The sequence below is a fragment of the Spea bombifrons genome, chromosome 13 (genome assembly GCF_027358695.1).
Source record: "Spea bombifrons isolate aSpeBom1 chromosome 13, aSpeBom1.2.pri, whole genome shotgun sequence".
Lineage (NCBI taxonomy): Eukaryota > Metazoa > Chordata > Amphibia > Anura > Pelobatidae > Spea > Spea bombifrons.
Genome location: NC_071099.1, coordinates 28,665,430 through 28,809,608, shown reverse-complemented (window position 1 = coordinate 28,809,608; position 144,179 = coordinate 28,665,430). Strand labels below are relative to the sequence as shown.

At 41.0% G+C, this 144,179-nt stretch overlaps 5 protein-coding genes and 1 long non-coding RNA gene across 6 annotated transcripts; 3 read left to right on the top strand and 3 right to left on the bottom strand.

The window, feature by feature from the left end:
• Nucleotides 1-29,824: 29,824 nt before the first annotated feature.
• NECAB3 (N-terminal EF-hand calcium binding protein 3) lies at nt 29,825-61,720 on the bottom strand. Its single transcript, XM_053453985.1, has 13 exons — nt 61,549-61,720; nt 55,865-55,889; nt 54,376-54,484; nt 50,515-50,540; nt 48,831-48,928; nt 40,774-40,910; nt 40,309-40,421; nt 40,156-40,235; nt 37,852-37,905; nt 35,502-35,614; nt 32,421-32,498; nt 30,352-30,443; nt 29,825-30,076 (listed from the first exon to the last, which is right to left on the bottom strand). The coding sequence occupies exons 1-13, from the start codon at nt 61,666-61,668 to the stop codon at nt 30,048-30,050; spliced, it is 1,074 nt and encodes a 357-aa protein (XP_053309960.1). The 5' UTR covers nt 61,669-61,720; the 3' UTR covers nt 29,825-30,047.
• A 5,663-nt stretch (nt 61,721-67,383) lies between these two features.
• E2F1 (E2F transcription factor 1) lies at nt 67,384-75,390 on the bottom strand. The gene is made up of 7 exons (XM_053453954.1): nt 74,070-75,390; nt 71,396-71,492; nt 70,881-71,100; nt 70,204-70,356; nt 69,729-69,843; nt 68,933-69,137; nt 67,384-68,464 (listed from the first exon to the last, which is right to left on the bottom strand). The coding sequence occupies exons 1-7, from the start codon at nt 74,304-74,306 to the stop codon at nt 68,217-68,219; spliced, it is 1,275 nt and encodes a 424-aa protein (XP_053309929.1). The 5' UTR covers nt 74,307-75,390; the 3' UTR covers nt 67,384-68,216.
• Nucleotides 75,391-77,056: 1,666 nt separating this feature from the next.
• PXMP4 (peroxisomal membrane protein 4) lies at nt 77,057-79,903 on the bottom strand. Its single transcript, XM_053452836.1, has 4 exons — nt 79,443-79,903; nt 78,731-78,793; nt 78,379-78,577; nt 77,057-77,688 (listed from the first exon to the last, which is right to left on the bottom strand). The coding sequence occupies exons 1-4, from the start codon at nt 79,832-79,834 to the stop codon at nt 77,425-77,427; spliced, it is 918 nt and encodes a 305-aa protein (XP_053308811.1). The 5' UTR covers nt 79,835-79,903; the 3' UTR covers nt 77,057-77,424.
• A 183-nt stretch (nt 79,904-80,086) lies between these two features.
• ZNF341 (zinc finger protein 341) lies at nt 80,087-89,485 on the top strand. Its single transcript, XM_053452835.1, has 16 exons — nt 80,087-80,121; nt 81,763-81,873; nt 82,307-82,494; nt 82,594-82,743; nt 83,129-83,356; nt 83,571-83,763; nt 84,009-84,093; nt 84,335-84,522; nt 84,782-84,972; nt 85,823-86,031; nt 86,386-86,482; nt 86,798-86,930; nt 87,020-87,131; nt 87,578-87,648; nt 88,052-88,239; nt 89,028-89,485. Exons 1-16 carry the CDS (start codon nt 80,091-80,093, stop codon nt 89,346-89,348), a joined length of 2,496 nt encoding a protein of 831 aa, XP_053308810.1. The 5' UTR covers nt 80,087-80,090; the 3' UTR covers nt 89,349-89,485.
• Nucleotides 89,486-89,526: 41 nt separating this feature from the next.
• Nucleotides 89,527-90,184, top strand: LOC128470996 (uncharacterized). Its single transcript, XR_008346084.1, has 3 exons — nt 89,527-89,602; nt 89,635-89,666; nt 89,859-90,184. It is a non-coding gene; the product is annotated as an uncharacterized LOC128470996 (long non-coding RNA).
• Nucleotides 90,185-91,979: 1,795 nt separating this feature from the next.
• CHMP4B (charged multivesicular body protein 4B) lies at nt 91,980-99,720 on the top strand. The gene is made up of 5 exons (XM_053452838.1): nt 91,980-92,346; nt 95,789-95,966; nt 96,193-96,307; nt 97,306-97,432; nt 97,995-99,720. The coding sequence occupies exons 1-5, from the start codon at nt 92,163-92,165 to the stop codon at nt 98,057-98,059; spliced, it is 669 nt and encodes a 222-aa protein (XP_053308813.1). The 5' UTR covers nt 91,980-92,162; the 3' UTR covers nt 98,060-99,720.
• The last annotated feature ends 44,459 nt before the right edge of the window (nt 99,721-144,179 follow it).

The following is a 144,179-nucleotide window of genomic DNA, read 5'->3' as shown; positions in this document are numbered from 1 at the left end:
CCCAATAAAATTCTCTGAAATCTGTGCCGAAAAGTGGCTTTTTTCAGCACAGTTGAGATGCAACATGTGAGACTAAGCCGAATCGAGGACAACATGGGAATCCTAAGGGGCCAACACATAAAAATGGTTACACTCTCCGAGCTCCAGTGCTAGTTTAATTTTTTTTCATGTTAATAATGTTTGCTTTACAAGAAAATGTTTTATTATGATGTAGAAACAAAGTCTGTAAAATGTAAATTAAATTTAAACACTTTATATGTTTCTTCTGAATTTAAATTTTAAACCTACTTCTATTTGACTATAATGTAGCCCCACAGGACTGGGAATGGTTTGCTCCTCACTTGCTCCACCCTTTGATATGATTGTATGTTAGCCATATCCATGCACAAATAACACTATCTTTTTTAGTGGGCTATTTATCCTTTTAAGTCGGTTTTCATTATAACAGCTGTGATGTTTGGGCTTAAAATCCAAAAATGCCAAAATCTTCATGCTGTAGGACCTTTTACATAGTGAAACTTTTGATTTCTTAACGCATTTTCTGGCCATAGATCCTGTTGTTATTTTCTTCTTTGAGACATAAGAAAGTATATAAATACCCTTTGGATTACAAAAAGACAGCATCAGATAATGAAGTATGTTTTCAGTATATAAATGGTCCTCTCGTACATCTTATTTTTCTGTGTTAAGAACTTTTAAAGTTTATAATATCGTCCGATGTCTGAAGAATAAGCTATATGTTCTATATGTGCATCCTGTACAGATAAGCTAAGCATTTATTACTGAGTTTATTCAATAAATTTCATTTAACCAGTAACTCTGGAAATCATATCTAATTGAACTTTTGATGGAACATTGTAATTGTCCTCTGGAATGAGACACACAACTGCTCGGCGATCTCGGAGTTCTTCGAGACTTTGGTGGGTAATGGATAGGCCGCTCAGCATTAGTGGTCGAGATTAATAGACGATTTAAAGGGGAAATGGTGATGTTACCCCCTGGGAACGGCATAAGAATACCCTGGACATCAAGGACCAAGTATGGTTTGTGGTTCTACAATAATTTGGAAACATACCGTAATTTATATCTGCCTGACGATTCATTGTGACTTTCCTTTTCCATTTATTTTGAAAAAAACCTTTATTGGTGTGATATCAAATCTAGAAAATATAAATTACTTCAATATCACTGATATTAAGCATAAGCGGAAGGCGGGTTCATCTTATTTACTTCCATTTCTGGGGTGGCAGTCTGGTTCTCAATCACTTTGACACCTTTCAAGTTCAGAGCTTGCTGTATATTTACTGCAGTACCTCATTGTGCCACTAGTAGGAGCCAGTGTTCTATGGAGCGGCATACTGTATGGCACATTTTTGTGCTGATCGCTAAAATTGATTTTTTGCAAGAAATGCGGGATCTAATGAAAGTGGGAGTAGGTGCATAAATAACTGCTGAAGACACATATGGCAATAAAGTGTTAACCATGGGGTCCTCCAGGCTTTTTAATGAGCCTTAGCGTCTCGGAGAAAACCAGTAGGTAATCTGCTGCCCGTATGCTTTTCAATATAAGCTATTTTCTTGCTGTCTTTACTTTTACCGACAGAAGAAACAACATAGTTGAACTCCCATCCTCTATAAAACATTATACAGTTCTAGGATGCCTCTTTGGAAACACAGAACTTGATAACAGATTAAGATCCATTCGGCCCACCTAGACCTCTTGTTCTAACATTTCTCCTGTGAAATAAACTTCCCTCTTCATTTTTGTTAAATCCCATTAAGCATTTAAATGTTTCTATCACATCTCCCCTGTCTTCTGTCCCAAGCCATACATGTTGTTTTATGTGAGAAACTGGGCCAAACTGGGTCAGCAGGACCTCCAGCTCTACGGGAGGCAAGAAGTTGAGGGCCACAGATTTAATAACATCAGTAATGTCAAGGACTGCTGGGCAAGGGTATATAAGATAACAAATCCATACATTGAAGAGCAACCTAAAAATAGACATTACTTTCATTTTAATGCTGTCCATCCCTGTCCCCCCACGTACACATTTACACGTATGTAAAGCAGCTGAGCTCCTGGAGGGCTGGGCCTGCTCACTTTCACCACCGAAGTTATTCCGCTGGCTCAATCTATACACTAAACTGATTTTTTTCCCATCACGATGGTGAGTGCCTGCCAATGTATAGCATGATCCCTCAGTACATACTGCCCCGTGTATTTTAAAGCAATCATCTCTGGTTGTCGACGTTGAACCACTTAAAGGGACAGTTTAATGTCTCTGACCTCCTTATTAAAGAAGAATATAATGTATATTAAAGTACACTGAGAAAAAAAAAGAATACCTATCTGACCTAGAATAGCCTGACCAGGACCATGAGTTGACCCCATGCAAGATCTAAGGTTTCAGGGCGTGATTATTTGACCTAATATGTTATTCATGCAGCGGTGTGTACCCACGGGGTGTTGCCCTAACCTACTTTAATGGATATAAAAAGCATATTGCATCCATAATCCATGCCTATTGACATGAATGACAATGTTGCTCGTATGTTAATAGTACAATGCATGCATCCAGATTGATAGATATGACCCGTGGGGCGTCATAGTGGACCAGTCCAGAAGCCCACCAGGTATTTCTCTTTTACGCCCCACAAACAGACCATGACTTAATGTGGCATGTTACCGTAATGTGCCATAAAGATAGCTGGCATACAACAAGGTTTGGGGCATTAATCTCAGAAAATGACAAAGAAATATCTATCATTTAAATATTTGTAGACAAATTCTTTAAGTTACTAATAGAGAATGATGTGAATATTAGAAGTTTCATAGTTTGACAATGAGATTTTTTTAGGTATGTACATTGTGGATTTAAAGGGACCATCCAGCTATCATATGCATCATGCACTTTAATGCATACGATGGCTGTGCAGTTCCTTTAAATTATCGTGGTGATGCTTTACTAATGCATGGGGGGGTATGAAGAATCCGCTATATGAATTTATCCCTTCAAGTGGAGGAACACAGAGGACATTAACCTGTCCCTTTATATATTTTCTATTCACTCTAGAGAACGTTAGACTTAAAACATTTAATCTTAATTGGTCCTTAGTCTTGTTGTATATTGATGATTATGAATTCCCTCACTGTATTAGCCTCACCCACTTCTGATGGAAGGCTGTTCCACTTATCTACTACCATCCCTATATTACATCTAAGCCTCTGAACCTTTATTTTGAAAATGCAGTTATTTTCTTTTTCTTAAAAAAAAATAAAAATATACATATATATATATATACACAAACACATACAGGCATTTGGTCTAACAGGTCCGTGCAGGTACGTCTCTATTTTCTTCCTTTCATTTCACACAAACGGTTCATAACACTTGCACTATGGCCGAAGCGTTACCTGCTTAGCAACTGACAAAGGCACAATTGTGTGCGCTGCCACCAAAAATATCCACGTGCAAATATATTTAAATGCCTGCACCTGCTGCCATAATGAATTACGCTACGGGCCACAGAACATTGAGAACCAGAAAGTAAGCCAGCGTGCAAGCCGATTGAAAATGTGTATTATGCAAACGTATTGTCAAACACAATGCTCTTCCATCATAATATTATTTCCTGGAAGGGGAACAAGGGCAGAAGGAGTCCATTGTAGGTTAAGTCTACGTTGTAAACACGGAGGTTATCTGGTAGTAAATGTTGGGCGTTGTCGGGTGCAATTGTTTCTTAAAGGGTCAGGGTCTGAATTACTTCGTTCGTATATCACCTATCGTTGGGACTAGGGATATACCACCTGGCAGAACGCACCTCCTGCTTATTTGTAGCACCTGATACAGTTTATCAGATAAAACCTCTTGTATGCTTCTGTTTCCTTCATAAAGAAGAACTGGTTTGATTCTATCTGACAGAGGACACCAAAGAGACATTTTTGGGGTTTATTCATTAAAGTGGGTAAGTTCTGGAGAGATAATCAGCTCGCTGACTTCATAAAGTATTAAGGTCCAGCCTCACTGAGCTTCTCCTGCAAGAAGAGCTTAGTTGACCGTGTATCACGGGACATTATATAAGTGAGATATTTAATGCCAACAGACAGAATGATCTATGCTTTACGTAGGGTCAACCAGGTCCATATCGCAGAAGAAACTTTATGGGGTTTATTGGCTCTCTGCAATCTATAAATCGGTGATTATCTTTATGCTACAAATGTTGCTGGACATGTTTGTTTTAATGAATAAACCTCATAAAGATACATAATGCTTTAATGAGGCAGATTTTATGGATTTCAGGAGGGACACCCCAGTGTGTCAGGCAGGATACTCAACAAAGAATGCATATTAAAGTACTTTTGGCCAAACATCTCCTGCAAGTTATTTGGGGTTATGTTTTTAAAAAAGTATAACCATCACCATAGCGACCAGTGTTCCTGTTTATTGGACCCTTCCAACAGTTACCACAGTGCTACACTTTGCCCCAGAAACCTGTTTGGTACATAACTCCCATTGAGTTTTCCATACTGTGGGGCAGTACCTGTTCCAAATTGCCCTGCTGCGTGGGTAATTTGTAGGTATGACATTTTTTATATAATCAAGCTGGTCCAATCAGCTGGGAGGTATTATTGGGTTATAATAATAAGACCAGTTTTTCACATTTTTGAGGGATCAGAGGGTCTCCTCTGACCGGCCACCAAATCGACGTCTGTGCTTTTGCAGTACAGACCTCAATCTCAACTCCCACGTGGACCTCCTCTCCTGTCCCCACCCACCTTCTGTCCCATCTAACGTCACCACTGTCAACACCCAACCTCACTCCACCCGAATGATGATTTGAACACATGAAATGTTGGTGGGTATTGAGCCATCATGTAGGCTTTAAGTCTAGTGCATGATTTTACCATGACAACCTGTAATATTGTTATAAAGTTGGGTTAGAGAACCTATGGTTATGCAATTTCTGGTGACCTGAAATCCTATGGGCTTATAGACTATTTCTCCCAGTAAATGTGGCTGCGATGTGGTTGAGAGAACCCTTGTCACGCTGCGCCCTCTATTCTACGTTGTTGTTTACCAGACTCTTGGCTCATCCAGGGTTTCATAACATTTAACTAGCAAGGTGGGGACATCGCTTGGCAACATTCAGTGTCAACATACTAGTCCTGCTGGCAGAGGGAGAGCAACTTATAGAACGAGCACACCTTTACTTGTAAATAACGTTCGATCCTACAATGTCAAAAGGTGACCTGGGTGGGGAGATAAGAGGCAGGTGGAGATGTAATAGGGAGAGAGGCAACATGATGTGTGGAATATCCGGAACAGACATGAGCAATTCAGTTCTCGAGTACCATTATTATGCAGGGTTTCAAAATCGTTCTAGGAAATATTTAATGGAAGCATCATTAGACAGTAGGACATCTTTAAGGTCATGATGCAACTGGCATTGACATATTTCCAAAGGAGGGTCCTCGTGAGGTTGGAAAGATAAAATCAGGTGCCCACAAAGGGTGGAAAAAACATTTTTTTGCACATCATTTAGATGTTCCTTTTTCACTACAACACTTCTGAAATAACTCTGAGCATGGCCATAGTCTTACAGGTATGAAAGTTCAATGAAAGCCTATTAGTTATTGTTTAAATTAACATAACCTATTTATTTTTTGCAGTTTATACATTCAACGCTCTGCATTGAACTTGAACAGAAAACTTCTGCACATGGGAACATGAAACAGGTAGATACGCCAAAACATCTGTGTTGAAGGAAAGTTCTTTAAATGTAATATATTAATGAGAATTGGTGTTTCGTGACAATCATTAAGCTCCAAAGCAATAACTAGGCGTCCAACAGAAGTGGCATTATTCACATGTGGAAAAAACATAGATGATTGGTTGTCCAACAATGGGAGAGCCAAGGCGCTTGTCTTTACGCAAGCACCAGTCTTGGCCAACAAAGAACCAATGCTTAACCGCATGGCTGCATGTCTTATTGGTTTTCATTCAATAAACAGAAGGTTTATGGAGCCTGGTGGTCATAGTAGACCTCACAATAACATTGTCTTGTGACAACCTCACAAAGCACAAAGAATTCTGGGAGTCCATCTCCACTGAAGGAGCAGGCTATAGACACCCTAGATAGTCAGTCATAAGCATAAGCTTCTGTTCAAAGATCAGTCATCTATAATTACCGTACTAATGAGACAGTAAGAGAGAGACGAGTTTATGATTTTAGCTTATTACACACAACATTGTGGCACCATCTTTGTAGTTCAGAACCTTTCTAGTCCTCTCTCAACACTGGAAAAAAAAAACTAACCGCAGTCTGGGATTTTAGAGCTGATACATGGCCCTCATAATTCTAATGTCACCATTAGAACAGGCTAATGCTTTTTATTCGGGAAAACACAAAGATTTTGATGTGAACAGGAAATTGATACGAGGAACTGAAGTATCAAACATTATAAAACATATAAACAACATCAGAAATATTACAAACTGACATCTAGTCATTATTGAACTAGGCTAATTGGGTGCTGTTTGGCCTTGGCCAGTTACTGTTGGACCTTGCCTTTAGTCATTTAAGGAAACGCCTGTTGTTTTATATTAATTATTGGTGAACTTTCAGCCGGGATTTTTATGACGGGATAAAAATAAACCATGCATTAAAAAGTAATTGTCACAAAACTGATTTATTTACTTATTTAAAGGCACAGTGCCATTGATGTAGAAAGCAAGAGGGTCTACTGGTAGTAATGGAAGATCAGCGGATCTCCCCAAATGTCCCATGATTACCTCTGCCCACCAAAGCAAGAAAGTGGGCCTGTGCCCAAAAACAGGACTGTCCCATGGAGCCGTTTTTTTTATGGCTGGGCTCGTCCTGGTGTGGATGCTGCTGTCCGTCGCCTACCAATGTAGTTCATATATTTCAGGAAGAGGGTAACTTTTAGATTGTTTTTGATACATTGAGGCCTTAAAATGAGAAAACCCTCAACACGTGTTCCTGTAAAGAATCCTATACAGTCAATCTAGCGAACGCTGAATTTTTGTACTAGATTTGGAAAAATTTACAGGACAATAAAAAAAAAGTGTCACCACTGGATGGCACTGCTGTGGAATAATTAAACGCTTGAAAAACATTATTTTCTAAACGTAGAATAAAACAAAAAATAGTTCCTCGCGTGCTCCATGACGCTTCGGTCACCTTATGATGCCTACTATGGTGAGACCTCCCCGGCCACCAAAGACCCCTCGGAGATGGCGGCTACTAGCAGCAAACCGGCTCCCTCACCGCCTCCTCGTCCCTCCCTAGAGGGAGCACGCGGTCGCATGTCTACTTGGGAGCACGAGTGACGCGCATCTATGAACTCCGGTCACCCCTCCTGACCCCAGTAACCTCGTTTTTGTTCCTGATATTAGCACGGGACGTCCGTTCTACTGCTGCCCTTGGTTGGTGTAGTACACAGTTTTGCTCCTGGTTGAAGTTTGTTCTAAGTTAACCAGTTGTGACCTGGCTTGTCCTGACCTAGCACCTTGATTCCTGATTTTGCTCATTGGCCATGTCTTTTTGTTTCTGACTCGGCTTGATGACTACGTCTCCTCTTCTGAAGACTTTTTGACCTCGGCTATTCCGGTGGCTTGCTTACAGTGACCTGACCTACTCCTCTCCTACAGTATCATTACAAATATGTAATTGGTACCTACCGGTGCATAGATAACATAAGCCAAAATAAAAAAATTACCAACCCAATGAAATCCAAAAAAAAGTATGTTTTTAGTGAAATCTGCCATCTTCTCATTTAATATTCAGAGCAAGAACTGCAGCCAGGTTATTTATTGTGCCTCTACAGTTTGCCTTTACAGAGGTACCTTTTAAGTCCATACATCGCTGGATTCTGACATGTTTAGTAGGCTTTTTATTCTGGTGGAAAATATTACACCATAATTATAATTACTCAGAAGAATAACAATGCTCCAGAGTAAACTATTGTAAGTTAACAATTAACCTTTATTAAGTCCATTAAAATGTTTCCCTATGGGTCTGGAATTATCTTGCCTGGATTGTATGCCCAGTGTGGCTCATGTGTGGCTCATGTAAGTGTATACTTTAGCTGGGTATGCCTTAGGTTCTTAGATAATACACCATTGGTGGTATTTCTGTGTTTTTTTTTAAAGTATTTATTAAAGAAGAAATAACTCAATCCAGGGCAGAGTTTCATCTTTTCTCATATTGGGCGCATTCCCACCCAACTCAACCATTTATTTCACGTTTTGCACTATTGTGTATTATTTATTGTTTTTCAAGTTGTCTTGGTGGCCCTGCGCCACCCCCTTTCCGTTTTGGATCCTCCATTTACCCCATCTATATTTATATATACCCCCCCACTTTCTTCCTCTGCCCCCCCATTGGCCATAGGCTGTTCTGCCGTACATAATGATGTTATACAGAAACATGCTCCTGACGTGATTATTGTATGCTCCCAATGTAAGCGCTGATGATGTATTATATGGTTGATTGGACATGCTATGCTTGGTGTCTTTGCCCAAGTGTTTTCTTTGTGCCTGGGCCTTCCCTCCACCTTCCCCTTCTTTTCCTTTCTGTATCCCTCATGCTTAAATACTCAAAAAATATTGATTTACCCTAAATATTATTATATGAAAACATGTATTATTAAATTACAGCATATTTCATAATTCACCCAAAAGTGAATAATCCAAATTTATTTATTTCTTTTAAACTTTCCATTTTTTTTTTTACTTTCTTATATTTCATTTCAGTTTGGTACATTCTACCGAGACATGCGTAATAAATTATTCTGATTAGTTACATCTAACACAGAGCAGGCAGGACCTTTATACTTTGTAGTCACTAAGACATTTACTTATTGTTAATGTTTGTAACCCGATACGGAAATATATTTTAACGGACTTAATAAAGGTTAATGGTTAACCTACGATACTTTACTCTGGATCATTGTTATTCTTGTTTTCTTTGCACCAACCTTTCTTCTCTTCTCCTTCTCTTATTCTTCTTCTTCCTCGCAGAACCCAAACAACCCCCAACCCTGACTACCTGAGCAGTTCTTTTTATGATTGAATGGAGCTGAATGAATATTTTAGGTAAACATAGAGTTGTTTTGTATTACCGTATTTATCATTTAAAACAAATGATGAAAGGGCCTGTGACAACGACCAAACATACTTATTGGAGGATGCAACAAAACTGGATCAATTATTCAGTGCTTGGAGTATAAGGTTGTTGGCTTATATGTTATCTCAAAACCAGTATAATATGAAACTCTTCAAGCCAGCACCAATGCTTTATGTTATGAATACAGTAATTGTATACAAAACCAATTCCACCACTGGCACCGACCAGTTTATCCTCTGTACATTAGCTGCTTCGGTTGCCGATTGGTTTTGCGGTATTATAACGTAAAGTGAACCTTTTTAAAGCAGCCCCCTGGAATTTCAGGGCTAATCCTTCCAGTTTTAAACCCAGGAAAACATCCAATCGTTTTTATTATTAATTATTAATACAACCATAAGAAACATCATTGAAGCCAAACACTATCTTTTTTGCTCCAAATATAGAATTTTAGACTAAGTATATAGTTCATAATGTTTTTTTTTTAAGTAAACAAAGTGGAATTTTACCAGCAGAATATTTTTTTTTTACGTTTATTTTGCTATATTTTTTTATTTCAGAAAATTCTTTTTAAAATCAGATTTCAAACTAGGTTCGTTTTGTATACATTTTTTGACTCGCATCATACAAGTTCGACATGCCATCTTCATTTCTATGTTAAAAAAAAATATAAAGCTTTATTAAAAAGCCATAAATGTGAGGTATACAGCCCAACTTTACACATAACACACATGATTATATAGTCTTTGGACTACAGGATGTCTTACCGAGTGTTTTCCAGTTAAAATAAAAAAAATATAATATGAAGCATCGTAGATATATTTTGATTTTTTTTTTTTATTACATAGCATTTAAAAAAAAACTTGCACCGCAAGAGACATAATTCCTTAAGAAACAGACATACATGCACCATCCATTCACCCTATAATGTCAGAAACGTACAAACTCACTGGCATCCAGAAAACACAGAATGCACCCAAAATCCAGACAGCGATTGCCTTAAAGTGTTAATCACTTTGTTGCCAATCCCAGTAATTACATAATGTTTTTGAGTATTTTTTTTTTTGTCGGTCTGCCATATTCTTCAGTATTTCTATATTTGTGTTTCACCCAGTAAAATAGCTGCCAAGCACTTTGGCCAAGACACAGAATACAGATCTTTTAGCATTGCCACAGAAGACGTCCATAGTATTTTTGACTTGGATATCCTTAAATGATTTAGCAACTGAAGGATCTGACCTCGTGCTACAGTGCGAGATGAAGCTGTAAGCTAAATCAAACCAAATCCTTGGAACTCAAAGCTAGAGACCTTGAAGGAAGTCGTGAAGGAAGAAATACCCTTTTCTGGCTCCCAACGTATCGTTCAGTGGAATCGACAGATGCAGAACTGAGCGACCTTAATGTACCGGAGCTTGTACAATTGCTTCTCTTTCTTGCATTTCGGGGTTTTGATTAGCACGGGAACATCTTTGTAAAAGGGTTCGCTGATCATAGAGATCGTCTGTTTGTTGTGGGAGGAAATACATCCTTTGCACAGACAATACGCCTCGAGTATTTTTGGCGGGTATCTGTTTTCATTCTCATTGAGCCTTGGGGGGAAAAAAAGGTCAAATGATAAAAATCAATTTATGACAATGTATGAAATATTTATCAGAGAAAGAGATCATGTAGGGCAAAAAGACACACAGGGGCAGAATAAAGTTTAAACAATATATTAGCCTTGGTTGATCTACGTCCGGCCAGGAGGCACATGTGCTCCATTTTGTTTTAGCCACACCGTTGACTTGCAAAATCTATTCTAGTGGCAAGACTGTTAGAAGGAAGATGGTTTTGGCCAGGACTATTTACAGCATTTCACTTGACGGTTGATGGCTGGCCACCCTTATACAAACACATTGTACTGAATTTTATCCACTCGATTGTAAAGAGACTGCTTATCCAAGTCTACCAGTGATGGAATCCAATAATATCTAATATGGATATGGTAGAACTCCAAAACGGCATTGTAGTCATTATAAATCTGTCACTGAAGGCCCATTACTTTTTTTGTAAGATACTTAAATACAACCTTCAGACATGGCATATATACAGAACAATGGCATATGATCGTTGTGTTTGTCACTGTCTCCAAATATATTAGAGAATCTTAACGCGTAATCTAGTAGTCAGTGATGGCCAAACCCAAGATTATTAAGTGGTAGATAAAGTGAGACAATCCAGTTATGAGAATAGCAATACTTGTTGTTATAGTTAATGAAATCACAAGAATGCTCACCACTTAAACACTTTAGCTACTAGAGCCGTGGTGTCCTGTCCACATTGGCTCATAGTCATACACTGGAATTTTTGACTATTTCTGGGAAGAACCCTCACGCCCTAACCCTCAAAAATTTCCAGAATGTCATGACATTCTCACCTGTAAGACCAAGGAGAAATGCTTCTGTCTTGGATGAGATCTGATGTGTGGTTGACACTCCTGGGACATTTCTTTAGCTCAGCGTCAGGAACGATGTCCTGCTTGTTTAAATACAACAGAGCTTCTGGTGCTAGACGAATAAGTCTCTGTCTCAAATTCTCCTGTGAAGGATTTTTGCATCTGGCATGAATTCCGTGGATCTGGGCCCATGACAGACCCACCATGAGACAGAGCAGCAGGTTCATCTACACAAATTAAAAGTGAGACAGTAAGTTTTACATCTTCACTGTGCTGCATTTTGACCACGGTCCGTCATGTTGGCAACAAAGCATGGACTCCGGCAAACCGTGGAAGAGCGGTCAATATCAAGACACAGTGTTAGGGAGATGACTCCCTCTGCAAAATAGGTTTGGGGCAGCTGGGACATGGTACAGGACGATGATCTCTCGCAAATAGTGAAGATCTGGACCTTTATGACTTTGTTTGCTGTTCATACAACTGAGCCATGTAGATGATGTTGTGTAAGAAATGATTGCCTTTGCTATTCTTTTCAACCTCACCCATCTAACTCCCATTCAGTAAACAAGAGAACCCAGCTGACATGTGAGAATAAGCCTGTACGTAATCTGCACCAAACAATTGAAATCTATGCCCAGAACACAAAATAGACTTTGCTTATTTAGTGATGGTTGCTAAAGACGTATTATATAATCCGCTGGCAACCAAGAAAGAAAAATAAACAAAAAAATAAACAGTCATTTTACAGCATTAGTATATAATATGTATCAAAATAATCTGTGATCAACTTGGGTACTCAGCTCATAGTTTCCTTTGTACCAAGGACAATGCATATGACAATTACAAAGTATTAGTGGTTGCTCTAAGCACCAACGCAGAAGCTGATTCCCTGCTTGAGTTTGGTGCCCCTGTCCAATGCCAAGTATCCAGCCAGGCACCTGAGCTAAAGACCTGCTAAAGATCTTTTACCCAACTGAAAGCACCCAAGACTGATCTCAGTAGCCCGGGACTTATCTCTTAAATCAACTCAAGATATTTTGTTTCCATCTCCAAGCTGTTTATGTCCAAAATGATCCGCAGATACAGAAACGCCAAAATATCCAATCACAAAAAAAACCGCATAAAAATTAGGTAACACTCCATCCCACCCCCGATCACCCCACAAGAAATACAAGTAGGGGATGTCTCTCCCCTGTGACAAAAGGGATGTGACTACTAGGGTCTCCAACATGGCCCAATCAGTCCATGGCTGAAAGTGGACGATGTATGCATTTATCACAGCACAAGAAACCTCACAAAGTTCCTAAAATTAATAGAAAACATAAAACAAACATCTTTTGTATACAGTACTAAAGCCTTATGTTTAATGTGTTTTATGTGTAATTTAGTCTTCATTGTTCATTAACTATGGCTCAGTGATTTAGGATTTAGTGCAGACATAAATAGCTTGATTCTGTGACACATCTGATAAGTAGATTTTGTCATAAGATCGGACATTAAACTCATACGCAGAAGTAAACAAAACTCCCAAGCTACACATTTATCACGAGTATCTCCTAACCACAGCCCTACGTGAGCAGTTTCTCTTCCTAACTGCTGCGCCTCTAAAAAGGTCAAAGGAAAATTACTATAATTGATATTGATGCAAGTTGTTGCCACGGCAGAAGCTCATTATAGCTCATTTAGCACAGCCAGTTGCGTGAATACTAAAGATTTGCTGATGTTTGTTTTCATGTCTGTTAGGTACATGAATATATTTGTTTTGCAACTACTAGTGTATATATGAGCTAATATTGTTACCTAAAAAAATAGGAATATTTATGTGTCAATTTATAGGATGAAAGCTAAAAATATGTGATTGAATAAGATGGCATCCCAATGAAAGTGGAATGTGGTAATGAAAAGCCTTTATCGTGATTTTTCAGGAACACTGTAATGCGCACGTACCCATCAGTTTAAAAGTTGAGTTGATCTTAGATTATTCCAGTGAATAATAAAGAATTAACTCAGGACTTTTCTACTTGGAGTATATATATCTACAGTGTTGTATGGCACAAAGTAAGGCAAATGCAAAAGGACTTTAGCTCTTGGTCACTAGTTAATAATATGATATGTGTCCCAAAAGAGGGACTGTCTCTCCAGAAGAGAAATACTTGGAAGGTATTGTAATGGCAGCATGCAGTTACTGTGGCTACACTTGAGAAACATTATACTAAACAGTAAAAAACATGAGATGTTAAAAACATGAATCACAGTTTTCCCCGTCCATGGTACGAGGGTAGGGCAAGATTATAAGATTGTGCCATGATTTGGATTGGATTTTTGGGTGATGCAACAGAAAGCAAAATACAACTCCCATGGCAGAGACTTCAGGAACGAGGAGTCATAATTGCTCCACGTTTAACACATGGAACGTATTTTAGATTTTAGGTAGCTCAAAAATATATATATTCAACATCTGATATACAGATATAATATCCCAAGAATACAGGACATGACTCATGTAGTGACATAGTCTTCCAATCGTTTGGCTTGAATCTACTTCCATATCTACAGAACTGAACCGGATCTGTGATCTTTGCTCTTATTGGGGGTTCGTTTGGCACTCTGTATTTCTTCTATATGAAATTCGGTTTTCCATTCCATTCTCAGTCCACACCAGGTATGAACAGGTATGGGCTTAGTGGCTTTGACCCCTGGTCACAAAAGTCCTTCTGTCAGCTTTCGAAAGATTTTACTTTCTGGCGTACATAAATTGGATTCTGCACATTGGGGGCAAGTTGTATAGATGTTGATGGCAGATCTCAAACCTCTACCCATTAGCAATTGTGCTGGTGATGCCAATTTATCTATTGCAGTATTGTGATAGTTTAGCTGTTGTCTAAGATTAGAGCATCACAGATTCCATGCCGTGCTAGGGTGAATTTGAAAATGTTTATTACGGCAGTGGCTTTTGTGTCTCTTAGCGGAACAAATTCTGTAATTCCTTCCAAAACTGATAGTCCTCGTCCCATATTCCCAAAAACGTATTTTGCTCTTTGTGTGTGACAGGTAATTATCTCAGAACAGAATGAACATATTCTTCCAAGTCCCTTTATTCATTTTTTTATCTTGACCTGGCTTGAATGTAGAGAGCATATAACAATCAGATGTTTGAGGTCAGAGTAGGATTCATTGTAGTCGTGGTGGCACAGCAACTAGCGGTTTTTCCATTATGGTAACAAGTGGTTTGATATCAGTTTCAATTGTTGTATGTCTTCCATAGATGTATTGATGGAACTTATGACATCCGATCACAATTGCCAGCATTTTCTTCTCAAGTTCTGCATTGTTGTGTTGTGTAGGAGTCATTGACCTCGCTGCATAAGAAACAGGCTTGCCCTCCTGCATTACTACAGTGCCCAAACCAGAGTGTGAAGCATCAGCTTCAATGGTGACCTCCTTAATAGGATCAAAATATTGCGACCCTGAAGCATGATCAGGGTGTTTAATAGACTTGTGCATTTGTATTCGGGAGAACATGAAAGCGAACATGAATGTTGTGTTGTCGTTGTTCAAACCGAATACCGAATAAACTAACACGGGGGCGGGTAAATGTACACGTAGACAAAGAAGCACAATCTTCGTTTCTTCGTGTTTGTCTTTGTAAAAATCTCCTAGCTGCCCTTCATTGGTTGATACCACAGGAGGCCCCTACCTGAGACAGTCGCTCAGAGCAACTTGGCCTGGGAGGAACGGGGATTTGAGTCCCCCTGGCAAAGGGCAAGGCAAGGTACACCTCGGAGCAACTTGGCCTTGGGAGACTAATGGCTTTGGCGTTAGGAGTTAAAGGTCAGTATGAGCTAAAGCTGATGCTAACTGTTAACTGCGTTAACCCCGTATTAGCCTCTGCTAGAAAGCAAAAACATAGAGAAAAACCAACATGAAGAACGTACACGAATATTCGCTGGAAACAACCACAGAAATGGGAGAATATTCGTGGAATGCGAAGGGTATTTTCGCGAAGACCAAATACTAGACTTGGCCGGCACTCAAGTCTAGTATTTAACATCTTCAAACACTTTGCTATATGATTCAGGGAGCAGGGGCATTTGCAAGGCCAAGTACGAATTTTGCTACATAGTTAAACTTTTCCCAACATGGTTTCCTAATCTTTTTTGGAAGCATAAGGTGTCCGCTGCTGAATTGCTGATATTTTCTTTTTATTTCCTTTGTCTATCAGTATATTACTAAAATAGTTAATGTTTATGGCGCCATTTTGCAGTTTGGCTGGGTTTAACTTCATGTTTCTCTCAGAGGAGCATTGATTATGGTCACGGTCTTCACGTGTAGATCCACAGGCAAGGAGCTCATCTATGATCACACTTACACCATTGATCCTTCTATAACATTGCTAGGTAATATTATATGTGTCCCAAAAGAGGGACTGTCTCTCCAGAGAAATACTTGGAAGGTATTGTAATGGCAGCATGCAGCCACGGTGGCTACACTTGTGAAACATTATACTCAAAGAATGAATTCAACAGTGAAAAACACGAAATGCTAAACACATGAATCACAGATTTCCTTGTCCATGGTACGAGGGTAGGGCAATTTAATAAGATTGCGCCATTATTTGGATTGGATGTCTGGGTGATGAAACAGAAAGCAGAAGCAACATGGCTGAGACTTCAGGAACAAGGAGTAATAATTGCTCCAAGTTTAACACGTGGAATTTCAGCTCAGGCATCAAATGTATTTTAGATTTTAGGTAACTTAGCATATATACCAAAATATGAACTGCTTATGGTCTACACGTGTAGCTCCACAGACAAGGAGCTCGTCTATGATCATACTAACACCATTTGATCCTTCTATAACTTTGTGAGGCTTTTTTTGTCTAATCTAAGACAATGCCACATAGATTATATCACTTACATTAGAAACATCTTTTGTCTTCAGCTGGAAAATTCCTCATCCTGCGCGTGTTTTGTGTGACATTTATTACACATTATTACACCATTCGCTTGAGGCCTCCATTTTGTTTCTGCACCATGTGTAAGTGCAGATTGAGGGGAATGAGGTAAAACTTGTTTAACCTATCAGCAGAAACAACTTTCTGTCAAAAGAATGGGAAATAAGGTTGTCTTTGTATCATTTTCACCCATTTTTTTTTCCAAAAAAAGCTCAGCCTACCCGCCACGGTGTTTATTTATCATAGAGGACAGTGAGCACGTATCGGATTCTCTTTATTTTTTTTAATAAAACACATGCCGGACTGGCTATCTGGGACACCAGGCAAACGCATAGTGAGCCAGTGACTAATAGGCAACAGTACGACCTCTCCCGGTGCAGTATAAAAGGCGGCAGCGGCATGTACATTATTTGGCAGCTGCTGGCCTTTAAGTGCCAGGGCCGCCTAGTTATCCCCATTCTGGCCCTGACACATGTCCCAATATATAAAGGAGGGCTAGTAACCTTTATTTTTTGTTGCTTGTTATAAACACCCTAGTGCCAATATGGGGATCTGAAGGTAAATCATACAACAAAAAACCTTCAGGTAGAGGAGGGAATTCCCGATTATGTCGGGGGCATTCCAGCTGACATCGAGGGAAACCCCCCCATTTGAAAGGGAAAATGGGCGGAGAGCGGGGTGTGTCAAGACCCCCCTCCCGCGACCCGGAGGATTCGAGTGTTGACGCGAAAAAGCAACGCTTTACCGTTCTCTGGGTCAAACCCGAGAGTCCGCAAGTATGATAATAAGGGAACCAACATTAATAGTCAATCAAGAGGAGGCTAGGTACATTCATTATGGCATAAAAGGCAGGGTTTTTCAAACGTAGGTTTGTAGCTTAAAAAAAATAAACTGAAAAACAGAATTTCTAGGTCACTGAAATGTTACATTTCAAAGAGCTTTTGGAATGCAGTTTTTGCAGAACCCTCCCCACAATAGGTAAAATGTTTGATCGGGATCCTTCTGTACGCCGCAGAGAGAAAATAATGACTATAATGATGTAATATCATTACTATACTATGCTAAGAAACAGAGGGGGGGCCTATGCATAAAGAGGACTCTTGGTGCAAAGGGGCAAGACACTGTGCAATCACCATAGCAACCAGAGAAATGATAGCAAGGATGTTGCACGTTTTATGTAGTAGGGGTTGTTGTAGCTAAATAAATGATAAAAACTAAATATTTATTATGTATAGAAAACCAGTGGTCTGATTTCATACATTTGAAAGTGAAAACCATGTATTTCACATGACTGATCCTTTTTTTTTATTTTTTTTTTTTAAAGAAATTCCGCCACCCTCCCCGTGGGGTATTTTTGTGTGATAGAACCAGTAGAGGTTCTCGGCCCTGTCTACTCCTGTGATCCAGCATGTACGGGTCCCTAGAGCGCCAGCATGCCATTGGCACAGGTGGCTTGACTTAATCTTTAAAGGTGCTGTTCCACCTACTCTCCCTTTACACTTTTTATAACTAAATACATCATTGGAAACATTATTTCGAGTATGGCTGAATGATCAGAATCTTTTTCCAGAAATAATTCCTTGCATCAGTTGTACATTTTTTCTTAAACAAACACTGAAAGTTTGTTGCCATAGAAACCGACAAATACTCTTAAATGTTTCTGTATTGTTTTTGTACAATTAACCGTTCAGATGAAATAATAAAATGACAGATCTACTAGGGTTTATTGTTTGACATACTTTGGAATTTCCTAAATGAGTGTGACCTCGGGTTCATCCAAAGATTAACCCTTTAAAAGGCTGTTACAAACCCGAAGCGCCGAGGTGCTATGGTGACAAGAAATCACTTCGAGGCACCTAGGGTCTGGAGGGTATTATATGTATAAAAGTATAACACGTGCTTAGGAAACATGCCACTTTGTGCAACGAAGCCCCCGTACCGCTGGGTCACACTCCCTCGATCCTAGCATGGAGAGTCTGATCGCGGGGAGATGGCAACATTTCCTGGCGCTCATACACGCGTAGCAGATACACAAAAGCATGTGTGTGTGTAAGTATGTTAGTATGCACGTAAGTATGTTACTGTGCATGTTAGTATGTTGTTGTATGTGTTTTTGGTCTGTATGTGTATGTGTAAGTATGTTACTGTGCATGTTAGTATGTTTGTTGTATGTGTTATTAGTCTGTATGTGTGTGTATAACTATGTTAGTATGTTTCTATGTGTTTTTAGTCTGTATATGTGTGAATAACTATGTTAGTATGTTACTGTGCATGTTAGTATGTTTGTTGTATGTGTTATTAGTCTGTACGTGTGTATGTATAACTATGTTAGTATGTAACTGTGTGTGTTAGTGTGTATGTGTGTTAGCATAATTTGATAAAAATATCCGACTCCTAAATTTTGTCTCCTAGATATAAACACAATTTATCACCCCCTTCTAATAATGGTTGCTATGAGATTCCTGCAAAAACGAGAAAAATATTAAATATTGATTATTCGGTACTTTAAAAAATGGTCAATTTGCTAACAGAGCAAAACATGACACAGAGACATGTTATGTTCTGTAATTACTGCCAGGTTCGCATTAAGAGCGCTTGGGTCATTTTCAGTTGTCTGGCATAGAATGGATCCATACTTACTATACAAATGATGCCATCCGTGCACAAACACACACTTTCCCCGCAGCGCCGTTCTGTGTAATTTCACCCATAGATTTTCTTAAGTGAACTATATAATCTCTGTACCCTTTACACATTCTTGCGGAATTAGCAGGACTCTGCTGCCTGCTTAATGCGGCTCCCTCCAACTACACCCTAAAAACAGCTGCATTCATCATCGATTGGCACGGGTGGTGCTACCACAGAATCACATTAGGCAACTGGTTAGGGCCACCATTGGTATAAGGGGCACCTTCAGGAGATGAGGAAGGGGCGAGGCACAGATTCCTCTTAAATGTATATCACTATAATATATTAGTGTTATAAAAAATTATATTATGTTCTTCAGTTTGTACTAGATTTGGAAAACATCTAAAAAAAAACTTGAACTATCCCCTGTCCGTCGGGTAAATTGATTACCGGATCTGGACATGTAATGCGTCACGACAGCCTCTGTTACAGAGAAACAGGAAATCCCATTAGATAGATCGACACAGTGATCAAGTAGGAGACTGCTGGCATAGGGGGCCATTAGCCCTGGACTGCTGATTTTAGACCACTTCCTGTGACATCATAATAATGTTATGATAACGTATTGTAGAGCTGTATAAAACCATACACTATGGATAGATTTTGACATGTGTGATACATAGAAATAATCTTGTATTCTAGAGTTTTTATTCAGTTTATGGCACTGGGTATTTCATGTTGGTTGAACCGGGTAACCTCCTATTTTGCTAACCATTAATTAACCATAGATTTAACACTTTCATGTCTACATTAATTTTATCTTGACTTTTCTTTTTGGGCTATATTTTTTCTTTGTAGTTTAGCAAACAGTGATATTGTGTACATGATAAATTAAAACTCAAGTCGGAGTCGACAAGAAATTGGATAAATGTATTTTTATTAACCCCTACACTACTATTTTATTCACACATCCACATAAACCATCAAAGCAAGAAAGCGTTAAACACTCAAAAGCATTGTAAAGTTCTAAACATGTAGTTTTAAAATCATTGTACTGCACGCAACAAAATAAAAAAGCTACAATCATGCCACCAGACGTCTGCAAACGCAAACCGACCCAACAAGTTGTGAAACGAATAAGCAGAACGTACCTTCAGATGGCAATTCTTCATCGTGAGGGTTGAGGGTTTAAAGAAGGAATTGAGACACCTGTTTGTGAAATCAGACTGTCTGTCTGCTTTTATAACCTTGGATTTGTGACATCACCGATATGATTAGGCAGAACAGACATACTTCCTTGTTGTGTGTGTGTGTGTGTGTTTTTTTTTTCTCTTTAGAGTAACCTGAAACTAAGCGTGCGACAGCTTCTCCTGTGTTGGTTGAATGCCAGCAAAGAACTGGTTGTGAAGAGGCACACCCAGACCTGTCAAATGAGCTATGCACTTTGCACTTTGCTGTCTCCTTGTGTGGTGGAAATCTCTGTCTGATTCAGAGAAACTGGTGCAAAACAGTCAGTTGTGAGTAGGAACAACGTGACAACAACAGGGGGGTGTAAAAGTCTCAACTGTGCCATTTTTTTCCAGGCCCTGTCCAGCTTAAGTAGTGGTGATCATGGTTCAGTTTGGGTCAGGGGCGTAACTAGAAACCACCGGGCCCTGGTGCGAAAATTCCTCCTGAGCCCCCCAACTTCAACAGCTAGTCTGTGCCGTCTTTGCCCCCCCTTACAAGATGCAACATATGTAAACACGCAAAATACACACACTCCATCCATGTCAAACAAGCTGGATCTTTAGTCATCAGTTTGATGTCGTCTGAGACAAATGGCAGCAGTAATTTGGAGAGTTGCCACAAGGTTATGGGTCAATCCCGTGTGGCCCTATTTCCTTGGTTCCTATAATTAAGCTCATCTTCAGAAATGCTTTTGTAACCTGACCTGTACAATATTGTGTTTTTTATTGTGGTCACCAGTAACTACCTTTTTAATAATTGCACATTTGAAGCAGATGTGCACTTTATCTAAATGCTATATTTTATGGTTTTAAGGAGCATCTACTGGAATGTTATACCATTAAAATATTGGGAATATTAACGTTAGCCCTGCCGAGTTTTGGCTGTATGCAGCCGGTTTTAACTTCATCCAGCCTATGCTGCAACCAAAAAGTATTTTTATTTTTTATTTTGAAAGGGACTGGAATATAAATCTATCCATTTGTGGAGGATAATTTGCCACGAGGAAATATGCTGTTGGACAGCTTTGTAAGTATGGAGTTCCACGTCTAGAAGACCATGTGTGTATGGTCCTCAAGAACTGGAACTTCACACTTACAAATGTGATCCAAGATGGATGGTGCCACTCCAGCCATTAAGTGCACTTAATGTATATGATAGTTGAGTGGTGCCTTTAATTTATCATGGTGTCCCCCCTTGCAGATGCATGGTGCGAATCTACAGGTCAAAGTGAGCGTTTTTCTACCGATGGTTGGCTGCTTCAGAGAAGGACAGGAGCTGCAGCTTCTCCCTAAGGTAGGTCATTTTTGAAGAATGCAAATATACAGTATTTTATGTACTTTTCTGGTGCTGCTGTCAGGGACATAGTACTGTCACTTTAAGGCCTGAGTTAGAAATATATATTCAGACCCTGTAGAACCCAATGTGTTGAGTGATGGAAAGTTCCCCCATCTCATGAATTTAGTCTCTACAGAAATCGATCAACTTGGGCATGCTTTGTTAGTCATGGATTTGGTGAGTGCTGGCAATGTTCTGGCTTTTTGTGAGTAGGCAACTGGAGAGCTTAGGTCATCAAGGCTGTGACAATACCAATTGTTTGCATGAAAATGTTAAAAGTGGAGGAATGCTAAATCTCTGACAAGTTTACGGCTGTAAAGAAAGACATATTTCACATTCCATTGTAATTGGTTTTGCCATTTTGATTATGGGAATATGACAGAGACTGGTTATTAAAGAAAAATACATCAAAAGACTATTGCATTGATATTATATTTAATTTGCAGTATTTGCAGACTGGTGATGATGGCAGATGAAATGCAGCAACAGCTGCAGTCCAATGTTTTTTGTTTTTTTACCTTAAATTGAATTACATATGTTTGCAACTACTCATATAATTATTACATTTATTTATTTATATGGTGCCACCAGATTCCGTAGTGAATATTGTAACAATAGGGGACAAAACAAACCAGGACTATGTATGAAACGCCTAAATAGATCAAAAACACAGTGTGAATTGGGAATACATTATACAGATGACATCACAATTCCTTACAAGGAAATGACCGGTTATGGTTATGACCAGGTACACACTATAAGCAAGGATTATAAGATGCATATTTAAATCAGCACCAATTTATGTTATCTGTCAATCACTTGGAGATTCTTAACTGACAAGGTACCTACACATATAATGTTTATAATTACGTTCTCCTTCTGAACCAATTACATCATGCACAATGACATGCAGGGAGTACCTACCTTACTACTTGTCGCTCTGTATCAATTTGATCGCTAATCATCCTCTAATAATTGTTTACACGTGTGTGACAAGGTGTTTCCCTTAATGAAAAGGAAGACTCATCATCTGTGATTCTGGTTTGGAAAAGCTTTGGCGTAAAACTCAACATTCTGCTGACCTAGCAAACTAATGTTACGTTGTAGTAGATCGGGAGGAGGGTTATTTTTGGTTGACGTGCTGTTTCTTCAAGCCTAGTAAAGTTCAATTAGATAAAAGTCAGCGTGGTGTGGTATTTTTAAAATAAAGATTACGACAGGATTAGAGACAGGGAAGAAAGGACCGGTAAGTTTTGACAATGTAAAGAAATTACACGGATAAAAACAAACTGTATATGTAGGCGGCAGTAAGGTTTAACCCATCTTTTTGGTTGGATACACTTATCCTTGGTTGAGTCACATGTCCCTTCATTACACCAACTGCTGACATCGGTTACAGCACTAGGTCTCCGCACGTACATGCCCAAGCATTTAATGGCACACTGCCTTAAAACTATTTTGTGTGCTTTACTTGCAGTTCCACATATAGCCACCAGAGTGTCCAGAGCAACCCAGTCTGTAGGCAGCATTTACACCCAGCAGGTTCATTCTGTGCTCACTTTATGCTTATTATACACTTTCCTTTCTGCAAATCTGTGTTGTACGGGACTGGATAACGCACATTGAGTCTGCCAAATTTGTCTAGGGCTGCTCCATCACTAGGTTGATTGGTTAGACTTGTTCCAAGGCTGAAACACTGCTAGGCTTAAAATGCCTCTAGACTACTCTAGTCCCTTTGGAACTAACAGCATTTATGTATAAAATTGTCTTAAAATATGTTATGATTTTCATCTAAGGTATAATAATGAACGAACACAATCTGTTTTAACTAATAACGCACACATTATTGTATTGTCCGTGTCCATATTGAATATGTCATTCAAACATTCACAGCATGGGTTGGGAAAAGTATGTGATCCCCTAGGCTAATCACTTCAACAAAAGCTAAATGGAGTCAGGAGTTAGGAAACCTGGAGTAAAATCACGAAACGGGATTGGAGGTGTGTTTTAGAGCAACTTTGAAGTAAAAAAAGGAGAAGTCTTAGAAGACCTACAATCAAGAATTGTTGATTTGCATAAAGCTGGAAATGGTTACAAAATAATCTCAAAGAGTTTACATATTAATCACTCCACAGTTAGACATTTTTTTTAATAAATGGAGATCTAAAACCTCACTAGAGGTGGACACCCAGCCAGGATGATTACAAGGGCACACAGCAGAATGTTCAATGAAGGAACCCTAGAGGCTCGAAGGAATCATTGGAACTGGTTAACATCTCTGGTCATGATGTTACCATATGCTTAAGCACATTATCTTTGTCTATACTTGTGGTTTAGATGTAGATCAGATCACATTTTATCAACAATTAATACAGAAAATTAGGTAATTCCAGAGGGTTCATTTACTTTTTTTTGCCATTGTAATCAAAATGTGCAATAATATTGGTGGGTGTATACGTTTTGGTTTACTATTTGTTTTCTCTATCACTAGGATCATAAACTACCAGGTGTGATAATTATCTACGCATGTATGATAAGGTGTTGTCATATAAAATAAGACGCATCATCTGTGAGTCTAGCTTTAGAAAGTATTCGTGTAAACCCAACACATTGTTGTCCATGGATGTCTGCAGCAGGGTGGGAATGTTAAGGTAGGTGCCACAGTTGTACACCACCCAGTGTAAAGTGTACGTGTGTTAGTGTATGGTGTTAGCATGTGTGAGTGCATGCTGTTAGCATGTGCATGCATGTTAAAGTATGGTGTTAAGAGTACAAAAATTATTTTTTGGTGGTAGTCTGGGTGGATGTTAGCGTATGGTGTTAGCATGTATGTGTGTGTAAGTGTATATTAGAGTATCAGGGATGAGCCTAGAGTTAGTGGTGCGAGGGAGGGAGTGTATATATGTACATGTAAGTGTTTGAGTGAGTGGGTGTTAGAATGAGTTTGCATGTTAGTATGTGTGTGTTTTAGTTATAGGGGTAGGGAGGCATAAGAAATACAACACCCAACACCATTAATCCTAGGCACACCCCTACTTACACATGTGGTATGATTTTAAAAAAGATCAACAAAATATTATGACTTAAAGTTGTAGACCAGCAAGTCTGACATTAACAATTTGTAAAATACTAGAACCATCCAGTTAGTAAAAGTAAGGGAATCGGGACTTGTAGAAATGATTTTTCTCTCCATACCTCAGAACAGAACCGTTCTGTACAGAACAGATTCTATAATATCTGTGGGTTTAGTTCTGTGGTCATTGCTTTTTAATAGGGAGCATTAATTTCTGTAAAAGCAATATGGAGCTGCATTTAAAGGAAAATAACTTAATTTCACGATATGTTGCATTGGCAGAAACAAAAATGAGAATATAATAAAAAGACAAGGAAAACATGTAAGAAGTAAGTGAAAACAAAACTTAAGTTAATTGGATAGTTTACAGTAATGCTGGATAGTTTACAATAATGGATTAGGATATACTGTTCAGCAGTCGCGCTCAGTGTCAGAAGCTAAAGAGTTAAGCTCCTTTATGTAACCCAACATATTTATTGATGCAAACTGTGTTTATGCTTTTATATTGTTTTTCTTGTATTCATTTTAATGGCCATATGTTGGAACATATCAAGTATCTCTATGCGATACCCTTTTTTTTGTTCTTAGAGGGATATCTTCTAAGCAGGAAGGGGTACCTGTGCCTCCAATATCTTCCTGGACATAAAATTTGGCATGAATTACAGTTGCTCAAAAGGGCAATCCTAAAATAGGACTGGAATTTGAAATCAGAGATACAGAGGATGAACAGGTGTTGTGTCGTAAGCTGGCAGTTGCAATGGACCATCATTTGTCTAGGTGTCCAGATGTGAGGCATGGATTTCCTTCTATTAATTGTTCTATATCCTCCTTTATTTTGCAAGCTCAAACACTAGCACATAAGAGTCCTCTTGGTACTTAGGGATTTGGAATGCCATTTTTTTATGTTGTGCAGCCTAGCGACCTTGTAAGATTTGGAAATAACCTAGTGATTTGATTGAAGTGATCCTATGATGGTATCCCCAGCCCCAAGGGGTTTAAATGCCTTCCAACATTTTAAATGTCCAAGGAAAGATGCTCGTTACGAGAGGCATGGCTGGAGTTGCTACCTTCATGATCTGTTGATTGTTACGTAACACTTAACCACTCAGAACAACTATTTATTACATTTGCATGAACTAATTTACTTTTACTTCACGTTTTATTTCTGTGGAGTATTGTGATACACTTGCAAAATTCCGGGTGCCTATAAGGGACAGATGGATTTGAGAACCAAAGGGGGACTTCTTGGAAGCTTGGCTTTGTGGACCATGTACACCGTTGACTGTAGGATCATATTAACAGTTGAGGATCTCTTGTCTTGGGTTCATAAAGCAAATGATTACGCAACAGTCCCTTTTGAGGCATGTCCTTCATCATCCCTCATGAGAAACCTCAATCCCATCTTTCCTCTGTTTCTTTCTGCCCATCAGATATACCCTGCTCTCCTCTTATCAGAGTTTACACATTCTCTGTTTCTTTTTCTTGCGATGGGCATGCTTCCAGCTTAGGTGGAAACTGTACTAGTGAAATGCATGCATACTGTCGTCTATCCACCTATCAGTCACCTTTTGGTGCCATAGTTCCATTTTACACCTGCATAAACCTCCTCAGCTGGGCCGCCATCAGGGGGGTACGTGGCATGGAAATACCGCACCCAGGCGTCACCAACCCCAGGCTCGCCCTAGCTCTCAAAAGGTGCGCTTATGGGAGGATCACAAAGTGGGTGGAGCATGGGCGGAGCAATGGGATGGACATTGGGCATGATTAATAAAGGGGCAGGCTTTTAATCAGTACTGGGCCCCGAGATTTCTGATGGCGGCCCCCGATTAACAATATCACTAGGGTGCTGACCCAAGCAGTAACAGTGGAAGATTCCAGCCCTGAAAAATGTCTATTTTTACAGCGGATAGACCTGCTTAAAAAAAAAAATACCTGAAAGACAACCCTAATACGTCATTACACAGATGAATGCAAGTGCCAAAACAAGCATGTGGTGGCTGTTCTTGTTCATACAGGTTTCCGTATTATGTTGTGAATACTTGTTATATAACTGACATAGAGCCGCATGCCTTGAAGATCGCAGTACAGCAGGCCCTGCCAGCTTACTCTTCTGGGGCAACTAAGAAGAGTTCTAGAAGGTCCTCAGGAGAGAGTTTATAAGAAGCCGCCCTTAACACATTAATTTCATTTTACTTTCCTATAGAATCCAGCCAAGACCCTTAAGTGTTGATCTCCTCTGCTACAAATATTCTCAAAAAGAGTTTTTTTGTTTCCATGGTTTCCACATGTGCCAATGTGTTTTCCATGGACGCCCATGTCTTCACTTATAAAACAAATGACCGATCCTTGAAGTGGACACAGAGTGTAAACCAGGGTAATAAGTCAAAAGTTTGAATGGAGAATTCCAATAAACTTTGAAATCAGTGAAACTTTAGCCTTTAAGGCAACAGTCGGAGATGGGTCTACCAATGATCCCATAAATGAAAAATGGATAATCTAAGAGGAAAAGCTTTCCTTTAAATGCAGGTGACTGCCGATTTAATGAACAACATTTATAAAAGCTATACAGAAACCTTCACTGCTTAGAAATCAGCATAACTCCATGCAGGGACTTGGGCGATGTCTTCTTCTGAAGGTTAAATTGTAAAACTCAAAGGAATCTTGGGTAGGTATGAAAACACCTAGAGCAATCACATGCAATAGATGGGAGCAATGGGGGCCTGATCCACCAGCTAGAATAGGAGAATAACATATTCATTGCTCAGGTCAGGGGCGACGACGATGAGATGAAAAGTGCGGCTGATGGCTGCATATGCACAGCAACATGTAACACGTTACTTTTAGACTCGTGTAGTGTGTGGCGGGGCATATCCGGCCGCTGGGTGTACACTGCGGTGCCTGATACATGCCCGGTGTGCCGGATGGCCAGTCCGTGACAAGCGGCTTCCATGTGCACAGCTTGCTGCTCAGACCGATGCACATATGTATGATCTCTTGCATGTGTTTTGATAAAACCTGCCACACGTGAGAGGTGACTTTCCACAGCCATGTTTCACTAGGGGTACCCAACCCCTGGCACACATAAAATGTATAATGCAAATCACAGAACAGGGCTGCTTCCAACAGTTCCTTATGAGGTGGTGAGTCTTTTACACACCCCTATTTACCTATGATGTCTCACGAGTTTTTTCAAGTGCCATTGAACCTGAAGAACCAGTTTTGTCGTATTCAGATTGATTTTACATAATGGAATTTTAATTAATCAAGGGCTATTCAGTTGAAGGAAATGCCTTTGCTTTGGGTGCAGTAAGTGCTTTCTCCTTACCACTGGAATGGGATTATATATCTTTATCATCCTTGACTGCGTGGCTTCTAGCTGTGTTTATAAGAGGTTTGTGGCCTTCCATATTGGCAAATATTGCTGTAAGATCTCGGTGATATTTTTGAGGCACCTAGAGAGGGCTGGGTGGCCACTATATGGATGTGGGCGCTTCCATATCATTTCGGGGGCGGCTCTAAATATTTGCCACGCCCACTTTGACACTTGTGGCACCTAAAGCCACCAAAATTCAACCTTGATAATATATAGTGTCAAACTAGTTACATAGGCAATACTTCATTTCGCTAAAGAGGGACATTTTTGTCTTAGAGGGTGTGGTTGGAGGATGATAGGGGCGGGGCTTTGTTGTGACCAATTGATAAATAATTATGGAACTGAAGCAACATTTAATTATGGTATTCTATTTACAATTCAATTCACAAACACGGTTTATGTTTCTATACATATTAACGTCGTATTTTAGGGCCGTAGAACCCTGTGATCCACTAATACCCAGCAAACATTCTGAGCTCCTACAAAAGAGGGGGAGGAAAAAGGAACACAAGGATTTGGGTACTTAAGAGAGACTGTCTCTCCTAAACAGGGACAGTTGGGGGACATGTGTTTTTTTTATTCCACCTGAATCAAAGATTTCTGTTTGGGCATCTTAGCTTTGCCTCTTGCAGGGATCAAATAGATATTCCAGATGCATTAACCCACGACTCGCATACGTGATCCAGTGGTTATAATTAATAGTTACATATACTAGCGCATTCCCAATGAGATTAGAGTAGAGTATGACAATTTATCACACTGCAATCTGTGGTTTTAGAAAGTTACATCAGAATTCATCAAAAAGCAAATATTGAAAATGCCATCAGAGATGGATGACCCGATTACCGTGACTGATTATGGTATAAATCACATAGTATGAAGCCGCTTTGCGCGTTTGACTGAACTGAATTTGCTTAATGAAGGTGAGGGTTGTTTAAAGGTGCTGTTCCACTTGAATAAAATATTAATGGCACTCTCTAACGTGCACGCTTAACAGATCTATCATCATGTTATCATTAAAGTAACACATACTTTTAAGAAGGGTTTTCTGTTTCTATAGCAACAACCTATTGGTGGCTGCTGTGGCCGGACTCTAAGGCCGATGGCCGCCAATGGTGTAATGGTAGCTGACAGTGCTTTTATGTTCATCCAGCGTGCAGATCAGAATGCGGAGCAATGTTGGCAGGTGGCCTTCTGAGCCTGGTGGTTACTTTTGTATCACATGACAGCTAGTAGCCCGGTGACTATTTTACACGGTTAAAGAATGATTTCTGGGAAAGGGTTAGGCATTCAGACATACTAGGAATGATGCTTCAAATGCTGCGTTTAGTCAGAAAAGTAGACGGAACAGCATCTTTAATTGGTTGTTAAGTTGATCATTCCCAAATGTCCCTCTTTTTGCTGGATATGAGGGTATCACAGGGTCCTACAGCCCTAAAAGTCACAATAATGTATATAAAAACAGCAGAAAATATGTTTATAAATTATAATGTATAAATGTAACACATTATGCTGCTTAAAACATGTCACAATGGCACCTCAATTTGCCTTTATTAAAGCCCTACCCCCTGCGTTCCTCTTTAAAATATTGGGAAGTTATATTTGTAATTCCTACAAAACCTGATAATATAAATATGAAACAATTCCGAATTTTTTTATTTTTTTATTTTTTTTTTATTTTGAAATGACGTTTTCCATGATTTTGTGGAATACAGAGCTTGTCAATTCATCCCGTGTTAGAAAGGGTGGTTGGGGATTAAGGGTTGGGAAGCGTTCAGAGGTTAAAGAGGTAGTATCGGGAAATCCAGCAAAGGAAATGATTTCATGCAAACATTCGGGGATATTACAGACTTCTGCTGCCGTGAAACGTTCGTTAGATATGGCTCAGATTCCACCAGCAAGCTACAAAAACAGAAAAAAAATTATATATATATATATATATAGTCACATCAGCAGTTTAATGACATGGTACAATAATTATTGGACTGTTATACAGAGGTTATACAGAGGTCTAATGTGGGCTTTATTCAGAAGTTCATCATTCTTATTTTATATATTCTATAAGTGCACTTTATTGATTAATATATAATATTTGATACTTTAATAAAAAATATGTTCCCATTCTTGGGCAGACTCAATGAAAGCCCAATGGAACTGGACTCTTCTTGTTGTCTCACCTGGAAACAGCATCGTCCTGGTCTGTTCTGGACTCTCCAGATAATCGATAATCACTCTTTGGAAGGTTTTGCTCTGGACAGATTGTAGATGGCTTAGAAAAAGAAATAAAGGTGTGTTTCTGTTATGTAACAAAGGTAAAGCATTGCAAAGGCAATACTTCTCCAGGCTAGCTGAAGACCACTTAATGATAGCATACGTTCTGCAGACCCTAAATGTAGAAATTTAAATTCTTCCACACATTCCAAAACATAGAAAGCTTTTGGACTCCAAGCCCTCCTAATCATTATGGACGTATGGACCAAACTTGGTTATAACCCCATTATACATGCAAGCCATGCAGAACGTGTTGTACGTTAACTTTTTAAAATCATGCTTAAACTTAGGTGTGTCAGTCTGTGGACTCGTGACTAAGCTGTGTAGCAATCAGGGGAGGGATGGCCGTTTTCTGCCTGGGGGCAAGTCCAGCCATATGACCCGCTAATAAACCTGCAGAACCAGAGAACGTGCTCAGGACGCACAGGTCCTGTCCAAAACACGATAACAGAAAGTCTTTGTTACTCTAGACAGTTTGGTTACTATATGTGGAGCTGCAAGTGAAACACAAGAAGTTTCAGTTAGTGGCCCAAAACATGAAATCGGAGCACCTTGGGGGGCAATTACTTCCTTCCTCTGGTAGCAGACCTTTGGTTTCTGTAAGTCTAATTGCTATGTAATGTGCTACTTGTTTACATCCCCTTTACCTATTGTACAATGCTGGGGAATATGACGGAAAGTGGTTGGGGCAGAGGCTGATGCCCTGGCATGATAAGGGCAAGGTGATGTGTGTGTGGGGGGTAATACCTTGGCAGGTCTCATGCACTACTTGCTACCGTATGTGATATATATACGTGCTGCCGTATATAAGAGTAGTGCTATATAAGCCAATCAACGATAACAAAGTTGTACATGTTATGTATCAAACGGCCAGCTTTTTCACATAGAGTTGTTATAGCTGAAAAGCCACCAGATGGCAGCAAATGCTTTCCCCTATAAAACTATCACCTGTGTGTGAAAGACGAACTAAACGGCATTCCCCTTGCTGAATGAGCAGCCCACGCTCGCAACACTTCAACAACAAGTACACATGTGACAACTATTAGGATGTTTGATATTGGAAAGACCTATATCTTCCCAAACCCAAACCAGTCAAACTGGTGTGTGAGTCAGGGCCATGACTCATTGGTAGCTATCTGGTTCATGGAGTCCTATCCCATTAGTGGTGTGGAAGCTACTTTGTGTTCACGTTACTTTCTCAGAGACTCTAATGGCGGCCAACAGTTGGATATGCCCGGCCGCGCGCTAAATAGGCATAAAAAAGTAGCTTATGGCCATTTATATCCATCGGCCACCTTGTGATTGGTTGCCAACCTGGAAAGAAGCCAAGGCCCTTTACTTTCTGTTCTGCAGCATGCTGGCGATGCAATATGGTACCCCTGGTTCAAGCATTAACCAGGCCACAAGCGGACAACGGCATTGAATGCATGCGGAAACGTGCTGAAAACACAAAACAATGAAGCAAACTTCCTTCGCTGCTCCCTGAAACATAGCCATGCCTGGTTCTGTACTGCGTGTCCTCTTTGCTTATTAACATTATACAGCATTTTATCCTCTGGCCTTGAGCTCTTTGTCTGAGGATATTATATTACATTTGGCAACCACAAGCAACACTGACTGCATTATGGCCGTTCCATTATAGCTTTTCATTAGACAGTCCTTCTGAGACATCAGAACCCGGACATTCAAGGTCATTGTTCAGCTGTTTGGAAGTACGTTAAGATTAAGCGGTGAGAGAAATGGTTATCGCTGTATCGATATCAAACGCCAGACATTTATTGTCTTGGAGAATGTCATTTGCCAAGTCAACCATAATTCTAATCCCACTTTGTCGCTTCTCACCTCCTTCCCTGTTTTACCCATTAAGCCCCATGGAATTATTAACAGGGATTTGAAGTTTGGGGAAGGACCCCTGATCATCCATTCAGCTGTTTCAAGTTATGTCAATATTTGGTCCGGGAGTTTAAATGCTGACCTGTTCCACGACTCCTGGTCTTCCCATATCTCGTAGAGGACAAAGCTTGACTCGGGTCTAAGTCTCTGAGCAGAAATGCTAAATTCCAGTAAAAACAAGACATGAAAGGCTGTCAAAACAGTTTAAACAAAACCATACCATTTGTACAAACTATTCTACATTATTGATTCAAATCCAGATTAAAACTAGTAATAATCTACTGATAAAACACGGAACCGGCACTGAATATAAATGTTACGGTACGTTCTCATTAAACGCCACAGCTCCGGTGCGGTGAAACATTTTACCAAATCAAAGTGAGTTTGCGTCACGTGTTATTACAAATATATCTGTATTTCTACAGAGCCTTCAATGGTTCCTCTTGATATGGCTCAATGGCCCCATAGCTTCCTCAGACATGACTGTACCATTTACTAAATATACACTTCTATAATTGACGGCAGAAATGTACATGATTGATGGCTTTCTTTAATATTTCAAAGGGCTGGATACTAAAAATACCTAAAATGCTTCAAAATAATTACCATTTCTAATTAAATTTATATTTGTATCAATAGTTAAATTAGCTGTTTTACGAATCTCTATTTCAAAGGTTTCCTTACATTAATGTCTGTTCTATTTATGGAAAAATTAAAGCATGATCATGAAAATTCGATTCCAAAAAACCAAAATATATATTTTTTAAAAAAATAGATCCACGATTACAGATAAGTAGTCAAATGTGGTTATTCCGGTCCTTTAAAACATGATTACGTTGATTTATGCAAATGCTTATCTTCAGCTCACATGTAGCCGAAGATTTCATCCATTTTTAGATTAATGAAGAAAAAAAGAGCAAATTGAGTGTTCCCAAATCCAATAATTTAAGTACGTTTTTGAAGACCATGCAGCGCGTCATTCATTCCTTTATATTTAGCTGAGTTCTTGGCAGATCCAGAGAACAGAGCTTCTTGCATATTATATCTATATATACATTTCTATATAGGTTTCTTTCAAACTGGATGTCGCTGGAAGGTTCAGAGTGAAGGGGATTTTTAACGAGACGGTACCTGCAAAGGTGACATATCAACGGCATGTTGAATTCTATTTAATGGGAATATATATAGTCTGCTAGAGATATGACTAATATATCAATCTCAACATCTTTCACAAGTTGGTGACCCCATCCGAAAAACCACAAGAGGCTTAAGATCCTTAAAGACAAATCATTGGAAGGATTTTTTTATTATTATTATTATTATTTGAAGGACTTTCCTTTACCCTCTGAGATAATTTTAAAAATTGCGCCGGCTGTTATTTGGTTTATCTTCCTCTGGATCAACAAGTTTGCATACTTGGGAAATTTGGTCTTTTTCTCACACTCATTAATTCTGATTAAATTAACTCTTACCTAATCGTTCTACACTTCCGCAGGAAATCCCTTTTAAGGATTTAGAGCTTACTTTACTTACTTTACGTTTTGTTTCTAAGACCAAAATGCATACTTTCGAAACATGCAGGAGCAGGATCCTTCTATTAACCCCTTAAGGACAATGGGGGCGGTCCCAAAACCCATTGAAAACAATGCATGTACGGGCTTTGTCATTAAGGGGTTAATATTCTCTTTTTTTTAACCCAGAATTGTATTGATTTCTCAGATATGCCAGCTTAAAGCAAGCATAAATGTATACAAGTTGTACCATGATAAATGGTCAAACTATGTCGGTGCATCATTAGTATGACCTTGTTCAAATATATCAGATGCCTTAATCATACCTCAACAGGAAGAATGATGTGGATACAACCAAAAATACTTTTGTTTCCTTTTTTCTTCTTTTCCTTAATATGTTTCTCTACCTTTTGTGTTACAAAAAAAATAACAAGTGATCTCTAGACCCATCTCCTTTCTCAAACACCTACTATGGGAATATCTATTAATATTCTAACCCAAAAATAGGGATAGCAGCACCCAATATGGATACCAACTCAATGAAACATAGAACTTGGAAGCAGAACCATTTGACCCATCCAGTCTGTCCATTTTTTTTCCGGTAGTAAAGACCTCAGTTTAGAGTATGGCCTCTTGTCCAAGAATTATATTATATCACTATTAATACGCAGAGGAGGATGAATGTGGTTCTGGCAATTGCTTTCGGAGTAAGGTTCCTCCTAGGCAGTATTTGTAGCATTAGGTATGTTTGCAATGATTCATTTATTTATGATTTTATACTCTTTTATTTTGACTTCATCGCTGATGAGGTTTTCCTTAAATGATAGACTAAATGGGCTACACAGAGGAATATCTTCACTCCTAGAGTAGTAATACAGTAATTAAGTAAGTAATAACAAAATCCTGGACCGTTTCAGAGAGCTCACATATGTGCTTGTTAATTGGCATGGAGTATTGTGTTACTACAAACCTCGTACAAGCTGTTATGTATGATAATATAATTTTAGTATCATTTGCACTCATAAGAACATGCAAGGATCCAAGGGCATGACAGTTCCCAGATGTGTTTCAGGGGTTACACGTAAAGAGCTCCAGAATTCCAAGCTTTTCACTGGGTTGTGGCCATCTACCGTGACTTCATCCCCATCTGACCATATCTGACACTTCAAGCCATGAAGTAGGGCTAAACCATGCATTATGAAGGTCCAACCTAAATAAACATCTGCATGAAGCATAGCTAGTCCTGTATAATGCATTGTTAAATCAGGGACATGTCTGGGGTGACTTTACTGATTGAATCATGCATTATTCAGGGTCAGCTCACCCTTTCTTGCAGGAGAAGCCAGCGACGTAGAACCAGAACTAACTTGAAAAATCAAGATTTAGTAAACAAACTTGGTTTTTGTCGTATACAAATTGTCCCCGTAGTACATGGTATGACGAGTAGTTTTTAAACTTTAGCACAATATCTCATAGTATGACCAGTAGCTTCTCGCTGTCGTAACGAGGAAGAACGTCAGAGAAATCCAGGTTGCCGGCCCAGCAGTCATCCTATTGATAAATCCACTGTGATAATCCACTCCGCTGTTCAGCGACTTTGTAGAGGAGGTTTATGGATGGAGGGTCAGAGAGAATCAGAGTTAATTACTCACTGTAAGCAGCGGCTCTGGCTCGTGGTTAATTCCATGTAGCGCCTCAGAGACTGCTTGAACTGGTCCAGGTAATTTTCATTCACTGCCATCTGTCTCTGTGCCACCAGGATATTCTGTAGAAGAAGAGTAACAGATGCCAACAAGTCATCGAACCCAGCGGTGCTGAGCATGTCACTCTACAAAGCCTCAGTGTGAAATCCTTGGCACTAAATGCATTTTAACCAAGTAGCTGAAAAGTAAAGGTTCCATATATATATATATATATATATATATATATATAAATATATATATTTAAAAAGTACTTTTGGTGATGACTTGGGCATCGCTGTGCGTTTTATTTTTATTTTTTAAATTTTTTTTAATATATATATTTTTATATATATTTTTTTATATATATATGTTTTTTTTATATATATATATATATTATTTTTTTTTTGCATTAAATACAGTATAAAAGTTTTTATTTCAGTCTCTCAACTGCCGATCTTAGAGAATTGCTATTCCACGTCACGTTTTTTCAATACCCTTGAACCACTTCAATTTTCTGAGAATCAGTAAGTCGTTTCTGAGATCGCAGCGGCTCGTACAATTATATTTTCTTTGTTTTGAAAATTAGAAGGCTAGGAGGTTAATCGAAAAAAGAAAAAAAAAACTAGCAAAGACGGTCAGGAATTATACAAATATGCTTTCATCTCAAAAAAATCCTTTCAACTCATAAGAATAAGATCTTGCCCTGTACCAATGTAAGTTTTAAAAGAGATTACAATGATGCATGTACAGTTTCAACAAACACATTGTAGTGGAGAACGTTGTTAGATCAATCCCTGATTACTCCAGATCCTGCGGCGCATGCTGAATTAACGATAACAATAATCCCTTTGCAACCGACTGTTCTAATCGATAACTTGCGATAAAATAAAAAATAAGTTGCTCTATTGCTGCTAAAAGCACAAAAATGGCTAGAAACCCAAAAGCTGCAATCCAAAGCCATACATGATGTGGGCTATCTAGTGCCTTCTACTTCTCAGGACATTTAAAGTCGAAGTTCTGGGCTCCTCCGATGAAGTCAGTGTTTGTGAAACAAGGTTTTGCGTGTGAAAGGAGTTTATTTACTGCTTCCACTTGGCATATTTTATAACAGCAATTGGAAATAATATATAATTTTATTCCTGTGCTTATCTTGGTTTTCGGCTGGGCAACACTAAGCTTTTTTCATTTCTATAATCAATAATGCCTACTTCCCTTTTTTGATCCAATTTTGCCTTCCATTTTGTATTTTAGCTTAATTTATAAAGAGCTATTCTAGTGCAAAGATAAGTGGCCTTATCACCCTGGCAACCAATAGAACAGTCAGCAGCATTATTCTTCTGGTTGCTATGGCAATAAGAGAATCTGTCACGCTTTGCATCAAAATTACTCAATATAAATAACCTCTCAGAATATATTCGCCACAATATCACCTTTTTAACCATTTCTAAATAAGTGTATACTTGGGGCATTAGGGGTTGCTTTATTTTTTGTAATTGCTGGATTTCATTTCCTTTACCCCCTGGCTTTAGGTGGGATTTAGAAACACGGCATAGGAGTTTGATTATGACCTAAATTTCTTCTCTTTCATGCCGCCGTAGATTTATCAATCTCTTCCTCAATTCTCCAAAACAAAAGGCGACAGATCACTGGAGTGAGGTTTTGGCCCCTGTTTTAAATATCGACACCTTCGACGTGCGAAGGTGTGATGCGTGCAGAAAACCAACATATGGAGGTCTGTTGGGCTGCGGGGAAAGACACTAATTGGCTTCAATTGTAAATGTGATGCTGCTGAATTTAAAGAATATCATGGTGAAAGACAAAGCAAATTCCATAAAGATGATACCTTTATTGGCTAACTGACATATAATGGATTGCAAGCTTTCAAGACTATCTGGGTCTCTTCTTATATTATACATCTTACATTATGCATGATGTATAATAATGCCTGAAGAAGAGACCTAGGTAGGCTTGAAAGCTTGCAATCCATTATGTCAGTTAGCCAATAAAGGTATCATCTTTACCAAATGTGGTTTCTGTCTTTCTATGGCATAACATAACGAATGCCTTACCATTTATTAGCTTTATATACATTTAATGCAGATGATCACAATGCCTACAAAAAGGTCTACGTCATATGCATAGTTCTCCCTATGTAAGCTCTTTTGACCAGGGCTCTCCTCGCCTTTTGTTTCTGTAAATCTAAATGGTCCTGTTTACCCGTTCTACAGCGCTGCAGAATAGGATGGCGCCATATCAATTAATATATAATAATAATAATCCATGTAGGCCATAGCAAGTACTAAATACTGTACAGGCTTACTTTCTCTGCAACATCAAGATCCACCTCTTCTTTCAGTGGTTCCAGACGAGGACTCTGCAAGTAATTTCAAAAATATATTTAGGTATACATAATTAAATCTATATCGCCTCCTACTGCTCCATATATCGGTCTCTTATATCTGTTTTTATTGCTATAGAATAACATTTCCTAGAAGTTGTATCTGTCCCAATAACACCTCTCAGCGCTTCACTCTGCAATCCCTATAGTTCTTCATATAACCTCTCCCTGAAACTCCTCATATTGTTCCATGTAATCCCCTATTACTCCTCCTATGGTTCCTTCTAACGCCCCCTATAACCACTCCTATTTCCTAGGGTGGTAACACCCATGGGGCAAGAAGAGCAGCAGCCCCAGGCACAGCAAGGTGACAGGGGTACACTTGAGCTGCCCAGCAGCAATGCCCCTATGCCCCTTCTTCTTTCCTCCACATCCAGCAGTGAATGTGATGTCAGCGTAGGGCAAAACCGACAACCCTGCCCTACTTACCTCCTCCCATTGCTCTATATAACACCTCCTTATAACTCCTCCCTTTGCGCAATATAAAGTATCCTTATAACTCCTCCCATTGCTCTATGTAACCCCTCCTTATAACTCCTCCCTTTGCTCAATATATCCCCTCCTTATAACTCCCCCTTGCTCTATGTAACCTCTCCTTATAACTCCTCCCATTGCTGTATATAACCCCTCCTTATAACTCCTCCTATTAAAACTCCTCCTATAGCTCCCCTCACTATAACCCCTACTGCTTCATATACCCCTTCCTATTGCTCCGTGTGACCCTTCCCAATAACTCCCCCTGTCGCTCCATACAGCCCCTCGCTATTGTCCCCATTCTACATATTAGCTGTTAATGCATTTTATTAATGCTTTTTGGCGTATCACTCCCTGCACTAGATATTATTTTGCCGTTGCATCCCATGCATTTATTTATTTCATAGGATTGGCACGTTATTGTTTATGTAACCTATTTATACTGACTTACTTTGGTTCTGAACTCAAAAAAAAACTTTAAACTAGGTGACAAAGTGAAGAAGTAACAAGCTGTGTGATAAATCTGTCATTCTGCTATTTTATAGAAATGTGAATTTTGCAATATTTTGACCATATGTTTACACAGATGTATAAATATTATGTTTATAAGTAATATAAATTAACATGGATCGGCTTCTTCGAGAAGCCACCTATGAGAAGACCAGCTGCTACAGACTACAATTCCCATGATGCTCCGGTGCACCGATGGGCTAGCTGAGCATCATGGGAGCACCAGCCGGACAATCAGTGATTGCTAGGACTGGTATGGTCTGTAATAGATTGTAATACGGCGTTGGCCGTATGAAGACAGTCCTCTGTTTACTCCTCACTTGAATACACATGAATGGGTTTTAATTTCTGGCATACAACAAAAAAAGTTATTTCTGAACACGGGGCAAACCTGGGAATGTGGCCAGTAGAATACCTAATACACAGTAAAACAGAAAACACAATCAGCCCGCTTCTTCTTAGCGCCAGCTCCATTGTATAAATTGCCATTCCCTTACGCAGTCAGCGGTGTAGCAGAAAAACCGGCCCCCCCGTAGGATATATTCCAGGGCCCCCACTCTCTATGTCTGATGGTGTCTCAGAACACACTGCTTTGCATTGTGAAAACAATAACGCTCTCATGTGTTACGTTATGGAACAAAGCACAGAAGAGCTAACGTACGACGAAAATAAGGCCGATAACCCCCTAATGTCTGCTTGCCTGCTGATCAAATTACAGAAGGTGTCATTAGGGCCGGTTTCAAAGGCCACGCTTGTGCAGTAAGAATGTTTGGAGGTCCCCTAAGACCTGGCCAACATCATACTCGCATTTATTTCAGTTTGTGATACTTTTAGTGGGCCGTTACATTCGGAAAATAATATAAGAAGTCAGGAAAGCTCTCAAAACCATGGTTTCTCCTTCAGACGGAAACCGAACTATTAGGAACAGTAACGTTTACGGGAATATGTCATGTTATAGAACACATAGCATATATATATATATATATATATATAGCCCAGCACTATGCACATGGCCATTTCAGCAGCAACCCTAAATCTGTATTTAAATGCTTGTTGGGGTGTACCTCAAATTTTTTTATTTTTGCAAATGTCATGTTATGGGGAAACATGATAATTCCGTAAATCGGTGAATATTTTCTACGTAGACCCTTAATATAGGAGTAACTACAAAAAAACCCAAATAGACTATGAAAGGGTGGGCTATAGTCAAGTAACTGAGAAGATCGGTCAGGCTATGCTCACCGTGTACTCCAGCTTGTCAATGAGCTGTTGCAGGCGGTTGATCTGCGCAGACCACTGGCTATCACAATCTACAGGCAGACCTACGACAGACGAAGACATGTTTATGGACGGTTATAAGACCGGCCACCGTGTGGGGAGAGCAGATAAAGTTACCTGTGGTGAGGATTCCAGAATAAGGATCCGTTGGAGAAAGACAGAGAGATTTCTGATTCCTGCGGTTGCACCTACGGCCAACCCGCTGGGGCTCTGCCTTCCTTACACCCTGTCTTAATAGGTGAGAAAGAGAAAGAATTAGGCAAAGCGCATTTGTGGCTGGTATACAGGAAACTGGCTGCATCACCTGGTCTCAAATTAATTATCTTCTAGAGCAATCTCTGACCCTTTCCCCTTGATTGGCTAGTAGTTTGATTCAAATTAGATTGGGGATGGATAGGCTGTTCCGTACACAACAAGGCTTCAAAGTGAGTCATCCAAGGGTAATAGTTTTTGGTGACCCTAGGTCAAGAATAAATTCTGCCTATAACTGTATCACCTGTGCCATCAGTCCTCATAACTGGAAAGATATTAGAGAAAGTGTGAGTGGCTGCTGTCCCATCTATGGAAATATCTCTGACCTACCTTTCTTGGCCATCTTGACCCTCAATTGTTTCCAAAGCAGATTCTAGAGAGTTTTGGAGGGAATGGAGCTGGTTCATTGTCTCCCGAATGAGGAACCGTGTCACAAACTGTTCTATCTGGGAAGAATTCTCATAATCCTAAAGGGGAGGTAACGGACGTTACATCGATAGCAAGAAATTATGTAAAATATATTAAAGAAGAACACAAAACAGTAGAACTTTCACGTTAATATAGCCTGCTGCTGCAACAAGCAAATTGCCTTCCTTCTACCAGTTAGCTTCTGAGTTCCTTGCCTCAAGCTACTGTCTTCTTCACCAACTTTTTAAACCTATGGCTTGAACCTGGCTTCCTATACAGAAGAAACGTGGCAACCAAGAGGAATCTGCAGTAGGTCACGTGAGACGTGATGACTCATTAGATTGGCTGTCTGTTGCACAATACGGAAGTTATTTTAGAGACGCTTTGCACAAGTTGACAGTAGGAATTCAGGTGTACAATGTAAGGAATTAAAGGGAAGAAGACTCAACATGACCTCAACCCATGTTCAGTATATATTTATTTGACGAGCGATACCAGATTGCTCCTAAAATAAACACAGCCAGGATATGAATAAAAGAGATAAATATAACCGGGAGGTGCATTTCTACTATTTGTGAACATATTGCATACCCTGGCAATAAGAATTCTGCCTGGAGTTGTGCAAATTCTCCTTTCCTCAAGTCCACGTGTGCACCTGAGCACATGGATCATGGGAGCCATGCATAGATGCAGTCACTGGTTTAATATTAATATAGCTGTTGCCAATGGTAATCTTTATGCCAGGTTTGAAAGATTCCATGGAATCAGTTTTTGCTGCTTGAAGCATGCGCTCAAGGGGCCCTTATTTACAGACATCCCATCATTTCAGGCTCCACCGGCCACTGTGCCCCCCCAGCCACCAAACGTTTATGATGGTCCTCCAGGCCCCTGGTACTTGTGCCCTAGTCCTCCTCTGTAGTAGACAGGCTCTAGAGAACCCAGGAGAGCGAGAGACACAGCGCACATCCTGATTGGTCTCTCTTGTGCTAACTAACCTATTCGTTTTTTCAATAGGCGGGGTTTACACAGTAAAGCCTGCCTACAGAGAAAACTGATGGGTTAGTTGGCACAAAGAGAGACCAATCAGGACACGCCACAGAGGAGGGCCACCCGGGCACACCCAAGCACAGATTTATTTTGAGAGCGAGCACAAGACAGAGTTCAATGGTCATAACTGAACTCTCTCTCACGCTCACTCTATTTTCGAGAGCCCGTTACAGTTTACAGACGTCAGGGAGACACTATTAAAAAGGCGGGAGTCTCATGGAATATCCGAGAGAGTTGGGATGTCTGCATTTAGGCCACTCTGAGCTGGTGGTAAATATAGCAAAGATGCCCATTGACCATCAGGAGATGTGTTCGGCCAAAGGAGCTGGGAACAGGAAAGAGGGCAAATGCATGGCGAGGATTCGGACTCACCATGCATTATAAAGGGCCAGCTCAAACGAACTTCTCCTGCATGAAAGGTGGAGTGGGTCCTGCATAATTCACAGTAATATTAGCACATGGAAACTTTCAGCTTTCCTGCAAACCTCAGAAGAGCAGCCCAAAGCCATGTGACTATTTTATTAAATAATTCCTGTATGCAAACATTATGTAAAAAAACACAAGAGCTGTCCATTGGACAATTGTTCCATGTCTCTGGGCCAAAGATAATTAAATCTTTGTTCTACAGAACATTTTGACAATTTTTAAGTAGATTCTATACTATGTATAAGTAGATTCTGACAGTACTCAGGTTTCCTTCTGCTTTAAATCAAGATTCCATAGGTACATGAATACAAAACAACCCTGGCTTATGTTCAGGTAAATAGGGCGCCTAGGTTTTCAAAAGCCACCTGTCCCACTTAACCATTAAAACCATTAAAGAGTAGAGTTGGAACAGCCACGCTTAAATGATTGCGGCATTATGTCAACCTGCAAGTTCCACATCCCAACTTAACAAACACTAGTCAAATCAAAAGAGAATTCACTGCTGTCAATAGAAAATACCTGAGTCTGTCCAAACCCGCAGACTGTTTATCACTGTGGGGAGATAGGCTTTGTTCCGCAGACATAAAGGGAAATGCTATTTTTGTAACAGTTATAGTAATTTTCCATGCTGCTACATGCTAATGGTGTCAGAAATGCCCCACGGTAGGATGAAATGCTATGTATTTAAAAGGGGGCTTTTTAAGTGTTTCCTGATAATGTGCCCTGAATAAGTATATTTTATAAAGATCTGAATCAAGACAAAACAGTTGGCTCAATATGTTTCTAGATTTATAAAAGATCTATCGCTTCAGCGAGCTTAAACAGAATGACCCTTGGCATGTATACAGAGGCTGTATAACCCTCATACTCCATGAGGCCTATTTGCTAAGTGATTAGTTAAGTGAAGTGTTAAAGCCACTAAACAGACTTGATCTTGGTTACATGTCCCTTGCATACGTGTTGTGAGTAAATGCAACCTTAAATTTTGTGCTTCATATGAGGACATGTGAGTTGAATGAGAACTTGCATGTCCTCGCATGCAACACGCAAAATTACCCTTTATGGTGTGTTAGGTGATGTAACTAATGAGTTCTAGGAATAGATTGTATGCAATATACTTTATAACAGAGCAAGCCTGTTTAAAAAAAATGAAATTCACATACAATATACATGGGTTTGCATGATCTCATGTTTAAAAGTTTCCCATTCATTAATCAGAAAGGGTTTCCAATCTCAATTTAAGAACTGGGGGTCTGAATTATATGGAACAAGTAAAAGATGCACTGCAAAAAAAAAAACTATTTCCTAGGGACATTAATAGCATAATAAACTAAAAACACAACCTCCCACGCTCTTTAAACTTCTCAAATATGCTGCCTCAGTTAATTCTCCTTGGTATTTAGCATACTTATAAATATATAAAGGCTTTTCATTCTACTGTGTGCCGTGAGCCATTGAGGGACTGTGAAATTTCATGAGATTCACTGCGGGCCATGCGATAATGTCCCTGAAGCACTAATACAAATCAGGAACAGTGGAAGTCCTGCAGAGACCACAACTGATACAGCTCTTCCAATGTTAAAACCTTCATTCATAATGAATGACCAGGCTGCATGAAGGATGAGATTGGGGTAGGCAGAGTGAGGCGAAGGATCATTTTTGTTTTATGCCACAGAGATGTAAAATGTCTTCCAAATGTTAGATTGTACGGTCAAAACCTGAAGTTCATGGACCAACATATTCTATGAGTGACCCAGATGTGAAAGCCAGGTTGTCATCCCACCATCATGGGATGCATCCATCCATGCATTTAGGATATTGAATTAGCATGTGTGTAGAAGGACAGAAGCACCTAAAAAGTAAAAATGTCCAACAAAGTGTTGATGTTGCTGATCAAAGTTTTGATTTTTGAACTGTTTAATACACTTGCTCTACTCATGAGCACCTTGACATCTCAGAGCTACGGAAGGAGGAGACCACATGAGAAATTCCATTTTATGAGGCCCAGTTCATTTTTGACCGATTCAGCTGGTAGTGGACAACAGTCACGTTGTGTCAACTACGGCAAATGTAATCTTTGTTACTTCTTTTTGTTATTTTAAGCTAGACAAATAGTGATATATAAAATTATAGCCCCATAATGGGGAAGTAGAAATGAGGAAGCAAGGTAAATTGCATGCTTATGAGGAAATTGGGCTTATGCCATGGACACGGCATATAGGTGTATATTCTGTGGTAATTAGGTAACACTATATTGGTTTCACAAATATATTAACATTTTACCAGGCAAAAAGTAACTAAATAACCAGCTGTGTGTAGTACAGCTAGTTGAAATGTATACTTAGATGGATATTTAAATGTCTTTAAACACTTAAATCCTACAAAGCTTTAATTAGAGGTTGTTTCCGGCAGCAAACAAACAAGGACATAGAATGCATGACATTCTTAGATTCCGCAACCTAATTGTATTTTGTGGTTCCTATGTTCCTTGTTCCTCTGTTCATAGCATGGAGATGCATGAGCAACAACATCTCATCAACAGAGAGCCTCAACATTGGTAGACTGAATACTATGCGTTAGAATGACCTCCTCTGTGTAGAGAGCTGTCAGTATTCTAAGCAATGGAAACAGTTTAAAGGGTGTATGTATAGTAGAATATTTAAATAAGAGGAGCTAAGGCTTACAGGGACAAATTTTGAATCCAAAAACTACTAGCAACCCAACGGCTTTCACCATATACCATCAATATAGCAGTAGATTGGTTCACATTTGTAGGAACAACGTTTCTGGATGGAGGCTCCTCTTGCACTAGCTGTCCTAGGGAATTACTCAGTATTTATGATTACGTGAAATTGAAGAACATGTTTAAGGGTTGCACCAGAGGATTTGAAGATCAAATGCATATATATATATATATATATTAAATGCAAAATGTCCACAGGACAAAAGGGGCCGTTCCCTAGGGCCCAATGGCGACTGTAAGCAGCTAAAGGTATGTGTTTAAATATAATCGTAAGTCTGAGTCATCGTGTTCCGTGTTGCTCTGCTCCTCCATCTGATTATCTCTGAGCAGCGAGAGCGATCAAACGGTAAAATCCGCACCAGATTTAGTACAAAGGAAGCCGAAGCGAACGCAGCATCTCCTTTACCAAATAAGTAAAAATAAAAACTGTTCTACCTCTTTTTAATATGGGTTTCCCATTATTTTGTCTCTGTATGCCTTTTTTTTTTAACAAACTCTTTTTTTTATTTTTTTTGCAAATTTGCCCTCCTCCTTCCATGCTCTTTCTTTTCTGTTACCAATTGATACCCTCCCACTCCCTTTGCGGTATCTCTTTAGCTCCAAATCCCCTTCCTTTCTCTATTCTAGCTTAACAATTTGTCTACCATACAACACATCCCTTAATTCTCATCCCTCAATTCTCATCCCTCCCTCCCTACCTTCACTGAAATACCTCTCGTTCTATCCTTTTTTTGTCCCCCTCTCCCCTCCATACTTTTTTCTTCAATCCGTATCTCCAAGCCTTACATACCTTTATAACTCTCTGCTCATTTGACCTTATTCCTACTATAGTGCCAGCCCCTATATCCCAGGACTTCCAAAGGCCACCAACTGGCTGATCTTGTAGGTGTTGTAGTATTACGGACGTTTTAATCTCTCCCATCCTTTTCTCGTTGCTTCGCTCCCTTGTCCCCCCTCTCCCGTCTCGGCTCTGTGTCAGGCACTGCAGTGCTGTTATGTATAGCAGAGCGCATTAGCATTTGGGAGCCTCTCCAGACATTATTGCAGCATCCTTCCTTCTGGCTTTCTGCAATTACTGCCGTAGACAATAAAGCCAAAGGGGAAGAAAGATACCAGGTCATTCCTATTAACTCTTTGCCCAAAGCCCATAGCGAGAGCAATCAGGCCACGCTCAATTAGTAGATAATATATTTAAAGAATGGCTTGGATGTTAACATGCACACGGAGGCTCCTTCTTAAATCAACCTCTTGACAGCAAGGAAATTGATCCAGATTTTAATTACAAAGTCCAGTTCTCTACCTTCGTATCAAAACCAGATATTGTCCCAAATACCCTCTAACCCCAAAGCACCATTCACTAAAATCACTGGAACAGCTAAAAATGTAGCTTTGTGTTGTTGCTAATGCTTTAGATTGGCGTATGGACAGGCCAGGCCCTACTCATAACCCATAAGCATTTCTACTATTTCCTCCATCTCTAACGATGAGCCATATAGTATGCATGCCTTATCCTTTTGTTTTCCTTCAAGCACATTTTTACGGAGACCTCCGCGGTATAAATGGGCTGGTTCAATGGTTCCAAAAGAGATGTTGACTGCCCCAAAGGGGATGTTTACTGTCCCACTATGAGCTCTGGCGCACTATGGAGGCTAATTGCCCCTAGTGCCCCCTCACTGATGGGGGCCAAGGCCAGAATACCCCACTGTCTGGTACTTTATCTTCCTAGCTAGATAAGTGAGTGAACCTGTTCTTCATCGTTCTGTATAATGATACCAGGATATTAGGTGAGGTCCGGATCTACATACGCCATGATTCTTATGCTGGGAACCCTTAAACCCAACTCTGAGCCAGAGCTAGATTAGATTTTCACAGGTGCTGAATTCATGATCCACTCCTGTATCTGTATACCATATTTCCCAAGCCTTCCTTTGTAGGAGGGATAGTCTATTAGGTACCTAACCCACCATGTCCCTCTTTTCTTCGCCTGATGCCCCTATTTTCTAGGAGGGCAGAATGTTTGCTGGGTATGAGGGCATCACCATATTCTAAAATCTCAATATCGTGTATAGAAACAGGAGACATAGCTTTATAAATTAATATGCGTAAATACATGCTGTATTCTTTTTAATGCCAAACTCTGTTAAATAAAGAGGTATTAAGAGGTCACAAAGTGAAGCCCAAACTCTAGCATCTCTTCTAACCACAACACATGCATCGCTCTCAGTTTAAATTACCTACTGTTATTATCTCTTTCCATACAAACCATCCCAATTACTGCTATTGATTTTTGGAAGCCTCCCTATTACACCCCCTACTGTTTTTCTATGTAATTTTCGAGACTTTAACCATGTTTTTAACACCAGATATCGTCTCCCCTTCCTCTATTCAGCAGAAGCTACAAACTGTGAGGTGTTCGGAGGTCTTAAATAAACCCATCGTCTTCTTTTACAGAACTGCACACAATCGCTAAGCTCAGCATTTCTGACGTCTCCGCTTCCTTTTCATGCTCCTCGTGACCTATATTTTGTAGCCCATAATGTGGACACACACCGGGGGAGCATTAATATACGGACACTGTGTGCGCTCAGAGCGGCTTTAAAAAAAAGATATATATATATTTGTAACATAAAGCACATCTCCAGCACATATTTTCCCCGCAATATGCATCTGTAACTAAAACCTACTGAGATTTACAGGGATATTTAGAGGTGGATTTAGGATAGACAATCTAAGAGGCTGCTTTAATAAACCCCCTTTCCATATCCCCAAAAGTTTAAGGTGTCCAAATCGGGACACCCTGTATTGTGCGTGTGAATAGAGGAGGCAAAGAGCAGAAATAAAGGTTAGGGTAAGTGTGGCCCTAAAGGCGGCATTGGGTTGCCCAACTTACCTGAAGAGCCACCGGTGGATGCTCGGCTGTAGAGCATTGGAAGGTGGCCACATAGGAGCTACAGTAGCACAGACCTCTATTGATTTTATAGCTCTCTGGGCCGGTCAAGATCTCCCCAACTGGCCCATGATCCACATTGCCCTCAAAAGCAATGATGTCATGTGAAAACCGGGTCACTTGGGATGTATGCCTTCCTTATGCTTTTCTTTTCCTCCATAGAAAACTGATTTTGGACAGGAAGGAACATGGCCTACAATGCGTAGCACAACTGCTACATATCCTAGATAAACTACTAAGTTACGCGTTTCCTACACTGTGTTAACTCAATTGCGTGTTGCTAGCATGTTCATGTGGAAACATGAGATCAGCTGAGATCTTGGATGTTTTTTGGTTCCTCGACCCAAATCACCCCGTCCCATTTTTTTCAGAAGCTGGGTATCACAGGGTTCTACAGCCATAAACGTCATAGTATTGTGTATAATACAGCAAAAATGTGTCCATAAGTCATGTAAAATAAAATACATTTCTCGGGAGAAATTGGGAGATCTATACCTCCAGAGTAGCTCCCCTTTTTGGGTTTGTTTTGTTGCCATCAGGTATGTTTAGAACATGCTTTTTAAATTCAAATTCATCTTTAATAGAGAAAAAGGACCACACATAGCAAGTCACAAAAAAGCATAAAGTCAAGATACCGTCTGTCTCTAATTAGAGGCATCAACTGAAAACATAAAGAAAACCAACAAAAAAAAAAGTTCAAATTAAATAAAAACAGAAGTGTTGAATCTGGATACCCATCTGACTCTATCATAAACCAACCTTAAATAATAAAATGTAGTACATCGTATATCTGCTTTATATAAAACAGATTCTCACCAGCTTCGTTTTGTCCATAGCAGTTAATATAGTAGTATTTAAATTCTCCAAGGCCGAGAGGACGTTCCTGTACTCCCCCAGGTATTCGGAAAAGTAATCTGAAATAAGTAGGAAATAAAAAGTGGGAAAAATAGAATTTGGAATTGCAGTTCCAGTATTTTTATGATGATTTCAGCACCGACCAAGCATTGGATACATAAAGCGACCTGAATGGGGAAGGCAAAAGACTTCTGTAGAAAGTATTCTACAGAAATACTTAATTGGAACTTCTGCCATTACAGTTGTTACTGTAATTAAATCCATTATTTGAAATGGCTTGTGCTTTTGGTTTGTTGGTTAGTGTCATCGTTCTGGAGATTTTTAGTTTAAAATTTCACATAATGGAAGCTGCGTTCGGTGACGGCCTGTGGCAGAGCCAGAATTATCCAATCAAATCCCTGTCCTAAAGTTATCAGCCCTTTGCTTTCCCCGCCTTTAAAAAGGCTGCGTGAACCAATCAACAACAATCAGCAACTTAACTCCATTACCCAGATTTATTTTGTATACAGAAGTGACAACATGGAGGATTTAGTAGGACAGATCCGCTTTAAGGATGCTTGGGGCTCATTATGTGCTTAACACGTGTAACATGTTCTCAAGCGTGTAAACACTAGAGTGGCCAATGGAAGAGGGATTTATTTTCCTTATCTTCCAAGTTCCATTTCTTCTGTATACATCCCTCCAGCTTGTTACCCTGGCACTGGCTGCCATCATGTCCTGAAAACCTAGTTCTTGGCTGCGTATCCGCGTACCAACCCAACTTTCCATCTACAGGCAGTGCAAGGGTTAACTCTAGTTCTCCAGTTAATGAAACCAAAGACCCCCCCCCCGAGAGGTGTTCTGGGGGCGACGTGTTTGATGAAATTTTGCAAGATCAAACATTAAAAGGAGCACGATCTTGAAAGCTCTTGGTTTGTATAAAGCAGGTGCCCGAGGCAGAAACAGACAAATCCAAACGGAGCTTAAAGCCCCGACTAAACCTACAAACCAAGATCCCAGGAGATCCACAGGGGATAATTAACCCTTCTGCTACCAAACAGGGAAACAAATGCCTCGGATGTAACTAATCCCAGTTACAAAACAGGCTTCATATACCGTATGTGTGTATATATATATATATATATATATACATACATATATACATAATACTATAATATCATATATAATACCATCTAACATCTCGTGGAGTTCTTATACCTCTTTCCTATATTATCTCATAATGGTTGACATTTTCACACCAATGATTCTTTCTATTATTTCATGAAACCTCTATCTACGCTCCCGTTGAAAGGTTTGGAGTCGCTTGGAAATTTCCTTGTTTCTCAAAGGAAAGCAAAATTTGTCCATTAAAAGAACATGACATGGATATTGATGTATGAAATGAAATACAGAGCAGACGTTAGTAATGTTGTAAATGACTAATGTAGCTGGAAAAAGCCAATTTTTAATGGAATCTCTTCCCTTTTGCAATAATGTTACAGCTGGAAATTCCCTTGTTTTCCATGAAAAGGTGACCCCAAACCTTTGAACAGTAGGGTATATTTTGATCATATTGTTTAAATAACACTCGGCATTCCTCCATACTATCTCTTCTTATAACTTTCCTTAAGATGTTAGGAAAAGGTTAATTATAAAACCAGCTCACCACATAGCCGCCCTGTGTCCATGTTACTGTAAGAGATAAAGAGAAGTTATTATTTAGAATAAGTTTAGAAAAAATATGCACCTTTCTAAGGTATAACATGTATACGTATTAATATAAAGACTTCAGTTGTGACATCATCAAGTACTGTGATGAAATAATACAGATGTTTCAGTTACCAACATGGGGGGAAGAAAGGTAAGATGAAAGGCTTCCGAGAAGAGCAGCTCAAAGGCCACTAATCACCTCTAGTTGAGAAAGACTGCTTTCCGACGCTGTGGGAACCAACTGATTGGGGGGGGGATACCCCCAGAAACCAAAATCATCAATTTAGAACAGGGGACAGTGTCATTTTTTGAATTGCTCCACCAAGGACTTCAACCAACACCCAAGTCCAGTAGAAAATAAATAAGACAATGTAGATAATGAACATGGAAAATTGAACAACACTTCTGCTCAGACAAAACGTTAGTTACCTGTATCTGTTTCTATTAGCACAAAAAGTCCTAATCTGAGTGCTATTTTCATGCCACAAATTATTTGATCCCATGGAATTTATTAACTCTGGTAACTTCAGGTCTGTCATGACTTTGTGGAATTACTCTTCTATATTTGATCATCTCTGAGGGATTCTGATCGGTGGGGTATCTCAATCTACGTATCTTCTGGTCAGCATCAAGCTCTGGCTTTCAATTATTATTAATAAACTTTTATTTTCTTCCTACATCTTAGTCTCCATTGCTTACTGGACGTCTCCACTTCTTATGATCATCTAAGTCTAAATAGTCCCCAAACCAACTTTTGGACTATAAGCCCATCTGGTTGCCGTTCCAACCCTTCCATTTTGTACTTCTGTCTTCCTCCTCTTCTGGCCTCACCTCTCTCCTTCCTCAAATACTTTTCCTCCTCACACTATCATTATTATATATATATATCTATATATCTATATATATATATATATATAGATATCTATATATATATATAGATATATATATATATCCTGCAGTGCCGTACGAGGAGGGTACACATAAAATGTCATAGTTTAATGGACAGAAAAACCTGCTCTAGATTTCAGACTCTTCATCTCCCGCTTCTGTTGTATTCCCTCCTCGGTGACATGGAATGGGCCTGCATTCTAACTTTTGTGTATTTTATTCACATATTCTTTATCTGATAGAAACAAACGGTTATGCTCAGGCGGGAGATGGGAGGCTGGCGGCAATCTTCATCTCCTGTCATTTCTTAAAGGTACAACTGCTTGGCTATAGCCCAGTATGGAAATAACTCATTCCCCAGCAGGCACGGACAAATGATTTTTTCCTAACCAAACAACTGAAAATATGATTTACCATAATTTCGTAAACAGGACATTAAATTAAATCTGCCTGCCCCATATATATATATATATCCAACAACCTTTTCAAATATAGCATTTTGAAATCTAAACCTCACATTTAGGATCCTGGCCCCTTGGAACATAAGGATACTTTAGGCATGACTGATTGTTTTTTTTTAAATCAAATGATATCAGGTGACCCAATGTTAGAATCTTACTCAGCATTGTATTGGCTCATTGTCCTTCAGCTACAACAAGGAATCAGGCTATCGACCTGGTCTAATCTGCCCTGGCTACAGTCATTTACTTATGGTGGTTATAACCCTTAGACTGATCCAGGGCAGTGCCCCGAGCCACAGCCCAAGCCACACTGCTGATGAGTCCTGCAATATGACATCATACACAGGTGCAACTCAAGGAAAATATATTACGGAGATCTGAAAAGAGAGAGAGGTCTCTGGTTTCAACTACTGGCCCACTGATAGCTGCTGCGTACCCATATACCACTTCTCCGGGTCTACAGGTCACTAAGAGGAAACTAAGAGGCGTTGCAACACAAACCACTCCCGACCCACTTCACCGTTAAAAAAACATGTGGCCCGAGATGTCAGCAGGACCACCCAATGACGTTGGTGGAACCGCCAACATCTGTAAGAGGTGCGCTCTTGGTAGCCCTAGGCTAGAATACCCCCTTGCCTGGCTAAAGGTCATTGTAGACTACTAACCAGAAGTGACAAAAGCCTATGAGTGACCCATAATTGTCTTGTGGCTTTTAACAAGTCTCAACCAGCTTTTGAACTACAACACCCATAATTCTCAGTCAGCCTTTTGTTGGCTGTGAATTATCAGGTTTGTTCATCTAGAAGTAGGGATCTCTTTTCGGGCAATTAGCCTATTATTACAATGGTGCGTCAGTAATCACTATTTTTTTCACATAATATGAACATATCCCACTGTTCTGTGTAATGAGCAAAGTATACCAGCATTTGGTGACATTATAAATTTAGATTGTCTGGAACAAAAGGTAAGGAGGAGCTTCCAAAGCTCTATACTTGACCCAGACACCAGCGTTCTCCGGAGTAATATTTCTGCCAATTTGAGATGATCACGCCATTGTTGTTGAAATTAACTTAAACACGGGCTATATTGCCAAATACAATCAGAGCTGGGATGACTCCCTTTTTACAAGCCCAGTGCAATTAAACTATATTGTTGCAGAGATTTCCAATTACTTTAAAGAAAGCACAAGTAATTACAGTGATTCTCTCATAAACTGGGAACCATGTAAATGTTCTTTTAAGTGTTTGGAGAAGTAACTAGAAATTAATGGGTGCCGGAGAGAAAAATGGGAATGTTTCCTTCTCATTTGTAACATACAGAACACTTTAAAGGTAAGAAGGCTGTGAACAGTAAGTGAACGCCTTCAATTCAAGCCTACCAGTTTTGTCTAGGGGTACCAAGTCTCTCTTTGCTGACTTTACCGTCTCAACTTGTGCCAACAGCACTGACGGGGTACCACATTGCTACTGCAGAACGAAGCCACAAAGTATGAGGACCATGTAAACACATGTTTGATACCAGTGCACATACTCTCATGTAGGAACAAAGCAATGGTTATGGTGGTCACAGGCCTTGGCCTGATCCAGGGCAGAGCCCCGAGCCACTCTGTTGATAAGTCACTTCTTGTGCAACTCAAGGAAAATATATTATGGAGATCTGCACAGACCTCTGCAGTATTGATGGGTTAGTTCCAAAAGAGACCACTGATGATCAACTACTGGTCAGCTCAGACAAGACATGACAGCTTAGGCATATCTGGTTCATCAGCAATGAATACGATTAGTAACATGCAGTGTCTAATGTTGAGCTTTCATCTCCAAGGATGAATTGAATGGCCAACTGAGACAACAGAGGCCATAAGTTTGCAACACCAAATAGAACCAAACCAAACACTAGTTAAGGACACAACACACAAATTAGATCTAACAACTAGTATCACACTTGCAAAAACATAGCCTAAACATTCCATCCTCACAGAAGACACCTTCTCACCACAGTGACAGAAGATAGGTCAACAAACAGTTGTCCCTCACAAGACCACCATACTGCATGCAAGGATCTCACTGCAAATGCTTCCGTGTCTAACGTGGTCTGTTTTCAAAAATGTTAATGAGCTTTCATAAACATGCATGGAATCGCCTCAACAATCACTCGTCTACAGTAAATTGTTTCATGTGAGCCCAACAATGACATGGTCAGACCTCACCCAGAGTCTTGTGTACAGTTCTGGAGACCCCATCTCCAGAAGGATATTCACGTATTGCAGAGAGCTCAGATGAGGGCTACTAAAATGGTAAATGTTCCAGGATAAAAAGATATCAGGAAAGACTAATGGATCTCAATCTGTGTAGCTTTGAAACATTCAACTACTTAAGTTGGATCCAATGATTCTTATCTGCCAACAAGTTCCGTGTTTTTATGCGATTTTCTTTTTGTCCCCTTTTTCTTCTCTCTCATCCCCAACTTACTTAGTCTGCTGACTGTCTATTCTAGCGAACATATTCTTCAGCTCATCTTGATTCAGGACTCCATCTGAGAAATAACTCTGGAATTCTTCAAAAGACAGTTTTCCGTCATCTGCAAGAGAAATTAAAGGAGATAATTATGTAATTTATCAATTAACTCCTTATCACACACACACGGAAGATTATGATGAGTGGACATACTTTTAAATGTTTAAATAGTATTGAATGATAAGCTGTACTTAGTTTTGCACACATGGCTTCTCCATTTTGGCTTTATTTTTGTGCAATAAATCATGACACTGTGTAAAATGCCGTTTGTTAATCTAAGATTGTATTTTCCTAATTTTTAGGCCTGTTAAGGAACAGTTGATTGTTATGATGTCCTGATATGTAAAACCAAAGAGGGTGTACTTTCTTTTTCACACGACCATAGATTCTTGTTAAAAATACTGGGCAGCTATGATTTCAATGCTGCTACAGTTATAGTTGGGCAAGTCGGTTTTGACCGACTCCTGACCAATGGGCTCCTGACCAATGCTTGGCATGGCCTGACTTGTTAAGGGTAGAGAAGCACAAGATGGAGAAAAGGGGGTTCAAGCTCTCTCCTCTTGTTAATACTTTTGGACCTTACAAGCATTCATCAGTTTCCTTATCCTGGAAACAAGATCTGGGTCTGGCTCAGCCCCAGTTGCACCAGTCTACATACAGTGTGTTTTTCCATGGATAGGCCACTGTCCTACTTATACCATACAGTCATAGTGCCGCCTCATTACACATGCACAACACTGTTAATACTGCTATGTTTACATATGCACGCACTGCACTAATTGAAGACACTTCCACCATGTTAATTAAATCACTCTGCTATATACATTACTAACGTAATAAGTGGTACTGCTATTGTGCTAATTATTCGCACTTCTGCTGTAATAATACCACACTCCTAATTACTGTAATACTACTGATTCATAACATATATACATCACACACCGACATGCACGCTACCACACAAGTTCATATGTCTGCATAAGAAAGAGTTAATAGCACGTGGGTCTATTGAAAGGGCCAATCTCACAGCAGGGACTTCTAGAGATTTCCTGCTATCCCGCCAGCACGCAGGATCCTCGCTGGGCTTATTAGCCAAACCATCCACGGGCCCGTTTCTGCAGGAGCATCCATCAGGGGCCAACCTTCCTAGCTAAATCTATACGCAGGGAAACTGCAAGGACCTCTAAGCCAACGTATGCTGTTCATTTATTATTTGTCGCCTTTCATTCCTTAATCCTTATATTTCAGCATTCTCTCTTTCTTATCTCCCCCCGTCTCTTCTATCTTTCTCTCTCTGATTGCTGCCATTCTTCCACCCCTTTGCAGCACATCCAGACACACACTGATCATCAATATGGATGTCCTCCGTAGTCAATGATCAGATCTGTAACTGACACCCAGACCGCAGGACGCCAGAGAGGCAAGAGATCTTTTTGAAACTCACCATTCTTGTCTGCTCTCCGAAAAATCTGTAATGAAAAAAAGAAGTCTTCAATGTCAAGTTTTTCCTTTTTGATCATAAATGAAGACTAGGCTAGGGTTCTGTGAAAACTGTTCCAGAGCCTCACATTCTACTTTCATACCATTCTTCTATTTTCGCTATAATGTCAGCTTTGTTCTTTTGTTCATTAACTTTATATATTTTTTTTTTTGTTAAAGAGAATCTCGGGTCTATTTATACTTGGCCTTAAAACAACCACAAGGAATAAGCTGACACTTCGCAAATAAAAAAAGATAATGACCACATTGCCATTATTTTAAAATACTTGTTGGCTGGATTATCGGTAGCATGCGTGCTGTAAAGATTATGCTAGGAAGCCGCGGGCACATAAAACATTAATAGGGTCTTAAATTATCAATTCAATTCCACTATAATCAGTGTTAAAAACGGTTACTTGGCCTTCTCCTTTGATTATCCGTATTTAACTTAAATCAGAGATATTAAATGTGCTGTTTCGCTTAGACAAAACATTATTAACCCCTTAAGGACAACGGGTGGTTCCTAAACCCATTGAAAACAATGCATTTTGAGCCCATACATGTACAGGCTTTGCCATTAAGGGGTTAAGCTAGGCACCTCGGTCAGTGCCTGCTTTTGTGTCACATGACACATAAGTGTTCCCGACAAAAATGAGGAACGTGGTAAAGTTTCACATTATTAAACCTTCTGGCAAGGTTTTTGGGACTCAGCAATACTAAGAAATCCGTGTGTAATACTGCATTTGATTACAAAAGTGTTAAATTCCGCAACCTAGGTAGAACGACACCTTTAATTTACAGCCTTGATTATATCAGTAAATATGATATTTTTCTCAATTGTTCTCAATTTATTAAAAAAAGAAGCACATTCTCCATTGCAAACTTACTTTGACGGACATTCTAAGCATGAACTTTCTATGCACATTGTACCAATTGTCCTTGGCTTTCACCATTCAAATGGACCGGGGCCACATTTTCCATAATAGTAATGATAATAATGAATAAAGGTCAAATGGTGGCCGATCCCATCAACTTTTCATGGCATGCAAGTGTCATCACCCACCCTGCCTTATTTCATTACAGAAAAAGCATGACCTATAACCTCTGTGTCTATAAAACACAAATGCCAGCACGTGTTCAGTTATCAGGATCCAACTTCCATCCTTCTACTACTATGGTTTCCTCCATTCCATTAGACTGATCTCCCACACCCCCACTGCAAACTTCAGATTCTTGCTTCTACTAATATGGATCTCCATCTCACATAGACCGACCCCAATGATGGATCCCATCACCCCAACATTCATCAGTTCGATGAGTACCAGTCTACATTATCCAACCACAATGATCGCATCCAAGCTTTTAATTAACCGTTCAGATGATCACTTCATGATTCCATGCCACAACTCTTTGATTTCACTAGAGTCAAAACTCCATGTTCCCATGACAATGACAAAGCATACTCGGTAAACGAGAACACTGTATGGTATTGCCTCTACAATCTCTCTTCATCTTGTTTTGATATCTGGAGTCTGTAATAAGATTTGTAAACATGAATTTGGTTTTCTTTTAGTGAAATTCCATAAAAGTTTGAAGAACCCGCCAGGTAGACCCATTATTCCAGGCATAGGCTCTATCACTTCCAATTTGTCTCGGTATGTAAATCAATTTCTCCAACCCTCCCGTAGATAAACTTAGATCCTATTTAATTAAATTATAAAGACATTATCAGGATTGCATTGGAAACCTGGCTTGTATCTGATAACAGACGATGTTACGTGCCTCCATACTGTAGCAGACCACATACAAGGAGTTGAGGCAACTCAATACTCTTTAGCTATTTATTCTGAATTAAAAACATCAGAATGTACCAGGTTCGCTAACTTATCTATGGGAAAGTGGGAAGATGAATGTACTTGGAATAACTTATTTAGGCCCGAACCTGGTGCTCTGGCGACTAAATCTTCATGTGGGATAGTATTCTTTCTGATCTTGATAAATTCATACAATATCTACATTTTAATCCATACAATGAATCCATACAATTTGCGATTTACACACAAAAGTCCTAATGAGAGATTCCAATTTTTGGATTTAGAAATATCAGTTCATCATAATAACATCAACAATGAAAGATGTGTCAAGACAACTGATTGTAATGGATTTATGCCTTTTCAAGGCACCATTACCGACCTTGGCTTAATAACATCCGGTTTGGACAGTTTGGATGCATCCGCAGAAACGGTACAGATATTGACATCTTTGAGACCCAAACCTGTGATTTAAGAACCCGTTTTCTAAGGGGTCGCAACTAAACAGAGTAAGGGTATTAGAGAGGGAACGGATAATTCAAGAAACTCATAGGAACCACAATGATGATTTTCTGAACATACCTTTCATCACACAGTTTAATCAGCAGTCTGAGGACGTCTAATGTGTAGTCAATAGACATTGGAGTATCATTAAGGGTGACCCTGAGTTAGGTGATAAATTGGAATCGAAACCATGGCTTGTTTTTTTTCTAGAGCGCCTCATTCGAAATCCGAAATTCTAGCACCTACCGTTTAAGATCTTAAAGGGTCCATAACAAGACAAACCGAAGGCAAGGCTTTTCGCAAATGTGGCGTATGTGCAGGATGTCTTAATAACCCCACATGTTTAGAATTGACCAATTTACAACATCCAGTTCCAAACGAGTGATTTATCTTAGCTTAATTAGACAGAAGAGAGGCATTTTGGATTTTTAAATTCCAAACTATCCAACCAAGGGGCTTTAAATGTGGTATTTGAGTTGAAATCTTTTTTATAATAGCACCTCTCTCAGACTTATCAGTGAATACTAATTTCTGCATACTAATTAACATATTTATACTAATTTATACATCTATATTTCTGTATGCATTTATATTAATGTGTGCATTTATATAGATTGATTCTGAGTGCATATTAATGTATGCATTTATATAGATTGATTCTATTATTTATATGTTTCTACTTGATAATTTATATTGTTTTTAATATTTAATGGACTGTTTAAATATTTTACGTTGACCTATGTATTTCTTTATTTTACATCTTTATATTGTGGATTTTATTATATGTGTAGTGTGTAAAAAAAATGTATGCATTAATTAATGTTTTGGATTTGCTACTTTTAATCTATATAATCGTACTCGCCAACCTCCAGGGGCAAAGGGGGTGGGGCTTAAAGGGGGCGGGGTCACACTCTGCATGACCCTGCAGCATTGAGTTCTAGGCCCAGTTTGTGTGTGTGTTTGTGTATTAGACATACACAGTTAAAACACAATGTTGCCAGTATTTTTATACCGGTACAGACCCAAATTTGACGGGACAGGACCCCTAAAAGGGTAATGTCTCAGGAAATTCAGGACTGTTGGCAGGTTTGAGATAACTATATATAACCTCTGAAGTAAGTAACCGTTTGATGCCCCTCAGGAAGTGGTTGTTTGGCTACGAAAGGCGTAGGTCTGTGGTTATTCGTGAGGGGTCAGGGAGCAACCTTGTACACTCGCGGTTCTACTAACCTTTTGGTTTGTGAGTGCATTTATGATTTGTGAGCAATAAAGTTTGTTTGAAGTTAATACGTCTAAATCACAAAGGCTTTTTGGGCTCATACTTAGGTGTTTGAAAGGCTGATTTCACTAATGTTTGGTCTCTTTTTGATCTATTGAATTCACGATAATATTGTATTTATGTTGAACGCCATATGTCTGTGGGACATTTTTTGGAGAAGACACAGCGGAACTTTCGATTCTTTTTTTATTTGTAAATTCCACATTTTTTTTCTTATTTAGTTGTCCTGGGGATATTTGTTCTATGGTACTATTTGGTTTTCGTCTTTGGGATCTCATTGCTTTTCACAGTTATGTTTCGAAAAGGTATTACCATACCTATTAAGCGGGGTGATACATTTTGTTGTCATGTTATCCCTCCTCGAATTCTTTTTCGAATTTAAGATTTTTAATCCAGTCACTGTGACTGAAGTAGTGATGCCAGGATATTTTCTCTCAGAGGTCGGTGTGATCCTTTGAGTAGAGTGTTTTAGAAGCAGAGTGGGATGTCCACTTAGCCACCACTATGAACAATTTAGAACGTAGTCCCTTGGTGGATCACCTCTATATCAGTATACTGGAGGCTCCTTACACCTAATGCTCCAATCAAGGTGGAATGCAGAGTCTGGTCCCAAACATAACATATGAAGAATGAAGTTGGTCTGCAACACAATGATACCTCACTATGTGACCATTATTTCATCACTACAAACAACACTTCCATAGCAATCAGCCTTCAAGCTGTATGTGCAGTACTGCTAATGAAGGTGACACACCATGAAGTGAAGCCGTACCATCATTGCCAGACTAACTCAGGATCAACCATTAATAAGGGAGGCATCCCCTGCTTCATGATTCTGAACGAGGCAGGGATTTAACGTTGAGGGGGAAGAGCAACGTAAGAAAAACTAGTACATAAGACTAAGAAACAAGAATGCCCAACGAGGGCCTGTATAACTCTACCATTGGCCTTATCAGTATCTGGAAGAGCCATAAAGGGTATGTCAACAACACAACTAGTCGCCTGACTAATGATGGCAATAAGGGAGGGATTTGATACCAATGTGGAGCCCTCCAAGCTGCAACAACTGCCCTAGATAGACTACACTTGGGGCAAGGTACCAACATCCAGCTTCAGGAGCAAATCCAATCAGATCATTTATCGGAGGCCATAGAATGAGGATAGAAAGGATCCAGTAATGTTGATATACTGTGGCTAGAAGTACAAGTAACATGACTCTACAATTTCCAGATAAGGTCAGCACAAGCCATAATTATGTCATCTTCCCATGTTCCTAGACTGGGTTATATGAACAGGGGCCAAAGCTGATATTCACATTTCAAAAATCAGCATGATGGACTCACACACTGAAGTTATCTTCACAGAAGCTCCTACCAACTGATTCTGTTTAATCTGTTTATTTTTGCTGTTTCATTAACAAACATCTCGGCTCAGATCTCGCAAAGTTGCCCTCAGACACGTCTATTTATACGTAGCTTGTAATACACGTGTATGTGGGTTTTGATGCACAACCTCAGCTCTAGAGATCACGAAGCCACAAAGCATGATTTGGCAGACTTTTCCGATGTGGCCTCTGAGATATAATGAGCGTCTCCATCCAGAATCCTGAGGGACCTTTAACCTTTTTATGCTGCGCTGCCTGCCGGATGAGGCCACAGAGGGCCATCTCTGGTTATTGAAGAAATATAGATGTTAGCACAATATCTTCAGACTCCCTGGAGAAAATCCAGGAGATAATTAACTGCTTCCCCACTGATAAATCTTCCAGATAGATCTTAACTATCCACCTATTTAACAGAACAGATAATACCGGCACTATTTCTTCTATTTCTTCTATAACTACCATAATTTGCATCTACACATACTTATACTAATAAATTGTAAATTGGTGCCTGCACCATTTCAGCACACTTTCTCACGGAACGACCAACATACTCATCGCATTCTGTACATAACATATACATTTAATAGAAAGAAAGATTGATAGATATGTATTCATGGTCTTATATACATGCATGCTTATATATCACATAACATCAGACAGGTTATACTCACGTCCTGGAAAATAGACAGGTCTTGGTTTGATAGTTGATGAGGAGCGATGCTTTCTCTGACCCCTGGCGAATGTTTAGCGGACAGGAGACACATCGTAATCAGCTCGGCACAAGACATCATTGTGAAGGTGGAGATCGGGGTACAGAATCTCAGAGGGCAAATAGGTGCAGTGCTCCGGGGTGAGATACTGGTGGAACTGGGGTTACTGGGGAAGAAATACTGCGCTGTCCACAGAGCTCGGATTTGTGAAGTAGGCGCAGGACTGAGCGTCCAGTGTCTGAAAGGTATGAGGAGCAGGGCACTGGGCTATGAGCAAGTTGGCTGGAAGATTTAAAAATTCAATGCTAAACGCAGAGGCACGACTCGGAGCAGGTCCGGTGACCAGGATTCGGTGCTAGGAGTGCTACATACAGAACGCAGGTCTTAGGATGTAATGCTTGCGGATGCAGTGCTAAGATGCAGTGCAAAGAAAGACGCAGTATCAGATGTGCCGAGTCCAACGGGCAGAACCAAGAGTAATCTCTACGCTAGGGATCCAGTGCTGAGGCCAGGTACAGTGCCAGGTATACAGAGCTCGGAAGCTAACACTGTGTCCAGTCGTGCTAGAGGTTGCAGTGCTAAGCAGGTGCTTGTGTTCTAGCACTGCGATGTTATACCGGGCACAGGACTGTAAGATGCTCCAGCTGCTGTGAGCTTTTTCTCTCTCTGGGATACTGGTCCCCTCCCCCCTTCATTCTTATTGGTCTCCTCGGTCCTTAAACAAACAGCTAATCCAATCAAAGCTTTCGTTTAACCTATTGTTAGCAGGAATACTTATAACTTAACAAAGCATTGTGCACATAAAGAGTAGGAGGAAAGGAGAGCGATAGAGATAAAGAGAACAGAAAAAGAGAGAGAGATGATATCATTCAGACCGGTGGTGGGAATGATCTTTAGTTGTCACAGCTGATGTTTCCATGAGTACCTCACCATGCATGGGACATCAATGACATCATACACATCTTGTTGCATCACAGTGTGGCAAGCATTTCTGTTGCAGCTACTGTAGCCTCATCTCATGTATATGTTCCCTTTTGAGTCTTCTCTCTCAGCTTAAACTCTTAAATCACCCCATACCTTAAAACATTGTCACACAGATGCCATCTCTGACGTGGAATCAGCATCCACTGTTCAGCCAACTTTTTCATCATAGATAAGCGGTCCAAAGACATACTGATCCAGATCTGAATGCCTAGGCAAGCTTCTACCGGTCTCCTTGGAAGAAACCCAATTGTGAACCATCTTCTACCACTCAGTTTAATTTAACCAATAATAGAAATGTTAATAACTAAACATGTATAAAATAGCCTCTTATATTTTATTTAATACTTATTGCATTACCACCGGATCCATTTATCCCCTTCTGCAGATTTTTTCAAAGGCCGGGTTTCTTAAAGAATACCCAAGAAAACCGCATAATTCATTAGCAATTGTCTTTTTATACTAAAGCCTCCTTGCTAAAATCCGCTCAAATTTATCTTAGTAGCTAAAATACTTGTTATGGATGAATTGGAAACACTACGCCAAGGACAGCTCGTAAAGGGTACCCATTAGCTTTATTGGTTGGGCCAAATGGTTCTTATCTGCCGTCACTTTCTATGTTTCTATCATAGAACTTCATGTAATTACACTTACAAACCTGATACTCTGGATAACCATTTTGCAGACACCTGCAATATTCATAAGACGTTGATTTTAACCTACTTTGTCCACCAGAAGCAATTCAGAAGACGGTGGAATCACTGAATGTTTTAACCAAGTCCGGTTTCATCAATGCAGAATTCCTGGAGTTATCCTTTATTCTTCTTTCTTCTTTATATCTATCATATTTTAACTTTGCCAAGGGGGGAAACACCAAAGCATCTTTTGAAACGTCTTCAGATCGCGATCAAGCTGTCATGAGTAGCAACCCGTGTGATCAGCCAAAAGGATTCTTCTTTTCTTTACTTTCTGGGCTTCATTATATACAGTAGCTATTAAGTGTAATTAAAACTGGTTGCATTTTCCTCTTTTCAATCAAAAAACTGTACCCTTCGATGTGCAATACCCATGTTGCCTGAATGCCATATCTACATAGCTTTTCTATAATATAATTTTAGTGTTAGGGAATATAAGGAATATTTTAGAAATTTGTTGAAAATACTAATATTATGCCATTGCACAGGGGGAAATATTTTATGCACCTTCATAGCACGGATGAAGCAGGTAATGGATACAGATCGAATGTCTTAAGACATGCTGAACCGTACTTACTTTTAAAGATTGTCCCCTTAGATCTCTTATTACCGGTATTTCTTATAAAAAATCTTATTAAAATAAGAAAAGGCTTAAACATACTTTGTAATGGGTGAGAAAGGCATAAGACCATGGGGTAAAATGATTAAATGCCTTAGTTCTGTGATCGGGGCTAGGAGAAAATTGGAGAGGTTTAGACAAGATTGGGTGGGCTTACAATTAAGCCCCCATTGCTTCTTACAAGAACCCCCAAAACATGGACCCTAGGCACATGTCTAGCCTTTCTAGAATGTCTGCCTAATGGGAAAACCAATGTTGGTCGCGCCATTTTTCCAATTCATACCATGGCGCTCTGTCGGAATCTAGAAGAGGGAGTCTGTTAGCAACTTTTAGCAACATGCACCTTCCCTGCCATTTAAAAAATAAGGTTTGGTGGTATTCTCCATCCTTACCCTTAACATGTACTGCCACAGTCCCCAGAACTGGTCTTAAGACCAGTGGAAGCGACTGGCAACCTTCAGCCAAGCCATATAGCCCAGTAATATAGACTGCACAAAACTGGCACATTAACTAGTTTTGCTTCTTAAGTTCTTTTTAACTCTAGACTCTATGATCTGGAACAAATGGAAGTAAAAAATACTGGTGGCGTCGGCCAAGAAGCAATTGCCCCTTGGCCACCTAGCCAGCTCTGCCTTGGTGGAGAACGTGCAAGGCCTGAACTGGCCCTCTATAAGAGAGTCAGTGACAGGTTTTCCCATTACAGACTTCTGCATAAGATAAAAAAAACATTTATCCTATACACCGTGCTAGCCAAGGATAACTTACATTCATATCTGAAGTTCTTTGTATGTCTGATTAGTCGTTTTAATGAGCTGTGCTACAAACAGATCAATGATGAACTGTGATGTCATCCTCTAACGATCACTAACTGTAGAAGAGTATAGGTAAATTTAAATTATGCCCAAGCCTGGGCTGTTGCCTAGGGCCCCTGGCAAGAAAGGGGAGCCCTCTTTTTCACGCCGCCTATCATCCGGTGGCACCGTGTTTGTGTGGAGCACGAGGAGGCTGCAAAGATTACATTATTATATTTTACACATCACTGCCTCTGTTTATTGCTGCACCGTAGATAAGATGCGAGGCAAAAACTAACACGATTCCGTATTCCATGCATTAGGCACCGATTTTCTTTCCTTTCTTAGGCTGCTATTTCTTTAAGCTCAGGTTCTGTGAAGGACGCACGGATCGGTCGTGATGTATTTCATGTGTTTTGCATTATGTCATAGATGATGCGTCAGAGTAAATAATAGAGCCTGCTTACCATTTCCAAAAACATTACACCATCTAGTGGTTCATAATGGGTATTACAGGCCTTACCTAAATTTGCCTGATTTTTGATTATTATTACCATATTTTATTTAAATAGCACCAACAATTCCCACAGCACTTCCCACAGCACTTGCTACAGTCCATACATTTAAAGGGTCTGACAAAACTAGAACTGACAGACTAAAAGGAACTGGACTGGCCATCTGGTTGCCAGTTGTCTCTGGTAGGAATCGGGTGTAGAAAACATATGGGAAAGATTCTTCCAGATGAATGAGTTTTATAATTAAACGTTCTTCATATCAAAAATACTTTAGTACTCACAAAAAGCTGAACGGTATTACAGGGTAACTGAATAAGATGTGCATATTCCAGGAGGTCATATCAGCGCCTGCTTTTGTGTCACATGACAATTAAGTGTTCCCAGCAGATATTGTAAATATGACATTGGATGCGATTAAAAAGTAGTGGAACAGAACCTTTAATACATTTCAGTGCAATATACCCACAGAAGTAATGCTTCTTATTTAATGAGATTCATATATCCTGTATGTTTCAATGTTGTGTTTATTTAACCGGTGAGATATTAGTTCAGTCGAGAATGAATTGGTAAGAGAAGTAAGGAGCGGCAGACGGTGGGCGCTATGGCCGGTGTTGGGGAGGAAGCTGCAGCATTTACTGGGAGTCTGTGTCATAGCCTGTAACAATTTCGTGCAGAATCCTGCATCACACACACTGTATGACATCATAATTAGATTAGCATGGCAAGATACTCAGCAGGTAGAGAAGCAGGAAGGCTACCAGCAGGGGCAGTTATTTCACACTGAAGACTGGGTGGGCTCTCCGCAGTGAAGGACAGGGGTAAGAGGAGTTGGGGACGGGCAATACAATGGAGCAGTTTTATTGATTTTTTTTTTTTTTTTTTTAAATTGTATTGTTTAAGTCATCTTCATCGTTAACTAAACCCAGTAGTCACAGCTTATTATCTCTAATTAAATCTATAGTAAATGTTTTGCTTATTCGTGTTTTTGTTACGCAGTTTTTTGAAGATTTGGCAGGAATATTTTATGTCTTGCTCTACTTTACGCAGTCCCAGAAATCGCCTTTAGTATTCGGGGCCTTGATGCAGTAACGTCCTAGTAGTGACAGACCTCCTAGTAGTTAAAGTGACATGTTTGAGGGGAAACTACCTATAACTTGGGGTTTTTGTATCCAGTGGTATAACTGTTTTGGAAATATTTAGTTTAAATGGTTATCTGATCGATTCCCTATCTTGAAGTTCTCTTCCTTCCGCTCACCCCAAACCTTACAAAGGCTGCCAGGAGGCAACAAAATCAGGCAGATGGCAAAAGTTTAAGCATGGGTGATTGTGATGTCTGGCATCCAGCACCTCATCTGCACCCCGTAACTAAAAAGCATACTAACATCGAAACTGTCTAATACCCACTCCCTTTAACACCATACATACACAATGTCCATCATTCCTCTCCCTCCCACTATTCACCATAGACTTACACTTGACACTCTAACACCATACACACTCACACCCACCCACATACTAACACCATGCAGTAACATGTACACACACATGCTATCATAGCATTAGCATGTGGAGAGTGTCTGCCAGTAAGCACTGAGATGGATAGGACATCACATCCGCTGCGGCCACACGTATAGCTAGAACTCTCTCGCTATGCCAGTTTGTCCCAAGTGCATTATTTCACATTTATCAACATTAATGGTAGTTGTCGCATTCTAGACCAGTCTTCTCATTTACTTAAATCACTTGGCATCTGGCTTGTTCCACCAGGAATGTCTACCTTGTTGCAGACCCTTGTACCTTCTGTAAAATTAGTAATACAAATATTAAGCTTTAGCCCCAATACTGATCCCTGAGGTACCCCACTAGTAACAAGACCCTGTCTCTTGTCACTCAACCATCACCTTATTCATTCAGCTATCCTAATAGCGTCTTCACTTCTGAACCGCGGATGTAAGATTTAATCCATAGAAGACTTACTTTAGTTGGCTGAGTCTTTCTTGCACTCTATTTTGTGTGAAGTTGCACTACAATTGCCAACTTCTAGTATTCTTAAATTACTCCTGCTAAGGATTATGCCAGGGTATTTCAAAATACTTAATAACCTTGGGTGTATCCGATCAGGTCCGATGGATTGGTCTCTACCTTACTCAAGAAAATATCTTAAGAGGTAACTTAGAAAGTCAGGAGAAACCAAGTTTTCAGCTGAAAAAGATCTTTATTGGGAAAAAAAAACAAACCACACATTTACAGATAAATTAAGCCAAATGATCTGCTAACACATTGATCCCGTCTGCCCTATGTTTGCAAGTAGAGCAAACCAGTCCTACGACACAAGTTTTGCCAAGAAGAAATTCACTCTTATAAATACTAATTATTTTTTGCTAAGGCAGGTTAAGTATAAATACAAAAATGTGAAAATCTAGAGGAAGGGGGGGGATTTATTTGTAGCAAGTCATTTCCGCTGGATAGCATTTTAAAGAAAAGTGGTGTACGAAGCCTCACTGGATGCCAAGAAGAAGGGCAAATGGTGCCAACTTGTTTACTAAGCAGCGAGTGGATGAAACAAGAAAGGAAATTCAATGCACTCCATAAATTCTGCCACTCAATATAGGGTGGGAAGTCATAAATTAGAAGACTTTTTAAAATAAGGGTGCTTTTTATTATCGAGTAGGAAGGAGATGACATTGAAGGCTAACAGCACACGCCACATTTCTGGATCCATGCTTAATGATCATACTATCCATGTTCTCAGGGGTCCTAGAGCTCTTGTCCTTTTGGACACCCTTTACTCAGCTACATTGAAGTGCTTTTCCATCCATAGGGTTAAGAGCTTTTATATATATACACGCCATTTTAAATATGTACGCAAAGCGCTGAATTAACTTATAATATTAACATCTTCGTCGCAAAGTCTTTCGGATGCAAATCGAATGAGAAGTCTCGAGAGGATCAGGTAAGTTTCGCTAGGGTCCTAATGCAGGGGGAAGAGCTAGAATGTATCAGAGATAAAAAGGACCTCATCTCCTCTTTACAAACCCAGGGACGTCAGGTCACCGAAGTCACAGTCAAAGAGTTCACTAACGCCCTCGCCGGTCTCCAACCCAAAGTGGTACTCCTGGGACAACGGAGGGGACAGGCTGATGAACTCATCATTCAGAAAAGCCGACAGGTTATCCTTGGTCTCGGCCATGAGGGCGGCATTGGTGACAGGAGACAGGTTGAGATCCTCGGAAGAGTATCCCATGGGCAGATCAGTCTCTGGAGGCAGGAGAGACTCTGGTAGGAAGAAATAAAGAATTAAACACACACTACTACAGGACAATACGTGAGCGATAGAGTAAGTTGTAATACAGATACTATGATATGCAGCATTTATACATTATCCAAGGAGGCCCCCATGCTATAGCATATTGGTAAATTATGGGCTTGATCATTTGTCTACACCCAAGAAGCTGATACGCTAGGAGGCTCTCTGAATAGGAAAGGGTTAAGGAGGACCCCTGAGGGAAGAATGAGAAGAATGCCTACTTTCACCTGTTTGGGGTGAATGGAATGCATCAAACATCTCGCCTATTTGCACACAAACATGTACCTATTTGCACAACATCTATTCAAATGACCCTTGCATCTGAAACAGATACTTTAATGATTAACTCACAAGGTACAGGAGGCTGTTCTAGGTTTATGTATGCGAATGAATGAACAGAACGGCAATATATCGTGCCGTTGGTTGGACATACACACCTTGCTCGCATGACAGCAGACCTAAGCCAATGACGTGCGACGGATTGAGAGTAGGCGACCCCTCGCTACTGTGAGTAAGCGGCGAGTGCTCGGGGCGAGTAGCTTTTGCAGGACTTTTGACTGGACTGCAGACCCCAGAGGTGTCATCGGGGCAAAGAAATACATCGATAGGGCCACGTGTGCTTTTCAAGGAGATCTGCAGACACTGAGGAGGAAGAAAAGAAAAACATTTTTACCGTACATTTTATATACAAAAGCAGACAATTTGCAAACCACAAAAACCTGAGATAAATGTAGACTATCAAGAGTTAAGGACACTCAGGCCATCATATTTATACATCTTCCTCTTGCGCCTTTTGGTGCCATGTTAAGTTTTGGTGTCCGGGACATTAAACTGTCCCTTCAAATGGATTAATGAATAACGTCCAGATGTTCTTTCGAATAGAACTTCTTCGCTGTTCGTGTTTTTATAGGTGTAGCTTTTTGGTCACAACTTTGAATAATATTTGGGTTTTGATTAATAATTAGAGGAAGTCAAAGTAGGTTTGCTTTCATTAGTGATTGATAAAGCTCAATCCATGGGATACACATAGAAGGCCCTGTAAAATGCAAAGTTATATAGGACACAAGCCTACTGTATTCACAGCCGCAGCTCACTAGGTCTGGCTCTTCAAAACACATAATGAGGCAGAAAACCAAAATATTTCAATAAGCAGATCCCAGGAGCCCAAAATCCCTGAGGATCTCACTGAAGCACGGTTTTGTAGGCTGCATACGGCGCACGCTCGTAGATTACCTCGTTGGGATCAGAAACCTGCATTTGAGTTTCTGGAGGAGCCTTGATAACCATCAGCATTCTCTCCGATGGGTCTGCAATGCTACGGAGATCTTGACAGGTGACATATCCTGAAGTACCTCAAGAGGCGTTAAGGGTCATTTCTCACCAATGCAAATGGCGTGTTCTATAAACCTCAAATGACAGCGATTAACAGACTATTCCCTAATGAATCCCCCCTCTGAAACCAGGTTTGTATTAAAGTCAACACTAAAGACATCTACTAAAATTCTTAAACCGCTACTGAACTTTTTAAAGAGCTGCTCATAATTATATGATTATCATCCGCATTAATCTCCCAAATCCATACTCCAATATGAACTATCCACATATCTGTGGCAAGTGCTGTCAAAAATATTGCCAACGCCTTCATTCAAAGTTTTTCTTGACTGTCATCGAGGATGGTTAAAAAAAGGTTAGAAACAGTAAAGGATATTGCTGAGACTCGGACTCTTCTGTGAGCAGCTTGAGCTGAGTTGTGCACATGTGGAGCAGGTCATCCAAGTGCTTCTCCGTGGTGAGAAGATCCTGACATTCCTTTACCAGCATCTGGTACCTACTGCTCGATTCCACGACCGACTGATTGCCCCTGCGACAGCGGGAGAGAAAGATCACATCCAGCTCATGTTACACGGCCGAACCATTAAACGCATTCTAATGAGCTTAAATATTTCACCTTCCAAATTAGTGAATAAACTCCTAAGAGCGGGCAAAATACAGACAGCAAGAGGAAGAGAGAATACGAGAATGACATACAACACGTCACACACAGGCAGTGTATGGCCACACGTACTGCGACTGCGCTGTCCCCGGATCCGGGATTTATCACCGTGCGATCACAAACCCACAGAAGATTAATTTACCATATAGCCAAATAATGGGTTATAAAGGCTTCCTACAATATTATAAATGTGGTAAATTTAACAAAACATGAGAAACAGGGACTGGAAAAACATATGCCATAAAGCTTTGGGCTACAAGAGACATTTGTCTTATTTAATTGCAGTTTGACTACAAGTAACCGACGACTTCCCGAATGCTGGAGCAGGAGGTGGGTCGGGATCATTCATGTCAAACAATCAAACCATGGAGTTTATTAAACCCGACACTCACAGCCACTGGATGTGGTTCTTTGATTTCTTGGTGATCAGGTGGATCCCCTCCAGCACGTTGGTGATGTCATATATCCTCCTCTTTTGGACATTCAGCACCTGGGCCGCCCAGTTGAGATCCACCACCCCATCTGGAGACTGGCTCAGTAGCTCCAGGAATCTCTTGGTGGTGAGGTTCAGGGATGTCTCGTAACGTGACCGCTCCCCTGGGGACTTCACAGCTTTTATAGAGAAGGGAGAAGAGGTTGTATAACGGAATTAGAAGCAATAATAAAGAGAACAAGAGAGCAAGGTGCTGTCAACATTGCAAGTCAGTCCTTGGGCAGTCTCCTTCTTAAGAGTACTTACACCACTATATGATCGCAAGTAAAAGTGCCCCAAAACTGCTGAAGTGCCATTAAGATAACCCAGCACAGGTATTTACTATTAGCCACAAACCTTACAGAAGCCCAAATGACCCATTTATATTTTGGCATTTGGCATAGCCTGCTCTCTTGCCAAAAGAAGAAGTATTACCCAAACCTCTGCCAGGATTCCTGGTCTTCACGCGTGGCGACTGCGGCCTCTCTGGAATGTATCTGTGCCCAGCTTCCAAATCCAATTTCCGCTTCACCTATGTTTAACGGCGGGTAGAAGAGAGAAGAAAAGAAGCCTTTAATGCCACATATTAAAAAAATAAGCTAGCACAGCAAAGGAAATCCGCTTCGGACTACCTGAGCCTTCTCTGCAAAGATGGCGTACCGTACTAATGGTCAACTCTCTTAAAATACATTCTGTGAATGTCCCACCAATTATAAGCCAAAAAAAGAAATGCGTAGGCTGGTGAGAGCGAAAGGAAGTATTTTATCACAATTATTTTCTCGTTTTTAAATAACAGTATTTTTGAACTGCCGAGACTTGATTGGTATAACCCTTGAAAACAATTGCTGCCATCAACATCTTGGTGAACAGGTTGAGGCTGTCCCTTTAAAACACTCCCTACAGCTGCTCTGCAGTGGTTTTCACCCCAGCCCATACTGGTTTGCCAAGGTGGGAGTGTAGGCGAGAGCATTCCTGTAACCGATTCCACTGGTTTCCCTGCTAACTCGGAGGCAGGGGGGGTCTGCGACAAAACAGATGCCAGAAACTCCGACATAACATCGAAGACGGGGAACACACCCAGCGGAGCAGTCACCATGAGATCTAATGACCCTCTGCCACAGCACGAATTACTACAACTACAGGAGAACGTGTAAGAATTTGTTAAATTGATGGCGTCCGTAGACTTAATGATATTTAAACAAGATCAATGTCTCAGTGCCAACAGGGATTTCATCAGGCTTTTATTAGTCCCTGGTGGTCCTACCTACTCATATGTTTAACACATTTGGGGTCGAGCCCCAGGAGTGCATTTTTACAAATGGATTATTTTTGGCAAGTCAAAAGATTTGGGCTTCTGACTGTCAATTGCAGGTTAGACACCTGATTTAAGGGGTTAAATAGGGAAATGTTTCCAACATTTGAATCTTGAGACAGAGGAGCTCAAAAAAGTCCCAACTTCCATAATGAAGGAAACCGCAGACTGGAGACTCTTCCCACCTCCCACCACAGTCCCAGCCGACAAGCTTTGCACTTGTACAGAGGGTACCAAAGAAGCTGGAAGACCCCCCTTTAGAAACAAAGTCTGTGAACTCATCCTGAAATTTAAAGAGCAGCTCATAGACCACGCGCCCGATGTATGAGCGACAGTCAGTTCTGTATTTTGTGTGTGTGCGCCATACACACCTTAATAGACTAAATAGACAAGCTTAATTCTGCTAACCCTCTCTGGACTTCTCAGTTAGATCACCTATGCAATAGGTACAGAAGGGGAACAAGGTGAAGCCAAACTCTACATATCTGACATTGTGTGAGGGGAAAAGATGTATTTATCAGGGAAACAAACTACTTATTAGTATTCCTAAATCCACAAACCAGACTCACGCACTCAAATCAAGAGACCCTAGAAAGCTTCGCCAGCTGCGGGTCTGAAGGATGGAGGCCATAACTACTACTTTAGTTTCCAACACCCCCCCGTCACGTCCCGACAAGCAACCCTGTGCCATCAGTCTAGAGTGAAATCAAGCGAAGGAAAGAATGTTTGAAAGCAGCCCTGTGGGTGTTCTGCACAACTAGACACTGTCTGGGCGCTTAATATAACACTGTAACAACACCCAACAAATGTATCATGGTAATGATGGCGGCTCTGCGGCAGATCTAGTGCCTTAGAAAGTTTGTGCTGAAACAAGCTCCTTGTTCTTCCTTCGAAGACATTGCTGGACACCCCAAAGAACGGATAGATACATTAAAGCATGGAGCAACAACCGTATGTCCGATAGAACACTTCTCTAGGAAAGAGATCATGATATAAATCATCAGTTATGGATATTTCAGACACTTATGCTGACAAATCCCTTTGCAATAAGCTAGTACTCTTGCATGTTAAATGGCCAGTCTGCAGCTGGGAGATAAGGACAGCACACCACCCTGTTATGGTCGCCGCCGGTCACGGGTAACAAACACAAGCAGAACACATTCTAACAACACGGGTAACAAACACAAGCAGAACACATTCTAACACAAGTATAAGGGGGGGAATATTTACAAACTGATGGTGAGTGAAGATGGTGCCACTCTAGGGGACACGATTGGGTTTCATCAGTAATTCGCAAGAAATTTGACATTTAGCATCATATATATATATATGTATTAGAGAGCAGCCTGCTCTGCATCCTGAGAACCAGTTGTACTCGTGGTTCTCCAGCAAACAAAACACCCTTCATTAGACCAACTTGATCACAGTGAGTAGCCATAAAGAAATCCACCATGGAAGTCTCTAAAACATCCAAAGTGCAAATCGAGATTTACCCCAAATAAATCTTTCGGTTGGACATTGGACCGCAGGTCTGAGACTACATCACGACTAGCGGCGATGCATGTTAATTGCAACAAAACCCACACAATAAGTCACTTTCAGAAATTCTGGTGCAAAGTTCTGAACGTGGCGCAGCCCATGCATTACAATGGCTTCTATTGTGATGGGACCACATTAGGAACTTGAACCAGAATTACTCTTTATAAATGAGCTCCTTCTTGTTGGCTGTTCCTCACAAGACAAAAGCCTGGCAAGGTGACATCTTCATGCATATCAACGATATCAGAGACACATTACCGGCGGGCGTCCAAGAGCTGGCTTCTGTCCGGCAACCGACGTACTTGGACCTTGTGGAGTGGTGAAGAGCATCAGCTCAGCTTCACTGAGCCCAGAGTTTCCAGGACCTTCTGCTGGGACATCTGGAGTGGATATAATAACAATCTGCTGCTCTGCCACATGGATGGTACCTGCTTCCCAAACTGTCCCAAAATCTCCATCAATGCAGCCATAAGACACCCCAAACTCCTGGGACATGATCAGAGGACTTATTCCTTCAGCCTTACAGTCTTCGTAGTTTCCATGCTGGCCAAGAACCCAGAACTTTGACAGGTGGTCCTCTTTAATCCAAACAATGGACCCGCAGTTTACTGGGAGCTTCCAAGCAGAATGACTTGCGATGGGTCTTCAACAGGCGTACTGATCAAGCTTTAAGAGGGATCTGCTACACCAAACCAGATCTGGATCCCCAAATCCAAAAAGATCAATCAAGTCTTCAGGGATCCGCTGCAGCTTCAAAAAAAACCCACTGCAAATATTTCCTCAAAACACAATTCTTAAAAGTTCCAATAAAAACACTGCTCTTTTTGTCCTGAAAGCTGAATTACAAACAAATCGAATTATTGGGTTGTCAGAGACCAAAAGGATTGGGGGGCTGTAGGAAAGTCTCATTTCATCCTACAGAAATACAGGTACAGCATGAACCTGTATGACTATAATGCATCCAGGATTAGCCATCAACATGCCAAAGATTGTTGGGGCATTTAAACTGATGCACCAAGGGGATCTTAAAGGAGCCCAAACACAAAAAGCAACTTGGTAGCAGAATCTTAAGTGTTAACAAAATAAATAAAAGGGAAAATAACTTAAGAATTCAGCCAAGTGCAGGAAATGGTATTTGGAGACTTGAGATATTCTGCAGCAGCACAAGACAGTAATGCAAGGAGGAAGAGCACCTCTTAAAGGGTGCAATTCAGAAATATACAGCAATTGTATAATTAGAAAGCATAAGAGTCCAGGCTGAAGAAATACTGCAGGTTCACAATATACTTAATATATTAATCAATAATAGAAGCGCTCTATCAATCTCAGGCCAGATCCTATTGGACTGCATGGGACCCCTCCCATTAAAAGCAAAGCGGTATTATTGCGGAGGCATGTCCTGGGAGCACAGCACGGTCCCCGGCTGACTGGGTAGGATACAGGCCGGTTCCTGAAGAAAGTAGGCCGTCCTGGTGCCCGGCAGAGTCCTCCGGCCGTGCTATTGTTTTCGCCTCCCAGCTGATCTCTGGAGCTCCCACCGCTAGCCCATTTGCGCGCCAATTCCTTTTTTGCCGCGAAACTGGCGTCAACGTCACTAGAGGCGCGCTATTGGCTGCCGGCGAGCGATGGAACACATGCTATTGGCTAGAAGGCGTTTCGAACAGAGCGGCGGGAGAGAGTAAGAATGACAGAAGGATGGGTAAGCTAATCGTGATAGCGAATGGAGCAAAACAAGGGCGTTGATTGGACGACGCGTGGGCGGTGGGCGTACACTATTTGCCTGACAGGAGAAGTGCTCATTTCCTAGATAGGATGAATGGGGAGTGACAGATGTTTGCTGCAGATGGGGCAGATCCGCGTTAGATACGGGGCATTGCTTACAGGGTGAGACCCGTTTAAAGCTCATTGATACGCGCGGGCATGCAGTAAACGCAGCTCTCCGCCCTGTAGTCAAACAATGGACAAGTCTCGCATTTTTGTAACTTGAGAAAGCTTGGACTTCATGACCCATTATGGGGCGTATTCACTATACTGTGCTAGGGAGGCACTCCTTTATGGCAGCCTTGAATTTTCATTGATTGTGTTCTTTCTCCTGACTTCATGCAGGACCAGATTTCCATGCTACTGGGTTTGTCCCTTGCATAGTGATTAACCTGGGAACTCTCTGAATGTTGCCCCCGGGGTTGTTTGATCTCTGGGCAGGGGCGGCAGCGTTTGCCCAGAAGGGATCTACGCAGCTTGTACAACGTGTTACAAAAGGCTCTGCCGCGTTAGCGACATCACCAATGCATTAAGGGTCGGTGATCAGCGCTTAACCAAGTGATAGCCCATAACAGTAGCTTATATCATGCCCTATGGGGTAAGACATACTTCCCAATAGTCCAGATTTTCACACCATAGAGCTAATGTATAGATCAAAAGAATTTCTAAGACAGAATTAGTTTAATTTTTATACGCCTCAGGTACGCTGTGCCAACATCCGCACTGTACCAACTTCAGTCTGAATCTGGTTCACACAACGCAGAAACAACAATAAACCCACAAAGCTAACAAAGTTTTCGCTTCACAATTTATTAAAAATTAGTCATTAATTGCCATATTTACAATTTCTTTTGAAGTGTTTGTAATGCGCCCCAGGGGTGTCTGTATAAAATTGGGGTGTATCCGCTAACGAGACGATTGGCTGGAGAGCCGCACTTTCATCTCACAGATTTCTAGGACTAGGAGTCTTGGTCATGGTTACCCAATGTTGTACACCCGTTGCACAAAGGGTTAATATCCCACCCCTAGATGTAATAAACTGTTTCTGAGACGGATGAGGTTTTACAGAATAATAAACGGTAAGAGCATTAACTATCGACACAATCTTTGTTAATTAATGTAATTACTGCATCCCATTATGCGCCCCCTTCAGGAACAACGGGTTCAAATTTAAGGGCATACAGGCCACAGGGTAACCAAATGCGCGCGCGTCGGCGTGAATGGAAAATACTTGAAAGTATTGACGTTTGGTAATGGTTTAAAGCAGCGTGAGTAGTGGTTCTTAGTTTGGGCGCCACATCAGTCCCCATTAACGGCTCTTTAACACCCCAGGTTGGGATGGAAGTGTCCTCCGTTCAGCTATTGCGCAGGTTTAGTCCGCTGAACTGTAAAATATAATTATTATGACGGTTACAGGTCCGCTGTAACTAATATTTGGTATGGAATTCATACCTCAGGAGTGCGGGTCTCCAGGGGAGAGCAAATAGGGACTACGGTAAGATGACGGGGAGGGAAAACCCTCGACTTACTCCGTTCAGCTTGGAGACTCGAGCCATCGTATGTACCCAGATTCTGACTTGCAGGAGATGCATTTGGCCGGAAGGGCTAAGAAGGTCTAGTCGATATGCAATTGGTTCCAAAATACATGGAAGCCGCATGGATGTCGCATACACCAAAGCCAGATAACCGTCTCAAACTAAAAGAATGGTGGAAGGAACTGTAAATGATTGTGAGTTTCAAACGCGTGGCCCCACCAGTAGTTGCTGATAGACAACATGCATCCTCTGAGGATGAGCCGGACATCTACCGATGAACCCAACACTGGCTACCCTTGCCATAAAAGTGAGGTCGGTTATTTGGTGGGTTTGGGCTTGTTGTATATTAAGAAGTCCGAGATGTCATGCCAGATATTGCTGTCATCGTACAGGTACGTCATAGAAGACTGAAGAGATGGCTGGAGAGTGTGTCTGTGATACTCAAACAGCCAGAGCACCAAGCCCCAAACAACGGCCGAGAACAGAGGGAACGCGTCGTGCTTGGGTTCAGGGATGTAACCTCTCTCCACCGCCAGCCGGGACAGACCGAAGAGGACTCTTGACAGCAAGTACATGTTGATCTGCAGGAGAGTGAAGTTGTTACGAGGATGTTAGGACCATACCATCTGACACAAAGCAGGTAAGCAAATATTTGTTTCTAGAGCAATCAAGTGTAACAAGTCACAATATAGGGACATCAGGGCTGGAGAAGGAAAACTCCATCGATATGGCTAGGTGTTCCAATAGGGAGACGAGTACATGGTGACACGACATAAAAACCTCAATTAGCTCACTCATGTCCCATGATATGCCTTTTAACCCCCTATATGCCACTCTGCCTCCAGAAATGCCTTATACCCCCTATATGCCACTCTGCCTCCAGAAATGCCTTATACCCCCTATATGCCAGGGGCATATCATGGGACATAGTGGCATATAGGGGGTATAAGGCATTTCTCATCTTTTAATGGAGCAAATACCGTAGTTCTAGATTTAAAAAAATAAATTGAACAATCTCTAGTTCTTAAGCACCCCCCTACCAATATATTAAAATATGTTACTTTTTAAATAAAACATAATGGATTCCATGAAAGGCCTATGAGCTGTGACACCTGTGACCTCTTTACAATCGAGATCAAGGACTTCCTGCCCTAGTTTTGTTGCCACTCTCAAGCTCTAAACACACACAATGAAAACATTGCAACAATTATTGTTTATTATTAACAATAATAAAATCTAACAATAAGGAAAGGCAGTTATAGAGATATTACCTGGCTGTTAATGTGATTATTTTCACCAAACACCAGCCAACCGCCAACGCACGCTGCCAGGAAGGAATGGAATTGCCATTTGCTGCCATGAAGTTTCTCCTGCGCGGCCAGCAGTCCTTTATAGGTAAACACAAAGTACGCCAGGTTCCGGGAATGCGTGAAAGTTGCCTGAAGAACGGCTTTCAACTTCTCTTGAAAACTAGAAACACAAAACGTTTTTTTTTTATGATGTTTTTTTTAAGTTGCATATTTAGATAAACTTTAGCGCTATATAGGATGCTATCTTTATACATGGATATTCTAGCTCTCTTACAGTAAATATGTATGCAAAAAACCCCCCAAAAAAACGTACCTTCCACTTTTAAAGAGGAATGTCATCACCAACGCATGCGGGGCCCGGATTTTTGCGCCATACCTTTAAAATAAATAAATAATAAATATATATATATATATATATACATATATATAATTAAGCAGGATTAGCATACAAATAATAAGAGATCACCCAAAAACTCAGGTATGACTTTATACGGAGGACCATATATCACTCTGTCGAAGGGAGTAGGTCCATAAACTAATGTGATTTATTCTCCAAACAAAAGCTGCAGGGAAATAGAACGTTTGATCTCACTGGATTAACTACGCATCAAAAACCCGAAGGAGAAACTTAACTTACTTCACCCTTTAAAAGGTACGCGCCACCTCCCCCGAGCCTATACTTTACCCTTATAACTCAATTTTAGACGAATACTTATTTTAACCCCGTAGGTGCCTCTAAATCAAATTCAATGATGGAAATAACCTAAAACCATAGCAAGCTCAATAATGGCTCACGCTTCGCCACTCTCGACAGGCCACAGCAGCCCATCCGCTTCTATATAAAATGCTGAACTAGTATGTTTAATTTCTAAAACATGGAATCTATGTGGAAAGACCCCCACCCATTGCTGCATGTTTTCCATTATATATATATATATATATATATATATATATATATATATATATATATATATATATATAATATTATCATTGCCCATGTGCAGCCCTTATATGCCTCTTCTCACACTGCCCCGTTGCGGAAGCCCTTGATCACTGCTAGGGCAGCCCGGTATCTCCGTTTCTTCAATAACTCGTTCACAACACGGACCAGAGACCGCGGTAACAGCCCAGAAGCCATCCTGACACCTGTGACAGCCACAGAGCTTCCGGATACCGGTACGATGCGTTCCAAAGGTTTGCGTGCAACAATAAAATCCACCCTGACTGCAACGCGGAAACAAATACTTGGTTCCGGATAACTTACAAAACTATGAAAATTAACCAATAACAGTAAATTACACGAAATGACTAATATCCTGCGGACCGAATAATTTACTAGATGTATAATATGTGAAACGCATAGTAACATTACCCAGCCGGGGCAATACAGGAAACACATGCTGGACATTGAAATCATCTTATTGCTAAACACATTTCTGGGGCAAAATTCTAAATTTTTATCAGTCACCGTAGCAACCAACGGAACGTTAATGCCGATCGCCTCACACTTAGAGCTTTGCCTCAGAACCACTCCGTAAATATTAATGGTATTCATATCAATAAAACGTTTTTAATATTCCTGATACTATTCAGCCCTCTAGTGGCCGCCACCGGTACTGCGCCAATATCCCATTTCCCATAATGCTGCTATTATAATCTCTCCGGTTTGCAAGATGGCGCAAACGATATTTGAGGCATTTGAAGGTAAATAGAGAATTGAGTGCTGTGTGCTTTTATTTCCTGTGGTAGGATGGCTCCATGTGTATTGGATTTTGCTCCTCCATGCACTGATGTGCTGTTATTCGGGATGGCAGAGGGTGTGGAGGGGACAGAGGAGGGAGGAAGATGGAAGAGCAGGGATGGGGGTGGCATCTGTTAGCAGAGGGAGAAAGGCTTCCGGGAATAGCTGGTGTTGATGGAGGAGGGGGTGGATGACAGACATGGGAACTGCTGTTACATACATCATGGGGCATGCTGGTGTCAGAGGGTGTCCCAGTGAGATCATGGCTTTAATTCTAAACAGATAGCCAATGGCTTTAGGGGCCATTCTTCTGTGAAGGATGGATATAGCGGATGGGTCAAGGTCCAAGTAGATGGGGTTTATGTGGCCAACATGGAAAAAAATGTAGAGTCAAATAAGGTTTCGGAGGCCTTAGAGGTCTCTTCTTCCGATGGAATCTGGAGAACAGACCCCGGAGGTCCCAGTGGTTTATGTGACTCCACGTGATTTGTGGATATTTCGACTTAAGGCTCTAAAGATTTCTCTAGGATGTTACTGTGATCGTTTCGTACCTGTCCCTCGTTATAAAATGAGTACCGAGCGTTCATGGACATAATGAGGAGGTCTAGAAATGGTAAAACTAGAGTGGTTAGCAGGATCAGGCACCTGGTTGCTATGGTGACTGCATCATCTTGGTACTGTGGAATTGCTCTCGTGGCCCATAGAACACGTTTATATGGTAATAAATAATACAGCTTCTCTATAACTAATAATTCACATAACAAAACCCATTAATGCGGAGTATTCTTCGAAAGGCGTCATTCCACCTCTGCTTACGTTTATAAGTAAATGTAGTATTAGATCATTCCGCACGGCCAAACCCTTTTTTAGAAGTAAATCTGCAATTGTGCAAAATTTGGACCTTTCATACTTTTTGCTGGGGGTACTTAATTGTCATGTGACATAAAAGCAGGTACTCATAAGATGTGGTCATAAATAGATAGCTAGCCTAATGCCCCTGACCCACTCTCTAAAGAGGACTCACAGACATGGGGATGGGGAAATCCATATGGTGGGCATTTTGCTTTTGCAAAACCGAGACCACCAAAATAAAGGGCCCACGCAGCTGTTCTACGCGTTACCGTGGATATGACGGCTGCAGTGTCTGTTCTTTTTTGGGACAAAAAAACAGAAAATGATAAGGTTTATGTGCTAGTAGAATGGTTCCGGGATTGGTTGCTATCTGGTATCTGCCCGTTGTGACCTCTGTACCAGTGCCCCATTTGATGTTACGGACAGCAACGGAGAAAAAACAGTTTTGTTCACTAATAATGCAGAATACATTATTAGTTCTGGAAACCAGGGGTCTGTTTAATTAAAGCTATTCAATTTTGTAGAACTACAACTCCCACGATTCCTTGCAAGAATGTAATTATTACTATAGGGTCAGTAAAGGAGTAATGCAGATAGTTTGATTACGGTTTTCCCATAACAGTACATTTATTGTTTCATCCAAATTCCTTTTTATCCTTTTAATAAACGTTAGAAAAATGCCTCGTTTTAGGTCATGTGTGTAAAATAGATCATTTTGGAGTATTAGCGGGGAACAATCAATTTCTTTCCAGGAATGGATAACCAGACGGTCCTAGCAGTTCAGTCCCTGCTGGATGGGCAAGGTGGGGTATCGGACCACGGTGCTCAGTCTGTCAACACTGCGGTCTCCATACAGGGAATGGGTGAGAATATTTTCATTTTTATACTGAAATGTAGAGTCGAAATATGTCATTAAATATGCCTTTTCCACTAAATCTTAGAGAATATTGCACTTTTGTAACCACAGCAGCCCTATTTTCATTTAAAACACATATTGGATGGACCCCCCAACTGATGAATGTAACAAAATTAGCCTTTTGCCTTTTTTCCTCCTCCCTTGGTTGACTTTGTTGAAAGCAGGAAGTGTACTTAAGTATGCTTTCTGCACGTGCTCTGTAGCTTCACATTGACAGTGTATAAATCACTACATATATATATAGAACACTCACTGTATGTACTGTTTAGGAAGTAGACTCCCTTTAACCCTTTGAGTGCCATTGTACGACATGCTGTTATATGTACTAAACGCACAATTATGCCTTCCGGCAAATAATATTCGGTGATGTTTTCTTTTAGACGACGAAGATGTGTTTCTGTGCGGGAAATGCAAGAAACAGTTTAACTCCTTGCCGGCGTTCATGATCCACAAGCGGGAGCAGTGTCAGGGGAACGCACCCTCTCTGGCGTCCGTTTCCATGGGCAGTCACAGTGGGTACACCCCGCCGGTCAGCTCCATCCAGCAGTCTCAGATTAACAACAGACAGGTGGGTGACACGCATCAGGATCCATTGGTAAAACTCTGGACACCGTGATGACCAGTAAAGCATGCGCAGTAACGGCGATATTTCCCCCTTCCCTCGCAGATCTCCACATACATTGCTGTTCCGCCGTCGCCGCTCATCCAGACTCTGGTGCAGGGCAGCGTGTTGGTGAATGACGAGGTCCTGCTGTCTGCGATGTCGGCACTCACCTCCTTGGAGCAGCCCATGCACTCCATCCCCGCTCCAGTCCAGGTAAGAGACATTCATTGTGCGTGGATTATAGCAGCGTGCGAGATTCACGGCTAGATACCAGTATACAACTGGTTTAATACCAGTACATAAAAGGCAGGCGTATGGGGTGGAAATACCCCCCACATTTTATTTAACGATTCTTGATAAGAAAGGACATAATTTTGGTGTGTCGGCTGTCTACTAAATGGGTTCTGTGAGTCCGCTTACAAATGTATCAACACGATACTGTGCCGTCCTCTCTGGGGTAATTCTCTCCCTCCCTGCCCCTGCTGCTCCTTCTTTCTTACTCTATACAGTAATATGCTCCGCTATCGCTTGGTTTGTCAGATGACCCCCATTTCTCCATAATATTGTATTTTATTCTCATTTTCTGCCATATTTGTAGAGTAACCTGAGTGTGCACACCAGTGGGACCTACCTCCACGCACCTTCCTTGCCACCCAGGCCACCGCAGCCACCTCCTGCTGCCCCTGGACATGGCCATTTGGGTGTCCCGGTGCAAGCCAACAGTAGCAGCTGCAGTACGGTGGTGCAGGTGTACAGCTCGCCCATCAGCATGCCAGGGAACCCGGGCATGGAAATCCATAGCATGGCGCCTTACACTCAGATCGAGGTAAACGCTTGGCACTGGCAAAATCAAGGTGTTTCTTGAGTTTTTTTGTTATTTTTATTGCTGTCAGGCGTTCTGCAGACCTGGATATACCATGGACACTCATAGTGATGAACAGGTGGTAGCTGCACGTTTAATGCTTTGTCACTAAGAGGCATTGTCCTACATTGATGGCTCGTAAAGTTCCTTATCATGGATGGCCTATTGTGACCTGCAGGTTCCCAGCCAGTGCGTGGAAAGCACCGTATACAATACTCCTCCGGTGTACAGCCCTGGAAAGCAAGGACTCAAATCCAAAACTACGAGCAGCTGCTCCCCCTGCCCTGACCTTAATGGGAGCAGCGTGGGAGCCCTGGAACCAGCACTTCCTAGCAAGGCTCGTCGACCCAAGTCTGACGGGGTTCAGAACGGTGAGTGGGGCGTAGATGGGACAAGTAGGAGAAACCTAACCTAATTACAGTAAAATATTGAAAGGGTCAGCCTCTCCTTAAATATACGTATACCAATATTATTGATTAGTTTATATAGCGCCGTTATATTTTGCAGTTGATGATAACTATAGCTGTAAAGAAATGACACTGTTTACAATAAAACTTCATCCTCTTCATAACTGAATGGCCCCTTGTGTTTTTTTGTAATTGTATTCCTTCACCAGGAAAAATCAAATCTCCCAAGCTGAAATGTACATACTGCGACAAGGCGTTTGGGAAAAATTTTGATCTCCAGCAACACATTAGAAGGTGAGATCTCACCGCTTCTCCTGACTAGCTATTCGATCGCTTACAAACTAATACGATCTCCAGAAAAGAAGTTTGTGAGGCTACAATAAAATGATCACACTGGGGATTTAACTCAAGACACCCTCGGAAGGCAGGAGATGCTTTGCTAATGGTGAATTTGCCAAGCCGTCTCCGTTGTGGCTCTAGAAAGATGCTAAACGTTGGGGGTAAGCGATTTCAAACATATATCCCTGTCTTGTAGCCACACAGGCGAGAAACCTTTCCAGTGCATTGTATGTGGACGAGCCTTCGCTCAGAAATCCAATGTCAAGAAGCACATGCAGACCCACAAAGTGTGGCCCAAAGCTCCAAATCCCCAAGGCTCTGTGACTTTGCAAGTGGCCCCACTCAACGATGGGCAGAGAGAGGAGGATGGCGGGGAGAATACTGGTGAGTGGTGTCTACATTGCCAACGCTTTTTAGTGATGTAGTGTGAGGTTCTTACAAAGCTGATGATTGTCCCAGGAGTACAAAGTTAGATCAATGGAAAACCAGAGATGCAAAGCCATGGAGTTGAGCTTCATTAGAGACATTAGGCTTCGGCTTCTCTGGAAGTAGACAAATCAGAAGAACTATCCGAATCTACAGCGACGTGTTGAGTTTTTCTCTCCATGCTATATCTCAGATGGTATTTCTTTATCTCTTTTAGCCCCCCCACAAACGCCACCAGAGGAAGCCCCCGCTCAAGGAGTAGACGCGACACAAAGCAACATGGGTGAAGGGGCAAGTGACAAACATATGTTGGCAGTGGACAGCTCCTACCACTGCCAGTTCTGCGCCAACAAATTTAACAGCTACTTCCAGCTCAAATCCCACATGACTCAACACAAGCAAGAACAGGTGCGCTACGGAAATAGATGTCTAAAAGTGGTGCTGCCGTGCAAAATGGGGTATTTCCTGGTGAAATGAACAGCTCGGGGGGGTTCATATGCACTCGATACCTGGCGACAACAATCTCATTCCCCGCAGGCTTATGATATAAACCATATAAAGAAGAGAAGCAGAGATTTCTCTTCCCCAAGGCAAATGGGGCAGCGGTCCATCAACCCTCTAACCTCGGGGTACTACTAGTTTCACTGAATTAATTGAGATTTTAGCACATTATCCTTTTTTAATGAGATGGAGGGTGGTTGCCTTGGGGGCAGACAAAAATTGTAGTGTATTTATGGAATTAATTTAACAACTAAAACCAACCTATTATCTCTTTTTCTCTTTTCTGGAGTCTCCTAGTGAAGGTTTACAGTGTTTTTTTATTTGAAAGTGATGAAAATGAAATGTATTGTTATAGTTCTCATAGGGAACCAACAGAAGCTTTCCAGATCTCCATTAGCAGTAAAGATTTGCAATAAACATCTTGTTGGTGGTAATTCATTACCACTAAAAGACTTCCAATGTAACGCTTTCTGTTGGTGAACCACCATAATGAGTGTCACTGCAGACATCTTTTCTGAACTAAATGCTTTGGTTCATGCATCGTTCATCTTCACGATCGTGAAGTCTCATGTGGTACCCGAGTGGTGGTGCAGTAAATGTAACTATGAAGTGAGCAGTAGTGAACAAATACACAACGTCCAAGGTGACAGAGCCGTAGACGGTAGAGAACTACAATTGTACCAAGTTTATTATCTTAGCAATGATCCTCTTGTGATGACCCAATATATTTTGGTGTGGCTGCTCTTCTCTTCAACAGGTCTACAAATGTGTAGTAAAAAGTTGTGGTCATACATCTCAGAAGCTGGACCAGTTCTTGGAGCACATTAAAACCCACCAGGAGGAGATGACCTATCGATGCCATCTGTGTAACAAGGGTTATACCTCTCTCTACGAGATGGGTATCCACCAGTATTCTCACAGCATGCTGCCCCAAATCGCCCCCAAGAAGGAGTTGACCGTTTACAAGTAAAGTATCCTAATGTTTTGGCATAGCCTTAGAGATGGGATCTTTCCATTGATCGTGAAAAAGAGAAGGTCTGTTGGGCTCACTTTAAGAGGGGATGGAGGATGGGACACAGGGAAGTGATAGAGGGAAATGCAAGGCTGTACACGTTTCCCATGGACATAGGAGGCTAAAGAAATAGAATTCAGGTGAAAGTGGCCTGCACAGAAGTGTTGACGTGTAGGATGGGTATGGAGTTCCTCACATGGTCCATGAAGGTCTCTCTGCTTCTGTGTGGCAGTAGAACAGAAGGGCCAGGTGGCACGTATGTCGCTGCTGTACTCACGGTCCAACTTGTTTAACCCAAAATATTTTAGGTGTCTGAAGTGCATGAATAAATATTCCACTCCTGAAGCACTGGAGCAGCATCTGCAGACAGCCACCCACAGCTTTCCGTGTCCACATTGCCAGAAGGTGAGTAACTCTCTCAATGTCTGACCTCCAACAACACTTCATCACCTACGGAGACCTTCTCTCCCACATAATATGCCATAACATACAGCCGTGATGATTTATTAGTAAATCCTAAATACATTTAAAATATTGTGCAGTGAGTACATAACATCTGGAAATTCCAGAGAACCGCAAACAACGAGCAGAGGACAGCGATAACCACTGGTTACAGTCCATGTAATTACCCTCTTATGTTCCTTGCCTCTATCCCAAAATAACAACATGCAACGGGTGCTGGCGGGTGTCATAGTCATCATTTCAGGGCTCCTTTGGCAGGTCTTCCCCTGTGAACGCTACTTACGGAGACATCTACCCACGCATGGCGGTGGGGGCCGCTATAAGTGCCAAATCTGCAAGAAGCTCTTCCGGAGAGAGCACTACCTGAAGCTTCACAATCACATCCACTCAGGTACCACCCTGAAGGACACTGAAGTTTGTCATAAACATTACTTACTGCCACTGCAGATCCTTAATAATAAAGCATGTTGTTCCACCCAGGTGAAAAGCCTTTCAGATGCACTCTCTGTGAGTCCGCGTTTAATCGGAAAGACAAGTTGAAGAGGCATATGTTGATACATGAACCCTACAAAAAGTACAAGTGTCCCTTTGTGTGAGTATATAGCTTGTGGCTGCCATGTCATCACCAAGCCCTCTGTGATCTATCTTTAGAGTTGTTTGGTGTATGACTGGATTGGGACCCCACAGTTGGGTTTACATCGTCCTCCACTGAAAGCCCAAATCATTTTGTAAGGTTTAATCCACCGAGAAAGGAATATTATTCATATTCACTGCATCATCTTAGTCATCAATGATGTACGCTGGACCACCCGGTTTGGATTTACAGAAGTAAAGGTGAAGCGGGTCCCGCTGCAATGAGCTTACAATCTAGAAATCTGCTGCATTCGCCCTCTTTTTACAGTGTGTGTGATTAGTACTAGAGGTTTGTGGGAATTGTAGTCCAACAACAGGTGGTTTGCCCGTCCCGGGTGTGTGCGTTGCTGCGTGTTAATATAGCCGGGTATGTATAGTCTCCTCACCCCTCTCTGTCTCCTGCAGTTCTCACTCCGGCTGCTCCAAGGAATTCAATCGCCCCGACAAACTCAAAGCTCATATCCTCTCGCATTCTGGTAGGTAGCGGATAAGTCTTGGGTGCTGGGAGAGGACGTGTTACGAGTCCTTCTGCAGATAACAGGCTTTATACCAAGAAAAGATGCTGGTCTTAGAAAAGAAGGACGTTGTTTTTTTTGGTTGTTCCTCAATCACTTACCGTACCGGTTTTTCAGAGAACCCAAACTTTTCCATTACTGACAAGTAGAAATATTCCAAATATTCAAAAGTTTTCCAGAGTTTCAACATCCTTTAATGGCAAAGATTCAAAAGAGTAAAAAGCAGGCAACACCTACACACACATACACACACATATATATATATATATTTATACATACCGTATGTAATCTGCATTCTTTTATAGAACTTTTAATTCTAATTCTAAGCGTTGGTTCTCACTCCCAGAATCCTTCTCTTCCACAGGATTGAAGATGCACAAGTGCCAGTACTGTGCCAAGTCTTTCAGCCGACGGGCCCATATGTTGGAGCACCAGCGCTGTCACACCGGCAATTACCGATACTGCTGCTCAAACTGCGGCAAGGGCTTTACGCGCCAGAAATACATGAAGGAGCACAAGTGCCGGCTGCAGCCCGACGATGAGAAGGAACAGGTAAGGAGTGGAATGGGGTACGAGAACAATGATTATTACGGACAGGCTTTCTGTGGCTAAGAAATGTGGCAGAACAGCTGGAGAACTACATGTAATCAACCAAATATTCTATATTCAGGGTGTGAAATCTATACGTTTTACACCTATAATATATATATATATATATATACTTGGGTCTGTGTGGCCAACAGAAAGTATGAATCACTCAACTAGGTGGTAGCAACTTTTACCCAGGGGTTGGATTCAAGAAGATATTATTGTGGAATTCATGTTTAGGAACATAGGCTTTCTGATAATTATTCAACGTTGTTACAAGGGGAATTGTGGGATTGCAGACAAAAACGATTCTGGTGCAAAGTGTAAAAGTGATCCTATCACCATGGCAACCCAAGAAAATGGTATAGGTCATTGAAATATCCATGTATGGATATAAAATATGTTTTCATAGTTAGAACGGAGGATGTAAGCTCCCTGTGATCCACAGCATAAGTTGTCACACGAGGGGTGGTGTGTCCTGCCCTAGGATGGCCAGTCCAGGGAGAGCCAGCATCCCGGGAGTACAACCCCCATAAATACATCACTGCATGCAAATCTTAACCTTGGTACCTTGTGGACAATCATCTCGTTGGTCTAATGAAAGCAGAGTATATTTTACATATTAACGCATGTTCTCTAGTCTTGCCACCACTAAAAATGGTGCAGTCACCATGGAAACCAATAGAATGCCGGTGTCAATTCTAGTAATCCACCTAGAGATGTCATAAATGGGGAAAAAATGTCTATTACAGGCAAGAAAGGTTCAGAGAAGGAAAGGGAGAGGAAAGCAAGCTGAGGAGCCTGGGCCAGAAGAGACTGAGAACCTGGCTGAAAACAATGCCCAACGTCTGGGTGATACCGGAGACCACAGAAAAGAGCAGTTCCAGCAGCCCCCCAATGCTCTGCTTTCCATCGTGGTTAGTGGCGCTGGTGGCCCTAACGAGAACTTGACGGTGCAGCCCATGGCGGACGGTATGACCCCGAGCACTGTGACCCTGGCAGAGCTTCAGAGCGGGGCAGACACATCATGCTCCATGCTAGAAGTACCTATATACATCCAGAACCCGGAGTAGACACGGCTGATCAGATCTAAGAGGTGTCACAGTGTATAGGAGGAACAAAACACACCGAGCGGGTCTCGGGAGATGATCGACGGTCCACTCCTTATACATACCGTCCGCTCTTAACCTGTCACTTAGCGGCTGGTTCACGGGGTCGTTTTCCAAAACGTTATACCTCCTCAACTCTTGTACCCTGGTTTGAGTTTGAGGGGAAAACTCTCTGAACCTCATTGTCTCCCGCAAAGCTTGGAAGGCTGAAGAGTTGGGTGGCTCAACTCGTTCAACCCCAGAGGAAAAGGTGGCTCAACTCGTTCAACCCAAGAGGAAAAGGTAGCTCAACTCGTTCAACCCAAGAGGAAAAGGTAGCTCAACTTTTTCAACCCTAGAGGAAAAGGTAGCTCAACTTGTTCAACCCTAGAGGAAAAGGTAGCTCAACTCATTCAGCCCTAGAGGAAAAGGTAGCTCAACTCATTAAACCCTAGAGGAAAAGGTAGCTCAACTCGTTCAACCCTAGAGGAAAAGGTAGCTCTTAAAGTTCTGCTTTGGACCATCCCATTTGCAGTAGGCTGTAGTCCATATAGCTTCTACGCCTCAGAAACCCTCGCCACCATGGACCGTCCGTGTCATCGCTCGTTATAGGGGCAGATTCATGTTGCGCATGTTTCTGTCACATAAACGCATATAGTGTAAATTTCCAAATATATCAATGTACATATTTTTTAAGTTACATGTGTAGAAGATGTAATAAGTGTGTGATCTGTATGTGTGTGTATGAGTTTATTGAATATATTTTATACATGAAAAAATATACCTTTATATAAAACAAAAAATAAATAGAATACGTGAGATACGGTGTGTACGGTGTACGGTGTATATATAGCACTAAGCACTAAGCTCACGGACGGGTGATCACCAACGTGAGCCGATCCCCCTCAATTTAAAAAATGATGATCCAAGCAAAGCAGCGAATAACGAAGGTGCAAAGTTTGAAAAGTGATCTTATCACCGTAGCAACTAATCCAACCAGCGAGAACATTCTAATCATGTTACTTACGGCGTTCCTAGATTGTCCTTTACTATCACTTTGGAGATTATATGTAAAGACTCCAAGTTCCAAGGACAAGTTTTTTTACAAAAAGAAACATAATGGCTAAATTAAATCAGTATCTCGTTTACATCACAGAAAAGAGATGATGTCACAGTACATTCATTCAAAAATGTTTGGCGAAAAGCTAAACCTAGTAAAACCCCATCCTGTTTCTTAGGATTTTGGATAGGGGTACAGAGGTTTCTGTCTGAGTCAGCAGACAATAAGAGTTTCCATGTCATGTGATAGCGAGGTAATGAGGTCACTGAGCGTGTGACCTGCATGTGTGACAATAGGAGCTGGATGAGTAATAAATACACGGAGCAGCCGCTGTGCATAGGGGATTCCCCATTTTAAAAAGCAGCCAATCGGGGACAGGAAAGTGCTTCCATTAAAATCAGTGGGTGCTTTTTCTGCATATGGGGGGTTGTTTTTAGACCCCCTTGCAGTGTTTGCCCAGCCAGTAACATTCACTGAACCAGGGCTTCAGCTGCCTGGCAGTAAGTCACGTGGCAATAGTGGGGGAGGTGAAGGGGCAAATGCATGATGGCCGGCGTGTCACACATAAAGCAGGTTTCCATACGTCACACGTGGCCTCTTATGAGGTTATCTGCACCCCCCCAAACTTTTGATCTGATTTCCCCAATAGTTGTTTGTGGATTTTGGCACATGAGAAGCAGTATTTTTACATTTTTTTTATTTTAGGAAAGCAGACATTATAGAAAAGGAGGGCATCACAGAAGGAAATAGGGACAGAGGGGGTTTGGGTCCCAAAGAGGGACTGTCCCTACTAAACAGGGACACTTGGTAAGCTAATGATATCACAGATTTCTAAAGATTTCAACATTTCACATGGAAAATGTACATCATATAACACGTCACACTAGTATCTGGCAAACCCCGTTCTAGATCTTATCTGACAGTTCCGTATTTAGAGTAATCGTCATGACGTCACAGACACACCTTGAATGGAGAACGCATGCGCCTAACGCTTGGTAATTCCGTGGTTGCGTAATCACTGAGGTCTAAAGACTAGAGCCGATGCGGTAAATTATCTGTAGCTAAAAACATCAAATCCAGGTTTATACATTTATATAGAAGAAACATCTCGTCTTACGTAACTGCGTCCACAAAGTGGGTTTTTATATAGTATGACTTCATAACGTTGAACTGTGCCACCTTTGTGTTTGGAGCTCCTTGACGTAAGTAGCATTCGAGGTCGTCGGCACAGGTTTCACGGCGCACGCGCGCCACGGCAGCCTTCTTATATTGAATGGAAATTGTGCCAGCCATGTTTGATAGTGGCACGGCCTTGATAAACTGGGCAGAAACGGGGGACAAAACTATACCGGTTTAGCAAGGCCAGGTTTTCTTTTAACCTGTTAGTTAACTCGACACCACAGTATCTTCAACTGGAATAAATGTCATAAAACAGTCTCATGTTTGCCTTAGCCTTGCCGGTGCCCTTAAGCAAAATGGGCGTGAAGGGTAGGCGTGTATGGTTTTGCGGCTTGACCCTGGTACGCGTGAGGCAACGCGTGACTCGGTGACGTCACCCCGCAGTGGCAGACGGGACGGAGCCCGGTTGTTGTCGTCGTAGCTGTGAGGAAGCGACTTTTCAGTCAGTAGCAGGGAAGCAACAGGCTGCCGCCCGTGAGAGCAACGAAGTGCAAACTTTAACGGGTTTATTACGTTGGTTTCCGGCCTTTCTGTATCAGGCACCGGTCACTTGGGGGGAAATGTCGGTGTTCGGGAAGCTGTTCGGTACCGGGGGTAAGGGCGGAAAAGGCCCGACCCCCCAAGAAGCTATTCAGAAACTTAGGGACACCGAGGAGATGCTGACCAAGAAACAGGAGTTCCTGGAGAAGAAGATCGAGCAGGAGTTGGTGACGGCCCGGAAACACGGAACTAAAAACAAGAGGGGTGAGAGCCGGGACAGCTGGGCAGGGGCATGAGGTGCTGGGGGCGGGGAGGCTCCACAGTGGGGTAAGAGACACTTATTTAGGGGATAGATCGGTTGGTTCAGGGGGGCATTGAGGGAAGACGAATGACTGAGGTGGAGGTAACTGATTGAGGTGTGGCACGTAGGTCGGCGCCCAGGTTAGTAAGTGTTTGGGTGGGGGAGTGAGAGGGCAGTGGCCGGAGGACAGGGGGTTAAACAGGTATTGGGTGGAACTGGAACGCTGAGGGCTAATATGAGAAATCTCAACTTTGCAGTAAGGGAAGTAGATACCCTGAAGAGACTCCCAGCAGAGGTAGTACAGACAAGGACAGTAAAAGTATTGAAGCGTGAGATGTGTGTAAAATGTGCCCGGAAGTAGAGGGGCAGAAATAGCTGCTGCACAGTCTGAGCTGGCACTGGCAGGAACTGGAATCCTGGCACCCGCAGTGGTAGTGAACAAGTTAGGGAGAGTTTCATAGAACTGAAACTGTGATGTCATGTATAGGGGCAATTTCTCAAGCTATGATTGGTGGAGGGGCATTTATATAAAGACATACCTGCTCAGGGGTTATTGGAGGGTGTGTGGGGGGGTGATGGGGGGGCACTGGGGTATAATGTAAAGATACACGCTGCATGCAGTAGAAGGTGTTAGTGGGTCGGTGCTGGAGAGCAGGTAACGCGGCTACCAAATCCAGAGCTCTTGGCATGTAAAGGCAATCGCAGGCCTCTAGGGAGTGTTTGTTTCTGAGTGTAATTAGTTTTATTGGGATGGTAGAGACGTCGGTTCCGAGTGAAGCACATATGATGTGACCGGTGTTTATTCCGCGGTACAGAGTACTGTGACCCGTCGATCGCCGGGTCTGATGGTAACGGGCGGGTCAAGACACAGAAGGCAGAGGTGGCCCTGCAGGGGAGACGCCGTCGGTGTAGTAGGAGGGAGGAGTGCTTGTCGTTAAGGGAAAGTTTCTGGGTGTGGACCTTGAGCAGGTTACAGGGAAATTAGGTCATAACGGGCAATGACTCCGTTTCTCACATGACACAGGCTCCTCAACCTGTCATTTTAGAGAGAAGATTCCATGTTACGGGGCCAGGGATTCGCGCATGTATGTAGGCTTCCTGAAAATCAGGCATTGGTGCGGGAGAAGATCTTTCTTAAATGTTTCTTTCGCTTAACATTCACATCTGAAGGGAGTGAGACTGAGCTGTTCTGCGCAAGTTCGTCCAGTCCGCTGCCCGCCGTGGCTGGAGAAATACTGGTTCGATGCCCGGCCCCCCCGGACAGCCAGGCAGCACTCTGCATTGTAACAAAAGCATAATATAAAGGTGATGCGAAGGTTTGTTAGACCATAATCTCGTATCTGATAGAGGAGACTCTGCCTGATGCCAGAAAGAAACCCCTCTTTATTTTTGGGGTTATAACATCTTGTATCGTTATTACACTCTTTGCATGCGTTTGTTGTTATATAGAGCGGTTGTGTCTTGTGATCGTAAGACGGGGTCAGTTTATCGGTTACAGGGAGGGAGATCCGCAGGTGGGAAGCTGTCTGGCGGCAGCTCGGGCTGTTTACTGTATACAGGGAAGCTTCTGTGTACGGTGACTACATAATTATATACTATATATAAAGTATAATGACTGGCCTCCTACCTCTGAAGCGGACCATTCATGGTGCCCCCACCCCTAACAGGCAGATTAACTGCTCTGTGAAACTAAACAGACAGGCGGATTGTAAAATCATTTCATGGAGGGAATCTGGACAAGTTTGAGCCTCACAGGGAATCCGAGACTCATTCATTCATTTTTTTTTCTCTTCCTCGTACGATGTGGGAACATTCTATATTCTTATTTTTAATCTTTCTTCTATATATCGGTTCCTCCTCTTGGGGGACACTTTAATGTTCTGGCTCATTATTTCAGATCTACTGTCAATATGCTTATTCTCATTCATTCGCACCGGGCCCATTCACCGCAGTGATAGCGGGCACGTGTTTTGCATATCATTTCATGTCAAGTCATGTTAAATGGGATTGTACATTCAGAGTATGCGGCTCCCAACGTTACTAAAATAAAAAACTGTTCAAAGGACAGTTAAAGCTGCTGTCCCACTTACACCAAACATGCGCTAGAATGCTGAGCAAATAAACCTCGTCATCTTATTCTTTCCTGTGAATGCTTACCTTTAAGAAGCTGTTTCCGTTTCTATGGCAACAACGTATCTGTACCTCCTTCGTGTCCCAGCAAAACAAGTAATTTTAATAACAATAAATAAGGCAACAGTTACCTGATTAAAAGGTTATTCGGTGAAGAGTTTGCTCGCCTTTGCTGTCAATAGTGTGTTTAGTTACAGCTGTGTTATATTCCGCTCATGTTATATATAAACCATTTACTAACATATGATGTAATGTGAGCTCAGAAAGTCAACTGGCTACATAATTGAATTATGGAGTGACAGCCCCAGGCATGTGAGAGGTTAAAAGCTCCTTTTCATCTTGGGTACTGTTTTCAAAGACTTTCAGGAAGAGAGGCCTATGTGGCAGCGCCGAGCGCTTCATAAGTATATACGCCTTATTTTGGGACTCCTCTCTTCCCGGGAGAATCATTTTATTGGGACAATTAAAGGAATGTATAGAAATATAGATTTATGATGGAGCTTCTCAATAACAAGCCGGCTTTCCCCAGCCGTGGCTGTGATGTACAGTTTGCTTTAGTAATAGACACGTTGTGCTGGCCTGCTGTATTGTTTTATGTTTATTATTTTGATCGCGGTCGGGAATCGTTAGAAGGTTGGATGACGTGACGGTTGCGCGTCGCTCTATGGAGAGGAGACATGGAACCGGAGGGTAACGTTTTTAAATGGCTGCTTTGTGCTCTACGTCTCTCTCTTCTCTAACGTAGGGAACTGGTTTCCAAGGAGTGAGCAGCGCTGGGTGTTAATTATTAAGTAGTTGTGAGATTTATTCCCACTGGGTTTCTACAGCATATCCGTTTACTCAGATTTCCAGAGACCCTGTTTTTGGGGACATTTCATTACTAATATAATTAAGATTTTTTGTGACGCATTACATTATATTAGATACCCCCCTTTTCTTTCTGGTTATCGGGTGTAAATTTTACTTACGTGTTATCAGCGGGTTAAGGAATCTGTAATTGCCGGCAGTAATCCGTTATGTATGATGCCGGCTCCTGGGTACCTGTCGCCATTCTGTACATTGCATGGCAGTGTCATATGCTCTTTTCAGTCTGTATGGATATTCTGCTATTAATGGTCCTCACGCCCCACTTTTCTAGTCGTGAATGGGAAATTTGCATTGACCGGGACTGGCCAGATCATTTTGGGTCTGTGCATTTTTATCACGCACTGAATACTGTTCTTGGGGAACGTCGTCTGTATACGTGCCGACTGACCTGCTGTTTTTTGTCTCTAGCTGCTCTGCAGGCTCTGAAGCGCAAGAAGAGATATGAAAAGCAGTTGGCTCAGATTGACGGCACGTTGTCCACCATCGAATTCCAACGAGAAGCCCTGGAGAATGCCAACACAAACACAGAAGTTCTCAAGAACATGGGCTTTGCGGCCAAAGCAATGAAAGCTGCCCACGATAACATGTAAGGATGGGAGTACTGGGGGATTGCTTGCTTGGGTTGATTTTTAGGCAGCCCTTGTCTGCGCGTTCAGCACTTCTGTATGTAACCCCTGCTGAGAGGGCCCTGGCCTTTCTTTGCCTGCTCTAAATCCAAGTTAACACCAACGGCCAGCCCTTTTAGTAATTGTAACTTCCACCAAAGCTTTGGCCGATGAGGTTATGAACGTGTTGCCGATCTTCTTTTCCAGGGATATCGATAAGGTGGACGAGCTCATGCAGGACATCGCCGACCAGCAGGAGCTGGCCCAGGAAATCTCGGATGCCATCTCCAAGCCGGTTGGTTTTGGCGAGGAATTTGATGATGTGAGTAGTGAACGGCGTAGACGTCCATTTATTACTTATAAGAACCAAACAAACGTTCTCTGCAAAAAAAACTTTTTATTAAAAAAATATTAACAGTTTATTATTAGTAATTAGCTGTAAACCAGGTAATGCTTACATCATCTATTATATTTATAATAGGTACATATGTGAGTTAATTAAAAATCCTAATATTGTAAAGTGAAGCAGAAAATATTTGTTACAGTAAACATGAATCACTTTACGCATCTGATACTGTTGGGTTTTTGGTTGCATATTTCATTCTTTACGGGTTTTAAATATCAGGCAAGCAATCAGTAACAGCAGTTCTGCCTCGGCCTACAATCGCCTTACTCTGTATACTTAAGGAACATCGTCATATGCATCCAAGTGCCTTTTATTGGCAGGCAGCGCATGTATAACCCCCCCTCTCTCTGGTAGGCTCTGTGTTGCGTGTGTTGGTCTCCTTGGTTGTCTCTTCTCTCCACGCGGTGTAGGAGTCATCGGTTTTCGGTTTCTGTTTAAAAAAAAAAAATAGTATTTGTTATTCTATTTAAGTAAAACGTAAAGCTCAGTCTTCCTGATTGGTGGGGAATCTTTACTGAACAGTATTACTGAATCAACATGTTCCATCGGGGAGTGCGTGAACTCCAAGCCCCAAGCCTCAGAGAAGAGGAATCACCCGTCTGCCGCCATAGCAGCAGAATGCGCAGCCATAGAAAATAGCCGTAGTGTTTTGCTTGAAAGGGATCTATTTACCACGCGGTGTAGTCATTGGCCTGCCCCTTAACATGCATTTTGTGAGTAATTTTTTTGTTCCCCTTTGTTTTAAAGCATTTCCGAACTTTAATACCACTTTGCGTGCCAGGGGGCTCATGTTTTATTATTTGGCCTTGGATGTTCGCTTCTAAGTTTAGAATTGAAACTGGTCTCATACGGTACTGAGATATCTAAAGAACGAACAAGTATCTGATTGGCAAACTGGCTTTTATTCCCCCCAGGATGAGCTGCTGGCTGAATTGGAAGAACTTGAGCAAGAGGATCTAGAGAAGTCTCTTCTGGATGTACACGGCCCAGAGACTGTGCCTCTCCCCAACGTGCCTGCAGCTTCTTTACCAGCAAAACCAGGTGAGCAGCTATTTCACCGTCTAGAACCGATCAGCTCTCTGTACCTTTCAAAATGTAACGGAAAAATAGGTGCTTTGCTACATTCCTGCCTTAGCTTTTAGACGTAACAAGCCTGTTCGATTTCTAAGGCGACCGCACTTCAATGCCTGTTTGTGTCACATGACAATTATGTATTCCCTGAAAAATAGGTCACAAAATTTGACAAAAGATTTATTTCTTGGAAGGGTCGTGGAGGGGGGCAGTATAGGGGATGAGGTTTTTTAATGCTCCATTTAGGTTAAATTCAACGTTCTTTCGTATAATCCATATACAAAGCTTAAGAGGACATCATGACTGCTGAGTATTTACGTGCTCGGAAGCAGCTCTTTGATTAAGCTGTCTGATTCCTAATAGATGATAGATAATAAGTGGCAAGAAGATGGGGAAGTATTTTTAGTGTCAGAGAGCTTAAATTCACTAAATACATGCGATTTAATTAAAAATCCTATTATTGTAAAGTGAAGCAGAAAATATTTGTTACGGTTTACATTTTTCCTTTTTTCTTTTTCTTTTTTCTAATCAGTCAAGAAAAAGCAAGAGGAGGATGATGAGGATATGAGAGAACTAGAGAACTGGGCCGCCGTGTAGAATGATGCTGTCACGGATGGAAAGACTCTGATCACCAGTTGGCATTGGTGTACATATGGTGTGTGGGGAAGAGCGGGGGGAGGGGTTCAGGAACACAACTTGAAATGTCTGTCTTTCTCTTTGCCCCTTTTTACTTTCATTGCCCTAAACCCGTCACGGGCATTCGATTTAAAGCAAACCAGAAGTGGCTTGGCTCGGCTCTGAGCGGAATATTTGTAATGGCGACTTCGTTTAAACTCCATTGTGAAAACTGAAGGCAGAGCTTCACCAACACCCCCCTTGGCAGCTGCAAGAGTTAAAATCAAGTGCTTGGCATGGACTGGTCCCGGATTGTTCCTTTTCTTTTGCTGCTTCGCCACTCATGCCAACATTTTTGGTAAACCTCAGCGCCACATCACTTCCCTGGATTTTTTCCCCTTGTTACGGAGGCCTTGTACCCTAAACGAGATTAGCACGCCGCGGATTACGCAGTGCGGTTTTCAGTCCGGAAACGCAGCCACCTGCTCCAGAATCCAGCTCATCGCTGGCACCGGATAACATCTCTCAACCTAATTCACTAAGCCTAGAACACGAAGAGTGCATTCACGCAGTGGGATCAGCTCAAGCTTCAAAGAGACCTAGACGTACCATCTATGCCGTGAATTTAATGTATGTGTGTATCTGTGTATGTATATAATGACCTCTTACACAGTCATGATGATTTTAAACATTACGCGCAGGACATTTTGGTGTTCGGTGCGGAATACAGTACAGTAAGCTGTTAAATACACACACAGTCAAGAAAAAAATCTGTTATTTATAGTTTTATTGCAGTTCGCAGAGCAGACCTTTTTTGGAACCTTTGTGCGCATGAATGAATAACCCTGCTTATATCTGTATCCGGTGGCCGAGGTTTGGATTTACATGTAAGGCTGTTATGTACAAGGCTACGTATCTATTATACACAACACCATAAGCGAGGCTTGCTCCAGGAGGGTTGTTGTGGTCCTGCTACCAGTATAAAGGTTATTCTTAATTCCCCGTTCTTGTTTACAACTGCCCCAATTTTATTGTTTTTGTCGCTGCATGTCTATTCCTACCCCGTGGCTAATCTATTAAAACATGAACTGTTGGTGTGAAAGCTAATATGGTTGTCTGTGTAGCATCTTTCTCAAGCTCTTCAGTAGTCCTAGACTCGTGCTGGAAATTTCAGCTTTTCACCTCTTGATGCATCTACAATTTGCAGCTGGTAGACATCAATAACTATTCTGCAGCAGGAAAGGGGTTAAAGTTCATATCACAGGAAGAATATAATTTATTTTTTTTGTTTTTCATTTAACACATGGAACTCTCATCCTTGAAATAGAAATAGCTTGAAATTTTTGTCTGTTTAACTCTACATTAAGCGGTTCTTCGTGTTTGTTGTTTTTACCCCAGAAGCTCCTGTTTTTGCTTAGCTGAAATCCTTTTTAACTGTAAACCATAGGCTGGACGGACACTGGTCTAAAGAAATAGCTGATACCTTCTATAAATATAGATATACAGCGAATGGCTGCACGAAATGTATGCTTTGTACATGGAGTGAATGTATTTTGCATACTGTTTGTCCATTTATAACATTTCCAATTAGTTTAAAACTGCGGTCACTCTTACTCATGGAAAAATAAATATATTTCAAATCATTACGTGTTTGTTTTTTTAAACATCTATTACATGTTTGTGTACATGTTCAAGTTGTAGAAGGAAAAGTGTTATTTTGTTTAAGGCATGCATGTTTTGAGTGAAATTACAAATAAGCAGCTCCCTCTATAGCAGGGGCATCCAACGTGCGGGCCAAATGCGGCCTGCTCGCTCACGCGGTGGTCTGTCGGTCCGTGGGCCAGCAGACCACATTCAAAGTAGCCATTGTGCGGCTTTGAACACGTGACGTTCGAGGGGCGGGCCCACAGAAGGTGTTCCTCGTGGCAAGGAGAGGGTCATCACACCGGAGGAGAGCAGGAAAAAGTAAAAAAAAAAAAAAAAAAAGTAAGTATTACCAATGGACATGATAAAAGTGTAATTTCTGCTAGCTTTTGCATGATAGGAGTGTCATTGCTATATTCAATATGATTACTAACAGCAATCGCACTCCTATCATGCCAAGTCAGCCAGTACATGCAGGAATCTGGGTATGCCTGGGCATGATAGTAGTATTTAATGTAGCAATGACACTCCTATCATGCCCAGGCATACCCAGATTCCTGCATGTACTGGCTGACTTGGCATGATAGGAGTGTGATTGCTGTTAGTAATATTTAATGTAGCAATGACACTCCTATCATGCCAAGTCAGCCAGTACATGCAGGAATCTGGGTATGCCTGGGCATGATAGGAGTGTCATTGCTATATTAAATATAATTACTAACAGCAATCTCACTCCTATCAGGCACAGGCGCCAGTACATGCTGGATCCTGGGCATCATAGAAGTGTGATTGCTGTTAGCAATCACACTCCTATCATGCCAAGTCAGCCAGTACATGCAGGAATCTGGGTACGCCTGAGCATGATAGTAATCATATTTAATATAGCAATGACACTCCTATCATGCCCAGGCATACCCAAATTCCTGCATGTACTGGCATGATAGCGTGATTGCTAACAGCAATCTCACTTCTACGATGCCCAGGATCCAGCATGTACTGGCGCCTGTGCATGATAGGAGTGCTATTGCTGTTATTGCTATATTAAATATGATTACTAACAGCAATCGCACTCCTATCATGCACAGGCGCCAGTACATGCTGGATCCTGGGCATCATAGAAGTGTGATTGCTGTTAGCAATCACACTCCTATCATGCCAGTACATGCAGGAATCTGGGTATGCCTGGGCATGATAGGAGTGTGATTGCTGTTAGTAATCATATTTAACATTGCAATGAGACTCCTATCATGCACAAGTAGCCAATACATGCACATAACCTACAGCCTCCCTGTGCCCTGCCCCCCCACTTACACATCCATGCTAGCACATGCATATTCATTCATCACAAATATTTATATACACATTTTATATATACCGTATTTGCTTATACCGATTATAAGACGTCCCCCCAAAATCTAAATGTTAATTTAGGAAAAAAACAAAAAGCCTGACTATAAGACTACCCTATAGGAAAAAAAGTTTTACTAATAAGTATTAATTCATGTAAACAGTTTTTTCATATTTAATAAAAGCTATGATTGAGAAAAATATATATTTTTTTAATTTCCTTTTATTTGCCAACCTGCCCCCCCAGTTATGCACATCTGCCCCCAGTTATGCACATCTGCCCCCAGAAATGCCTTATACCCCCTATTTGCCACTCTGCCCATGATGTGCCTTTTAACCCTCTATGTGCCACTCTGCCTCCAGAAATGTCTTATACCCTCCTATATGCCACTCTGCCCCATGATATGCCTTTTAACCCCCTATATACCAGAGTGGCATAAAGGGGGTTAAAAGGCATTTCTGGAGATATACATGTTGGAACCTGGGGATGATAGGAGTGTGAGTAAAGCCTCCCTCTGCCATGCTACCACCACCACCCCCCTTACAGATCCATGCTATCACACACACACTCATTCACAAACATTTAAATACTCATTCATTCCATTAATCACACATACTTCACACATTAATCACAAAAACCAAAAGCATTTGCACTGAAAAAAACCTTGTCTTTTAATCGAGCAAATACGGTATATAATGGAGCATTTACTGATCTTTAGGGATGTAGTTATGGACGCATCCACGGCAGACTTGTGTATGAAGCTTGGTGGTTGTAACATAAAGTGTGTGTGAACCACAACTAGAAAATCAGCTCTCACCTTTGACGACTGTATTTAATAACAATAACTACAAAACTATTAGGGTTTTTGTTTTTTGCACATGAAAAGGAACACTAAGGGTGCGACCAATCGAGTTGCTCGTATGGAATTTTAAAATCCTGGTGCTAAAACTCCATTTGTCTCCCCGCTCCAGGAGTTAATGGTCTGTACGAACTACCCATAGAGTCGCTTGTACGGACCTTTTAGTTCCTGGAGCCGGGTCTCCCCAGGCCAAGTTCTGCCATCATGAGTTAAAGGTCCTTCTGCAGGGAGGGAGCTCCTTCATTGGTTGATGCTAGAGGAGCTCCCTGACGACGACAAATAGAGTCCCTCGCACGGACCTTTAACTTGGAACCTCTGAAGGCCATGTTCCGCTGCCAGGAGTTAAAGGTCTCTACAAGCGACTCTATTGGTCTCTCGAACTGACCTTTAACTCCTGACGGTGGAACTTGGCCTTTGGAGGTTCCAAGAGTTAAAGGTCTAATTACTAACTCTAAATTCTAAAAACCAATTACACAGATAAAAATCATAGGATACAGGTAGTTCTGATAATTGGATTGGGTTATGCCAAAATCTGTGACAGAGCAAAAATACTTACATCATTTCTATCCATCCAAATTATACTTAATTGTGCTGCGCCAGCTCAAAATAAAACATTTAAAGCATTAAATGCCTTACAAAAACTACATAGACTATATCTACAGCCCTACCAGATCCAAAATTTCTACTCGCTTCACTGTACAAGACGTTTGACGTGATCTGTTCTGTATAAATCCATGCTGCAATATATATATAGAGTCTGGCAATACATCATTAACTGTTACTTCCATAATTTAGTAATTTATCAACAATTATTGTTCAATTAACCATTGTATCATTTCCAGGTTGCGTTTGCAATCCCAGGGTTTTTTTTTGGTGCCCTCTGATGGGCAAATGTGGAAAGTGCAACCACTAACAAGAAAAGAGAAGGCAAAAGAAATCACAAAGAATATTAACATTTGCAACAATTCAATAAAAAGTTCTCAGTTGGGTTCAGCCACGTGCAAGTTGTGTGTGAGGACATGCAAGTGTTTATGTCTTTAAAATTTAGGTGTAACAGACAGATATATGCAGTTTAACGTTGCGAGCGGGGCTCTCTCCACCTAATGTATCGGTTTGTCTCAGTCTGTCACTTCTAGTCTTGTCATACCCCTTGAATATATGTATTGTAAGAAGCGCTGTGTAAATTGTTGGCGCTGTATAAATAAAAGATAATAAAAATGTGCAGTTGCATGTCCTCACATGTAACTTGCAAAATAAACACTACTTCACTACAGTGCATTCAAAATTTAAATTTGAAAATCATATTAAAAAGTGAGTCCTTGGGAACCCCTTTAACCAAAGGATGGGTGATGATTTGCCCCCCCCCCTTCCCCACCCTGTGTGCAGTGAGGGGGGTTATAACACCTATGTACCCTCCTCTCCCCAATTCCCTGTTAATGTCTATTACTGTAAACTGAGCACGGCTGGTATTTTTAGGTGCCCTACCAAAGCCCATCATTAATTAAATCCCTTATATTTTGCTTTGTTTTCTAACGGCCTCTGTAGGCAGCTTCCTAATTTGATCTTTATAGTAGGACCAGCCGTGAAAGAGAACATTTCAGCAAATTGTATGATCGCAGTTGTGACGGAGAACGTGTGTTGAATTCCTCCCCATGAGTCAGTCACCTTGCCTTGTCTGTAACCACTGTTGCATTTCAGATTGACAGCCAGGAATAACATCGTATGTTTAGTGTCATCAGCTGTCTCTGGTGGTTTTAACATGACAGATTGAAAAGGAATGGCCTTCTCTTTAACATCCACTAGAGGGCACTATAGCTCCACAAGCACTTTGTTATGGTTCTTGTTCCCATTATTCTATTATTATTATTATTTATTGTTTTTATATAGCGCCATCAAATCCCGTAGCGCTGCACAATGGGTAGACAGGACATAACAAGTAGTATGTAACATAACATATTGACTTACAGAAACAGGTGATTATTATTATGTTTTGTTTTATATAGCACCATTGTTTTCTGTAGCACTATACAATGGGTAGACAAGAAACAACAAGTAGTATACAACATGATTTGTCTTACAGAACAACAGGTGAGGACGGCTCGGCTCAAACAAGACTAAAGCCACAGTCGCCATTAGGACACTGGGCCTGCATAGGCTCAACAATTTAAAATTACATTATGTGCCTATGATTACATTATACGTTAATGTTTCATTCTAGCATTACTTATCACATTATCCAATATATCAAGGACTGTTACCCCAATTTAAACAAGCATGGGATAGGCATATGGCCCACGACGAGACCAACGACTAAGTAAGATTTGAGTCTTTACAAAATGACGGGCCCAAGTGGACTTGTTCTTATCTGCCATAATGCTCTATGTTTGTAAGTAAACACGTTTTTATTCATTTTTCTAAATGGAGCCCAATTTGTTTAGCTAAAACTACCCCATTACTTTCATATAGCGATCTGTGCCTAACTTTCAGCAGAGAAAACCTCAGCCACACCATCCCCAGCCAATACCCCCAAGCAGTGGCGACTCTAGAAACAATATATAGGGGGGGGGGCACACAAGATGCCACAGTCAAACTGGGGGGGGCATTCATAATTTCCAAAAGTAATGTGCTATGGAATTATACTTTTGTTATTGGGCTAAAATAATACTTGATCATTTAACATGGGAAGCCTGAAGCCACAATTGAGTGCGACTAATCCTTGAACTAAATATTATAACACAATAAATAACTTTTCCACTAAATGATTTCAGGGCCTTGAACGTTTTGTCCCCTGAAGTCACTACAACTTCAGGAGGGTATTTTATCTCTGGATAAATATAAATTAAATAATTCCTACTGTAAGTTAAGTGCCAGGAAACAGATGACCAAACACACACACCAACACAAGCTCTTTCACACCAACACCCAGACACACACACCAGGACAGACTCTGCCACACCGACAACAAAATACACACACACACCAGGACAGGCTCTGCCACACCCACATCCAAAAACACACACACACCAGGACAGGCTCTGACACACTGACACCCAAACACACACCCTAGGACAGGCTATGCCACACTGACAACTGAACACACACACCAGGACAGGTTCTGCCACACCAACACCCAAACACACACCAGGACAGCATCTGCTTCACCAACATCTATACACACACACACCCGAGGACAGGCTCTGCTACATTGATAACCAAAAACACACAAACAGCAGGACACAATCTACGTTACAGACGTCTACGTCAGGATGGATTTTTCACACTGCATTGTCGTTTATACCCCCCTTAGTGTTTTTTGCCCCTTGTGTATTGATGCCCCTGCTGCCCATATATATTAATATTAGCCCCAGTTGCCGATAGCAGGTATAGATCAACACGTTAACACACAAACCAAGCACTTACACATCCAACCAGTAAATGCTGGAACCTAGGCATGATGGGACTGTGATTGCTGTTAGCAATCATACTCCTATCATGCCAAGTCAGTCAGTACATGGTGGTACAGGGTGGCTGTAAGTGATGTGCAGACCCCATACTGCTGGCAGCATCAATACACAAGGGGGGCAGCTAGCTAGGTTTCAGCATGTACTGGCTGACTTGGCATGATAGGAGTGTGATTGCTAACAGCAATCACAGTCCCATCATGCCTAGGTTCCAGCACTTACACATCCATGCTATCACACACACACTCATTCATTCATATACTCGTTCATTCACAGATTAATTCCCTCAATCACGCATACTGATTCAAACACCCTCCCCACCCCCTTACCTGCACTGCAGCTCCTCGATGCTGCTCACAGACTTCAGCAGAGGGCGCGGCCTCCCTCTGCGTTCTCTGGTACTGCACAGAGGAAGCAGGTCTGGAGCAGAGTCATGTGATGTCACGTGAACTCTGCTAGGTTCCGCTTCCTCTATGCAGTACAGAAGACCCTCCCACAGGTAAGTAGCAAGGCTCGAGCTGCGGCCCGCATAAGATCGGTTGCCCTGGCTGCCGATCTTACACGGGCCGCACCCTGTCTCTCCTCCGCATTAAAAAAAACATAATAATAAAAAAAAGACGGGATTTTAAGTCACATTGCCAAATTCGGCAGGGGGGCAACAGGGGGGGCAAGGATTAACCTATGGGGGGTACTTGCCCCCCTGTAGCGACGCCACTGCCCCCAAGATCATGTGAGATGAGCCTGCAGTGGCCACCAAATTCTGCCAGTATTTTCTTTAGTTTAGGAATCTAAATCATAAGGCAAAAAGACCACGGAGGGGAATACGTTAGGTCAAATAATACCTACAGGCACCTCTACACACCATGGTGTGCATTCTGGTTAATAAAACCAGATGTAGTGATGCTGTGGTGGACATCTACAGCTGGTGTTCTTCTTGACTGAACCTCCATACTTGAGTTGTATGAGTTATACAGGGCAAGACGTACTTAGAGTGTGGGCTTGAGTAGGGCTCGTCAAAAGGGAAGTATGAGCCAGCATGAGGAGGTGAAGAAGCCTTCTCCTCTTACCGAGGTTTGGTCCTCACACAGGTCCAATTATGGACACAGATGTGGACCTAAAGTATTTTGTAGGGTAACCATATAGAAAACAAACCTCTAACTTGCTTCAGATGCCTGATCTGTGATTCCCGTCCAGTCTGGCGGGATAAAGTTATACCGTGTAACCTGTGCAAACTCACGGTAGGACAGGGAACTGTATCCAGACCACAGAATTGGTTTTCACAAAGCATTATTAAAATTTCCTTCTTATAAATTAAGAAAGCTAATGGACTTTTTTTTCTACAGGGATAATGGTCCTTGTAGACTACTTTCCTTTTTTTTAATTGAAACTGGAATTTATGATCTGGAGCAGGTATGTTTACTATAATAATAATCATAATATAAGAAAAATCAGATAACAAAAAAGAAATCCAAAGCATCCAAATTGAATAAAGGAAATATATTACATACAATTTCAGAGGACCGTAACAACAAGGTCAACCATTCAATAAAAGCATAAAACATAATGCTACATTCAAAACACAAATAAACCTTTTTTTTTCCTTTCTAGAACAGTATAAAGCATTATATCCGCAACTTGAATAGAGTGCATAAAATATTTTTCTATATATAAATGTGAAAAGGGGTAAAGGCAGCAAATATTAGCAATTAGATATTGTTAATGAAATATTGGCGATCCCATTAATAGCAGGTCTTAAACGGAACCCGAGAGGCATTGCGGTCCTCTCTTATATGACTAAAGGATATCAGAATGTATACAATATACATACAAAATGCATACATAAAAGGGATTCAACAAAGAAGTGTATTTCAAAGGACACAATTAAAATAAGAAGGTCAGAGGGTTACAAGTAACAAGTAACGTAGGGAAGTTCTTCTTTACCTTACCTCCCAGCATAGGTGGTGTAGGATAATACATTATACATTTGTATTATTTGAGCCTGTGACTAGCTTAGCGCACCGACATCTTTTCTTTTCCCTGTTTGCACATATTTGAGGTTGTTGGCTCCTCATCAGTCTGGTTGCAGCTTGCTGTCCAGGGGTTAATTGGGAGGAGGTTTAATTGCACCTCCCCCAACACATTAATAAGGTTTTGGTAGCAGTATAAACTGCTTTGTGTGCCCACTATGTATGAGGTGAGAGTAGGTTCTCACCAGTGGCGTCGGCAGGGGGGGGCCAGAGGGGGCCATGGCCCCCCCTACATTATGCTGTGCCCCCCAGTGTGCCCCCCCAATTGAAATGCGATGCCGCTTTGACCCGGCCCACCGCCGGGAGACCGGGACATTTCCCGGTGTGCCGGCAGATTGAGCTGAAATTGCAGCCGATGCGGCTGACAGTTTCAAAGCGGTTTTAAAACCGAAGCGGTTTTAAAACCGAAGCGGTTTTACAGCCGCTTTGAAACTGTCAGCCGCATCGGCTGCAATTTCAGCTCAGACAGTTTCAAAGCGGCTGTAAAACCGCTTCGGTTTTAAAACCGCTTCGGTTTTAAAACCGCTTTGAAACTGTCAGCCGCATCGGCTGCAATTTCAGCTCAGACAGTTTCAAAGCAGTTGTAAAACCGAAGCGGTTTTAAAACCGAAGCGGTTTTACAGCCGCTTTGAAACTGTCAGCAGCCGGCCGTTTAATGGCTTGCCAATCGCTGAGGCTCTTCGTCCCGCCCCTTTGAAGATGCACCGTGATGCTCAAGGGGGCGGGCACTTTCGGAACAGATGCTGTATGACAGGGAGCACGCGGTAGGAGAGCAAGAGCAGCGGTGTTAAGGCGGAAAAACGAAGACTTCAAAAAAGTAATTATTTCATTTTAAAAAAATAGTTGAGGGTCTTCAAATGTCATTTGAAATTAAAAGGAGAACCCCCATTAAATATGTTTGGGTTAAAAATGCCATTATTTAATATTTGTGTTATTTGCTCTAAGAGCAAGGAGCAGTGCACTAGAGCAAGTACACCAGATCTCACTGGAGGTGGCACATTAACAAGGGGGGGCTGCCTTGGGAAAATAAAATACATAAAGATGGTGGCTGGCAGGCTGGGGACATAATTACGCATCAGGGGGGGTTAATACACATTTGTATGGGGGCCATTATAATAACCATTACAAGGGGTTGGTGCATCAATACACAAGGGAGGGGGGCAGGCTTGGGGCATCAAATAAATCAATACACAAGGGAGGGGGGCAGGCTTGGGGCATCAAATAAATCAATACACAAGGGAGGGGGGCTGGCTGGGGGCATCAAATAAATCAATACACAAGGGTGTATAGCAAAAATGCACAAAGGAGGGTGGCTGGGGGGGGCACAAATACACAAGGGGCAATACACACAAACAGAGCAATGTGCAAAGCATTTTTATACTAGTAGTAGTATATACTTAATAATATTAGTAGGTTATCCCATCCTGGTGTGGGGGTCCATGTGGCAGCAGAGCCTGTCCTGAGGTATGTGTTTGGGTGTCAGTGTGGCAGAGCCTGTCCTGATATGTGTTTGGTCATCTGTTTCCTGGCACTTTACTTGCTGTAGAGGGTTAAATAGAACTTTGTAATTTGTATTTATCCAGATTTTGTGGTCACTTCAGAGGACAAAACTTTCTAGGCCTAGAAATCAGTGAGAGGAAAAGTAAAGGTTTTGTGTTATTTACTCTTATTTCAGTCTGAATATATTATTAAAAGGAAACGTAGATGTTGGTTCAGAGTTTGTGAAACTCAATTCTTGATTTCATTATACAGGACGCTATTCCCCTTTGGTTTCACAGGCCTTCACAGACCAAGTGGTACTCAGCTTAGTTATATGCAGCTGCATGCATTGTGTTATCTGTAATGAGGTGTTCATTTGTTCATTTGGTGACGCAGTGCTAAGATGGTTGTGTTGCATTAATATTGTTAGGAATAATGCTATCACTGTTTTGTTGCGCTGAATAAAACTGGACTTTTTCATCTAAAATTTTTTGCAGTAGCAAATGTTTGATTCCATTATGTCTAATCTTAATTTATTTGGGCCTTTTAAATTTTTTGATTTCTGGGATTTTAATAATGTGATAAAAATGATTTATAGTTGTTTGGATGTCAAATAGTGTGTATAATTCTGTTGATCTGTATCTGCTATGTTTCCATATATTATTTATGTATACCTGCAAATACAGGGTTTTTTTTGTCTAATTCAGTTGCATGTGTTGTTTCCATGTGTTGTTTATTTGATCTATACCTGAACTACAGGGTGTAAGTAAAAGAGCGGTATGGTTTAGTGAATGAGGGGACAAAGGGACTCTGGGGATGATTACAGGAGAGAGGACCTCTCACTGTCACGGTGCAGGACTGACTCTCACTGTCTTCTCCCGATCTGCAGTCAGTGTGGCAAATATATTTTTTTCGGTGTGGTAGCGGAGGGAGTGATTGCATGCAAGGGAGCGCTGAGCAGGACCCAAGGAAATGCTTGGGTAGGGTCCAATTTTTTCACTATAAAATATATTGGCAACAGGGTCTAATGTTTATATATATGTATATATATGTATTGGCAGCAGGGGCTAATATTTATTTATATATTGGCAGCAGGGTCTAATATTTATATATTGACAGCAGGGTTTAATATTTATATATATTGGCAGCAGGGGCTAATATTAATATATATCGGAAGCCGGGACTAATAATATATACCGGCAGCAGGGTCTAATATTAATATATATCAGCAGCAGGAGCTAATATTAATATATATCGGAAGCAGGGGGTAATAAGTGCATATTATGTAGTTAAAAATGCACGTCTAACGTGTATATATATATATATATATATATATATATATATAGTGTATATGTACCATTTTATAATTGGCCCCCCTACTTTGGTCCCTGGCCCCCCATGTGCCCCCCCTAAATATGAAAGCTGGAGACGCCACTGGTTCTCACCCTATTGAGAGTGTGCCTTGACGTGGCGGGTGAGCTTAATTATGTTTTGGCCAATTCATATAACCAAAACCTCTCATTTATATTATGTTTACATATTTGTTGCCAACTTTATTAGGGTGAGAAGCGCAGACAGTATTTTGTTTTTTGTTTTCATGAGAGAATTTATACCTACATAGGATGGTCATGTGGCTATCCTGAATCTAAGAGCAAGGGCTAGTTAAATTCTGTTTTTATTACCCCTATGTACAGGGCCACCAACCTAGGGCCCTGTGCCACACCCGCCATACCTGGGAACTCTCCGGGTTCTCCTGGAGAAGCACCGATTCTCTGGTTCTCCTGGTCAACACCCGAATCCTCAGAAACCCCGCTCCCCTGCCCATTTCCCCTTTTAATGGGGGGGGGGACCACCCACTGACATCAGTCCTGGCCGCGTCCCGCAAGTGAAGGCTCGGGGTAGCCAGAGCTCAGAAGGTCCCAGGTATGCCATGGGGCATCATATGAAGTCATACCTTGAAAACAATGCCTTCTGATTCATTATTAAAAGGTATGTGAAGGTGGGAAACACGCGGTGGGAGCCCTGTACACACAGTATCTTTATGAATAGATCTCAGACATTATACGGGAGAAATTCACGTGTCTGTTAACATTCTATGAATATTTTTGGTTTTGATCGGTGGTTTGGCTGGTTCCAGAACATGTCCCTTTTTTTGTGGAGGTGTGAAGATAATTAGATGTATTCTCAGGATGGAGCTGAAGCGGATTTGTATTTCCTTTATACTAAAAATACAAGCTGAATATGTAAGACTAAAGCGTGGATATATAATACAGCGAAACAGCAGTCAAAGTCTGCTCTATATTACATAGTACATGGAGGAAGGTGAAAATTATGAACCAAAACTATTTTAATACAGAAGATGCTGAATGGTCCAAGGTGTTATGGCAGATAAGGTGTCGTCCGACACCAAGACCGCTACACCTGATTTATTACCTACCTGTAACAATGCTCCACATCCACGTCTGTATCTCCACTCCAACCGGTTCCGTGCATCCGTACACCTGGAACGTAAGCCACCTTCATCCACAGGTTCAGCTGTAGGCACCACAGCAAAATAGAAGAGGGTAGATGGTTAATGGCATGGGACACACTCTGGTTATCACAACAAGACAAATTATTTACGTTCATAAAACACTTTCCCCAAACCTCCACCCCAACCACCATCAGAAAATACCCCAGGAGTGTCATGTTCCTGGTCTAACTGTAATCATGCCTTTTGTCAGTCAAACCATAAAACCCACCAAAAACCAAGGCTCCCGATGCATTTGTGCCCCACGACACCACCTCATCTAACCAGAATGATCCACCGTCATAAGTTAACAGAAACATTTCCCAGACATCAACAGTGAATCTATCCTGATACCTAAAACACACAGTTCTTCTTCAGATTCCTCTGTAATCCTGCAGGTCCAACGCAAAGAAAGAACTATGGATTCAACAACTACGACCTCCCGTACTACCCATTGGAAGACGACGATAATGTAAAAATACACACCGACAACCTAACAGAAACTGACGGGAACAAGCAAAAGTCAAAAAGCCATTAACTTCCTTCCTAATGTTCTCAGACACAACCTAGGCTTATGCCCCCGTACCGCCCTGCTGGACAAACGGATCTAAGCCCCACCAACAATACTGTTTATTATATTTTTATATATATATATTTTTTTTTTAAAGTATAGTCTGTGTGTCCAGAGGCACTTGAAATATAAATATGGGCCTAACATTTGGAATGTACTCCGAGGAGCAGACAACCTTCACCTAAACAAACAAGTTTCACTCTGTGACCTGCTTTTTCCATCTTTTGCTACACATCAGCCTATCTAACAGCATCGACCACCAAGTTACGGCAAGATTATTAAACATTTTACACTTTAAAAAGGGGGATCATAAACCAAAATGCTTTCAGCAAATGAGAACATAATTCTTGAAAGCAGTTTGTCCGACTTTTAGCAGGATTAGAAGCTATGAAACACCAATGTACATACCGAGAGTTTACATTCCAGAATCAATTAAGATGAAGTACTTCTAGGATTACGTCTGTAAGTCCGCAGCTTGGCCAAGAACTCTCAACCGAAGGACAAATCTTCCTATAGAACCAAAGAAAAACAGTGCCTTCAAGTAAGATCAGTTAATTAACTTTAATCCACATGGAGTCGGTTGCCACCATTTGCTTTGATCGTGATCTGAATAATTCCGTACTTATAATAATTCTGTTACTTTACCATTATAGAGTTTAGGTATCTTTCACCCACACGATTCCTCTAAAAAGGACGCCGTCGTGACCACTGTGTAGTTTAGCTACTTGTCACACCATTTGCATGATTATCCCCTGTGGTGGAGGCTATGGTTGGAGGTAAGGATCAGCGGTGACTTGGCCAAGTTCCAAGTGTTCAGCTTCGGCTTTCAAACAAAGCACTGCTGATGTCAGACTTAAAGTATGAACATGATGGTAATTCTCAACTTGTTTAATGAAAGCTCTTACATCAGGGCAGCCGATGTCAGACAAGGCATCAGTGAATAGGCACAACAATAAGCAATGCTCGGGTATATCTCTTGGTGGGTCTGAATAATGCAACACTAGAATTATAGTAAACCATAGAGAGGAGATAACTATCAAGAAGCTTCATTAGACAGGTGGCATAGAACGTCAAAACGCACATGTGGCTGTTTTGTTGGGGCTTTAGATGGGTCAACCATGATCTGTCTTAGGGTCTTATGATGGATTCCGGCTCTAAAGCTCAAGCTCTTGACTCTCCTGTCTCTTCATTGGTCTGGAATAGCGATGATTGAGGTCAACATGGTATGACATCACAGCACAATCAATGACAATCAAGGAAGCAAGTGGTGAGAAAAGTGTGATGGAACACACAAATTCTATTGCTCCAAGCTTGTCACAGCGTTCCTCAGCCATAACAGTCACAATTATAACAGCAGAGACTACTTGTACACAAATTGTGTTAATGAAATACAGTCAAGTTTCTGCACTACTCAGATACAAAACCAGCAGTCGATAGGTCCCAACCCAAGAGTCTTGTCTCTCGGCTGCTCCTCTAAACATACGCAGCATAGCATGAGTGTCCTTCTTTGGATCGTTAAGAAGGAAGCATATTTTAAAACTGATTAGACGGAAATTCATCATTAAAATCCGCAGACCTAGTTTTACAAACCGGATCAGAAGATCTTTCTTTATCTACAACTTATTGATCAACCAGATCCACTTGATGCCAAGAATCACTAAGGTCCTCAGCCATATGCGACAAAGGGACCACCTAGTCAATTGTTTAACCTAGGTTCTAAGGAGCTTATGAACGCGGTGAATCCAAGGCGCCGGGATGTGAAAACAATTCCTCCCGTTAATAGTCATTTCTCTTTCAAAATCTCCCTCTCCTCTTGCTCGCTTTGTAACACAGCTTTTAATGCGTCGTCGCTGAAGTGCCAGAAACGGCTTTAATTAACAGCTAATCTCTCCAGAGGGTAACTTCCCCCTCTTTATATCCCTGTCCTAATGAGATGCTTAAACAGTTTGAGAGAATCAAAATCTAAACTCGTTCACTGCTGGAAAGACCGGTATATATTATATTCAAATTGTGATACAAAAAAAAGCTGGGAAATGTCCCAATTCACTTAATTCAAATTAAAAAGAATGGATTGGTCCAGGACGCGTTGACACGTTCAACAAGTCACTGATACAGTCTCCATCGTTGTCATTCTTAAATTTAAGTCGCTCGCAACCATTAATGTATTCCGGAGGGATTAACCTCTTCCTGCAGCCAGATGCCCAACTTTATGGACGTCACCATAGCTCCGGGCAAATATAACAATGGAGGGACCAAGCAGGGGCCAGTAAGGTTATAACAATACCATCAATGCCCATCAGACGGACGGAAATAAATCAAATTAATTATGTATTACCGATTATGTGTTTGCATTAACCCCTTACGGACAATGGGCGGTCCCAAAACCCATTGAAAACAATGCTTTGTCATTAAGGGGTTAAGTTTCTCTTTTCATACCGGACTGTGTGCATTACCCAGGAATAACCATAAACTAATATGCATCTTATCACATACATGACATTTATCTATATATAGCGCCAGCAGATTCCATAGCGCTGTTACAATAGGGGACAGTGAAATAAATTAGCAGATAATTTAAAATGACAACATTAACACGAGTTAAAACAGAAGAAGAAGAGGGCGTTGTTCTTGTGAGCTTACAATCTATTGCAAAGATCCACGAGACTAACATAGTTCCCTCTCGGTCTTAGGGGCTCCCAAGGCTTCTTGGCGCAGAAAAAAAATCTCCCGTAAAATCCTCTTAATCGCCTGTTAATGTCGTCTATATTTTTATCATCATTATCAAGCATAATGAATGTATTTGTTAAGACCGTATTCATTCCCTTTTTCCTTTTAACCGTTTCCTTACCATATTTAGTTTGTGGCTTGATTATATATTTTTTTTAGGCAGGGGGAGCTGGGTATAATTATATTTTGATTGCTTTGTACAAAGATCATCTTACATATTGTTCATACTTTGCTTTGTATGTGATCCTTTTTTTTTTTTGCTCTACTAGTTGTTTATCAAAGCCGTTGATTTTATAGTTATGTTATTAAATGTATTATTTGTTTTATTTATTTTTATTTTTTTTAGGGGGGTTAAAAAGATTAAAATCCAAGCATCTAGATAAAAAGACTGGTACCCTTCACCGCTTTCGGCCCCTCTACAGATTATCATATAAAAGCAAGAATGATGGACACTGCACATTTACCGGTGTTTCTAGCATGGGTTAAACGGATGATACTAATTTTTTTATTATCATTATCGTGAAATAAGCACACAGCCCACTCCACGCTGGGCGAAAGAATTGTATATATATTTACATTATGTGTAGTATAGTTTTCAGAAACATAAGTGTGTCTCCGGTTATCTACTTTATTTCCCCTGCTGACAAATGGGGCGTGAAAACAGATTTTGGGTCTATTTATATAGAAGGACCTGCAATTTGTATGATTGTTTGAGAAAATATATATATGTAGGTTTCCTAGTAACTAGCAGGAAACAAAAATGTATTCTTCATCCTACATGCATGTAAGAGTCATATTATTCATGCAAACGTTCTCAGTTTTAGACGTTTCTCATGTTTGTTTGTAGGTTTTTATTGAGCTAATCCAATAAATGGATCCTTGAAATCCATTTAGTACGCTGGGTTGATATTCTCAGGAGGTGCAATTAGTTAAATATTACCTAACGCAATGAATCTATAGATTGATACTCGTCCGAGTCATTGTATGACAAGGTCAGGAGAAAATTGGCAAGGGTGGAAAGAAAAATCAATGCTGGTGGCCACCATTGCCGTGGTACGGTGGTTAGTTTAGGAATTGGCCAAACGGGACAATGAAAAGTAAATATGCAGCCAAACTCAAGCCTTACGTCATTAGTCTTTCTTAATCAAGGTCCTTCCATTAATTATGACGGCGACCAAATTGTGGTTAAACGATGAAGAGTTCTAGTGGATATGTAAGCAGTGCTCAATTATCCATTAGGCACGCGCCTAGGGGACCGCAATGTACCGGGAGAATAATATGTCATCCATTCCTGTTGGTTTGACTATTTTGTCTTTTGTTTAATACTGGAATTTCCCTTGTGTTTTGTAATCAATGAATAGTCAAAAATAAATCAGTAAGTAATCCAAGACCAATACCGAGCTCATGAGGAGTCTGATGATTGTGGAGAATTTTTTGGCATGCCGGAGGCTACTAAAAAAAGAATACGTTAATCAATTCTCGCCACCTCAGGGGAGCACATGGTGGAACAAGTTAGAAACATGTTGCTAGCTACGCTGCCATCGTTCCATCTGGCCATTCAGGTGCGGGCGCTGCCTTCTCCTCTAGACATTAGAGGCATCAGGCAAGTGTAAGTCTTGTGATACAACAAGCACACTGCCGTTAATGTCTGCCCGGGGCACACACATATGTATGTCTTTCACAACATGTATGTGACCGTACTAAGTGAAATAGCCGAGTTTTGGTATTTAAACACAGATAACACGACTTATATGCCAACCTTGAGACCAAAAGCAGATTTCATGTTGGACGAATGATTTCACAGGGGGGATGTGTTGCCATGGTATCGATCCTCGACATATAGCTCACTTTACAGGAATCAAGGAAGATTTTACCATGTTAGCTGTCATAGGCCCGTCTGCCTCTGCGGAACGGGATGATGTAATAATACCGTGGGAATTTCAAGGGTTAATGTACAGTGGGACAGCCGGTATAAACGCTGGCCGTTGGAAGACACCGCGTCACAACGTGTGGCACTTATGATGAATACATACATATCTTTTGGTAAACAAATGGATCATGGTGTATATATATGGCTGGGAGGGAACGCTGTGCCTGTTTATGCATTAAGCAGGCTAAGATAGATCATGGTCTGTGAAGGAAATTAAAGAGGACCAAGCTGGTGGTCAAGCCTTTCGCAATATACCACTGTGTAGACATAGACTACTCCAAAGCCGGACAATCAGTTTATATCTGATTACAATAAGATTCTGGTTTGTTCCGTACAAAATAATCACGAAACGGCAGTGTGATAATCATGATCGGTAGGAAGCCTGATGTTCTGCGTGGGTCCATCCCCAACAGGCGGAAAGCGTTTTATCACTCCGTCTACATTTCTTGAGCATCCGTGCCTGCTCACGGCATTGCGCATGCTGGGCTGCTGGAACTCTGATAATTGGAACGCTTGTGTGGGATTGTAAAGGCAAATTCCAGACCGTGGGCAACTATGGACATGATTAATTGCCAAGCCACCGCAAAACCACATGGCTTCCGTTCATCAAAATCAGAGCGGTGGAATATTTTAATGCAATCCACAGAAAATAAAGACCTTCTGTCGCATTTTCCTTTTTAAGCTTTTGTTTTACTTTTGTCATACGCGCTACGCAAGATCCATTCACACGGCCTGTCATACATCTTAAATCATCAATACAGATAGAAAACTGTCACGCAAAATGATAGAGCCATCAAAAAAAACAAACAATAAGTATATACACAATTCCCATATATATATATATATATATATATATATATATATATATATATATATATACATATACATATATACATACATATACATATATATATATATATATATACACACACACACTTTTCCAATTAATCCAATACATATGTATGTAGGCGAATGCATAACTCCACATAAGTCATTACATTCTACAGATGTGCGGTTTGGCCCCAAATTCAACATTAGAGAGCTTTTCCCCAAAAGAACATGGTCCTTTAACCATCTAAGTGCCAGAGGGGTAAGGAGAATAATAGTCTTCAATGGACAGCTATCATTTCTGGCACTCAAAAGGTGAAAAACAAAATTTGTTTCGTAGGGAACTTTCTACTAGAGCTGTCAGCCTCACGTCTCTGAAGTTCCCCCTGAATAATTGTAATGAAGACAGAGTGGCGTGATTAAGCTCTTCCTAGAGAAATGTAATAGACTGTAAGTGGGCATTACTGTTGAATGAGGTTCTTCCTGGAGAACACAGTTCATCCTGAATTTTTTATTAGTGCTTCAGTAAGGAAATTGTGAGCTGTGAACGATTGCTCCTAACTAGCCTTTGAAAGACCAGGGTGAGGACGAGTCGAGATAGAGATTGCGGGAAGATTCCTACAATAAGATTGTTACTGTGTTGTATTGGAGGCTAAGTATATGGCAGACCCCATCTGCGGGTATATTAGTTGAGAAATAATACACATTTCTCAGTAAATGACACGTGTGTTCCTACGGTGTTGACTCTCACCTGCGAGTAGAATTGCATGGATTATTACTAGAGTGCCACACAATTCCTTGCTGTGCCATTTTACCCAAGTAAACACAAAATGTAGTTTTTAAATGACCATTTCATGTATAGAAGGAAAAAAAATACCCAACCATTGACATCTATCAATCCGGAAAGAGTTACAAGGCTATTTCTAAGGCTTTGGCACCCCAGCGAGAGCCATTATGTACAAATGGAGAAAACTTGGAACAGTGGGGACTCTTACCAGGAGTGGCCGGCTTCACAAAAGTCATCCAAGAGGGCATCAACGACTCATCAAGGAAGCCACAAAGGATATTATTCTGTGGACTGATGAGTCAAATGTGGAACTTTTTGGTGGTGATCTTACAGGAGTATTGGTGTTGAGTTTGTGGTAGAATTTACAGGGAAACTAGGACTTGAGATGGCTTCTTCTATGTGTAACACAGATATATATTTTCCTGCTATTCCTATACATAAAACCCCACTATGATAAGATTCTTGGAAAATCACATTGATAAATGTTCTTTTTTTTTTTCACGCCCTACTTGTATCTAACCGAATATGACCAATGAGCTGCACTAGACCCAGAAGAAAGGTTGTGATGGGTTACGAGTTCCAATGTAATCACCATGAATCCTAAGGCTTAATGATTTTGTTACCACTTGTTACAGAAGCGATAGCCACTAGTCTTACTGGAGTGTCTTTGTATTATTTGTTTGCGCAGAAGGTTGCGGTATAGCCTGGCAATTATAATCAAGGAGGTTATATGAGGGCATCTGAGAAATTATTCTGACTTATTATGAAGATTTATTACAAACAGAGTTCCTATACTATAGCCATTGTGTTCTTTCATTTGCACGCATGTTTTGACATTGGTGATATGTTCAGTCTCAATGTCAAGTAGATGGCTTAGTTTTCAAGGTTATTGTGACATTGTACTGATGTGAGATACCTGGTACATAGGGGCATCTGGGTCGCCGTGTTCTACTTTCAAAAGGACAATCCCCAGACCGAGACTTCTATCCCATTGTCCCCGGATCCTCTAAAGTCTATAGTTAAATTATACTTAAAATGCAGCCTTTTTTTAAGGAAGGTAATATATATATATATATATATATATATATATATATATATATATATATATATATATATATATATATATATATATATATATATATATACGGTGTTTAACATTATAATTATACATTAGACAGAACAAATGTATTTCTCATTAAACTCCGTTTTCACACATTTATTTTTCATTTCAACACAGAGTATAAGTGACATGCCCTGTCCAAATACAAGGGTGGAATACACTGGGAATTTGTCCATGGGTGATCCTTAAGTTCATGCAAACACAAGCGCGAACAATGAACAGATGCCCTGTGCTCTTCAGAAGTAGTGAACAAGGTCAGCGATATTTGCGTCACTGCTCTTCAAACCAAGTTGCATCTGGAGTGGCATTAAAGGAACATTAGGCAAGTGCGGCTTTAACAAGCGGGCCCCTAATCCAATGGACCTCCACTAGATCAAGGTGGGATTATCCACACAACTGCTCTTGGTGTCTCAGTGAGGAATGGCGCTGACCCAATTCTGGTGTCTAGATGTGGATTGGAGCAATAGAGGTTGGGTTATTAAGAGACCCTCTGCCGGAAGGCCCTACACCACTCCTTAAATCAGTCATGACATCAAGTAAACTGGAATATGGACCTCCATCAGATTGCTATAGGTTGCCCACCCTTGCTGGTATTTTGTATATGCTGTATTGGGATATTTTCTGTTTTTATTTCAAATATTTCAGATTTTGTAATTGCGCTGGAAAGGGCATACACAATAAAAGTAGTCCATTGTTCTGCCGAGATAGAGTTGTGGTCGCTATGATTACTCATCCCTTAAGACCTGACTCTTATGGTGTAAACATGACCTCATTGCGTGTAAACTTGTGATCCACATGAGCCCGGGGCCTGATGCCATTTAATTAACCAGCCGCGGACTCGGCGACAGCAATACCGGCCGGTCTTGGAATTAATTGAGCCGCAAGGCATGGCATTTAGTGTCACGTCTGCAAGATTTCCCTAGAAATATATGACATTTGCAGCACAGCAGGGAATGCCCCCTAAATAGCTATTTTCGAAAAACCTCAATTTTAAATTGACTTTGCACATACTTTACTGAAAAACGGAAAACATTATTTTAAAATTGAAATAGCGGTGTCCATTGCAATTGCAAAAACAAAACAAAAACTGAAAAAAAAAACATTTTTTTGCCTCCATCAATACTGTAGAGCATATCCTACACAATATTTACCAAACATTTAATAATTAGTGAAATGCTAGTTTTAAATAGTAAGCAAAGGCTACCTAGTGTGAAGACAACCCTTTATGACTTCTATTCTTTAGAGACATCCCTATCATAGGTGGTGTAGTAAAACCTTATTTTTTGCAAAAGGACAGGAAGTAGCGTACCTAGCGAGGGGCGGGGGGGGCGGTCCGCACCGGGTGCCGCTCATCAGGGGGGTGCCAACTTGCCGGCACCCGGCACCCCTCCAGAGACGGACAGTAATGTCCGCCGCTGGAGGAGCAGGCTCGCAAGAGAGCGGTATCGGAGGTCTTTAACAGACCTCCGGCTCCCTTGAGTGATTTTAAGCCGGTTCCCTTGAACCGGCTTAAAATCACTCAAGGGAGCCGGAGGTCTGTTAAAGACCTCCGATTCTGCTCCCTTGCGATCCGCGCGGCAACTGCTGCTGTGCAGAGGGCACTGTGGGCGCGGCTTCAGTGCCGCCGGGATCTGACAACAAACCCCGGCGGCACTGAAGCCGCGCCCACAGTGCCCTCTGACCCGGAAGAAGACAGAAGAAGAGGAGCGAAGAGGGAGACTGCTGTAAAAAGAAAAGACTGCTGTAAGAAGAAAAGAAGTAGAAAAGAAGGTAGGAAATCATTCATTAAGACTGAGTGACAGTGAGAGTGGATTGGTATGTGTGGATTGGTATGTGTGGAATCTGTGGATTGGTATGTGTGGAATCTGTGGATTGGTATGTGTGGATTGGTATGTGTGGAATCTGTGGATTGGTATGTGTGGTATGTGTGGAATCTGTGGATTGGTATGTGTGGTATGTGTGGAATCTGTGGATTGATATGTGTGGAATCTGTGGATTGGTAAGTGTTGATTGGTAAATGTGTGAGAGTGATGGGTGTTATGCTGTACCATTTCCAATGTCTTTTTCATTATAATTATGCTCTAAAGTACATCATAACTCCCATCACTCTATACTGTTCCGTACAGTGGCAGAGCTGGGAGACAGAGGCCTTGCACCCCCACCGCAGGGTGCTGGTCAGGTTCTATGTGGGCAATGTGGACGCTGGCTTTGGGGTGTGCAATCTGTGATCTATGCCTGTAATTTAGGGTGTTTTATCTATAACTTTAATGCTGAGTTTTTATGTGAATTCCAATTGATCAATACCTGAAAAGCTGGGTTTGTGTGTTAATGTGTTGGTCTATATCTGCTATGCTATGTTTCTATACATTATTTATGTTTACCAGCAAATACAGGATTTGTATGTCTTATTCAGTTGATCAATACCTGGGGTGCTGTTTCCATGTGTTGTTTATTTGATCTATACCTTCAGTGCTGAGTGATTTCCAGTTGATCTATACCTGCAATGCTGGGTTTGTGTGTTCTGTTGATTTATACCTGCAATGCTATGTTTCCATACATTATTTATGTATACCTGTAAATACAGGATATTTATGTCTTATTCAGTTGCACGTGCTGTTTCCATGTGTTGTTTATTTGATCTATACCTGAACTACAGGGAGTAATTAAAAGAGAGTTGTGGTTTAGTGACGTAGGGGACAAATGGACTTTGGGGATGATTACGGGGAGAGGACCTCCCAATGTCACGGTGCAGTCAGAAAAAGGGAAGGCTGTACTGACTCTCACAGTCTTCCCCTGATCTGCAGTTGAGGGCAGTACAACATAATCCCTATCACTATACATCGATCTAGACATTTACAATAATGCAGCATAACCCCTACCACTATATACTAAGCCAGACACTGAAGTGGTAGGCCTACACCACATCAATGGCTTTGTATATAGTGATATGGGTTATGCTGCATTATTGTAAATGTCAGGCTCAATGTATAGTGATATGGATTACGCTGCCCCACCGTCAATGTGTGCTCAGTATAAAGTGATAGGTGTTATCCTGTATCACCGGCAATGTGGGCCTCAGTATATATTAACAGTTATGTTGTACCACCGTCAGCGCGTGCCTCAGTATATAATGGAAACAGTTATGTTGTACTACTGTCAGCGCGTGTCTCAGTATATAATGATAGCAGTTGTGCTGCACAACTGTCAATGTCTGCCTCAGTGTATAATGATAGTTATGTTGTACTACTATCTACTACTACTGTCTAGCTCAGTATATAAAGATAGCGGTTATGCTTTACCACCATCAATATCTGGCTCAGTTATAGTGATAGGTGTTATGCTGTTCCACTGTAGTATCTGGCTCAGTGTATAGTGATAGGAGTTATGCTGTTTCACTGTAATGTTTGCCTCAATATATAATGAAATTACTTAAGCTGCACCACCGTCAATGTCTGTCTCAGTATAGAGTGATAGGCATTATGCTGTACCACCGTCACTGCCTGGCTCAGTATATAGTGATAGGTGTCATGCTATACCACAGTCAGTGTCTGGTTCATATGGTATATATAATCATGAGTCGACATGGCAACACCACTATATATGCAAATGCTTAAATAAAAAGAGAACAATGTTATGGTGACTCCTGATTATAATATCAGATTTTTTTTAGTTTATAGTGTCTTTAGCTGCTTAGCCAGTACTTAATTTGGAATGTTTGTCACTCATTTGTTAGGGCTTCTTAGAAACTTGTTGTGTTTGTTGTTTTTTTTGGGGGGGTTATTAAAGAAAGCACTATTATATGTTCAGTAAATGTTATTTAAACATATTTATTTTACTTACAAGTTATTAATTTATTTTTTCAGATTTCTTGTTGTTTACAGTTGACATACAGTTTACAAATTGGTGCAATAAATATTCTTGCCAACATAATTTTGTAGATGTCTTTACATTTGGGGGGGGGGTGCCACTTACAGGATCCGCCCCGGGTGCCAAATACTCTAGGTACGCCCCTGACTATGCTGTACAATTCAAACAAATTATTCAAACAAATTGTACAAATATACAAAAAAAAACGGGTTTGACTTTTTGGGGTACTGTTATGCAGCAAGAGGTTCAACAATGATAAATGTAAGGTTATGCATTTTTCTGATGCATTTTTTCTAATTATTCATATAAAAATAAAGAACAGTGCTCCATATTTAAGCTCACGTCCATTCCGTGTGGAATATACGTAACTTTCTGCCAGATTACCTACTGCAGCACCTAAAGTAGTTTTTGTAATACTATGTACCTCCCTTGACAGTAATAAATGTGTGCATTACCAGAACCATTTTAAACAAAGCCTTGAACGCGGCTTTTCATAATTACCCCAAGTTGCTATAGAAAACAATGTTATTAATGCTAAATTCCACCTTGAGATTTTTGTGGTCCGAGTGTACGAGCTTTTAATAACGTGCATTAAATTATAGTCGGACTAATTGCGTTCGTTTCCCTAATGAAATGAAATCCATAAACCTATTAGTAAACAAAAAGATTCTCTGGAAAAGTCTTTGCTAAGCAGGTGGCTCATTCGCTTCCATTAGATGAAGTTCCTGGAAATGGCGATGTACGGTGAATGATTTAAGTAGAGTCTGATTACACATAGAAATGAATGCTTTGCATGGGATTATATTCCTGACCTAAACCGAAGACGGAGATGATAATGAAGTTTATATAGAAATGTCCAGGTATTCTATGTTTAAAGGGACATGTGTTTGGCCATACACATGTGGTGGGGTTCCCCGGGACACTAATCTGTCCCTTTAACCAACTATATTAACATCATGAGATGGCTATTCCCTCCAGTAAACAGATCAGTTACTTAAAACGTACTGCTTTGCTTTTAAACAGCTATTAAACATGAAATTGTCTTCTACAGAAACATCTATTACAATAAAATGTTTAATGGGGAGAGATCATGGGCCATTACTCTTACTGGTCACACGTAATAATGAGAAGGCATTAGAAACCATTAGTATGATCACATTATTTTTACTGACCATATGTAATGTGCTGTAGGTTGAGATGATGTAAATCAAAGACCCCTTTATCTCCATGAATCTAGAGATCATAAATACACAGGGCTGTAACTTCCATGGGGCAAGAGGGGCAGTTGCCCAGGTGCCACAAAGAGCAAGTTTGAGCCACTGGCAGTAATGCCCCCATGACCTCCTCCGATCCAGAGCGGATGTGGCTTGAGCACGGGGCAGAACAACCGTCTGTGTCCCAGGAGCGAAGAGCCCCAGTTCCATTATTTACCTATCCAGTCTACGAATACCAAATGATTTTAGGTTACATTTAATAATTCCAATATGACTCTCTCGTGTGATCTGACATTTCCATGGACCGGCTATTAATATACACTCCTTAATTGATTAAGAAATATAAGAAGCAGCTAATATTAGGCTCTTTTTAAAACCTTTTTTTCCATACCTATTGTGAAATCAGATGGCTGGCATGCAGGTAAAAAGCCTGATCCCTGCTACTATGCAGGGATCTGATATTGGGAAGTCACATGCGCCCCCAATACGCTAGCATCCTCTGCCCTTAAGAAAAATGTATAAAACTTATAAAGTATCAACATAACGACAAGTGGACACTAAACTTGAAAACAAAAAAGGTGGACAACCTGTATGTCACTTGGTCAAACAGACTTAATAGTTACTTTTAGAGGTGTGTAGACAACATATTGTGTTTGTACAATGTCAGTCACAAGTTGAAGTCCTACAGCCATCAGCTATCTTGCCCCCTTTACCCAAAGGGATGTTATGTGTTATCATATGTGGCCACTTATATACATTTTGTATCTGTTGATATGGAAAAGTAGGCATTGTGTAATAAACAGATCCATTTTTGTCATTCATAAGTAGTTAGACATACGTACATAAGTTAACTTCCTAGAACTTTGATAGGGCTATCACCAAAAAGACAAGACAGTTAGCTTGTATAGCATGATAGATTTATAAGCAAATCAAGTTTTGGCTGAGATAACGACCTGTGTTTCTAACTTACTCTAGTATATCTACCGGGTTCCACGGTCAGTGGTGTATTCTGGACCAGGCCCAGGCGTAGGGCAGGTGGTCCAGGGATGTGGCATCCCCTCTGCGGCATATCAGGAGCCTAATTGCCCTATTGGGCAATCAATTTATAAAACGCTAATTGATTGGGCAATCAAGCTCCCTGTAACGCCACTACTCAATGGGCGCCAGTTAAAAGGATGAATGCTGAACTCCAAACTGTCCCATTAACACAAAGCGGATCGCCGGGATATGATGTCATATCACGATGCCCAGCAGAAAGGGCAGCGGTGTGAAGGTCAACGCAGGCCGGGACTGCCCTGGGTTAGTCTGATTTAGGTTGGTGTAAAGTCCGTTCCCATTTCATCAAAGACAGAAGTTAAGGAAACTACAACAGGCCTTAAATCTCCCTCGTTTATAAAACATTTCACATTAAAACGGAAAGCGCATGCCGTTGAAACAAATCTCCCTCACACCGTCTCCAAAATGTCAGAATGTTAAAATAAAAAAAAACTTTTGGAACATAAACTCTAATGATTTGTATATTTTGTTATGTTTTCCAGCTTTGTATGTTTATTTATAACGCTGGCGTTCGGTGTTAAGCCATATTGTCTTAGGGGGCGGCTAAATCCGTGCCCGACTTCTTTCGAGGATAAGTGAATGGCCTTAGAAAAGATTACGTTGATAATGTATTTAAATCAGAAGCTCACGGAAAAAAAAAAAACATTCCTCATTTTTAATCAACTTACTTAAAAGAGTGCATTAGAGATTGGTTACAATATTTCAACATCTTGCGTTGGCAATTATGGAAATGAAGGATTATGTGTGAGGCAAATTTCAGCTGCAAAAGAAAAAAAAAAATTCTCGCTGGAAAAGCCTTCTGTGGCAATACATACTAATTAAGACAAATTTAATTACTCAGCCTGCAATTCATGCTTAACAAATTATAATTGGAAACAAAACAGACGTGGAAATGTGAAAGGGTACGGAGCAACTTCTGAGCTGTTCAGAATTCATGTTTTTAAAATGTCGCCCGCTTGGAATATGAAATACAACCCTGAAATTACAAGGCTGGTAGACAGAGCTTAACTCCTGCTTCAGAACACTTCTAGAAAGAGGAACTACAACGTAATTGGAGGGAAAGAGAGATCAACGCAACTCTCAACCCCTCAATTATCTTCAGCTGGAGACAGAATCAATAAAATCATTTCTCGTAGAAGAACCGGTGAAAATCTTTGGAGACAAACACGTCCAGCAGACGAACTTTCCCAGAAAGTGTTGGGGAATAAATATTTTCGTGCGGAGCGAAAGCCGGTGCAGTAATAATTTCATATAAAAGGTCAATCATTCGGCAGCCTGAGGCATATGTGCAAAATTCCGGATTTTAAAAAGGGCTTTACCTGTGTGGGCTTTCTGGGTGTCCCTTCAGGAGCACCTGTGGAACGGTTTGTAACTCGGTCATTATAGGTGGCTCTTAGACATTTGCCATGTAGAGCCTTTGATCTCTCACACATCCCTGGTGGAAGATATCGCGTGACTGTTTAGGCCCATTGCTACCTAACACCCCTAATGACCCAGTAACAACACAACAAATTCTGGATAAGGGTGTGGGCCACAGTTGTTGTAACCAATTACAAACAACCAGGCACTACAACCTATTACTCAAGGGCTGATCTAGGGGGGGGGGGCCTGGGGCAACTGCCACCCACCCCAAGAAAGCCGGCAGGAAGTCATGTCCAGAGGTACCTCTTTATGCCCCCAGTTTGAGTGGGGTCAAATACCGTCACATTGCGTGACCCAGCAGAAGGACCTGCAACCTGCATGGAAGGCATGCTGAAGACAGGGTAAATAAGTTGTGTGTGTCTGCCAAAAAGTGTATAAATCTCTGGGTATGTTGGGGTGTGCCACTGGGTATGGGTATGTGTCTCGGGATATGTTAGTGTATGTGAGTTAGTATGCATGTTAGTGTGTAGTTAGTTGTATTAAGTGTTAGTGCAAGTGTCAAGGTGTATGTGTGTTAGTGTTGAATGTCTGGGTGTGTGTGAGTGCCCATCCTTCTGGATCTACCCCTGATATAACTGCTGAAATTGCTCCCAGCAGGCAGGTGCTCACATAAACCTCAATGAGCTTGAGTTCTGAGTTGCTCTCAGCCTCCTCCAAGACTTGGCTCCTCAATCTTCTTGACAGACCTCGCTTGTCAACAAAAGAAAAACAAGCAAAACCACTAGGGAGGGAGGGCAGGATAAGCTACACTTGCTGGAGTGGAAGGACGTAGACCCCAGGCATGTGATGCCTTATAAACCCCAACATGCATGGCTGTCTGCCCCACAACAAACGGCCCATTTCCTTGACTGGCCCAGCATAGCAAGTAGTCATGTCCCACTGCCCTGCTGGGTCTGGGGGTCCTCACTGTTACAGGACACAGTAAGCAGATAATCATCAAGGCCATCATTCCCTTACAAAGTCTGTTCCTTTAAGAATCATTATTTAATGGGCATGACACATTTATCACACATCTTCCCAGGACATGGTAAATAACTACCAATCAATTGATGGTCCTGTACACCGGCATTGTTACAGGGTCACCGTACCCATGGCTGGGTACCTGTGCTGGCTGATTAAGAGCTCCAGCCAGGTTACATGATACTTATCACAAGTAAACACTAACCTAGGCTATACTGCAAATAGATGATAAAGATAGAAATGGACATGGACGCTAGGATAAGCCTTACAAAAATTGGAGAGATTCCACTAACTAGCGAGGTTCCTTTAACTGGGGAGACGTCTCACATTAGTACATCCGTGCTATTGTGTACATTTCTCATTTTATTAGCAATCGGCCTCCTCAGTTATATTTTCCTGGAGTCTGCCGGTGTGATTACATTTGTGGTCAGAGTATTTTATCTAATGAAACAGCTTTAATTAACATGTTTATCTTGAATGAGCCAGTGACCCAGGCTTTCCATTGGGAGTTTATAAGACCGTGCCCCCCCCTTTACACCTGACGGGTTCTAAGAAGCACCGGATCCTCTCATCAAGCCTACAGTTTAAAATGTAATTAGGAAAAATATTTATAGGCTTTTATATTGTTCTTTCTCGCCACCATGGCTCTTTAATAAACTGCCAGCCATTAAGAATCAGATAAACGAGGGACTCCATTTTGGCAATTACACTGGTAGCGTATTAGGCCATTAAATGTATTGCCAAGCAATATAATTGTGTTAATGAAATGTTTTTTATCATTGCGGTTGGTGGGTATTGCGAGCTCAGAGTTCATGGCTGACTGGTCTTCTGTAATCACCTGCAGCAAGTGCGGACTGCGTACGAATCCGAGAAACACTGCATCCTACCAGGCACGGAATTACTGGAGTGAGAGAGAAGTATAGGAGTTGGGCAACCAGATATCTCCTTTAACACAAAAATAAATAAAATAAAGCAGCTTTCAATATAGCATTGCGCAATACATTTGTATATGTGTCTCCAGAGACAGGGGGGGGGATCTCTGGTCCCTCTAGGGCAGAAGGTCAAATGTTATAGCGGGAGGGCAGCAAGAATGAGGGCACGGAGGACTAGCAAGAATGAGGACAGGGAGGACTAGCAAGAATGAGGACAGGGAGGACTAGCAAGAATGAGGATATATAGTATAATACAATCAAAGCATTATAATGACAAATAGCACCTGCTGTTAACCCTCTTGTTGTATAGAATACCGAAGCTTGTAGCATGTGCTACCTGTAGGACCGTACCTTCTCCCTGCCATGCCATGAACTCTGCCGTACAGCATGTTCATTTAAGCCCCCCCCCAATGCCAGTTCAGTGGGGGGGTTTTTGAATTTTTTTACTTATAGGTCATCCAGGGAAAGTAGATTTCTTTTTTTAGGTTGAGAGATTTGTAAATCCATGTACTTAATTGCTTAATTCAAATTTATTCAAGGTCAGTTATCTTCAGGAAAGCCAACACAAGGTTAATCTAGGATATTAGAAGAAGAAAGAAGTAATTTATTAATCACACGGATTGTATTGTCTTCCAGACGGACAGTGAAGGTGCCGAATCCACTTCCAGGTACAGAAGACACATTTGAGGAAATGTTAGATATATAAACAGACAAAAAGAAAGTATTCATTCTGTTTTATTTTAAGGTAGAATTACACAAGTACTTGTATTGTGACTAAGAAGGAACAAACTGTAAACAGAAAACAGCATCACAAGGCATTATATACTACCCACTATATGCTTTTCCTATATGCAGATGATCCAGATTTCAAGAAATCTGTCCATGAAATTATTTTCGGGTTGCCAAAGTCTCCATTTTTTTAGTTAAACCTCCTACCTTCAGAGGTCTGATTTGATATAATTTAAGTGGGGACATACGTTTCCAAATGTTACCCCTTTACTACTGCTCTAGAATCAAATAATTCAAAATTAAATCCCAACCAAAGGGATGAAAAACCTAAAACTTTAGGCGGTGTTATTCTAAAACATTGTTTCACATAGAATGCTCAAACGAAAAGCGGTAATGAAGACATGCTTTAAATACCCATGTAGCAGAACAGTACCTTGTGTTTGCCACCAATGTCACAATCTTGAAGAACATTCCATTTCCTCGCCATGGTAAAGCCATTCTAATAATTTTCTTCTTTAAACGAAACCCTAACCTTCCTGGCCCTGCCTTGTGCAACTTGGAAAATGCCCAAATGTTGATGAGCGCCAGACAACTCCCTTTTTTTTGCTGTCTAGTGGTGAAGAAGCCCAGACATGATCTCAAGACCCATTCTACATACATTTTAGAACCCCCCAGAATTTATATCAGCGTCGCCAGAAGTGATGGCCGGGGGAATAAACAGAGCATGGACTAAATGTTGAGATCCCAACCATGGGACATAAAACCAACAAGCCTTTTATGAGCAAACATAACTCTGAGCCAGAGATATAAAAATAAATTAGGTATTTGGGAAAGCGTGAAATACTTATCAAAACCGAGACACAGACTGGAAAAGCCGCTCGGCAAATCAACAGGCCTCTGAGGAGCTGCAAAGAGTGTCAGGAAATAAAGTCTCTCGTAGCAACAATGGGCAATAAATCCTGAGGATTAGTCCACTTAACACCTTCCCCTGCCAATGTTCCATTACGATATAAGGTATGGGGTTCCTAAGAAAATAACATGGACATTTTTCGGTGTAATCTGCTCCTTAGGAGGAGTCAAAATATTAAAAAGAGTTCATTTTTAATGATTCTACACTTGCAAAAAAGTAACTTCTTTTTGATGCTCTAGTAAGGAATTTAAAGGCAGTCAAATCACAGAAATTATATATTGGCAAGAGAAAGTAAGTGAACCCTTTGGAGTAACCAATCATATATGTATAAATAGGTCTTAAAATGTATGATCCCCAGCTAAGTTACAATAATGAACAAATGCAATCTGTTTTAACTAATAACACAAATTATTGTGTTCTTGTCCATATTGAATACATCATTGAAACATTCACAGCGTGGGTTGGAAAAGTAGGTGAACCCCTAGGCTAATCACTTCAACAAAAGCTAATTGGAGTCAAGAGTTGGCAAACTTGGAGTCCAATCAATGAAACCGGATTGGAGGGGTTTTAAAGCGACTTCGACATAAAAAAAAAAACACTCAAACATTTGAGCTTGCTATTCTCAAGAAGCAGCTGATGTGAACCATGCCTTACAAAAAATAAATCTCTGAAGACCTACAATCAAGAATTGTCAATTTGCATAAAGCTAGAAAGTGTTCCAAAGTAATCGCAAAGAGTTTTCATATTCTTCAGTCCACAGATCAAAAAATCAAAAACAAAATCCACCTTTTGGAGTGGCCCAGTCACAGCCTAGACCTTAATCCATTAGATGTGCTGGGAATGACCTCAAGAGAGCCTTTAACATCACACATCCTAGCAATATGGCTGAGCTTGAGCAGTTCTGTTAGCAAGAATGACCTAAAAGTCCTCCTCATTGTGCAGGTCTGATCCATACTTGCTTAAGGTTATTGCTGCCAAAGGAGGTTAAATCCAAGGGTTTTCCACCAGTGCTGTAAATGTTTATTGGGTGTGTTCAATAAAGACATGCAAGATTATCACTGTTTGTTATTAGCGTACGCATATTATGTTTGTCTGCAGTTGTGATTTAGATGTAGATCAGATCACATTCTATGAACAACTAATGCAGAAAACCAAGTGATTCCAAAGGGTTTGTTTACTTCTTCTTGCCACTGTATTATATACATATTATACTACATACTACTACTACTACTATTATACTACCCATATTGTACTGTTCTCGGGGATAGCTAGCAAAGGGCGCAGGGCAACTTGCCCCTGGGCAGTCCTAATTTGAAATATTTGGACAGTCAGAACTTTTTTTTTATGTGTTTTTCTTGCAACTTCTAAATAACGAATGATGTTAGAGCTATGAAAACTTTAGGCAGCAGAAACACCCTGATGAGATACACACCTAGTATAGGTTTTTCTATACAGTTTGAAATGGTGAATGTGTGTTGGAGAGGATGAACAATTTGGCCATTTTGACACTTGCCCTGAAAGTTGTCAACTCTCCCTTGCCCAATTTCTCTCCCCTTCATTACAAGATAAACTAAGGAATTATTCCCTAGATCACTAGGGTTTATTCCCAAAATCATGTGTTAGCAGCAGAATACAGACATCTTAATTAAAAAACCATTAAACTACTTGTCATTGCAAGGATACACAAAATTCCTGTCTTGAGTGTGTCTCTCGAGCCGATCTGAACATTTAAAATCCATTTTGAAGAGCCAACCCTCTCAGTATTCTCCTGCACAAGGGGCTGAGATGGCCTTACATAATATATAACAAATTTGACATTAAAGAGATCTGCTAAACTATGCATTATTCAGGGCCAACTTGTCTTGTGAAGACGCTCCTCAAGGTTGGACCTTCATAGTCAAGCCAGTCAGACGACCTTCTCAACTCACATGGAAACTCCTGGTTTAGTGAATGAACCGTCTTAATCAGAAGCATCTAATAAATTGTTAAACTATAAGCATAAAACAACCATACATAGTCCTGCGTCATTTAATCTTCTGTAGAACTCTCATAGTCCATCTTTTCATGGCCACCAATAAAAATTAAGTTACAAGTCTTGGATATATACATAAAACACATATCGTCCTGCTTTGTATTTTCTTGTGTAAACTCACAAGACAAAGATGATCTTTATGTAAATGTTATGAAAATTCTTCCGTGTGCTATAATAAATCAGTTCTTTTAATTAGGCTCCAGAGGGTCTGTTTTAACAGGGAGCCGTATAACAAGGCCATGTTTATAGAATAGATATACATAAAAAATGTATAATGTTAACATTTCATATATATAAAAATTTATGCTGCCGTAGTATTCATCCTACATAGCCATTTTTAGTTAAATTGCACTTTGTATAAGAAGATCAAACAAATATATTTACACCAACCTACAAAAAACGTTTCCTTGGAGTTGTTGAGTAGTTTTGACAGCGTCGTACCTCATAGAGCATCTGCGTACTTGACATGAGTTACTGTACTGGTTCTTCAAGGCTGAATTTCCCAACAGGCAAACTAGTATATGCATCGAAGCTTCAAAGACGTTATAGAAAGAGCCCTTATGCCAGCTTCTGCGTCTAGAAGTTCATATTTTATATACTTTTGGTAAATCGCTCCAGTTGTACAATCACAGCTGCGGAATAAAGAACTTCACATTCCGTGGAGTTATGGAACATGAATGACTACCACTGCGATGGGACAGAACCTCTAACGCCTGCAGAGCTCCTCAGCCACACCACAGGGTACTTCAATATGTAATTTAACTCATCATGTTCTGAAGCTGTTAAAAGTATATTTTTTAAGATAAATTTTAACATTTGGTTCTTAGTATGTGTTCTAGACCATTAGTTTTTCTTAGGTGTACCATGAATACAAAGATTTGATGATTCTCAAAATAAGAAGAGTCAGCGATATCGTCTCTCAGACTTGTCCTTTAATTTAAGGGCTCTGTTCTACTTAGGCAGGACATTGTCACCTTAAGCTATTGCATCATAGCAGAATGTTGATTGTATTCTTCCCTAAGACGGAATTACATAAAATAGGAGTATTTTTTCAGTTGATAAGGTAACATATCAGCAGGGGCCAGCAAAGTGTCCATACACAGATGCTGCTGTGTCCGCCATCACAATTTTTGGTGTCCGTCACCCTGCTAGCTCTCTCCAGAGGCATTCTGTGCCTACAGACCTGTTTCACTGCTCCCTCGCGATGCATTTCAGCATATGATGCGGAGTGCTGGACATGATGTCATATCCTGGCCCTCAATAGTGAAGCTGTGCACTCTGCAAGGTAGCACTGAAGCAAAGGTCTGTAGGAAAAGACTTTGCGCTCCCATAACAGAAATGAAGACAGAAAAGGAGAGGGAGAAATAGAAGGTGAGAAGGAGGCGAGTTAAAGAGAAAGGAAAGAAATAATGAGGTGGAAAGAGATGGGGAGAGATAGGGTGAATAAAGAGATGGGGACAAGGGAGAGATCATGAGAAGGAAGAGAGATATGAATATGAATATGAATAAGGGTGGCGATAGGGAGAAATCAGAGAGATACTGGGGAAAAAAATGAGGTATAGATAGAATGGGAAAGAAGGAAGAGATATGGAGAGAAAGGGGAGAGATAATGAGAAAGGGGCATCGATAAAGGGGAGAGATAGGGAGAAACGGGAAAGAAAATGAGAAGGAAGAGAGATGGGAGAAAGAGGAAAAATAAAAAGGGGGTAATGGGAAAGGGAGTGATTAGAAGAAAGATGAAAGGGGGTACTGAGAATATAAAGAGAAAGGGAAGTGATGTGGAGAAAGAAGAGAGTGTGTGTGTGTATATAGGTGTTAGGGAAATTGTGTCTAAGGGCAAGTAAAATGTTCCCAATATTAAAATAATGGATTATGCTTTTTTGGCAGTATGAAAATGTTATCGTAATATAACTGGACATCCATTCTTCCAGCTTGCTTGGAAAGCTCTTCATTAAGACATGAAGGACTTGACATCGAGAAGGAGCCTAATATAATCCCTCATTGTAGTGTAGTACAATAAAGTGGAATAATATCCAAGATAGCCATATTTGATGCTCCGCGACTGGTTATCTCAAGAAAACTAAACGCTATCCAAAAGAAGCAGGAACTTTCAGTACGTTTTGACCAACAAATCTTCGCCATTAGTATAAAATAACATGCAAGCTGGACCTGATTACCTACGGAAAGCAGTGACATAACGTATTATTATTATTGCCCTAATACTTTACTGTACTATTTGAAGAACATTTGCGCTTCATTCACAGTGTAAATAAATCATGTTCACAACTCTTACACGGTGTTCATTGGAAAGATGGAACAGAATATAATGCGAGCAGATCTGATGACCTTTAAAAACCAAGCCAACCATTTCCGAAACACAAAAAAATTGGGCTGATTAATATTATTCAAAATCTATGAAATGTATCATTGTTTGTTTAATGGCACCCTATGTGTTGAATCTCCTTTTGTTCTAAAGGTGCATTAAAAAACCTTAAAGTGCCATGTATTGGTTATGTTACTACCAATTTGTGCATGTATGTAATGGCAGGTGTCCGTGTGAGCGAAGAAATGCAATATAGAACGGAGATGCTTCAGAGAAAGAAAAAAAAAAAAGAATTTAAATTTCAAATCTCATACAAAGCAGCTGCCTCGGATCTGGAGGGACTGGCTGGATTCAGGATAGATTGCTGCCTTCAGGCATTTAAGGCACAGGGGTATTCAGTACCGAGTGTATCGAGAGAGACATGTATATAACTGTCCATTCCTCTCCATCACACCCAGAAAATTGTGCGTTCTTATTTATGGAAAAATACATCCGCTGTTGAAGGAGGTAGATTATTTCTAAAGTAGTAAGAATCACTCAACTTTAACAGTAGATATTTGGACTGCCTAAATTAGATTGTGTCTGAACCACGTACCTTGATATTCAATTAAAAAAAAACATGTTCCCTGACCTAGATGTATACATTAAAAATATATCTGTTATACGCTGTCAAGGCTCCCTTCGTAAAAAAGTATGGCAATATCATGTCATGTAGGAAAAAGAGCAGAAAACAAGGAATAGGTATTTTATATCAGCTTGGATGAACGTGGCTAGTAGCAGCTGGATAATGATACATGGCGTGACTTATGGATGGCTATGGGTAGTCATTTGTTCCAGGTCTTGCCTGCCGTTCCATGGTACCATTGAACAATTCGTAGTAATCTGTAAATTGTTTTGCACAATGGAGTATATTTTGGTTGAGTGATACTTGGCTGGATTGGTGACCGCTGGGCTTCGAGGTAGTATTTTTTGGATGTCCAGGTAGAGGAGAGCAGAGGTACAAGTTTGAGCAACTTTCTGCCCTTTTTCCTCCCCATCTATTTCCACCCAGTGGGTAGAAGGCAGATGAAACCTGCTTTGTAACGCCAGTTAAATGCCACCTCTCCCAATCAATCATGAAGAGGTTGAACCTTCAGCCCAAGAGTCAGCTGCTAAAACTGCCTCCAGGGTAAATGTCTGTTCCCAGATCTTAATGTATCAATAACATGCTCCCCCCCCTCTATTGCGGAACACCTTAAATTGAGGGGGGAGGGGTTGGAGGCGGGGGGGGTAAGGGTCATCCACTTACATCACTCCCTACCAATGTACTGAACCAGAATGATGGGCATCATACCATGGTTTGACGCTTCAAAAAGATGGGTACAACCAGTTTCACAGCCGAGATCTCCCTAACTGGCCCACGATACCCACAAAAGCAGGACAGCTTAGTCAGACAGTGGCTGAAGCCTGTCCTGAGCAGGAGATCTTCAATAAGATCCGTGGGGCCAGGGATGGACCTTAATAACCACCTAAGGAACATAATACATGCTTATTTGTTTGTTTTAAAAACAATATATTGTAGTAAATACAATGTATCTGTGTCACATGTATAACGGTCTTCCCTTCCATCTTCTGATGGGGTCACCTTAGATTATGGGGGTCCATACGCAGCTCTTTAACCTGCCTGTTTGGTGGCACCACGTATTGTAAGGACCACATGTGATCTCCATTGAAAGCACTTTAGACCTCAGTATTGATATATATCACCTTCATAGACAATAACATCTATCTATAAAACGCGATGCAGTCCCACTGATTCAGCTCCTTGGTAAGCAATATAGCCGTGAGAAATTAGACAGGACTCCCAAAATTGGGGTACTTTGATGTAGTTTGGGGGGGAGGGGGGCGAATCAATATATGGCCATATAGTGTGACGGGATCCCCAATATTTATGCCTCAAAAAATATTTGGGGTGAAAAATAAATTATTTTGGCATGAGAAGTTATTTACATTTCAACTGTGTTTTTGTTGCTGCCTTTTAATTAAGAAAGGGAAGAGGGGGCGATGTAAGTTTTTAAGATCTAAAAAGCATTTTCATGTTTGATTTTCTGTGACATGACAAAACACTTTGATCTCAACCGCAGATGTCCCTCTGGGGACGCACTCTTTTCCCTCTTACATCAAATAGATGAAACGTTAGGAGGGCAGGATAACTGCGTGGATCATCACATAACCTATTTCACATAAGGGCAACCTACATACGCCGTCGGAGAAAAGAAGGTCGCCGGCAGTCAAAAGGTGGAAATTGCCGCAATGAATATAACTCCTGTAATAACTTGTATATTCCCTACTGCCTGCGTCCCGCAAACATCTTCTACCTGACCGTGTCAGGCTGAGCGAGGTAAAAGGTTCCAATTCGGAATCCCCAGGACAACATAATAGAAGAATTTGTGGCATATATAAAAGAAGGCAGCTGTATATTGCCCCTCGGGATAAGGGCTTTAATGCATATAAGTATAAAGGCCAGTGCATTATCACTAGTGGGTGGCTCATTGGTTTGCGATGGAATATGAAGGGGTAATTAAACAGTCTGAACGTGGAGCACAGAGGAGCTCACACCCGGAGCCCTTGGGGCAATTAAATACAGGGCGCTCCCAGATATGGCAATAAATGATAGGTGAAGCTCATTACAGTCTTCAAACTTAACCAAGCCTTATTTATTATAAAAGGGGTCTGATACATACGCCTGCCCAAGAACAGATGGATCAATGTCATAGAAACATAGAAAGCGGCGGCAGATAAGAACCATTCGGCCCATCCAGTCTGCCCAACCTCTGTCAATATACTGATAGGTTAATCATCCATCTTCATGAAATAACCAAACCCTTTTCCCAGGGTCATTATTCCATAAGCAATGCTACCCATTTTCCTCCTAGGGGGACATCGATTAAGATAAAGCCTCCGCACTCCAACCTTGAGGTTCCACACGTGCTAATAATGCTCAATCTCCCCATTGCTTGGTCCGTTAAGACGTGCGGTGTCATGATTCAACAGCACCCTTTCTCAGGTAGAAGCATTCCATAGAATTATAACCTGAACCTGGCAACGTCATCAACGGTGAACGCTTCCCATTTACCTGATCGAGCGTTACTACGTTACTCCAGATAATCTTTGTGCGAAACGTAAACTCAGCCCTCTCCAACGAGGAATGTAATTGTATCGCATCACGACCATTGCGCAAATCTAAGCTCACTTTTCAGGTAATTGAGTTTCTGTACGGGTTCTGGAAAATTGTGTGCACCTTGCATACAATTCACCCAATTGACTCAGAAGATTGCCGTGTCATTACTCGGAAAAAGAGCACGGTATTCTGTTCAGCGTAAGTGTCCTTTAGATACGTCATAAAATAATGACACGCACTCCAGGCCGGTTTTAGCTAACCGGGACTCAATACGGTATATTCACTAACCCGGGAATTTGCTCACAGTTGATCATTTTATTAGACATTGCGAAGAAATAACACAAATCTCCCTGTAATAGACTTTGCCCTTTCTAATGCATAGTGATATCAATCAGCCCAGCTCTCCTACACATCGTCGAGTGTAATATAGGCTGTCCCGCGCAGGGTAAATGTTTTTCCCACAGTTGAGATGGCAGCCCATGGCCAGGATGTGCTGACGTTGGTATTCATACAATAATTTGTATGTTAAAATATTTGAACATGCACAATATGCATGTTCATGGATGAGGTACGGTGACAAAACGGCCCCTACCTTAGCATCACATGTCCTTAAATAACACCCCAGTAACTCCACCGCCATTTTAAAAAAGCCACCAGGCCCAGCCTCACTCAGCATTCTGACCCTGTGGGCTTCAAAACATTTGGTTTATTGGGAGCTATAGTTAAGCTGTACCTGTTTTCGAGGCGGTGGGTCCCATAGAACATGGTCTGCTCCTCCTGGGTGGTCGCACTGATCTTTGTGAGATATAACATAGGATCCCTGTAGAGCTGGTAGGTGGTCCATCGTCTAAACACTGCATAGCAGACACACTACTAGGTCTCACGCGGCAGTTATTACAATTATCAATCAAAGGTTAGTGAAAATCTGAAAAACTTTGCAAAGCAGAAGTTGAAGGGTTACATCTCACATACAAATATGCATGAAGGAGATAATTTTGCTAGAAGCAGCAGCACAGAAAGGTCACATCCCATCCCTACATTCCTTGGAGGGATGACCGTCCACCCAGAGCCAGCTGCATTTCTATCCTGCAGACTGGACACAAGCTCCGACTCAGACCAGCGTTCCTCGCTGTTCCAAAAAAATATATATAAAATACAATCATTTACTTTTTTTTTCCAAAGCAAAATAAGCATAACACGCTTCAGGAAATTCTCAGGAATCAGCTGGTGAGGTGCGAGCAAGCGTCTGTCACTTGTATTTTTGGTTGTTTACGAGTTTCTCTGGCCTCTGGTCCCTGTTGAGTTGCAAAGAGCAACGCAAGAGACCCACAGAGTATCTTAAAAGGATTCAAAGGGTTCCCATTGCTAAAAAAACAATTGGTGAGAGTTATGGTCTGGATAAAAGTATTTTTCAATTCCCAGAGCTGGACCAAGGTTTGTAGCACCTGAAGAAGAAGAGACCTCACAAGACCAGGGTTGGTTATCTACATTTCTTTGTCTACTAATACACTATATGGCCTATCTAGAATTTCCCTGGGTAATATATTTTAGTGCCTAACCCAGTTGCTGGTAAACTAGACAAGTCTAGGCTAGTCAAATTTAAAGCACATTGTCAGTAGACAATCAGTGGTGGTCTGGGAAAGACTCATGAAGCCATTGGGATAAATCCAGCTCTAAGTGGAGCAGAGATTTAGTTCATTGGCAATATTTTTATACACTGTAAGTATACAACTTACCGAGAAAGTGGCGTATACTTCCTATTGTCCTGTTTTTTTGTTAAATATTCCTGATTTTTCAGACACTGTTGTTTTGTCCCACTTTTACGGGCAGTGAGGATCATATAAGAGCAACAGAACTCCCCACTGAAGCTGTGTGCCAAAATATGATGACATTTTCCCCCGTAATTCTGCCTGAATGCAAGGTTGGCTGTGAGAAAAGTCTATGGTCCTGCCCCCAGCCCCATCTCTAACCCTGGTCTCCTTAAATGTTCAGGAGTATAGCAAAGGTGTTGGATCAATCAGGTCCCCAGTTAAAGGTTAAATAAAAACCTGTATATGACCAAACACTCCAACTGTTCTTTATAGATACATAAATTAAACGGTTCCAAAGACTGCAGGATGATAAAGTGTTGTTGTCAAACAGTTAATTATCAATGATTTGTCCTTTAAAGGGCTAGTTGAAGGCGTGGAGGAACTTGGTTTCCAGTAAATTAATCTCAGCCCAAAATGTTTTTCTTTTCTGAAAAGGATAAGCATCTTTCCACGTCCACCAAGCATCTCGGCCTTCTGTAGGCAGTGCAAATGTACTTCAAATTCTTGAAAATTTAATAAAAAAAAAAAAAAAAAAAAATTAACCTTGAAGCCTCTATTGCATTCAACCCATTTTATATGTTAAATAGGTTAAATATGGTTTAAATGTTGGGGTAAAATAGTCTAGCAGTGTGTTGCCAACATTGGCTAATTCCACTATGATTTGTAAGTTTATCTCTTACTTAATTCTGAGTAAGTCTCAGTTGAATTAGCATGCGGCACTGGAGAGCCGTACATTAGCGGAGATTTAACTGGAGGCCATGAGCCTTGGAGAAGTACGGATTCATTTGGGATTTAAGATGAATTTTCACCAATTTTTTTTTTTTTTTTTAAATCCTAGCTACAGTTAAAAGAAAGACTATTTTACTTTGGAAAATGTAAGATCCTCAACATCTAGCAATGGACAGAGGCTGCATATTGCTTGGCTGGGCAAAAATAAAAATTATGAAAAATCATAAAGTACAATAAATTCTACTTTAAAACCTATTTAATGCCAAAACTTAACAGCAATGTCAAATAAACAATTGTATAAAAGGTACGCTCGCTAAAGAAAAAATTAGCATTCAGGATTATTTGGTTGAAAAGTTTATGGGACTTCAGTCTAGAGTTTGAAAATAAAATGTATGCAATATTTCAAGAATAGCAGTATAGTTCTCCTTCCTGGGCAGACACCACTATTAATTGGTCATCATGGGACAGTGGATTTATACAGAGCCTCATAATACAAATACTTTTCCAATGCAAAAAGGAATTTTAAAGAAAGGGAGGGGGGGGGATGGTGGACACCTGAAGATCACAGCTTTAGAAGGTTTCCAAAAATATCATTAGACCCAAAGTAATCCAAAACGATTTCTATTCTTGGGTTGAGAACATCGTGAGGAGCTTCAGATCAATCAAAAAGGTATTTGTAAACTATGCTGGCGTTTTGGTGGAAAAAGATTTCCAGCCATGAACAAAAATGATAGATTCTCATTCTTCAGAAGCAATATTTGAGATGTTGTAGGCTCTTACTGTCATTACATGGCACAAATGAAAACCAAAAAGAAAGGTAAGAAAACTATTAAGGGTATACATACGTTTACCGCTACAGTTATCAACTGATATACAATATATATGTCATACACAACCTAGAAGGTATTTGGCCTAAAAGCGGGAGGAAGGAGAACGTAGAAAGTGGAACCAATTGACCATGGAAGAAGGAACTGTACGTTCAAAAGATTGCGGGTATTTATTGCTCCATCTCAACTGTTATTACTCTTTGAGGGTTATGGTGTGGAGGACACCACAGACAACATCCTACAACTGGTTTGATCAATATGTGAACTACAACTTGGAGTTGTCCTCCAAAAAAAGGCTCCCGGTTCAGTCTTAGATCCTCCTTCTCAGAAGAAGGGTTACATTGAAGAATGTGTTTTATCTAACAAGCTTGCCAATTAATTCTGTGATGAAAATCAACGCTACAAGATTCCAATTAATTATCTTTTTTTTCTTCTTCTTCTTCTTCTTTAGAACTCTCTCATTATTCCTCCCTCCATTTTATCTCCAGGACAAATCTAAAAATTGTACCTATTCACACAGTTATATGTTTTTTGATTTATTGTCTATGGGCCGGAATTCAAGTAAAACCTGGCCAGCGTTCAAGTGGAATTCAGGCAATGCAGTAATTTGATTTAGCCTTCAGACGGTTTGGACGCGTTCCCTGGAATGAGGTTTTCGGAGACGTTTATTTTTATTTATTTACTATTATAATTTGGATAGGAAAATCTCAGATGTATTTATCAGTGTGCCTTTGATGACCGATGCCTGTGCAGTTATTTTCTTCAAGGGGTGCTTTAAATGGACATACCCCGCAACGTTTCAAGTGTCCAAATCGAGACAGCTGCGTTGGAGGGTAGGACACAAATCGGTCACACGAGAGTTAAAACCTCCATTGATTTTACAGCTCCCAGGGCCGGTCAGGGGAGTCCAAGAGACGCTTCTCCAGTTCTCCAGTCACTCTTGTTATTTATTGGAAAGGTGAAAACCGGAAACCTTTGCGCTGTGCAGAATGCCACTGATAGCCTGCTTTAAAATATAAAAAATGTAGCATATATTTGTAGACGCGTTCCACAGTAGACAGATGGATTTGTTGAACTTTGCCCTAACTTCTGCCACACCTAATTGGAGAGTCCTCCACGTATCTACCACCCTTCCTGTACGGAAACGTCTTCAATGAGACGATTGCCTCCGAGCTTCAGAGCTAGCTTGGCCTTTTGTTCTGGCATTTCTTGGGAAAATGTTAATGAACATGCTTAAATGCTTAAGAAGAAAACAAAATAAAAGAAAAAAAAAACACAATAAAAGGGAGAAGAGAAAGCCTGACTCAGGGGCCGTATAATTCCAGCACGGTGGTTAATTTGGAGCTGCGGCAGTGCTCAGTGATTTGGAGTATGCTTGGAACAGAGCCACAGCGGGGTAAGATGTGCACATCATAGATACCTATGAATACGTCAATCTGTTGAGCGTTTAAATTGTCGCTGCCAAAAAGGCACAGCTTACCCCTAAGGACACAAAGAGTTAACCCTTCCACTGCAGTGCTGTTCATCTTTGTGGAGCAATAGGCAACTATTCTACGGAAAAATTGGACCTTTATAAATAGAAGACAAATCGGCACTAAAAGCGTCATGTTTTCTGTGATCCTTCAAAACTGGGCATAGTTAACCCTTTAAAACCCCTTTGATGACTCAACACAGCTTTTTCTAGGCATGTTTCAATTTCTGCGAAACTATCTGGTTAGCATCCCTGGGAACTTGCTGGATCCTTGGCTTATTAGCCAGCTTGGAACTACAGGACTAATAAAACAGCCACACAGAGCGGTAAAAATAGCTACTATTGACTATATGTGCAGCAGCCGTGCTGTAGGTCAAAGAGTTACGTTTGATTATTAGGTACCTTAAGGCGTGTATTGACCTGTTGATATGGGTGCTGCTGATATTTCTGAACACCGTGCTTATAATGTGAAAAATACGCATTTTTTTATTGCGCAAACGTTCGCTTTGATCTGGACACGAGAAGAACACCACCAGATCTTCTCTAATGTCTTCTATAGCTTTACGTAATCCTATAACTCTTCTTACAGCTTCATATAAATAGCCATACCTGGGAAATCCAGAGTATTGGACACCCGAATCATCTGGGTCCTGACATGCCCCACTTCCTACCTACTACCCCCTTAAATAGGGGGGGGGGCACAACATCAGCAGGACTGGCCACCAACGTCAGCAGGTAGTCCCGGCCGCGTCCCGAAAGGGTAGGCTCCAGGTACGTGTAGGTATGTATATAACCCTTGCCTAAAACTCTACTACTTATAGAAGGCCATGGTCTAAAACTAGGGGGTCAGAGAGGGTAGTGTATAAGTGCAACAGCCTCACAGCAGAAGCAGTAGGAGGTTAATACAGTAATGGAATTTAAACATTGGATAGGAATATGGATACCTTTGATATAAGACATGACCAAAGGTTTGAGTCTTTGAAGTAGAAAGAGTGGGCAGACTAGATGGGCCAAATGGTTCTTAACTGCCGCCATATTCTATGTTTCTAGATAAACCCTCCTATTGTTCTATATACCCTCCCTATCTCTTTTTATCGCTCCATACGTCCTCTCCTTATAATCACTTTTTTCTGTGTAAACCATTCATGCAATTCCCCCAGTTTCTATAAACAATGTTTTTTTCCGTACTTTTCCCCTCTCCATTTTTTAGTACATCATCAGCTTCCTTTCTAATTAAAAGGTTAATCTTTTACATTCAAAATTCCAACATTGTATTCATCATCATTATTTTATTTTTTTTTGTCTCCAAACACAAAATATTGGGTAAAGTGCCTTTGAAGAGGCAGGATTTATAATCTCCTTTTTCATT

Excerpts from the sequence above, each read along its gene's own strand:
- NECAB3 (XM_053453985.1), bottom strand. The coding sequence starts at position 61,668 with ATGATGTCTTGTGCCGAGCTGATTACGATGTGTCTCCTGTCCGCTAAA. Across the intron at positions 48,929-50,514 it reads GGACACAGGGCGGCTATGTG|ATTACTTTTCCGAATACCTG; the intron begins GTGAGCTGGTTT and ends TACTTATTTCAG. Across the intron at positions 40,236-40,308 it reads TTCTGGAATCCTCACCACAG|GTCTGCCTGTAGATTGTGAT; the intron begins GTAACTTTATCT and ends CGTCTGTCGTAG.
- E2F1 (XM_053453954.1), bottom strand. The coding sequence starts at position 74,306 with ATGTCCCAGGAGTTTGGGGTGTCTTATGGCTGCATTGATGGAGATTTT. Across the intron at positions 71,101-71,395 it reads GAATCCTGGCAGAGGTTTGG|CTGTGAAGTCCCCAGGGGAG; the intron begins GTAATACTTCTT and ends TCTCTATAAAAG. Across the intron at positions 69,138-69,728 it reads AGGTTTCTGATCCCAACGAG|TGTCTGCAGATCTCCTTGAA; the intron begins GTAATCTACGAG and ends CTTCCTCCTCAG.
- PXMP4 (XM_053452836.1), bottom strand. The coding sequence starts at position 79,834 with ATGATTTCAATGTCCAGCATGTGTTTCCTGTATTGCCCCGGCTGGGTA. Across the intron at positions 78,794-79,442 it reads GGCTTCCGCAACGGGGCAGT|GTATGGCGCAAAAATCCGGG; the intron begins GTGAGAAGAGGC and ends TTTATTTTAAAG. Across the intron at positions 78,578-78,730 it reads TTCCTCTTTAAAAGTGGAAG|TTTTCAAGAGAAGTTGAAAG; the intron begins GTACGTTTTTTT and ends TTGTGTTTCTAG.
- ZNF341 (XM_053452835.1), top strand. The coding sequence starts at position 80,091 with ATGGCGCAAACGATATTTGAGGCATTTGAAG. Across the intron at positions 83,764-84,008 it reads GTCTGACGGGGTTCAGAACG|GAAAAATCAAATCTCCCAAG; the intron begins GTGAGTGGGGCG and ends TTCCTTCACCAG. Across the intron at positions 84,973-85,822 it reads CTCAACACAAGCAAGAACAG|GTCTACAAATGTGTAGTAAA; the intron begins GTGCGCTACGGA and ends TCTCTTCAACAG.
- CHMP4B (XM_053452838.1), top strand. The coding sequence starts at position 92,163 with ATGTCGGTGTTCGGGAAGCTGTTCGGTACCGGGGGTAAGGGCGGAAAA. Across the intron at positions 96,308-97,305 it reads TTGGCGAGGAATTTGATGAT|GATGAGCTGCTGGCTGAATT; the intron begins GTGAGTAGTGAA and ends TATTCCCCCCAG. Across the intron at positions 97,433-97,994 it reads TTCTTTACCAGCAAAACCAG|TCAAGAAAAAGCAAGAGGAG; the intron begins GTGAGCAGCTAT and ends TTTTCTAATCAG.